Source organism: Camelus bactrianus, chromosome 10 (assembly GCF_048773025.1).
Source record: "Camelus bactrianus isolate YW-2024 breed Bactrian camel chromosome 10, ASM4877302v1, whole genome shotgun sequence".
NCBI classification, from domain to species: domain Eukaryota; kingdom Metazoa; phylum Chordata; class Mammalia; order Artiodactyla; family Camelidae; genus Camelus; species Camelus bactrianus.
The window spans coordinates 64,383,302-64,527,480 of NC_133548.1; the positions used below are offsets into that span (position 1 = coordinate 64,383,302).

The 144,179-nt window shown below is 40.1% G+C and overlaps 1 protein-coding gene across 3 annotated transcripts; it reads right to left on the bottom strand.

Annotated features, from left to right (window-relative positions):
- Positions 1 to 8,227: 8,227 nt before the first annotated feature.
- Positions 8,228 to 78,520, bottom strand: SESN3 (sestrin 3). Of its 3 annotated transcripts, none has more exons than XM_074372903.1 (10): positions 78,104 to 78,520; positions 37,334 to 37,399; positions 34,029 to 34,226; positions 32,187 to 32,369; positions 28,049 to 28,285; positions 27,376 to 27,550; positions 21,909 to 22,048; positions 20,908 to 21,098; positions 18,175 to 18,319; positions 8,228 to 16,112 (listed from the first exon to the last, which is right to left on the bottom strand). In XM_074372903.1, exons 1-10 carry the CDS (start codon positions 78,179 to 78,181, stop codon positions 16,026 to 16,028), a joined length of 1,500 nt encoding a protein of 499 aa, XP_074229004.1. In that variant the 5' UTR covers positions 78,182 to 78,520; the 3' UTR covers positions 8,228 to 16,025. The 3 variants fall into 3 exon arrangements, with proteins under 3 accessions (XP_074229004.1, XP_074229005.1, XP_074229006.1); XM_074372904.1 differs by having other exon boundaries at positions 21,909 to 22,027; positions 78,104 to 78,518; XM_074372905.1 differs by lacking the exon at positions 78,104 to 78,520 and adding an exon at positions 53,937 to 53,955.
- Positions 78,521 to 144,179: the final 65,659 nt, after the last annotated feature.

Consider the following 144,179-nt stretch of genomic DNA (forward strand, 5'->3'; position numbering starts at 1 on the left):
AGACCAGGACACACGGGTGAGCTTTACTGGATTACTGATTTTTCCCTAAATAGCCTGGTTTAGTGTCTGGGGGTGCGGCGGGGGAGGGAACTGGCATGGTCCCTTGTGCCAGATGCTGTGCTGGGAGCCGGGGCTGCCGAAATGAATGAGACACCATCTCTGGCTCTCCCCGCCTGATGGAGGAGGTGGGCTTAGGCAGCCAGTGCCAGGGAGAAGCAGCAGAGCACAGTGGTGACCACCACTAGCCCTGGAATCAGAAGGCCTGGTCTGTGCACTGGCTCTGCTGCTTATGGGCTGTGTGGCGTTGGGCAAGTTACTTAGCCTCTCTGGGCCTTAAGTGTTACATCCTAACATGAGTTTCTTTACAAAACCTTCATTATCGGGCTCCCATGAGGATTTAATGAGCTAAACTAGTCAAGTACTTAGCACAGTACCTGGCACTGGTGTTTATTACTATCACTCAGAAGGGGTGGAGGAAGTGTGTGGGAGCCCTGAGGAGGCTGCAGCCGGTTGCCTGGATGCGGCAGGGGAGGCTTCAAAGAGCAGGTGACATTTGAATTGTACCCTGAAAGATGAGTAGGAGTTTGGTAGACAGAGTGGTGCGAGGGAACCCAGGGAGAGGGGAGTGTGGTCAGAGGCACAAGGGGAGGTGGCCGCTGCAAGGAAGGGCAGAGAGGCCGGTGCGGCTGGAGCCACAGACTTGAATCTGGCTTGGGGAGGGAGCAAAATCACAAAAGGCAAGATGGGTGAGGTTAGATTGGGAAAGGCCTCAAGTTCCATGAGATAGGTCATTAATTCATTCGGGTAAATCACTTTGACCATGTTAGACGTACTTTAAGTGCTCACTAAATATTAGCGTTGTCATTATTACTGTGATTATCCAGTCCTTGACAGCTGTCACCTCACTGAATTCTCACAACATCCCTGCGAAGTAGGTTCTACTATCCTGATTCCAGAAAACCAAGCAGGAAGGAGTGAGGAAGCTTCAGAATTTGCTCAGTGTCACTGAACTAGTCAGGGGCGGAGCCAGCAGTTGGCGGAGCTGGATTCTGAACCCGACCTGACTGACACCAGAGCCTAAAGCTCTTAACCGTGACTTTGGGCTCTCTCACAGTGCTTAATGTGGCTGCCTTAAGACAGGGCTTCTCATTTGCTTAGTTAGTGGGATTGTTTAGGAATAATACTATCCTGTTCACTTTGAAAGATGTAAATTAACGAAATCCAATTATGCGGTCTGACAGGGACCTTGAGGGAATAAATGCAGCTCTTAGGCTGGGGTGGAATTCAGGCAGCCTGAGGGAGGGGCGAGCTCTTGGGCTGTATTCTGAAGGCTCAGGCCCCAGAGGCATGGCCATCTGACCTCCTGCGCCTGTAGCACAAAAATCACCATGGCAACCCCAGTCAGCAGTTCTTTGCAGACAGCCTGGCAGGACTGAGAGGTACCTGACACCCTCTGGGGCACTTGGCTTTGAGCAAGGGCTTGGCTCCCTTAGGGACCAGTGCTGGCCAGGTGGTGCCGGTCTCCAGGCTTTGGACAGGAGCCCAGACATCTTCCGATTGGCCCAGGACCTGTGACAGCTTCTCTCCCACCCATTCATGGCCGGCCGGGCTCTTGGGTCCTGGGTCAGTTCTGCAGGTCCTCTTCTGCTGTTCTTTGGGGAGACACTCACGAGTTGAAGACAGTGAGTCAGTAGGCCCCCCACCCCTGGGACCTGCAGGGAAGTAGCTGGGGAGGGAAGAACATTCTCCAGAGGGGGAAGCTGATGACAGGCGCCAGGGAGTTCCCCTTCTCCGAACACTTCCCTGTTCATTGTGCACTGGTGCCTTCAACGCCAGAGGCTTAAGAAATCGCCCCAGATCCTGTGGCATTTACCCTGGGACAGCTGCCCTGAATTAGCACTCCAGCACAGATGAGCGGATCAGCATAAATGTCACCTCCCCAAAGAACCCTTCCCTGACCCACGTTCATTCTTGTTCCCTGTCTTTCCCTTTATAACGTTTATTCCCATTTGCAGTTCTATGATATGACTTTCTTGCTTAATGTCCCCTGCTCCCTCCACCTGGCTGTAAACTCCACGTGGGCAGGGAACACGTCTATTTTCTTCCCTGTTGTGCAGCTGGGGAGGAGGACAAGCACGGCCCATGGCGTTCTTGTCCGGTCTCCGGCAGCGTGTCCTCTTGCTCCGTCCCTGGTGCTGTCTCTCCCTGGCCTTGACTGCCGAGTTCTGCAAGGCGGGCCCTTAGGTTGCTTTCATTGTGCTCACTCTTTTTCCTAAGCTGTCTCACTCAGATACAAAGCTTCAGTTTACTACCTTGACATCTTCGTCTGTGTGTCTTAAATTCACCCCCAACTTCCGTGACCAAGGCAGAACACATGGTCTCTCCCCTAGAACGCGGCCCCTTTCCAGGGTTCTCTGAGTAAAGGGCTCCATCAGGCAGCTACGCAGGCGACCAGGACGCCAGGAGTCATCGACCCCTCCCCGCAAACCAGTCATTTTGACCTCTTCTGCATCTCCTGGATTTGTTTACGTCTCACCATCTCTCTGGTTCCCGTCCTAGTCCGTGCTACCTGCTCCGTTCACCTAACTGGCTTATTAACAAGCCTTCGGACTTCTCTGGTCCCCTCCATTCTCCATGCTCTAGCCAGAATCTTCTTAAAAGCCCAATCTGATCACGTCACTGTCATCCCTCCCTCTTCCACACACACAATTTGAAACAACCCAGACCACCCGGGGACTGAGTCAGGACACACACTCTCCGGGTGACCTCTTGTGAGCCCTCAGCACCTGGCCTTTGTGCCAGCCACACCTCCCTCTGGAAGGACTCCTCTTAGACGGTGTCCCTTCAAGATAGCTCCAGCCTGGTGGCCTTCCAAGGTCTTCTCTGGTCTACAGAGAGCTCATGTGCCCTTGCCTCTGCTTGCCAACCAGGGCAGCTCGCCCTGTGGTGCAGCCTGTCTGTTCTCTTCTAGGCTGAAGTGGAATACCAGTCCCTGGGGTTCTCTGAACTCCACCAGACAGGTGTAAATTCCTCAGAAAGGTCTCCGTGAAGGGAGCTGGACTCACAGTTCATTGTAAAGAAATCTTTTCTTCTTGCCTTTTCAACCACAACAGTTACAGCCAGGAGTAGGGTTGAGGTAAGGGTCCCAAATGGGTGGGATCCCCTCTTTTGCTAGTCCTGAGTCCCTGGACCATCATTTTACTCTGGGATGTGGGAACACCTTGCCACCTCATGAGTCCTTCTGGAGCCACTGGCAGAAATGAGTAGAAAGCTGGAGTGACAGAATTCTGTTTTACAAACCAAGTGGTTCATGGATGGTTTGGCTAGAATCTCCCACTGAAAGACAGGAAAGGGTGGGTTCCTTTTGGAGAAGTTGGGTGGGCATGGCCCCGAGCAGCTGGGAGCCCCCCAGCAGCGCTGAATGCTGAGAGAGAGAACACAGGGCTCGCATGGCTCTGTCACCTGAGGCTGGAGTGCAGGGTCTTCTGAAGCCTTCAACCTCGCCACCCCTGTTGACCTTCTATCCCCTCGGTCAGCCCCTCACCCCAGCATGGGGCCCTCTCCCTGGACCTCAGCTCCAGCCTCAGCCCAGAGGAGTTGCTTTTTAGGGGATAGCTCTGTAGGGAGCACCCCCCAACCCTGTGCCCAGCATCTGGAGACCTGGGGGCCACCACAACCCTTCCAGGCTGGGAGCCACATTTCTCTTGAAAACCACAAGGAATCATTTTGCTTCAATCAAGTGGTAAGAGTCCTTGTCTCTTGCTCAGAAGCCCCACAACCATCTGAGACTTGCCCCTCCCTTACTGAGTCCTTGGTCCAGACACTGAGTATTTCTATCTTATCTCACCAAGGCCAGCACCAGGCAAAACCGTAATGGAGATGCAGTTTGTCTGAACGGTGACCACCGGGACAGGCATCTCCCCTACATTGCAAAATATAAATTGGCACAATCTTTCTGGAAAACAATTCAGAAAGGTGTATCGAGAGCATTAAGAGTGTGTTTTTGCCTTTTGATTGAGAAATTCTGTTTTAGGAGGAGCTGGTAACCAAGGTTTATGATGGGGAGTTCATTTTCACTGGGGGGACCCCATCTTGGATGCAGCTTCCTCTGGATACTGTTTGATTTGCTGCTTTAATATCAGGGCAACCTTCTTCGGTGTCCCAGTCATAGACTGAACACGGAGAGATGGTATAGACAGTCAGGGTGGATTTAAGGCAGTGTGACTCTGTGAATAATGTTGTCTAACGGGGCCTGTCCCCAAAGATACATGGTTCTCAAAAGGAGACTGTTGTGGTACTAAGTGCATAAAAATTTGTGTGGGGATTTTATAAAAAGAGAAATTGCATTAGCACCTTACCTCCCATTCTGATTCATTAAGTTCAGGTGGTTTCCAGGAACGTCTGTTTTTAAGAAGCTTCCTTGTAGATTTTGATACACAGGAAGAAGGTTTGAGAACCATTGCTTAGGCTGTAATCTCCCAAAGTCCCCTGAGTCTTTAAACAATCCCCCTAGGTCTCATTTTCGTGGGAATATTGTATTATGTCACACAGAATCCATGCATTCAAGAAATACCTGAGGCACGCGGGTGCCGGGAGGACAGGGATTGGTGCCATTTATGCAAACAATCTGCCACAGCTGTCACTTAAACATCACCTGTTAGGGACTGCATGGTTAGAAGGCTCCCCCATTGGCCCTGGGCAGCGGAAGGGTCTGTGCGCACATATGTGGGAAGTAAGGCCCTGTGTGTCAACAGTTTGCTTCAAGTATCTTAGACTTTACCAACAATGACTTGGAGTATATTGCCAAAGGGGGTGAGCAAAAGTATTCGGGAAATTATTCAAGATATTCAGAAAACTTCCCAAAGAAGGCATCACCATCACAGTTACCTTGCAAATCCTGTTTCCACGCTGCCCTGAAATTCTAGTCGGGCTCTGGTTGCCAAGGAGATGCTTTTGTTTCAAAGTGGGACACATCCATCCCTGTACTGAAGACCCATGGAAAATGGCTTTCATCTCCTTTCCCAAATGAATAATGACAAGTACTTAAGCCTGACCTTTCAAACCCTGCACCGTCGGACCAAATTACAGTTTCCAATTCATATTCTAACGTAGGGCCTGAAGATGAGCACTGAATGCCACAGTGGGATTTTTGCTCCCTGTCTTCCCCACCTAAACTTGCACCTCCATCAGAGCAATTCCAAATCTCAGCAATTCTACAAGTGCCTGTTTCACTATTAGCTGTATTAAAAACTGTCGCTATTAACAGCAAACGGAAAGGCACGATTTCCCTCTTTACTGGGCACCGAGGGAAAAAAAGTGATTAAAGCCAGACAAATCTGAGAACAGTTCTGTCATCTGCTGGTTTGACCTTAGAAGAGCTGCTTAATTTTGCTCGGCCCCGATTTTTAATTCTCTAATATAAGGCTAATACCCACGTACAGGGTGGTTATAATAAAATAATGTATTTAAAGTTCCTGCCATGGAGGTGGGATAAATGACAACCTGATAAATGGCCCCACGTGACAAGCTCCTGCCTGATTCCTTCCTATGCCGTCTGCTGTTGCCTGTCCTACCCTCTGCTTACCCACCCCTCCCCGCTCTTTACCACAAGGACCGTGTCTTCTTTCTTACTGCTGCTACCTGCATTTACAGACGCGGAAACAGAGGCACCACCAGACCACGTAACTGATTCAAGGCCAGATCACTGGCGGTGATGGAGCTGAGATGTGAACTTATTCTACGACCTGCCCTCTAACCCCCTGAGCTGTACCCCCTTATCTTGGCAGGGGAAGCACAGCCCAAGATGAAGGCTGATCTGAGATCAAGGGGCAGGAGTCGGGGTCAGGGGGGAGTGAGATAGGAAGGGGAGGGAAGAGTGCACTGGTACTTGTTTCCACCAGGCCCTCTGAGTCTCCAAACTGCGACCTGGGAGGAGGAAAGAAGGAAACACTCATCACTGTCTGTAGTTAGTCACTGTTCAGGGGTTACCTGTGAACTGCCTGCCCCTCTGGTTGTGCACGATTAGGATCAAGGAATGCCGGCAGCCTGCCACCAGCGCGCAGAGCAGCCCAGGGTAGGGGCAGGAAGCCAGACTGAACAGGTACTTTTTCATTGTCCCTGGGAAAACCTGGCCCCAGCCTCGTGGACCCATGGAAGATGGCGCAGGGCAGGAGGGAGTTAGCAATGGGCCACAGTGACTGTGACGTGCTTGGGTGACGCGGCTGGTGGGTGATGCCCTTGGCAGGTGAAGTGGTCCGCACTGATGCCTCAAGCAAAAAAGCAGACAGTGAGTGGGTGGTGAAGGTAACGTAACCAGGAGAGTGTTGCAGAATTTCATCTTGAAAGATTTGTTTACGTTTCTTTTAGAAGCAGGCCAGCGCAAGAGGGAGTATTAAGAATTCTTGTCTCAAATTCCTTTTAAAGAGTTCTCGAGATGAATTAAAAAGAAAAAACAAAAAGAGTTCTATGGAAAGGTGTGGGCCCACCTGTGTTTTGAAACATGTCAAGTATGTGAGATTCTAGAAGAGACACTTTCTGAGACCGACTTTCTTCTCAATTCGCAGTTAGAAAAATTCCGTGCATTAGAAACTATGACTTTGAGTCGGTAACTGCCACCCTATAGAATCATCCTAAAAATAAAAAGGAACACAGCTTTAAGCTTTCCTGAGTCTTCTTTAGGACTGGGCTTATTGTTCCCTTGGGAGAAACTTTTGGCCTTTAAATCGACAGGTCCTGCTTTTCTGTATTGGTCTGTGAACTTCCCTGAGGGACCATCTTTTAAATCAAAGGGGCCCATTCACAACTGGAGGGGACAAAAAAATCCATTTTTTTAAAGTTAATAATGCTGCAAGTTAGCCAGAGAGGTAAGTTATCTAATCTCTTTTTGGAGAATAGACTATCCTTTTAATTTTTAGTAAAATGTCATGTCGAGGGCATAGCCGTTTATATCATTACCCAGGAAACTTAGGCTGAATTGAGGCAGTGGAGTTCCATATAAAAAGTGACACGCAAAGGCCAGAGTTCAAAGCCCCACTGTGTGGGCCCTAGGTGCCAACTCCTGGGCAAAGCTCTCTAAGACTCAGTTTCCCCACTTGGAAAATGGTATCAGCTCTTTTCACAGTTATTTTGAGGATCAAATGAGATTATATACAAGCACACACATAAACACAGAGTTCCATTTTGCTTTTTAAAATGGCTCTAAGTTATTAATTCCTAGGAAACTAGTGCCAACAAGCTGGGTTTTGAATTGGGGGAGAACTTGTGGGAAGGCCAGGCCATTGGCTGAGTTTGGTCTCACGTGCCCAGTCTTTTACCTCCCCCAGAGGTTGCGTATCATTGAAAAAGACAGCCTCTAGTCATCAAGAAGCCGGTTGATGCTGATCTCCCATCACAGCTGGACATAGGGCACAAAGGGACAGCTTTTCCTTTGATGTGAATTTTTATGTAATCAGCAAGCTAAAAGCAACGAAAAGTTAGGGCTTTCCTTGGAATACCTTGCACAAAAGACTTCATGCATCCTTCACAGCTTTCCAAAAGATTAGTTTGCATTCCTCCAGGGGAGTTGTACCATCACCTCGCATTACACATGTACAACATCCCCCTCCCCAGTGTCTCCTTCCTGCCTCTTAATTTCAATTAGCAACAACACGATTCTCCGGCTTTCTCATTTATCCACTCAAACTCATCACTGTACTGCATGTTTCAAAACCATTATTGCACTTCAGCTAATCTCAAACAACCATCTCAAGAAGGCAATATTGCCCTCAGATTGTGGTACGGAAATCGAGGTTCATAGAGATTAAATTACTTCCAGGGTCACAGAGCAAGTGGAATGTGAAAAAAAAATAAACTTTGAAAACTCCAAGCTCTGACCCCAGGTTCAATGCCCCTTTTTCCATTCTAATTACTATTTTTGGTTAATAAGAGATAATAGCGAAATTAATTTGCCTCCTGCTGAAATCATAACTGACATTTTCAAAGGTGACAATAACTATACATTTTGCACAACTTACACTCTGGCAATATTCCATTAATGCAATATCAAGTGATTATAAGAAATGTCACAAGAAAACCATGGGTCAGGAAGAAATAAGGGGACAAATAACTCTGACAATGCTGATGTCTTTCAGAATGCATGTCCAATAATTAAGCAGAAACACACATAGGCAAGTATGTTACTCCAATATTAATATGATAAATAAATATATATAAAAGCAAATAATCAGTGTTCGGTTTTGCCAATTTTATTGAACCAATAAAATTCCTACTAATAACAATGAAATAAATTTCTGCAAGTATAAATGTGATACAGTTTAACAAAACCCATTGTTCTGTACCTATAAATAGATTTTCAAAATGTCATAAAAAGTGCAGTTATGAATTGTTAACATGTTAATACACAGTTCCTTTATTTCAAATGTGTTTGGCTTGACTCACTAACAGTTCCTTCTGCATCTGTTCAAATAATATCCATCCCTCCAAAAAAAAAAAAAAAAAAAAGGCATGAAAGCACTAGAATATTACACATAAACTGATCCATTCAGGTCAGCTTTAGTCAGAGTTGTAAAATCAGCAACATAAGAAAAATAAAACCTAGTTATACATACAAAAAGCTTCCATGGGTTCTATATTCTCCTTTACTGCTGACTCGTGTGGAGGGCATAATAGCTGAAAAGGCTTATATGGTTAACTACCTTAGACTACATCTACAGGGTCTGATTCGCCAGAACGAGTTTAAAGTGGCTGTTTATCAAGTTTGCTATTTTCAGAATTGAAACTATAAATGTAAGACTGCCATTCGACGCTGAAAATTGTGTGGATCCTAAATTGCATCAATGATCTATTTGATAAAAGCTTATTCTAATTGAAAACCTTATAGAGTAAGAGACTGTATATAGAGCAGTCTTAAAGATCACGTCGTCTGCCTCACGTTAGTCCAAAGACACGTGCTTCGTAAAAAAAAAAAAAAAATTACAGTAACAAAGCACAGGACTACAAAGGCGAAAACATCACAGCTTCTGATTACATTGAATAAAAAGTACCGAGGAACGCAAAAGACGATTCTGTATTAATACTGATGAATTAAAGAACTCTAACAGACTTTTCACAGCATGCTACATATATCACTCACAACTTAAGGATAAAATGATGTCTAAAATTGAAAGATAAGAAGTTGGCAATCTGATTTCATGTGCAATTCAGCTACAGAGTCTTAATATATACATTCATGATGTAGCTGCCCTGCAAAATCAGGATTTTTTTTCTTTTTTGTAAAAAGAGATTTCAAGTTCAAATCCTATTTCATAAGCTAAAGGATACATCCAGTTCTTCCATGACCAGGAAAGGTTATTTTCAGGTTTGAAGGAGCTAATCCAAGTAGCAAGGCCATATTCCAAGCTGACCTGACTGGGTTCTTTGTAACCTTGCTCCAACTGTGCATGTGGCCGTGACTCTTCCATTCGCATGGAGAAGATGCCAGGCTGGCTTGTGGTTTGTTTTCCATGTCTATCTGATTTCGGATTGAAAAGAGTAAATGTGAAGAGAAAGAGGAAGGGAAAAAATTGTATTTTCTTTCCGGGGACGATACACGGATGCGATGGAAATATCTGCACTGGAGGCAGAGTTTGGATTTGTTTCCTTGATGAACAAGGGTACCATTTAACTCTTACTTTTTATTTTGGAGAACCAGTGAAATTCAGAAAGAAGAAAAGTCTCAACATGACAAAGGAAACTTCTCAGCTACCCAAGGATCCGTTTCCTTTTATCCCACTTTTTGATCCTTCCTTATCAGATTTAGGAGTCAGGTGAAAATTTGTAAAGGCTGATTAATTTAAGACAGAGATGTATAATTAGTTTCGTTCAGTAAGTGTCGTAATGCATACACTCTGCTCATCAGGATTCATAAACAGTATTTTAGCATTAAAGATGAGAGAGTGTCTCTCCCTTTGATATTCTGTTAAAATTATACATTCACTTTCTAAGAGGTTAAATTGAGGGGTGCAAGAAAATAGACTGTACCAGCAAATTTATATACCAAAATTATATTTATCATATTTAGACTTACTAACGTTGGATGTTGTCCTATGAGCTGCAAAACGAGGTGTTTGTTCTAGTGGCTGTTTTATAGTATGCACGTCATTACTTCAAAGATTTCCACAAGCATTGAAAAGAATCAGATATTCATCCCCCCCACCCCTATATTTCTTCTTTTCCAACTCTACTTCATGGTGGTGCAGTCATAATTAATTTAAAGCTAGAATGAACACTTCATGACATACGATTTAATAAAAACCATTCCCATCAGTCTCCATTATTAAAGTCTCATTTCTTAACTAGGCATCTGTCTACTCCTGGGCCCTTAAAGGCGTTTACTAGACTCTGCTGCCAGGTTGGGCAGTTCAGGAATGGGCGTGGAAGTCATCCAAAGATCACAGTAATGTGTTTTTTCAAATAGGGTGGTTTGTCTTCGGGTCAGGCAACCACCTACAGATACACGCGCCCCACCACGGAAACCTGACAGTTTTCATCCATGAGCCACACCAAGTAGGCACTGGCTAGAGAGGAAGTGTGGTCGCTTCCTCCTCCTCTGTGTTCCTTCCTCCTCTTCCTGTTCCTTAACGATGCTGTCCAGACACCCCGGAAGTGCAGCCAGGGGAACAGAGACCCCAGCGCAGCCCGTTCCCTTCTCATCCCCAGGCACGTGACCCCCGTGAGAACAAGCTGGGAATGGGGCTTTGAAGCTCCGTCTAACCCGGGAGAGCCTGCTCAAACCCTCATGTCGCCAATTTTGTGGCCTTTTATCTACATTAAAAATCAGATGGGCTCCTGTGATCCAACAGGACCACCTAAACACCCTTTACATGTCCTTCTGTTGGAAATGTGTTTCAAGGACCGAATGACACCAGTCGAAAGAGTGTCTGCCGGAAACTTCCTGTGCCACTGCCGGGTTACAGATCCCTCTGGACTGCCGGATAATTTCAACTTCACATTCAAATAACTTGGACTAATGCAGGTGTCTATAACCTAATATAGATCCAGGTTAGGATGGCAATTCGATCGCTTTAAAATCCTGCTAAATGCTAAATTCTGCATGGTAGAAATAGTTCAATTTCTGTATCATGTATAAATATAAAGATTCTTACTTCGATAGAAGGCAAACATCTTCTATGATTTATTTAAAATATGGAAGTAGTATTACTGAACAACAGAGGTGAATCCATGAAAAGGCTGGATACTCTGAATTCATAGGCTCTTTGGGGATGAGGTAGAGGAGAGCAAGTATTTTGGCGGCTGGGAAAGGGCAGGGCAGTGTGGGGTGGACGAGACCACAGGGGGTGTTGCATAATACCTGGTGGGGTGTCTAGGGCAGAGGTTAGCCAAAATATAGCTGGGTGGTCGCGGGATTCACAGGGAGTGGGGGCAAAGTCGTATTCTTAATGAATGGAGGAAAAAGCAACTCGGAAAAGTAAATGCTGGTGACTATCAGCAGGTGGCTGGTGACGTTTGGTGTGGATTGTGAAAAGGCCTTCGGACCAAGATGGGCTGAGGGGAGGAGAGAGAGCATGGTAGAGGTCGAGGCACTTGGAGGAAGAGAAAGCAGGCGGGAAAGGGCGGGCTCAGTGTAGGCAGGAGCTCCCGCAACCGGAAGAGCTCCTTTAGATTAGGTGTGTGATGCTGAGGGCAGCCACGCTCTGAGAATTCTGGTCCACGTGTTCTGGGGAAAAGCTTTTCCCTCCTCACGGGGCCCTGCCTTGACACTTAACCTCCACCTCCATGATCCATTTCACCCCAGCTATTCTTGTTCTAGGTCTCACCTGAGCCACATTGGCATGGAAGTAAGCTCCACGTACAGGGGGCACTGAAGTTCTGTTGACTGAGACGAATACATTCACGTTACAGTACTGTTTTAAGGAAAGACTGCTGAATTTGATTCTCAGTCTCCAGAGGGGCATACTAGGAAAACATAGTTTATGATGATGGCCACCTAGAGTAGGTTCCGACTAAAAAAATTAGGTAACTTAAAACTCGATCTGAATAGAGGAGCCACATGTCTCTCGGTTTGCTGTTGAATTATACTACTTAGAAAATTTCATATGCTATTTACATAACATTATTGTTGCATAATTTTTACTCCACGCAAGACCGTCTGTTTGCATAAAAGAGGAAAAAGTCCCATTTATGATAAAGAGAAGAGTTTAAGGTCTTGCTTTCCAGAGGCAGGATTTAGAATCGTCTCTCAAACACAACAGAAACAAAACAAAAACCTCAGTTTACTAGCACAGTGCAAATCATTTTTATAACATGCACTGTCATTTATTTTTGTCCCTGACGAATTGTTCCTAGAGAGTTAAAGAATCTCACCATCATGTACGCATGCACTCTGCATGAAAGCGGGGGACTATTTTTAAGCATAGATCTTTAATTGTGGGTAATTTCATTTTGCTGCGGCATAAAAATCTAAGATTTTGGATTTAAAAACTATAAGGTGGGAAAAAGTGTTGCTCGGGAATAACGTTCATTAGTTTTTAGGAGCATTTAAAATCTTTAAGGGATTTTATAACACAAATGAAATAGGGGCTCTGGTTCATACATGATTTTGATATAAAGCTTACATTGAGTTTTCTGTTCTAAGAGAGCCCCATGTTGCTCTGTTGTTCTTATTTGGGTTTTGAGCCGTAATTACAGGCCAAGGCCATGCCCCAGATTCCACATTAGCCACCTTATATTTAAAAAGTACCCCAAACGGGACCAAGATTCTTCCTGAGTCTGAGACAATACGCTTAACTCAAAAAGGCTAAGAAAGGAGTAAGTGGTCCCATCTCAAAGGCCTGTTTCCTCTAATTGTCACCAGTCTGTCTGAGGAGGCCCGATCCGAAGTCCAGGCGGCTGCCTGGCCCCTCCCACAGTCAAGGGACAGAGTTAAAGATGTACTTTTAGATGAGAGAGCATTTAGATGTTTCTTAAGGTGATCTGAGAAAGTAAGAATTACAGCCGAAGTGGGAAAACTCGAAATTCAAAAGTAAACAGACATCGCTCAAGCATGTACATCGGTGGGTTATTGGACTAATTTTAAAATAATAAGCAACGAAGTCAGAGACTTGACATTTGCGTGTGCTTTTGCTCACCGACACTCACACATGTAAGTTTGGCACAACGTGAGCTCGAGGTGTGGGTGAGCAGAGCGTATAATCGCCTATAATCAGCTCATTGTACCAACTGAACCAGGTATCTCTTTTAAAAATATCACATTTGCATATAAAAAAGCTACACTATAAATGACTACATAGTAAATTCATTACTCTGAAAAAAATACCACCCTGGAAAACCGCATCAGAATTTCAAGCGCGCACTAGATGAAGCTCACAGCAACCGCGCCGTGAGATGGTATTCACAACCTGCAGAGCTGTGCGCGCTGCCTCTCGGGAGGTGCCTTGGCACCTTCGGAAGTCAATTTTTCTAGGCTGAGTCAGTGAGGTTCATAGATAGATTGTTTTGTTTTTGTTTAGAGTTCCAAGTCGACTGATTTTCCTGGTTAGCAATGAGATAGGTTTATGCTGAGCTAAAAAGAAACCTTGCTAAGAAAGAGATCCAGTAAAGGCACTAAGAATCCCATAACCCAGACTCCAACGACTTAACGTTTCTGGGGGAAAAAACACAAGAACAAAAACTAAGTGGCCATTTTAGTTACTTAAACCTTGTTTCCCCTTTTGGTCTCAAGCTCATCGGGTGTTCCGTGAGAATTTCTCCTCCTTTTCAATACACAAAGGTCATTTTTTATCCTGTCATACGGGTCACCTGCGCAAAAATATAGGGCTATTAACAGAAAGAATTCTAGTTAAAAAAAAAAGTCAGGAATAAAGGATATCCTCAATTTGAAAGTTCTAAAATCAGGGAAGTGAAATGGACATGCATGTAGCTGTTCGTATTTGCCATTCCCCTGAATACCTTCTCTGTAGTAAATACATGTCTATATAATGTCATATGGAATAAAATCAACATATGGTTTATGCAATAAACAAAACAGAATAGATCTGGCACAAGTTCTTTGAATAATCTCTTTAAATAAACCACCCTGTCTTAAAAAAATTGGTCATTTTTTTTCCTCACATGGAAGATTGCAACCAAGATCCTAGAATCTAAAAATGCAGAACCAACTTATCTTCATAGGCTTACAGTCATCTTTCTAAGTCTCTTATCTGGAACAAAACCTAAAAGAAAGCAACCTAGTGGATTGTACCAGAAAAGGGTGATGAGTGGAAGGGAGAAATGATTTAACAAAACACTAGTCCACGATTCTTTCATGAGAGAAAAAAGAAGTAAGTCCTATCTAACAGGTAAGTCTAAAATGAAATCTAAGTGGGAACTCTAATGGGACAATTTAACTCTATCATTCACTAGGAGAAAATGGATCTGTTTTTTAAAAAAAATTAGCATGTTTGTGTAAAATTCAAGTCATCCTTAATTAACCCAAAAGTGTTTAAGCAGTGCAGCCGTGTCCTACTGGAGAGCTGTAAGCGTCTCTTCAGGCACTTCACTGGGTCAGTAACATAATGCAAATTAAAGCTATAAACACACAATGTTGTGCTCTGTGAAGGTCGTCTAATCCAGCAACAGAAACCAATGCAAAAATGTGACTTTTGGGGTATTTTTTTCCTCCCTTAAGACTTGCTATCTTTTTTAAACCAGTCGTCCAAAGAGATTTTTCTGGGGAAGGGGATGCTTTGGCATTGCGAAAGGAACATTGTTCAACCCCAGGAAGGCAAAAAGCCTTGTGCAATAAAGAAATCTGAACACAATTTCTTTATGGCTCTGTTTTCAAAGGACACTTCTGCAGTGACATAACAGGGGGAAAGTTTAGTTGAGTTTTTTTTTTTTTTAACATATTGCACTCTTTTGTTCTTGCTGTTGTTCAATCACATTAATGCATAGAAACACAATTTTTTTTAACCTTTGAATAATTAACTGTTTAAACTATCATCAGAAAAACCATGGAAAATAAGTTCTAAAAGCCTAACAGGAAAAAAATATAGGTATATTAACCTCTGCTTTCTCTGCTTACGGCAATATAGAAAACACTATGAGAAACGAAAAATGTGCAAAGAAAATTTTTGGTCAGTCTTGTGTGGGTACATGTTGTTGCTATGTGCCAGCTAAGTGACCTGTAAGCAGCACTGTGAGCACTGATTGTTTACGATGACTGAGGATTACTGTCAGTGATAGAAAGGATTGTGCATAATTCCACTTTGAATATATACATCTGCTATGGAAATCTGAAACTTCTGTTTCCAAAGAGAAGAAAAGAGCTGAATTTGGCATTTCAGTAGCATGCTATAGAATTCATCATGATTAATTTCACATTAAGTTATGGACAATGGCTGTATCACATTTCATGTTATCGCCAATAGCAGTAAAAAAAAAAAAACCCCAAACAAACAAACAAACAAACAAACAAAAAATAAACAGTGCCTGACAAATAATCTCCTGGGGACACAGATGAGTGTCCTGTGAGCAGCTTAGTTAGACAGCGCATGCTTCTCCGCCACCAGATTTAGGACACAACGGTAACATTTTAGAATGGCCGGAGGAGGTCATTCATTGCTGAATTCCAATATCTGAAAAACAGTTGCTTGAGCAGATTGTAAGCGCTTTTCCTTATTTAAAAAAAAAAAAAAAAAAAAAAAAAAAAAAAAAGGAAAGAACAAAAATACACGAAACACACAAAACCCCAAAGCGCGGAAGTTAAGCGTTAACAAACCGGGTCCGTGATTTATGACCGGGATCCAAAAACCCAACTACGAACAATGCAAAGTAGTGCTCCTCAGCATTATTTTTTGCAATCGTTAGTCATGTTAAGCATCGAGAAAAAGAAAACACATCATTGCACATTACAGCCGCCCCCCCAAAACGGCTAAACTTTGACACTAGAGAATTGGATGATGTCTGATGCTACATCACAAACAGCTTCTGATGTATATCCTATGGGAAAAGGTCTTTACACACATGTGACGTGTTCCCTGGGTGACGCTTCAGGTCAAATGCCGGGTGATGGCACGAAGCGCGTAGAGGAGTTCGGCTTGCATCCGCGCTTCCATCAGAAGTAAATTCACGTGAACCTGCAAACCAAAGTGTTATCCCTTTAGTGATCGTTACAAACAACTGAAAACATTTTCATCTTTTTTTCATGGATCAGACATCCACAAAGGTTTTTCATGGGTAATTCAGACACATGTACGAATACACACGCCTGGGCATATTTATGAATAGACAAGATGTAACATTCATAAGAAAACCGCGTTTATTTAAAAAAAAAAATGGCCCGTGAGCGGTAAAAATGACCCCTAACGTCTTAAAACTTCCAACAGTTTTGTTAGAATATGTGTTATGTAAAGCCAATCAATCTTTGGGGTTGTAAAATAAAACTGATGTTTACAAATTCCGATTTTCCGACAAATTATACTTTCTTCCAGTTGTGAAATCTGATAGGGCTAAAAATCGGTCCTACGTTTCTTATGGTTTATGCTTATTCCTTGCAAAGCTTTTCAAAACATTTCTTACTATTCGCAGGCACACCTCGTTTTATCGCGCTTTGATTTACTGCACTTCACAGATACTGAGTTTTTTACAAACTGAAGGTTTGTGGCAACCCTGCATTGAGTGAGTTTACTGGAGTCATTTTTCAAGCAGCATTCGCTCACCTCGTGCCTCTGTGTCACATCTGGTAATTCTCACATTTCAAACCCTCCACCAGCAAAAAGATTATGACTCACTGAAGGTTCAGATGATGATTAGCATTTTTTAGCAATAAAGTATTTTTCAGTTAAGGTATGTGCATTGTTTTTAAGACAACACTTTTGCATACTTAATAGACTACAGTATTGTGTAAACATACTTTTATATGCACTGGGAAACCAGAATATCCTATGACTCGCTTTATTGTGATATTCACTTTACTGCAGTGGTTCGGAACCAAATCCACAATATCTCCGAGGCATGCCTGTACTTGGAAGACGGTAGAGTGAAAATCTGAAGCTTGAAGCAGCTTGGAATTAGCGTCTGGTACTCGGATATGCATAGCTTGCCTAGAGTCTTTCAGATACAGCTGTGAACAAGCATCTAATTTCTTTCGGAGGCACACATCTCATCTGAGAAGCTGAAATGATTATCCACATATTTTCAAAAATTTTTACAAAGAAATGTGTTATGATATTATACTCAATTTATTTTGGTATCTTTCCAGAGGTTAGATATATTTTGGACTTATTCTCTCGATGAGTAAGGAGAATTTCTCGACACTACCTAGTAAAAGGAGAAAGTCTAATGCAAACATAGGAGCAGGGCCTAAAAATCCACCAAGGAGAGATGCTGGAGATAAGGGGGTATTTATCTGATGTGTGATCGGCTCTGAGACTTCCAGTCTGTTAGGTACTGAGGGCATAACATTCTCTATCAAAGTCACACAGTAAATTAGTGAATATTAGGACCCTAAAATTTTTTCTTACTCTCAAACTTGGAAACTGAAGTATAAATAGAAGATTCTTAAACTAAGGTCAGAAGACCTCAGATTAAGGCCATACTTACACTATTATGTTGGTAAAGATCTTTAACACTCTTTGGGTCTTAAATAATGATTCCTATATATATGTCAATCCAAATAAATATTCTCATATAATAATATAATTGGCTCAAAGGATCTGCATTAGATTGTCAAAATACTAAACTACCAATTGGAATAAGAAACTATTGTTCTAATAGGTTAACTGCAATGGCTAGAGTTAAAGAACCTCTAAATGGGTATGTCTTCTGGGCCAAGATACATTTATACCTGACACAACATCTCCGTAGGTTTGATTTTTATTAATAGTTAGAATGGTAGACACTGTCCCAAATGTACTTTTAAATTATCAGCATTCAGATCCAATCTTTCAAAGGCCAGAGCTAAACTTTTACTTGAGACACCACACGGGACAAAACACATAACCAAAATTTAGTTATTATTCAATAAACCTGAATTTTAAAACATTGAAAAAAAAAACCAAACAAACAGATGGTGAGATGATGCCAATTCCATTTTCCAGTGGCCCTAATTTATTAATATTTTCATGTATAATTTTTCAGAATCATTACTTCTTATATTGAACAGTTGTCTATGGTATAATGTTGAGCTGTGAAACACACCTTTTCTGAGTGTTTGAACTGACGCCAGTAACTGTCATACATGCGCTTGGTCGTCCTCTCCGGATAGCAGGTCACCGTCTTAATGTAAACCTTCAGGCTTCGTTCAAGTAATTGATTAACTTCTCCATAATCATAGTCATCATACCTATAAGCAATATGGCAACACGCTTTATGATGACAAAATCAAAATTTCTGATTTCTGAAGGTGTACCAAGGCACACTTATTATCTAGTAATTAAATACCAGAAGTTCATTAATTCATTCATCTAACAGATATTTATTGAGTACCTAGTATGTGCCAGGTACTTTCCATGCACTCCTCTAGGCATTGGTGATACACTGGTGAAACACTAATGCACAAAACAGACAAACACCCCTGGTCTAGTGGAATTTAAATTCTACGGAGAAAAAAAAGAAAAAAAATGAAAAAGATAACAATATAATCTATCAGACAGTGATAACTGCTATGGAGACAAAATGCAACTGGGGGCTGGGAGGAGAGGTGTGATTTTAGACAGAGTGGGCAGGAAGGCTTCTCTGAGAGGCTGACATTTGAGCAAATACCAGGAGAAAGAGCAAGAGTAAAAGCCCTAAGGCGGGAGTGTAGCATTTCAAGGCAGAGGGAATAATCAATTGTGTCCAACGCTATTGACTAGTCAGATAAAAGATGCTACTGAGAACTGACCCCGGCAGGGAGCTAAGCAGAGGTCATCGGCAACCTCAGTGCGAGCAGATTTGTTGGCATGGTAGGGGAAAAGCCTGAGACTCTAGTCAGTTCAAGAGAGGGTGGGAGATGAGAAAATGGTGTTGGCAGATATACAAAATTTTTTCAAAAAGATTTGCTGTGCATGAGAGCAGAAACACAAGGCAGCAGCGAGAGAGAAAAGAAGGATGAAGAAAGGGTTTCTCTAAGATGATGAGAGAAATAATGGCATGTTTATATACTGACAGGAAAAGATCTGAATAAGAGAGTAAAGTTGATTATGCAGGAGAGAGAAGGGAGGGCTGCTAGAATAGGGGTCTTTAGAAGATGAGAGGGGATGGGATGCTGTGTCCAGTGCATGGGCGTGGAGACGGTTCATCCATAACACGAGAGGAGAGAGAGCAGAGCCAACGGGCTCAGAGGCAGATGTGGGGGCAAATGTCGTAGTGGGAACTTGTGGGATTTCTCTTCTATGTTTTCTTTTCATTTTTAACCCACACATAATGCTTAGTTAAAAATAAGTATTTCCAGAATTTTAAATCAGTGTTATGGAGTAGCATCCAACAGAGAAATAGAATCACCATATTTGTTATTTATTGTCTTGAATATAATAAATACTTATCATAATTGAATTAAAATCTATTAGCATTTTTTCTTAATTAGGTTGGTATAATATCTTTTTTAAAAAGTGATGATTCTATGATAACTTACTGTCTAGGATCATAAATGGGCAAATAGCAGAGTTATTATTTACCATGATAACAGTGTCTTTTAGGCAGAATGTCTCAGTATTAGTTTATTTTTCAGGAAATTTGGGATATTTTAGTTAAAATTATAGAAACGACTTTGCTTTTTACAAACCGAAGTCTAATTCCATTCCATAAAGGCTTTCTGATACTACATCAGAAAGGACACAGTACAGAGTCAAATTCAATGTATTCTTAGCTGGGGATTTTCTCTCTCCGCAAATCCATCCCCAAACAAAAAAAGCTCTCCTGATTAGACTATTCAGTCTCATTCACTCATTTACTTCCTGTCCTCTCAATACTAATTTTCTTAATTTAGAGGCCATTTATACTGACTTAGAGTTTCTTAAGTGAGCTTATATAAGCTTTATGACAGCAGACTTTATCCTAGTTTCATTTATACCCTAATTACCTTTCATTCAAGAACCAACAAACCAATCAACCAGCACTTATTAAAGTTATTAAACGGACATCATATATATTTTTAACTGTCTAGTGCTTCCAGAAAGGATTCTCAAATTGAGTGATTGTCTCCTATTCCCAATGATTACACATGGTTTCCCTCGTTAGTAAATTCTTATTACTGTATTTATGCATGTATGTTAAGATTCACAACAAAGAAAAATGCATTTCTATAAAATTGAATTAATTTTTAAAAATCATAAGTCCACAAGTAATATTTTCTCCCTAGATGTGTATACTCCTAAACAGGATAGAAGTAAGATTCCTGTCAGAATTTTCATTTAGATATCACTTATATGTGGAATCTAAAAAAAAAAAAAAAAAAAAGACACAAATGAACTTATTTACAAAACAGAAACAGACTCACAGGAGTAGAGAACAAACTTATGGTTACCGGGGGGAAAGGGGGTGGGAAGGGATAAATTGGGAGTTCGGGATTTGCAGATACAAACTACTATATATCAAATAGATAAACAAGTTTCTACTGTATAGCACAGGGAACTATATTTAATATCTTGTAGTAATGTATAATGAAAAAGAATATGAAAATGAAAGCATGTATGTATGACTGAAACATTATGCTGTACACCAGAAATTGACGCAACATTGTAAACTGACTAGACTTCAATAAACTGAATAGAAAGGAAGGAAGGAAGGAAGGAAGAAAGGGAGAAAGAAAGAAAGAAAGAAAGAAAGAAAGAAAGAAAGAAAGAAAGAAAGAAAGAAAGAAAGAAAGAGAGAGAGAAAGAGAGAGAGAAAGAGAGAAAGAGAGAAAGAAATTTCATTTAGAGACGTATAAAGCTGTCTCCGCAATGGCCCTACCTGATTCCAAACATACAGTGAACGTAGTTAAATAAAGCTCTGCGCAGCATGGTTGTGTCCACAGCCTCGTGGGTGGCCATAGTGTTATAGGTGAGATTGTAGACCATGCGGAACTTTTCATCAAGAAGATGCCCAATGTCAGAATAAAGTCTGTTCACCAGGGAGAACCCATGATTTTCCCAGGTGTAGTCCTAAAAGAATAAAAGGTATGCAATTACACAACAGCCATTCTCCATTTAAATTCCAGGTTTTTGTTAAATATAACTACCGAGGCAAGTAAGTGGGGGTATTTCACATTTGGTTCCAAATTTGTATCTTTGCTAAGAATGTTCACATCAGTTTGTAGATGGGAGGGCCATACCGTTTCCTCCATGGGTCCAGGGTTTGGCGCCTTGGTGATAAACTCTGTCGACCTCCTGTGGGCAAGTACTATGCAAACTATACCCTTATCTGGAAGGCCTGTGGGTACGCCCAGACCCAGAAGACCTTGGACTATTCCTGTGTGACAGAACCTGCTCTGTGACATGGACAGTTAGCTGATCATCTGGATCATCTGAAACAAGCCCAGGGGAGTCAGTCTTCATTCACACTGGTACCTTCTTTTCTAGTGGTGGGGGAGAGGTGGCCCTTAAGCCCATGACTACTGGTGTATGATCTTATTACAAAATGCCTTTTTATTATAAATGTGATCATATCACTCGATTTCCTACCTGCTTCTCTCCAAAAAATGAACATTATACAAGCAACCATCTAATAATGCAAGTAACCTAATAAAGCAGTTTCCTTTTGCCTTCTTAGAGGGGAAAACATTGAAACAATAATCCACCTACTGGAACATCAAACTAGACAAGGTTGAAAAGGAGGTTAAATAAAAATATTTACAGGCTCTATCAAAATGACCTATTCATTTCTTTAGAAGTCAATTTATTGACATTTCAACAACCACAGTTAAAATGATAGTATTTATCCTCCAGTTTCTCTGAATTAAAGGCATCTCATACCTGAGCTCGGAACGTTGGCAAATGCTCCTCCCCTCGTCTGGCAAAGTCTTCATACCCAAAACCGGGGTCCTCAATATAGCGGGAGACATCAGAAGTTACAATCATGTCATCCTCAAAATCTAAGGATGGTAATGAGCAATCTAGGGTTAGGGACACCGTACAGAGTTAGAACAATGAATCAACTTCATTTTTCTCCACTTTCTAGCTTTAGCTTTTCCATGGAATTCCCAAAGTGACAATATTGACTTCATGGCTTAAAATTATATAACATATCTTTTGCTGATGTTCTGAATACAATTTCACTACCGAATACTGGCAATCATAACAGTTAGCTGTAGCTACGCAGGCAAAAAATTGACTAAATTGAAATATTTAAACAGTAGTAACAGAAGATCAAGACACGAGTTTTATTACTTAGAAAGAAATTGAGAAATTAATTATTTAGAAAAGGAAGATAGCACAGGCCTTTGAATATAAAGCCTAAACATTATTTTGATCTGTCTGGGGGATGGAGCAGGGTGTGAGGAAAGAGAACGGATGAAGGGGAAAGACTGCTTTAATCGAGTTTAATGTCAAGATGGAGTTTGTTAAAATTAGACAGTGTTTCATCTGAATGTATTCACAGTGAAAATTAGTTCGATAGAGTTCATTTTTGGCAGCCAGGGAGAAGGGCTGGAAAGGGCAAACAACAGAGAGGAAAGCGGACTTTTCGGTGCCACTGCTATGCTCTTAGTTGACTTGGGTGCTGGTTAAGCAGGAAGGCTGTGTGTAAAATTCATTAAGTTTTACTCCTAAGGGAGGTGAGCTTTTCTGTGTACATGAAAACAAAATACAATATATGAAGTAAACAATGTGCTGATGAGACTGTGATTAGAATACGATCAAAATGGCACTCAGGAAGATAGGAAGACTATAATAATATTTCAAGACATCTGACTTCTGTATATACCTTTTAATATTAAAAATTTACCACTGGAAAATTGTAAACACATGTTAATTTGGTTTAAAGGTAATTCTTTTACAACTTATTTTTTTTTTAAAGGTTAGTCTGTCTTTACAATTACTTTTTTCTGATTTCAACCACTAAAAGGGAATAAACAACCTTTATTTACTAACTTCTATTCTCAAAAGTGAACACGTATTTTTCAAAATAAAAGTAAAAAACAGTGTCTTCCATGCAGAGAATAATATTTTCCTAATCAGTGTTTTAATTACTGTTAAATAAATTCAGTATTTAATAAATAATGAATAAATATTAAATACATAGTTAATAAAACAATTTTGTGGTATAATAAAAATTATAATTCTTAAGTGGACAATCTTAAGAAGCTTAAAACACAAGTGAAATTATAGTAGTTAATCCAAAAGATCTGACAGAATGGCAGTACCTTCATTATCTTTAATCTTTGCTATTTCATGAAAATCCTAGCAATGAATATTCTTTTCTCACAAGTTTTAACCTTTCCTTAGGTCACTGGCATGAACTAATCAGGGGGCTTAATACAGGCAGGAAAAATCCAATGCCCAGGTTACCCAACTTAGGAAATAGCTTATTAAAATTCTTATATGACTTCATTACACATAAAGAGAAGAAACTGGTACTTGTGGAGGACTGACAATATACCCGGTCTAATGCTATGCACTTAATATCCACTTTTTCTTTATTTCTTTAATAATAATAAAAAAAGAAATATATACTAAAGAAATAAATAAACTAACTAAAACTGTTGTCAGTACTGAGCGTCAGTAACAAATACAGTGTACGTTAAGATGATGTGGAAAATTTGTAAACATTAAACTACTTGAATTGGTCTGAAGCTTTTATTTTTAATGACTTTTAATTTTATTTATTTTTATTTTTAATTTTTTTGGTGGGGAGGAGGTAATTAGGTTATTTATTTAAATGGTGGTACTGGGGATTGAACCCAGGACCTCGTGCATGCTAAGCAAGCGCTCTGCCACTGTGCTATCCCCTCCGCACCTGGTCTGAAGCTTTTAGCTAATATTTAGTTCTCTGAAGTGAAAGCTTAGGCTTCTCCTCAGCCCAGCCCCTCAACTACTTCATTGTTTCCCTGTGCTCCAGCCTCTGGGTAACTAGAAACACTTAAAAAATGGTGTTTTCAATGCACTATCTCTTAATATTTACGTATGAGGTTATGCTTTCCTTAGTTCAATCCATCACATAATAATCAACATAAATGAGCCAAAAATGTAAAATGTAGTGGCAATCACTGAGGCTGCTATGACAGGTAGGAGTCTTGTGGCTTGCAAAGTGAAGTTAAACCAAGACGAGTGAGCAATAAGGTCTATAAAACAGTTTCTCTCTTGAGGGGGTCTTTCTCCCCAACCTGTACAACCACGTGGTTTCATGTGGCTAAACACTGATCTCGGAGCTGGCTGTTACGCAGCTGATTCCTCTAACTTTGCTGATAGTTTCTGTTTTGCTTATATATACTTGCAAGTTGTCACAGGACCTTTAAACATTGAAAAATAAATAACAAAGAGTAAACCCAAATAAGGAAGACTTTATCCTACAAAGAATGTCTATTTATTCATTTTCAAATTAGGAGTCAATCAAGACTGTTTTCTTGACAGTTTTGTCCACAGAAAGTAATGTTCACAGTTCTCTCAAACAACAAATATTTTTTCCTAAATTTATCTTAAGAAGTTAAAACTTCTTAAAAAAGGAGTTAAAATTGGTACTCTGATCGACAAATCTAAAACTCCAGTTTTAATTCTATCTAAACAAATATTTCGAACTCTGGACTGAAAGGAAATGGTATTTTGTGTTTATCTGCATTCTTCTGCTCCTGAGAGGTGGCTACTAATATAATACAAATAGAAACACAGAAAATCCTATGTTACAGTAATGGAACACCATTCTAACCTGAAAAAACAAAACAAAAAACAATAAAAGCTAGTTAATTTTGTTACCAAGCGACAGAATACAACCCTTGTAGAACACCTTAAACATTTATTTTCTTCAAAAGGCTTGAAAAACTATTTTTAGAATAATCTCTACATGGAATCTGAAATGCTTTATCACACTGATCAAAGCAAGAAACTCGTTATAGGGAAAAGAAATTTCTATTTCCATTTTAAAACATGGTAAGTCTATAAAAATAACTCAATTAGCCACATCCTGAGTCATTTTTCTGTTATCTTTGTGTGACCAGCAAATTTAGTACTGGGAATGGTTAAGAGTAGATAATAAAATGATTTATTTCCTTGAATAATTCATAAATGATACAGCCTCTTCTGTTAAAATCAGAACAGAATTTTTGGCTAGGGTCTAAGACTTCCTGGTCAAAATTCACTTTAGAAAGCAGTAGTCCTTGCTCAAGGGTCCAAGAGGGTAAAGACTAGGATTCTAAAATATATTTTCAATATTAAAAAAAAAAAAAAAAACTAAAAGAAATAAAACATTTATGTTCTTCAAGCTCTAAGGTCTTAGAGAAGCTTTAAAAAATTAATGTCTAAAAGCAAATAGATATTACCTTAATGAAAGTGTTTACATTTTAAAATATTAGTTTATCTAGAAGGTTCATCCTAGGCTCCTTACTTTCCTTTGTCCCATCTGTTTTCCCTGGATGATTTTTATAAACAATTCTTTCAATTTTAACTCCTAAATAGATGCTGATAACATCTAAAACTTTATCTTGAGCTTAAAACCCTCTTCTTCTCAACCTTATTGCTCCAAGTGTGGTGCGCAGACCACCAACACGGGCATCATCACCTGGAGGCATGAGAGAAACGTGGCTTCTCAGGTCCTGGCCCAGATGGAATGAATACAAATGTGCATTTCAGCAAGACTCTTCCATGACTCAAGTGCACATTAAAGTCTGAGAAGCACATTATTAGATGTCTCCAGGCTGGAGGTTTTAATAGACATTGCAAATCAAAATGCCCCAAATCTGGTAGGTTATGTGCTCTTTAAGGTTAGAAAGGTCATCATGATAAGGCCTTTATCTACCTAATCAGCTTCTTCCTCATGTTACCTACCTCATGAGTTACGTCCTAACAACACAGAACCACTTGCTCCTGCACCCAGCATCCTGTTTCCTTACCACAGTGCCCTGCCTCAGGCTTGGATGCTTTTACTACCAGCTCCCCATCCCCCAGCCACCATCTGTCTCCCTTGCACTCAAGTTTCTTAAATTTAGCTTAGATCCCAGCAGCTGGAGGAAATCTTCCTCCAGGACCCCTTTTGTCCACTCCTCTCCGATCGTGACTGGGTTCATAGACCCTTCACACTCTGCAGTGTTATTGTAATTATTTATTTCTCTCCCACTAGCAGTGAGAGCCCCCGGAGGGCAGGAAACATGTTTTATTTTAGCCTGAAAACTGTAGTACGTACCGCACTGCTGAGACTACGTGGGGTACAATAAATGTTTGCAGTATAAATAAGTAAACCAATAATTAAAATGCTAAGCTTCTTTATTTGGGAATTCCTGCTGGTTAGAGGCTCTGAGAAATGGTTATTTAACATACTCAACATGGTAGATAAAATCTTTCACAAAAAGGATCATGGGGGGAAATGATAAAAGGAGTTCTTGATAAAACTTCTGAGAGCTACTGGTCAACACCATATTTGACATTTAACAAACAAGTTGCGGCCAATCAAAGACCCTCAGAATTTATGAGACCAACTAGCCTCACAGTTAGTCATTTTGAAACCCTCTTTTAAACTAATGAAACTCTAGTTTAAAAATAAATGTTACATAGATTGATGACTCTGAAGAGTTTAAGCTTTCAAAGTCTATTGAGTGTATGCTATTTTAGTAACATTTACTATGCAGTGTTCAATATCTTTTTCAGCCATAATTGAAAAGTTTCCCTCCTATTTCAAAGTCTCTCAGAGTATTAGGGGGAAAAATGTGTTTTTAAGACTAGAGCCAAGAAGCCTAGCTTTTAATACAAAATGAATTCCTCCAAATTCAATCTAAGAAAATGACCTAAATAATATATTTTTATAAAATTCCAAAGGTTTCTCCAAAGAAACGCAAATGTGAGTGCCGTGTAATTTTAGAACTGATCTGGAAAAGCAGTGGCAAGAACACTCCTCCCACCCACTCCCCACCCACGGAAAAAGCAGTGGTATTTCTTACAAATGGCGTCTGTTGAAACAGGATTTCACTTATCATTAAAAAAAAAAATCAACCAAGGTAGGATGAATTAAATATTGCTATCTAACTTGATAAGCAACTGATCTGCTGTGAATAACATTTTATCCAGGCTACAGTATGAACTACAAAGCTGAAGCACCTCTCAACTGGATCTGAAATATATTCAAAGATGCACCAACATCAGAGGGAAGCAACAACACCAGGGTCAGGTAGAGGAGAGCAAAGTAAAAAGAACACGGGAGTAGAGTGGTTTTGACATATCCCTATGGAAAGTGCTGGAGGTGGTCTGCCAGGGTTCTAAGAACAACCAAAAGGGAAAGACGGTGAAAGAGAAAAAGCACCTGAATGAGGAAATGAATGAAAAGTATCTCCAGGGACCACATAAAGACTTTCTTTCTTCTCCTTCTCAAAGCGAGTGGTCATTTCTTCCTGAGATGCCTCTTCATCTTCCCTTTCTTCTTGAAGCCTTTTCATTCTTTCCATTAAGGCCTCTAGCTCACTTAGAGAATCTACAATCTGGAGCAAGAGAAGATAATGTTGAGTGATATTAATATTAAAAGTTGTTCCAGTAAATGTCTTCATCTCCCAATGTCATGGGCATAGTTATTAAGTTCTTAAGTGGGTTTTCCAGTAACTCCAAAGAAAATCACATAACAAAATCAAACATGTTCAGAAGTACGGTGTTTTGGCTTCAGCTATAAATATAGAAAATTTCTATGAATGGATTTACTTAATCTAGAATTCTAGAATCTGGTGTGCATTCAATTAGAGTATTGCTTAGTTTAAACAATGAGGCAGCCCTATGGTTTGTAATAAAATGTATTTGCTTTAAAAGCCTCTTTAAGACAACTCAGAAGTTTAGGTACAGGTTAAATTTTTACAGTAATAAAGATTATGCAAAATTATTTCAAACATATAATATCTTGTTTAATAGATAATAAAATTCTCTAGATATTTTTAACATTATCAATGTTAAACACAAAATAGTAAAGAAAAACAGTTAAGCAGACGAACCCCAAAGTTGCCGCCTGTAAGGGACGCATTCTCTATGTTGTTGTCATTAGCGAGATCACACACGCAGAAATTGTTAACTGATATCAGCCTGAATCCATTGGAAATCTCTGGGTCTCTCTCTGGATTGATGCCACTACCAAAAACGAAGCTTGCCAAAGCATGATAGTGTGCCAGCAGGACCACAGCGTGTACCAGTTCGGGCAGGGACCAATTATTTTCTCCAGTTTTGACAAGTTTCTGAAATGAGGAAGCAAATCAGAGTAAAAGTGAAAATCAGAGAATGCTGCAAAGCAGTTTTGGAAAGGATGGAAGAGCTACAAAATTTCCTAAGTCCATTTATAGTAATAATATTTAAAATTCCCTTTAAAAATGTTTCACGTATTGAAGATACAGTTTTGGTCAACCTTAAACCTATCAAACTTGACAATATAACTACCTTGTGGCTTCCTCGAAATTTCTTACACGCACACTGGGACGTCTGCTTCTGAAGCACTTTTCCATATCATGCTATTTTAATGAGGTATTTTTGAGAATCCAAGAACACTGAGGCCTAGGGACTTTTAACGATGATCTAGCAAAACCATTCATATTAAGGTTTTAAGGTAGAGACTCTACCTTAAAAAAAATCACATAAAAATTTCATTTGGTACGTCAACTTTTAGTTATCTTTTAGATATCTTGTCTGATGGAGAAAGAATGCACAGCAGATGATAGAAACTGTAGAACACTACCCCACATTTGAGAGAACATAAAAAAATCAAAGCACTTTTCTATATGCTATTTCACTTGACTCTCCAGATGAATGAAGGTATCATAAGTGAAGCCATTAAAATCAGGAATCCCTCCACTACCAATTCCATCTATTAATCCATCAGGGATTCTCTCCCATCAGTCTTTGTGTGTCTGTCTGTCTCTTTCTCAGTGTGTTATGTGGGTGGGCGGGGGTACGTCTCATAGCGCCCCTTCCCACCATCACAAATCTAAAACTTTCACTTGGCTCACTTCACGGCTAAAACCCCAAACCAAAAAAAAACGCCTTTGCTTTACTCTTCATTATTCAACTACATACAGATTCAATATATTACCAAATTTAATACAATATTACCAAGAGCTCAGGGGGAAAAAAAGGAAAAAATCAATCATATTCTACCACTCTGCTGTAACTTCTATATATCTTTTATTTTTATAAGCATAATTATATAATCAGACGATACATCCATTTTTCTTTGCTTTTCAAACTTGACATTTTGACATGTTCAATTTTCATAAGGCTACACTGTCTTCTGTTAATTTTTAAGCAGGGCTATATTACAGCCCAGAACTATGTCCCCATTCCCTTACTGTTGGACATTCAAATTGCTTCGAAATTTCTTTTTATGTGCTACTATAAACAGCATCTTCATGCTGTAGCTTCATTCAAATTTTATAAACAATTCCTAATAGGACTTCTAAAGCAGAGGTGGCTAATATTTTTTAGGACTTTTGATATTACTGCCAAAGAGCTTCCAAAAGGATTGGTAGAATTTACAACACCCTCGTCTGTCTTTGCAGGATTATCATGAAACCTGAAAGGAGAGCCAACACTCATCCTCCCGAATCTCTCACCTTATATTAATTTCTACTTTTTTATTCATTATAGCCTGGCTTCTTTTTCAAACTCTTGAAGCTATTTTCACTAAATTCACAATGACCCCCCAATGGCCAAATCTGACTCATTCTTTTTAGTCTGTATATTGTTTGATCTCTGCATAATTTACATTTTCCTCACTTCTTCTCTTCTTGAAATGAACTTCCTTTGACCAGCAATCCTACTATTTTTTCAGTAGTGCCCTTCCTACCCTGTGACACATCTTTCTCCGTCTCCCTCCCAGCCCTCTTCTTTTCCTGTTTGCCTCCACCATGTTGGCTTGCTCTGTTCTATGTATGACCTTTCCTTGTACACTATCCCGCTGGATGGATCATTTGGTCCCTCAACTTGACCTTTGCTTACCTATAAATAATTATCCAATGTTATTGCTAATCTACCCTTTAGCTTGGGCTACGGACCTGTATTTCCTTCAGTAACTGGGCATCGTTACACGGATGTCAGAATCTTCCGATCTCAAGGCTCTGTGTGCTATCCTGCTCATGGCACTGCTTTTTGCCCAGCCAGGCCGGTGGAAGCCTTAGAGCTATTCTCCTGTCCCACCGCCTTGCTCCAGCCTCATTTCCTGCCAGTCACCAAGTTCTGCTTATTCTCATGCTGAATAATTACGTACAGTCGGCTCCCTCCTCTTTATTTCCCTGTGGCTTTAAAAAACCCAAACTTCCCAGGTGAATTACTGCAACTGTTTTATGACTGGCTTCCCTGCTTCTAGTCTGCACCATTCACAATTTACCTTCCTCATCACCAAATACGCTCGTGTTACAACTCAGGTCAATTTTCTTTAATGATTCTCAATTCTTTATCATAGTTATCGAAGCTCTTTTCATCATATAGTCTTCTGACCGTATCAGTTGGGGGGGCCCAACTCCTGATGGTATGTATACTTCTTTATAAATAAATATATTCTTATGAAATACAACATTTTATATAGATCAGTTATAGACAGGTACTGGAATACTACTATTATACAATACACAAATACAGAAATTTAGAACAATGAGATAACGACACATACAACACACACACATTTTCTAACATTTTGAAGGGTTGTCTTATTGCACCCCCCTGAACTACTGTACCTCTGGAGAGCATAACTTTCTGCAGATACAACACAAATTCTTTAATACAGTATTCATTGGGTCACATAATATGATCTCAATTCTTCCTCTCTCCCATCCTCCACCCTACATAACCATTCCTACACTTCAGTAGCTTGAAGCTGTTAGCTACTTTTTTTTTTAATATTTCACAATATTTCATACCCGACTGTCTGGAATGCCCTCCTCTACTTGAAAATTTCCACTTATTCTTTAAGACCCATCTCAAATGTTACCCCTTTTGTCAAACCTCCTCGTTCCATTCTTTTTATTCACATACCTTCATACACTATTGTGCTGTGATTATTGTCTTAATTACCTCCCTGGCTCTCCCCGCTAAGACTCCCAGCATGTTCTAGGGCAGGGTCTATCTTTTTAGACTCACCAAAGTATCTGGCACTAAGTTACTTACATGTGACAGAAAAATAATGATCAGTTCCTTTAGCTCACTACCATGTTATCAAACCAGAACACAGACCTCAGGACAGCACTGTGCTTCACAGATTCCCAGGCAGATCATAAAAATCTGAGCATATACAGATTGACAAAAGCTAAGTTTGGTTTAACCGGGCAAGTAACTAACAAAACTGTAGTTTAATAAGAGGATTAAAAAAAACCCACGCCAACGACACTTCTATGCATTAGAAACAGGCATTTGAAATACCTAAGACTCCTACCAATAATGGTTTAGATGATGACTCCTATTTATTGAATAGTGACCAGGGGCCAACCACAGTGCCAAGGACAGTGCGCAACCACCTTACCCTAGAGACATTCCACAGGTGTTCCTTCTGAAGGGCAAGGGCCCCAGTCAATCACAATTCTAGTTCTCATCTAAGTTCTAGTTTCCAGGGGCATTTCAGCATTCACACACCAGCTGGCAAATCATATGTGTCCGCAAAATCATTTTTTTCAAAATCTTAAAATTATGAAATGTTAGAACTAGAAAAGAGCTTACAACTCATTTAATCTAAGCCTTTCATTTTGAAGAAGGGGGAACTACCAAGGCCCCCAGAAATTAACTTACTTGTGACCACAAGGTCTCAAACGTGTGGGTAACAGGGTTAGAGACTAGAACCCAGGTATCTTCTCCTGCTAATACATTTTCTTTGTTCTACCTACTGCCATAAAATAGAAAGCTTTTCTCATAGCTCCTCGCTAAAGCACTTGTACAAGCGAATTACTGATTAAAGAGGGGTATTCATTTATATTTAAATTAAACCCGCTGACTTTCTAAATTGATCTTTTCTACACATATGAAGACACTATTTCTCATTTTCAAGGTTCCAATATGCAAGTATTTAAAATTAAGTCTTAAGCAAAAGACTTAACCAAAAAAAATTAACTCTTAGAATAACTAGTAAACATTTTCTTTTTTCCCCCAAAGAAACAGTACCTGAATGTGCTCTTTTGTGATCAGCCAGGGTCGGTGTGCTAACAGCTTGTTTATTTCATTCAGATTTTTCAGTCTTTGTGGTACATATTCCAAACCATTCAACCACTCAGCAATACCGCCTGTCTTTAAAAATTCATCCACATGCATGTTTATTAGGTAAGAACACTGATGTCTAGCTGCAGCCTAAAATACAAAGAAAAGAGTTAGTGGATAAAACTGTCATGGTAAGTCTTACTCTACTATTACCAAACCAATAATTTAGATGGAGTTAGTAATTTTTATAGCTAATCATTCTTTCCTACAGCATCTTCCTCCTGAAACTTCCATCACAATGCTGTCATAGATTCTTGAATTGATACATAAAGCTGGTACAAGCAAATGCCACATGAAGCCAATTACCTCCTCATCCAGAAGTCGGTGCGGTTAAATCTAAGACCCACTTACTGGTTATGCTAAAGAAATGCATGTTCATTTCATTATGGTAAATGATATCAACTGTATTCTATTCAAAACATAATAAAATCTCACTAACTTGTATTGCACCAATGCAGAATGCATGCTAACCTGAATATTTCTCTTACTCCCATTGAGATAATTGTGAATCAGCCTTCTCTGTGCCCATTATCCAATGGAGATAAAACTGGAACTCACTGACCCTTTCCTGCTTACGCCAGCCAGAATCAGCCTTGATAATGACAACGGGGAAACCCATGCACAGCGGACTTTTCCACCTCTCACGTCCTCAGGGCTGCTTCTCAGTCCAATAGCATTGTTTTATTCTACTTTCTGCATCTTATTTCTCTGTTTGTGACTATTCTAGGTCAGCTTTCAGCCTTAACTGTCGTCAAAATCTTATGCTGAAGAATCTTGCTCGAATTCATTGTTTAATAAAACACGGAATGCGCCCTTTTCTTGTGGTTGTTTAAAACTTCAGAGAGCGCATAAACAAATAAACTTGATAGAAACCGACCCCGGTCTGGCTTTGCTAGCTCTGCTAGCCCAGCTGTTCCGCTAACCTCTCCCAATATAGCGCTTGAATCTCATCCTTCTTCCTCTTTTTCTCAGCAATGGTCCAACTGTAGCAGTTTCTACCCTTGTTTTTCTTTTTTTCTTTCCTTTTTTTTGGGGGGGTGGGGGTGGGGAGGGGAGCAGTAATTAGACTGATTGATTAACTGATTGATTGATTTAACGGAGGTGATGGGGATTGAACCCAGGACCTCATGGATGCTAGGCACGCAGTCTACCACTGAGCTCTACCTTCCCCCAACCCGGTTTCTACCTTTCTTATTCCTGCTGTCTATCATTCCACCTCATAATTCTCTTCCCTCCAAACACTAACTAGATAACTAGTTTATACCAAGTATTAAACCGAGAAGTATTATAATTCATTTAAGAATTCTCCTCTTATCCAGAGTCTTGTTTGGTGCTGATTGACAGGTTCCTCTTATTTGGCCAAATTAGTGATATTCTTCACAGACCGAATGACTAAATACAATGTCACAAGCTTGTTTTATAGGAATCATAAAAGCAAGCTATCAGGAGCCCAAATAAAACCTGTGGATACTAGGGACGTTACTTTGGACCCTACGAGCATCTTTAATCGTAAGACATTAAATGTGGAAAATGATTCTACTGATAAATGAGAAACATGTTAGTACATTAAGTGACTTAAGGCGTTCAAAAGGCATCCCATGGACTTGGGATCCAAAAGGCCACCAGCTTCTTCAGTTCTTATTTCTATTAAGTATTCTAGCTCCACACACACACGTACGATACTAGGAGGGAGAAGGACCAAGGGAGGACGGCGCGACACGAGCACGGGACACCGGGGACGCCGCGCACCATGATGGCGATGTAGTGCCGGTGCGGCAGAGGGAGCGGGCCGTCCATGCGCAGCATGTAGAACTGGCTCCTCAGGAAAGACTCCAGGTACTGCGTGTGCAGACTCATGACCTGGGTGATGTTGTCCAGGCGCCCGGAAGTCGAGTATTCTTCCACAAGAAAGTTAGTGCGTTCATCCACCGTGTTTGCTTGGACAACCTTCCAACCAAGAAACACAAGGCAAGATCGCGATTAAACACGCCCTTGGGTTTACTTACGGTATGCCACTACTGAAGCCAACAAATGTTCTTTTGATGTTCACAGACAGTGAGATTATGTGGTTGCTCATATTAGAAACAGAAATTAAAAAGAAAGCACCATTTAAAAAGAAAGCACCATTCATTTTTGGCTCTGGGATTACAATTTATTAAACAACAAATGTCAAATTAGCAAACATTTTATACACACAGTTATGAAATTGGAGAAAAGAAGCTCCCATCTGCTTTGTCAGGCATGTAAGGCAAAATTTCCAGAGCCTGCTTCCTTGGCCATTGTCACACCAATTTGTGGTGAGGCAAACGCGGTGGCATATGATTACATATATTGGCAACTTTATCTCAATAGCCTATGAGGCTACTTAATCACATTTATCTTAAGATGAATACTTTCAGTCTGATCTTTTGCTTGTTGTTTTTTAGGGGAGGGGGGAGATAATTCGGTTTATTTATTTATTTATTTATTTATTTTAACGGAGGTACTGAGGTTTGAACCCAGGACCTCGTGCATGCTAAGCACGTGCTCTACTACTGAGCTATACCCTTCTCCCTGCTGTTTTTCTTATTCAACATAAAAAAATAAAAAAATAAAAAAATAAAAGCCTTCTGAAGCCTTTTTAGGGACAAAGAAAAATATGGTAATTTGTAGAAAGTGTTAATTGAAAAATTAGTAACAACAACAGAATTCTTATTTTGAGCCTAACATATTAATTTCTAAAACCAAGGGAAGTTATTAAAATGGACATGCTGCATCAGAGAGCATCGAAAGAGCTTTCTCAAAAATAGACTATTTATGTATAGCTTTATAAACAATGACAGCTTGGGCATCATACCAAGAATTGGCTCTGAAGGTGTTAAGAGCTCATTAGCACCTTTTAGAAGGACCCAGCTCTGCGGGAATTCATGGACGTCAGATGCATATTTCCAGAACTGGTTCATTACTTATTGGTATCTTAGAATTAGAGTTCTAGACTTAAGAAGGATATGTTCTTTATTTTATATAAGGAAACAGATTCAAGATTAAATTCAAGCTCCTACACCTATTTAATAGCAGAGCCCAGTCTAACATCTAGATCTCCTGAAGCCCAGACTAATGGTCTTTTCAAAGATCACACACTACTGTTAAGAGACTCTGTTTAAATCTTATGGTTCCTGGGGAAAGGGGGTGGGAAGGCATAAATTTGGGAGTTTGAGATTTACAAATCTTAGCCACTATATATAAAAATAGATTTAAAAAAGGTTTCTTCTGTATAGCACAGGGAACTATGTTCAATATCTTGTAATAACCTTTAATGAAAAAGTATATGCAAATGAATATATGTATGTAGATGCATGACTGGGACATTGTGCTGTACACCAGAGATTGACACATTGTAATTGATGGTACTTCAATAAAAAAAAATTTTTTTTAATTTCAAAAGAAAATAAAAAAAGACACTCTGTTTACTCTTCAAGTCTGTTTTCACAGTCTCTTCTGAAAATAAGAACAAATTACACAAAGTCACTATTGACTGAGGAAAATTTAATCCCGAAGGAAATATAACGTTCAGAACATGTAAACTGTGAGGAAATGTTAATGACAATGGTGTAAAAAAGAGACAATTCCACTTCAGTTCATTATAAAGCCAAGTATATTTCCTTTTGCCCATCTCCCGCCAGTTTGTCAACTACAGGGACCAAGATGATAGTTAAAAACATAATAGGATCAAGATAAACTATATATAATTAGGGACAGAATATTTGCTGTTTTTGTTTTGTTTTCCAGCAGAAGTTTCTTCTGTTTAACTGATGCCTAAAATACATTAGATTCATATGATGCAACAGAGCCTGAAAACAGCAGTTGCTCCTGCAAACCAGATTACCTTCAGATATACACTGTGTGAGCGACTGTGTTTCAGGAAGTCGTTATGTATCTGAGGCAATCACCCCTCTAAGAGCAGCCCTGTGCTATATGAGGAAAACAGGACAAACATAGCAGTTTCTCTAATGCATGGTCACCACCTAGGCCAGCTGCAGTCCCTGAGCTCCTGAAACTGTTAACTCTAGAGTTTTATGCAAATGGTAAGGTCACTAAAAAGGCAAAATGAACACGATGGAACTGCTGACTCTGGCACTGACTGGGCATGTATTATTCAAATTCTCTTCATCCCTTCTTTTAAGACAATGTTGGCACATAATAAGCATTCTATAAATATGTGTTGACTAATTTCTGAACGGTATAGGAATAATGTTGGTGCTTTAAGATAAAGGATATCTTTGCAGCCAATAATAAATCAGTATATATAACCATAGTCAATATGAATCAATGACTCCTCGAAGCAGAGAACAACTCAATTAGTGGTCCTTAAACTTTTCTTAGCCCAAGCATAGAGGCATCCAGGAATCTACTGGTCCTAAACATTGCTGTGGTCTTTCAGATAGATGTATACCCACAAAACAGGCACACAAGTCCTATATTGATTATAATGCCCTTTGTGTCATCTTATCATCTTTCTGCCTTGCATTTCCCATCTTAAGTCCCCACTCTCATCAGAGGTGCAGCTTGTAGTGGAGATTCTGTGACATTCTGTCCCATCAGAGACTTAGAACCAAACGAAAAGGGAACTACCCGTGATAGAACATCATGTTTTCTCTAATATGTTTAGTTGGGAAACTCACTCTTTCATTTCAAAATGTCTTTTCTTAACATTAATGTAACTGATAATCACTATGAAACATTGGTCATTTTAAAACCTTAAACCTTCAGGTTAATATTAAGTTTTATGACTGTTAGCAGCTTTGTCCATAAAAGTTATATTTGAAATAAAATACGGTAAAATGTAATTTTTTTTAACCATGCGGTACTACCTAACTCTTAAAATAAGAAGGCAGATTATTATGCATAAAATCTTATAAATGAAGGCGAAAAGAAAATACTTCTGTGGTTTTCGGATGTAAAAATAAGAAATGAAAAAAACATTTATTTTCATATTAAAAATAGAGATATTCTTTGACATAATTATGTTACTTTTAAAAATCATGTTTTATGTATATTAAGACAGATAAACTTACTTCCTTCTCTGGAATAAAGGCACTTGGTCCTCTTGTCAAGGGTTGAGATACTCTGATTCTTTTATCCTGTTTTTAAAAGAAAAGTTTTATGTATTAATGATGACTTTCTAAGAAAAGTTAAATTGGTGTAAATTTATTGCTAAGGTACTAAAATAAATAGAATAGATAAATAGAATTATGTAAAGTCAGAGGAAGTGTTAGGTCTCAGATCAAAACAAAACCAATCAAACAAAAACCCAAAGGGCCATTGTATGGATAAGGTAACGGGACACACAAGCTCGGGCCACAGTAAGCTCCCAGAGGTCATTTCCCTCAGTCATATTCCACAGCACCACAGATTCTTAGCTCAGATTTGATATGACCAGAAACCACCAGCCTTCATAGTAAAATCATATCTGATAGCGAACTAGGACACTGTCAGACCTCAATTCGAAAGCTAAAGGAAAGCTAAAATCTGAGAGGATTACATGCAACTCCCCAGTGAGATGATCTGACTTGAATTTTTCTTTCTGAATAAAATAGGAACAAGCATAGCCAATATAAAGTTTGGAAGCTTTAAGTAAGAAAAATGTAAAACCCAGAGAAGTAGAGGTTAATTGAATCTAAGAAATGGAGATTTAACAGTGCTCAGTGTTCCACTGGTTATTCTGTGTAGGATTCACAACTGCTAGATTGCCAGTGGTGTACCCGAGTGTTAATTTTTTTGAAGTTTTCAATTTTTTTGGTGAAAGTGTTTTAGTTGAAAAGCATTTTGGTGTCCCCATTTAAGTACGATTATCTGTGAGCCAAGAAAATTCCATTCAGGGACTAGCCTCCTTCCCCGTGGGCATGTTGAAAAGCAGGAATAGTCAGAGGGAGGTTTTCAGGCTCTGAAATTCTTCTTAGCCAGGAAAGGAGATAGGAGAAATGGCCATTTAATTTTCTATAATAAAAGTAATACTCTAAAGTTCTGAAATAGAAGCCCTTCAAAACCATAATATACAAATAAGGACTATATCATGGTTTATAAATATTATAAAGACTGAGTGGGAAACTGAAGAACATGGAACAGATGTCTCCTGGAAGAGTGTTAATATCAAGCTTGCTACCAAGCCTTCCTCAGGAAACTGCGAAAATGAGGAAGTAGCTCTCGGTGGTTCCTTATCTGAGGGTGGCAATATCTATTTCATGTGACCTTGTGTCCTGGCCACAGCCAACTAGACCAATCAACACAGAAGCGGATTTGCAGCCCACAAGTGCCTCGATGAAAAAATTCCTCCCGTGTTTGTGAGTCCATTTCTGTTTTGTTAAGAAGTTCATTTGTATCATTTTTTGGTTACCAGAGGGGAAAGAGGGGGAGAGAGAAGTTGGGAATTTGGGACTAACAGATACACACTATTATACATAAAACAGATAAACAACAAGGACCTACTCTATAGCGCGGGGAACTCTATTCAAAACCTTGTAATGACCTATAATGGAAAAGAATCTGAAGAAGAATATATGTATAACTGAATCACCTCACAGTATATCTGAAATATTGTAAATCAACTATACTTCAATTAAAAACAAATTGTAGTATTTTGTACAGATCTGATTTGCCTTAAAAAACTGTTAAAAATATACTCTAGAACTGTACTGTCCAGTATGGTAGTCCTGATCAAAATAAAACCAACATAACAAAAACCCATAGGTTACAACCTACTGAGAAGTGGGTACTCAGTACTTGAAATATGGCTAGTCCAAATCCAGATGTCCTGTAAGGATAAACTACACATCGAAGATCAAAAACTTCATACAAAAAATTAATGTAAAAATCTCATTAATAATATTTACATTGTTACGTGGATAATATATTGACTATACTAGGTTAAATAAAAATACAATTAAAACTGTAAAAAATAAAAGTTATTCACAAACAGAGTTGAGAGCAATTGGCTGGACCAGCAAGAGTCTAGAGTACTAGACTTATAGGAGAGTAACATAATTGGAAAGAGAAGAGACACAAAATAGCACTCAGCAGCGGAGGCACAGAGAAAGCAATGAAGCAGCAGCAGAGTTGGCGTCAACAGATACCTGCTTCTACAGGAAACCCATCGGCGTTTGTACGGATGCACAAGAGAAAGTAAAGCCTTATCCTCACTTCTTTCTCTCCCTTCCCCCTCCCTTCCTCCTTCCCTTTTTCTCTCTCTGCAAGGTAATCAGAATCTTTTCTGTTCCTTACAATCCAAGAGCCTACCAAGCACAAAATAGTTATTTAAATCTCTTACTTCATTAGGAAGCAGTCAGGCGTTCAGCGATTTTTTTGAGAGCCTAATCAGAGACTGGGATGGACTCAGGATACAGGGCGAACAAAACGGATGTGATTCCTGCCCTCATGCTCGGCGCACAGTCTTCATCAATTTTCAGGGTTCCATTGAAATAAGTATGTTAAGAAATGACCATCCTAAACTGCTAATATTTCAGAATGAACTAGGTGTCTAGGTTATATTTGTAAAGTGATGACAAATAAATCTCAATCTACCGGTGGTACACATTAGAGGATTCCAGGTAGAAAGGAATAATTTAGAATTTCTAATGTTATTTCTTGTCTACACCAACAACCATCGTCTAGATTTACCCAGAAAAATAATTTAAAAGAAAATAACAGATTTCTTCCCTTTGCTAGCCTAAGTTACAGTGAGTAAAATTTCAAGTACTCTCTCTAAGCCTAATGCCCTAGTATGTGAAAAACAATTTTCTTGACAATTGATCATTTCAAATAAACAAAGCAGATAGAGGAACTGATTGTGAGGACAAATAATAGGTTGGAGGGGGAAATGTCATTAGGGAGATAAGTGGAAGTTTTTATTTATATTTATAAAACAACACATAAAACTCCAAGAAAATAAAGGGGAGGAAATATAGACTCAAAGTGTACAAAGGGACTTTGGAGATCGAGAACAATTTATTAGGTTTATTACTTGTATATTTTATTTATAAAAATTATTATTTGATACATTTATCAACTGAATTTCCCTTGAAATGTTTGAAATAGTTATTTTGCCTACAAAAGTATTCTCTGGAATAGGAGAGGTTTAAATCTGAAATACATTTTCATCGCAAATGGAACTGCACACTACCACACTTAAAAGAACAGACCACCTCAATTTTAACCAATTGGTAAAGGGCAACTGAAACTTGATTGCATTTGTGCCAACATTCATTTGTTCATTTATTCAGCAAACGTTCGTTGAGGATCTACAACGTGCTAGGCACAGTGGGGACAGAAGTAAGTATTAGATTGGCAGAAATTCATAGAACTATATCATGTGTGCATAACAGATGCAAATACAAAATGATACAGGAAGACATCCTTTTAGTAATTACTGTTTAGTTATTTTCCATTAAAGTTATGTACAGTTTTCACTATTATAAATAATGCTATGAAGAATATCTTTGTATCAAGAGACTTGGGGGCATATTTTGTGGTATTCAGGATAGTTTCTTTAGGAAGGTTCCCAGATGTGGATTTACTGGGGTTTAGGTTATAAACATCTTTAAATTTCTCGTTGCCTACTACCGATATGCCAACCAAAATGTTTTGCCAGTTTTATTTTCATCAGCTGAGAAAACGTTCACTTAACCCACTAACTTCAAAAGTGAAAAAACAGCCATCAAAAATGTGTTTGAAACTCTTAACTGTATATGAATTTGAGGTAAAATTTCTTAAGAAGAGCTGTGGATTGGATCTGCAGTTTTAATAATACAGTTCTGGGAGTGATGCAGTCCGTGGGCCAGAGACACAAAAACAAAACAGAACAAAACCTCAGCTGGGAAGCTACTGCAATAGCCCAGGGGACACCTAAGAGAGCTAATCACATACTAAAGAGAAGAAAGAACTAACATTTTAATGTTTTGCCAGCTTGTGCCCTTCTTTGGTTATAGTTTTAAAATGGCATCGCTGTTGAAAGGATCAGCCTACTTCCTGCTTCTGTAAAAGGAGCATCTTTTCTGGTGGGAACTCTACCGTGGTCTCAGTTGACTGCTTTGCATATGTATATGAAGGTGAAAAGATTGTTTAAATGATCAAGGCAGCTTTTCAAGTCTACTTAAAACTCATTTTATAGATCTCCATTTATTCGAGTCTTATTTAGAGCTCCTCAATCAAATTTTGTGCTTTTCCTTTAACTAGGTCCTCCACCTTTCTTGTTTAATTTCTCTTAAGGTCTTTCTCATTCTCATCTATGGGGAATTATTATTTTTCTTTCCCATTTTTATTCCTAACTGGTTATTCTAACATAAAAGGAAAGCATTGCTTTTGTTGTAGTATGTATCTTGAAAACACTCCTTTCCTGAGTTTTCTTATTGTTTTTAATAGTTTTTTTTTTTTTTATGGAAGTCTTGGGGATTGAACCCAGGACCTCGTGCATGCTAAGCACATGCTCTACCACTGAGCTATATACCCTCCCTCCTTCATAGAACTTTTTATTTGGGAAGTATATGGGCATATCATCTATGAATAATAAAAACATGTTTTCTCCTTCCAAAAATCCCCTTCATTTTACTGAAAGTTTATTCCTCACCTACTTTCTATCTCTGTATGTTTTTAAAGTTGATAAGATAAAACATAAAAGAAATAGGATAGCACCATATCCAAAAGATTCCCGTTACAAACATAAGCTAGAATTCTGATCTCCTGTAATGCCTTTCCTCAGCTTTTATTTCAAATCCAAAATGCCCAAGGCCTGAGTTCCTACTTTATTCATGCCCTTATTAACTTTTCCAAAGTCTCTAAACCTGTGTTGCCTTATATGGTAGCCATCAGCCACGTGCGACAAAATTTCAATTAATTCAAATTAAGTTAAAAATCCTTTCCTCGCCCTGAACCACTCAATCCACTTACTTCTTTGACCACTTCTACACTTTCCCTAGACACGCCCTGCATTTCTTTCATGGATATTCATTCTTTCAAGTGAGTGTTCTCATCCTTGCCTTCTGCCTTCTTGACACAAACAAAACTCTACTGAAAGGGTGAGTGTCACCAGATTGGGGGGAAGGAGGGTGCAGCAGGTAAAGGAGAGAAAAGGACATGGTGAAGTACAAACCAAGCAAGGCTCGCCACTGACTCCTGCAAGTCTGCTGTCCAGCTAGGAGCCAGCTCTGCTCTGCCCTTCAGTCTGGCTTTGGGGCATTTGGAACTGCCTGTGACATATTGGAACCTTAAAATCAACAGGTTTAAAACCAATGTCTTAGCTCAAACCAGCTGTTCCTCCTTACTTTCTTCAATGAGTTACAGAGTCACCACGCACACCAGTAACCCTGGCTTTGACTTTTCATCCTAGGAGTCTGCATCCAAACTGTTCCTAAACCCTACCGTTGCCTTTTCCTGAGGAAATCTCTCAGTCATCCTTTCCACGGCTCCTTCTCAACCATAAGAATTTCTCTCATGCTGAGAAATATTTTCCCCTCACAACTGAGAATAGTGTCAATTCTAGGCCTTAGCTTTTGAGGAGATAATAGACAAAAATGAAAAGAAAAAAAAAAACTGCAAAGCACATTACAAAATAAGATCTCACTTTTCTTTTTCTTCTGTCAATTTTGCTTTAACACAAAACCCCCCCAAACTAGAATAGAGGAGATATACTTTCCCACCAGATGCTACTCTAATAGAATCCCAGGGTTGTTCTACATCCTAAGCAGGAATAACCTGCAGCTGCACTAATTCTGAGGAATAATATTAGGCTTAATATCCTGTTAAGTATAAAGCTAATATCTTATCCTGGGGCTGAATGGCTTTGATCATCCTAGTGAGTCTTACGCAATGACTTTTAAATCATAAATCTCATTTCGTTTCTGTGAAAAACCAAAAGCAAAAAACAAGCGCTGGGTTTTTTTCACTGCTTTCACTGTAGCTACTCGTTACATGTGGCTATTTAAATATAAATTGATTGACATTAAATAGAAGTTAAAAATTAAGTGCCTCAATTGCACTAGCCACATCAAAAGTGGCTAGTGGGTACCAAGCTGGACGCTGCAAACCTAGGATTTTTCTATCACTGCCGAAGTTTCTGTGGTACAGCCCTGCTCCACAGCATTGATTAGTCTTGATTTCAGCTACTTGGATAATAGAAAGATACGAAATGGTTAAAGATTCAGGAATGAACATAAGCGTAACAAACATGTATTAAGGTAACTTCAAAGAAATTTAAAAAAATTGATTTGGATGTGAAAATTGGAAAACCAATAAAACCAACAAATCAACTAAACTACAATGGCAGAAAAGTTGGCAGATATCATTCTTTTGAGTCTTAATTTGATGACAACTTTCAAATCACCACCTAAAAAGAAGAAAGGAAATCCTCTAAAATGTTGACTTGTATTAAAAATAAAAAAGGGTAAAAAAAAAAAAAAAAGACATTTTAAGCAATAGTAAATTTAATTGTGATTTGATTTCAAATATTTTAGACAACAGTCACAGAATTTGCTTAAAATTTCTTTCATAAAATCCTATAATTCCAATAAGTAGAAAAACTAATTATAAGAACTCAGACTTTTTATGTGTCAGTTCCATGTGTCCTAAGAGATTGTTTTATAAGGGTTGTGATCTCAAGAATGCTACCATAAGGCAAGTTTCTTTTTTCAGATATATTATAGCTAACGACATTATGTTTAAAATTCATCAGTTGAAATTATACCTATTAAGTAATTATCTGCTGGGAAACAAAACACTGAAAGAATCAAGATGAATTATATTTAGAAAATTGCTTATTTTGACACTTAACTGCTAGGCAGTTTACTAGATCACTTTATATAAATTAATCCCACTAGAAAATTAAAATACATGGAACTTAGAAATTCTTAAAATTATGAGTCTTTAGCGGCAATCAGCAAATTACTTGTCCCTAAAAGGCTAACTGCCAAACAGAATTAATTGTTGCATTTTAGGCTACTAAATACTTTTAAGATAAATCATTCAATTTAATTTTTGCTTTTCTCTTCTTCAGTTTATTTCATTAAAAAGTGGAAAAGCAAAAAACATACATATTCTATCCATTAAAATGTAAAAGCTGCTTATGAATTCTGTCTATAGGAGAAAATAATATTGAGTAATGTGTGTAATTAACTTTACATACAGACACTTAAGAGATTTTAAAAAATCTGTTCAACATATAAAAAATTCTGGCAAAGCAGAAATTTAACAATACTCAACATACTGATCCCTCAATTTTTAAAGATCTTAGAAGAAATCCTTAGAAGATAGTTGAATAGCTCAACATTCTTTTATAAAACACACTAGAATGACAAAATATCTTAAATATAAAACACATGCCCCAAACAAAAAATTTAAGTTGCCTGTAAGAAAGCCAATTGCAATTATTAATACAAGTAGTAAATTAGAGTTGTTGATTCTCCTTCTACTCTTTTTAGATGTTCCACTTTGGCAGAAACCACTACAAAAAGGGCAGAGATGGACAGGTGGCCCTATGCTATGAAATAATGCTGATGTCACCTTTTATACAATTTCAGGAATAATTGTGTTTACAGAAATTGATGACATTGCATATTTCAGAGGGAAAGGGCAAGGAGGAAGGAACACAGAGATAAAAACTCTCTCTCCCTAAATGAGAAAAGAATTAGTTTTAAATTAGAATTGTAATAGATTTGTAATTTTATAGTAAACTCAAATTTAAATGTCTGTCATTACCTGGAATATACACTATTCCCCACCATTTCAAAATAGCCTAAAAGACTGTTTCATAAAATTGTGACCTACTCTAGATTAAAATATGTATTGACCTTCGATACAATAAAAATATGTATTATAATAGCTAACTGAGATCGAAGATCACTTAGTGAGAAAAAATTGGGGAGCAGAAAATGGCAATAGCACCGAGGGCGAGAATCTTGCAAATCACACCAACATCTCTTCTTTTCCTTGGAGCCAGAGTGGTGCAGGGACCCCAGGAGCACCAGGAGCCCAGCCCGGCACTTTAGAGTGTGGTAGAAATTCACTGACACTCCAAAGAGCACTCAAAAGTCCCCTTCAGAAGTGGGGAGTCCTGTCTCCTTCCAAGGACCTGAGACTTTAGTTGTGGACTGCCCCCGCCCCTTTTAACTGAGCTATTAAAACCAAGGCTCCCAAGTCCTTCCTGTAACAGCTCCAATAATCACTGCAGGAACCTTGCAAAGATCTTGTCACTAATAGCATGAATTTCAGCTTTCTTCAACACCGACTTGATGAAAAGTTTTAACCTGAAATCTCAAAACATTCCACTGAAAGCGTTGCATTTATCAAATTCCTTACCTCCTCTTTCCCCTACGAAGTTGTCAGATGCTGGGGAGCCGGGGAGGGTGCCTGGCTCATCTTTGAGTATTTCAAGTTTAGTACGGTTTTACATGCTGGCCATTTCTTTTCTATTTCATTTTTAAAAAAATGAGTTTCAAGAAATGAGAGATCACGCTTAAGCAACTCTCATTTAAAAAACAAAAACCAAAAAGACCTCCATGTGCCGTTTGGTAGGAACTGTTGGGTAAATTTTGTTTTACTAACTGTGGGCCTAAAGATGAACAAACTCACCCACTGAGAACTCTAGAAATGGTAGCTCTGAGGACTACTGTTACTAGCAGAAGTCAGCCGTAGTAGCTGTTGTACTAGACGCTGCTAAGTATGCGAGGGTGAACGGACCTCAACCTTGCGCTGAAAGAATTAAAAACGAATATCCAAACAGCAAAGGGCAGTTAATGAGTTAAATTTGCACTGCAGTACAGCTGAGTTTCGAAATGAGTGTCTCCTTGGCTAGTGATAAAATCTCTTAAATTTTATTTATTAGAACACATGGTGAACCTGTTCAAAGTTCAGACAAATTTTCCTTTCTTTTTTAATTTTTTTCTTTTTTGGGGGGAGGTAATTAGGTTTGTTTGTTTGTTTGTTTATTGAGGTACTGGGGATTGAACCCAGGACCTTGTGCATGCTAAGCAGGCACTCTACCACTGAACTATAACCCCTCCCTTTAAAAAAATTTTTTTTTCCAGGCACGTTTTCCTGTTTACACCCTGATTATGGAATAGCAAACTTCTAAAAACAAAAGGTACCACTAGTGCCCTGTACAACCCCAGAGTGACACAAACCTACAAAGGGAAAAATAAGAACAAATATGGGCCTTGGGTAGTCTTTGCACCATGAGCATCATACTGCTAGCTAATCCTTTGAGCTGAAAGGAAATCTAAAATCATGCTGACGTCCAGTGCCAGCCAGAGAGGCAAGGAGCAAAGAATGCACCTCTTTTTCCACTCTGTGTAATACCACAGAGTAGCGTAAAGCAATTAAGTTAGATTCACCTGTAAATTAAAAATGGGTATTTGTAACATGGCAGGTCTCTTCTGTCTACTATGGAATTTAGATATATTTGAACCAGCATCTCCTGAGGCTTTGCCCTCCCTTTTTAATCTCTGTTGAAATTCTACTCATTCTTCCTTTAAGACTCAGCTCAATACCACGTCCTTTGGTCTTTTTCCACGCCCACAAACTCTCAAGCTCTTCTATGAATCTAAATCTATTCTTCTTAAGATTCACAATTATGTTTTGTTTCTCTCTCTCACAGCTGTTAACATCCATCTTTATCTTATCACCCTCTTCAGACCATAAATAAGCTCCTTAAAGAGCAGGATCAGCGACATGAAAAGAGTAGACACTCATCCATTTGCTGAATTGAACAGAGGAGACAGGAGTCTGGTCCTGGCTGTCCCATCCCTCTTCTCTTCCTTCAGCAGGGAACAGCATCCTGTGGACTCGAGGCAGCTCTCTATATTCTCACTGAGAAATACTAATAAATTAAACTAACAAGCACAGCCCTGGACATCAACCCACTACCTCCTTTGTACTCTCTGGGTACCCTGTGAGGCAAATAGTCACTTTGCTCCATTTGTTTATCTTTGTACGTTGTTAAAACAAGCAGAACCCGCAGTTTTCTATACTTTGTACTACTGTCTTTAAAACCAGTAATAATATTGCATGCTGTGACACTGACCTCAAGCAATAAATGCTCCCATATAAGCTTTTCAGGGTTGAGCACTTTCTTTAGAGATGCAGAATGACACAATATAATTGTTGAACATGCTGTTAAAATTTGGGGCTAAGACCCAAGAAAATGAGGAGAGGACTCGTAAGTCTTTGCACCTGAAATAACGCAAGTCCATAATAACTCCCTAACTCAGTGCTTCCCTGTTAACATACACAGTATATTTTTCTACCACTGATGGTAAGATCGTTCCCCGGGTCCTAAAAAAAGAATGAAGAAGTACTTTACTTCTGTACAAACAACTTTTAATGTTCTGAATTGCGCAATAATAAAAACCTGCCTTTAATTTTAGAAAGTTTTGCCTATTAAAATTAGGTCTCAGTGAGATTACAAGAAATTAAAATTGGGATTTTTGGAAAGTAAGACTCCTATTAGAGACAATTACAGTTACATAACTGTCTAATATCAGTTGGTATGTGGCTGATAGCTGCTAGTCTTCGGAGAAACAAAAAGATATGCTGTGAATGTAGTTACCTGGTACATGAAGGGGAAGTTGCATTTTAAATCAAACATCTATGCTTAGCACCTACCACCACGTTATAACAAAATCAAAGGGGCCAATAGGTGATTGTAAGGGAACAGAGTGACAGGATACTTTCCAGCTCTTTCAAAACACAATTATTAACAAAATACAGGTCACTTGCTCAGCTTTTAGGAATCAGGGAAGAAAAACATTCAATACAATTGATTTCTAGAGATTTAGAAAACATAAGCATTTAGCCATCTGAAAACCCATATTAAATTATGTCAAACTTCAGTTTCAATGCAACGTAAAAGAACAAAAGTGTTTGTTTCTAGTTTTGAAAAGAACAGTTGGGTTTTAATTTTTGCCTGGAATAAAAAATGGCCTGATTTGTCTCATGGACTTCATCTCTGCTCTATTTTGTCAATCTCTAAATCTAGACACAGAGGACTACAAACCTGTGCATTAACGTGTACAGGTAAACCGAAAACCTGCTGTAACCAGAATCAAAACCATGACTTGTTATGCTTGTATGAGTAGATGGTTCACCAACTTTTTGATGTCAGAACCTCTTTATATTGCTAAAAATTATTGACCTCAAAAGCTTTTGTTAACGTGATATCGATCGATAATTATTATATTAGAAATTAAATCAAAGAAAAATTTAAATATTAATTCATTTAGAAATAAAAATAGAATAAACCTATTACATGTTAACACAAATGAATTTTTGTGAAACTCTGATTTCCAAAACAAAATAAAAAATTTACTGAGAAGAGTAGCATTGTTATACATTTGTGCAAGTATCTGGCTTAATTAAAGAGAACTGGGCTCTTATATCTGTTTCTGTGTTCAGTCTCTTTCTATATGCTGTGGTGATTGTACAACATGAAGAAAATCCAGCCTCACAAAGATACGTAGTTGGAAAAGGGAGGAGTATTCTAATAACCTTTCCAGGTAATTTTGGACATTCTGCGATACTGCGCTGAGACTTGAAAAGCGGTAGCTTTTAAGTTTGTTGCAACGTGGAGTCTGAAACCACATCAAAAACTTTCTTATTCTGTTGCATTAAAATCCATTGGTTTATCTTCTACTTTGAAGGGATTGATTACCAAAGTATGATTTTGTATTATTAACCATTGGTCATTTAGAAAATACTGGATCACTGAGTTTTGCAGGCTTTCCATATGTTGACATACTTAACGTATTATAAAAAATAAAATGTGCTAATGTCACCATTGTTTATATCAGAAAAAAACCTTGAAATTTGGAGAAGTGGTCAAGCTCATGGTAGAGGATACTAGTATTCCAAAATTCTTTTCTCTTCAAAGTTCAAATTTTATCAGTCGTTATCCTAGAAGTGATGGGTTTGCTTTGTTCATTTTTATAAAGTTGTTGACCAAACTCCCAAGTCTGAGTAACCATAGTTATCAGTCAGTCATTTTTTTCATATAAAAATGGTGTTCAGTAAAATGTAAGTGACTAGTTTGGCTCAAAACTCAGTCACACAGCTGCTTTTCCTCAAGACAATCACCATACTTTGGTGTGGAGAAGAGCTTAGTACATATTCTCCATTTTGAAATGGGGATTATTAAAATGATAAGTATTCAATGGCCAAGATTAAATAAAGTGCATTATTTTTACTGTTTCATCAAGGATATTCTTGAGTGAAACTGACATTTTTTTATTATGAATACAGGATGATGAAGGAAATAATTACTATTTCAGTGTAATGCCCCTGCTTTGATTTGTGCTAAACACTAGCGTTCTGCAGACCACACTTTGGGAAATAATGGTTGAAATAAATGTTTCCAATATACTCTTGTCTCTCTTCCTTTCAATCATACATCCTTATAAATGGTTTCAACTGCAGAAAGTTTGCTACAATTAATCTTCATATGAAGACAAAGTATTAAGAAACCATTAAGAACAATGATTATTTTTTACTCTTATTACTACACAGTCATAGAACTTCTATGGAAATGTTCATTTACTCATTTGTAAAAATAAACTTAACTGTAAAGCAATTAAGCAGGAATAATCAAGAAAACTCTGTAAAAGAAAAGCAATGTAGGAGGGGTGCTAGCTCTACTGTAGGGTAAAACATAGTAATCCTATAATGAAAGGAGTTGTGTTCGCACATGAATAGACAAACCAATGGAACGTCCCTCATTATGGCTCAAAATCTAGAAACATTACAAAATTGATCATTCAACTATGCATACACTTAAAAAAAACTTTGCATGTAACAAAAACACCATAAGGAAAATTAGAAGACAAATTATTTGCAATTTAACAGAAACCAGAACTAATAATCAATTATATAAGGAGCTCCTGAAAATCAAGAGGGAAAAACCAATAACCAAATTGAAAGATGACCAAAGAATGGGCAGTTAACAGAAGAAATAACTCATAAAAAGAGAAAAGCAAAAATTATATTTCACACATCAGGCTGGCAAAAATCCAAGTTAGGCAACGTATTTAATGACAAGACTATGAAGGAACAAGCAGTCTCAAAAATTTGTGGGAGTGCAAAAATCAGACAACCCTCCTAGATAACAATTTGACAATGTCTAGGCATCTAATTTTTGACACATCAATCCCACTTCTAGGAATCTAATTCATCCATACAGCCACAAAATCGGATAAGGAAAATGTCTATATTCAAAAATAACTTGAATTTAATCAAGACTTAATAGCCCCAAGTTCAAATTCATAGGAAATAGAGGGTTAGAGGAACAAGTTCAATGACAACATGAGGAAGCAAAGAAAATTATCCACGGTATGAACTATTCTAGAGGGCAGCTGACCACAACCAGTTAAAGGCATGAACAACAACAACAAAAAGAACAAACGACTCCTAAGAGGGGCTTAGAAGACCTAACTACCAAATGTAATGGCGAATCCGATCCAGAAAAAGTTACCTCTAAAGAGACAGTAAAACCCAACAAGGATCTACTGTATAGCCCAGGGAGCTCTGCTCAATATCTTGTAATAATCTATAATGGACAAGAATCTGAAAAAGAATAGATACATATGCACATCTAACTGAATCACTTTGCTGTACACCTGAAACTAATACAACACTGTACGTCAAGTATACGTCAATTAAAAAAAAGGATGTATTGTACAATATGGGGAATATGGCCAATATTTTGTAATAACTGTAAGTGGAGAGTAAAATTGCATAAAAATTAAAAAAATTAAATTTAAAAAGCTATTAAACAATTGGGAGAAAAACGAATAAGATGGGATATTAGATGATATCAAGCAATTATTGCTAATGTTGTTGGGTGTGATCCTGGCATTGCAGCTATCCAAGAATGTGCCTTACTCAGAAATGCATACTAATATATGCAGGGGCAAAAGGACATGAGTTCTAAGACTTAATTTAATACTCCACCAACAATAACAACAGCACAAGATTGATGAAGTGAGAGGGGCAAAATTTTGCCAATACTGAATTTGGTGATGGGTTTTGGAGGCTCATTACACTTTCTGCTTTTGTGTAGCTTGACATTTTCCATGATAATTTTTTTTAAGGTGCCTAGCAACATCCCTGACATGAACCAGGCATTTTATAAATGGCAATTATTACAATACAGTTTTGATACTTTGGAATATGATTAAAGAAGAAGAAATATGTTATGTATATTTAAACCTTCCTAAGCTTAAACACTAACTTTTACAAAGAGCTATTAATTTATTCAACAGATTTTTTTCTTTTTTTAAAGTCATTATCTGGAAGGTCTTGGGCTAAGAACTGAGAGTACAAAGTTAACAAAGCATAGGCGACCTCAAGGAAATGCCAGGAAAATAAATATGGATGCACCGTTACAGTAAGACAGATACTTAAGATAAGTAGCAAAGATAAAAAGTACAATAATTACTTTACAATACCTGTTAGGAGCGCTAATGAAGATGATCAAAATAGGAACGGTGAACTCTGCAAGGGGTTGGGTCAAAAGAGACCTCCACATGATAATTCTTTAGGTAGAAATAGACATTTAGCAGGTTACCTAGAAAAGGATGGCTAGGTCTATGAGGGTTCAACATCCCAGGCAAAAGGAATAGAAAAATGCAAAGACATAACACATGTGGGGAAGTACATTCCATTTCCATATGATCCCTGAAACTTTCTCCGGGAATTAAGTCTTGAGACATAGGCTGGAGCCATATGTCCTATGTCATACTAACGAGTTTAGACTTCATATAAACAATAGACGATATTAAAAGGATTATACTCGTCTTTTGAGAAAGTATTTCTGACATAAGTTAGAAAATGGGACTCTGGTTGGGAAGGCTGGAAGAAATAAAGCCTGTTAGAATGCTACTATAATTTCTAGGAAAGAGAACATTTGGCTCGACTAAGCACTATGGATCCAGAAAATGAGTTATGTTGAGAGTTATTTAGGAGACAGAATAAACAGAATTGAATGACTGACCAGATCTGAGGGTAGTGAGAGAAGTCTAGGACGCCCCCACAGAGCTCTGAATTGGATGAATGGATGGATGAATAATGGTGACACCAGCTGGTATAAAAGAAATCTAGGGAATGAGGCAGCTTGGGTTGAGGTTATTCTAATAATCCAGGGATATATGTTCATAAGGCAGGTATACAGAAGGAGATGGGTTTCAAGGAGATGAAACTGCTGGCAAGAGTCAAGTGTTTCATTTTAATCTGCATTTAAATCCTAGTATGCATAACATCATAACATTTAATAACAACTTCATACTAGGTTCTCACACCACCTGTTTGTTCACAAAGTCTCTTCCAGTGACTCTAATAGGCTCTCCACTTCTACCACCCCTATACCATTTTAGGCTATTTTACCCCCAGCTATTGGGGAGGGGAGCGATGGTGGTGAGAATGGTAAACACAAGAAGGTAAGGTTTCCAACACTCTGGCTCTGCCTAGCTTTCCAATGTTTGTTTTCCAATGTGAACAGTTCACTTCAGCTACACTGATTTGCTGACTCCCCAGTATTCCTTTGCATATTTCTGTTCCTTTGTCCTTGAACCTCCATGTGGAATGCCACATCCCATCTTCATATGTATTACAATGCTGTTAACTCATCCTATAAAGCCCAACTCAGTTCCTGCATTCTCTGTACTGAGTCATTCAAACCTAAGGGAGTTGTCTCCTTTCTGGTTCTCACTTATAAGTCACCTGGTCATAGCTTTACATGTCTTTATCTTCTCTTTCATCAGTTTGATTATAAAGGAAGCATTCCATCTTGATTAACTGGAATCATGAACTCAAATCAGGTGCTCGATAAATGTTGATTGCTCACATATTTCCATGTATTACTGAGTTTATTACACATTTAGTGATATTAAGTAACAATTTTTGGACAGTAACCACCTTAAAATAGTTTCTTGGCATCCTGGACTCATGCTAGTCCTAAAACACACATACACACACATATTATAACTGAATAGAATTATTTTATAACATCTAAAGCTTTTGAATTTGTTGTGGCAACAAAATTCTCACAGTGCAGTTTTTGACTGAAAGAAAGAGCTGTTATTATGTTACAATCGAGATCTGTTGAAATATTTTCTAACAATCAAAAAGACTGTTTAATTTGCCATTCTCTTGATAGCGCCTCCCATTTTCCAGGTGAGCTTACATACAGATGTTCTTCGTGCAACTTTCTGTTGTTTCTTATTCTATTTTAACTAACTTAACTCATTTTAACTAAGAATGGCTTGTACTTAAGGCTTCAGTGTTAGCAGATGGAATTCAGTCTTCTAGTTAACTCAAAATAATTACAATAGTTTACATGATTTAAGCATTACTAATTTTTAAGCATTAAAAGGACATCTAATGGGAACCAGAGCACTGCACTAAGCATTCTAAGTCAAAAGCACATTCAAATAAAAAAAAAAATCATCCAATCATTATGCACCAACTGAATTCTTCATTGTTAAACAGCTTATGTAACAGCTCTTTTAAGCATATACAAAGTATAAAAGCTACCTGGAAGAGCTTACAAACTAGCTGGTAAAATGAGACATACATACATCAAACAATAATAAACAGAATGATATGTAACTGAACGATACAGGCAAGGTGATGTAAAAGGGCACTAAAAACCTGAGTTCTTTTCCCTTCTCAAGCACTGAGGGAACTTCATCAGTTTCTGGGGCATCAGTTTTCTCACTTGAAAAATAAAAAACAAGAAAGATGATCTCTAAGGGAGTTTTTTTGCATTAACATTCTCTGGTCATACATAATGTTATGAGAGATTCTAAATGCTAATAGAAAGTTTTTAGAAGCAAAATAACCAAATTGCTTTAAAATTACTTTATTGTTTTTACTAGTTTAAAATAAATATTGTTTTTTAAAATAATCGTGTCACTTATAGTCTATTAATAGACTGATAAAGAGTTTTTGGTAAAATGTTATAAAGCTAAGATTAGAAGATAATCTATATTATAAATATATTATGTAATTTTTATAACAGAATGACTTTAATTTTAAATGTATCCAAGATTCTTTTCAATGAGCCAGTTAAGAAAACATGCCATACTCTAAAAAAATTAAAAATTAAAAAAAAAATCCATTTCCCATCAGAATCCATGTTGTTTCAAGATTTTCTTCTTTCTTTAGTTTTTTCTTTGTTTGTTTGCTTGTTTTGCTTTTGTTTTTTTCCCCAAATAAATCAAGGGACTATCATAAGCTATTTTATGTGAATAACGAAGGTGGTCTTGTAAGTAATCTTGCTAAAATGAATAATCTTTAATAAATATTGTGAATGATTTTTCAAAATCATCACAAAACAACATATGAACTTGTTGTTCTCAGATATTTCTATTAAAAAATGTATTACAGAGTTTAAGCGTCAGCATTAAGGATTACCAGGCCTGTCTGTATTCATGAGTTTTAATTTTATGTAACATATTTTTAGGGAGTTCATATAATCTTAAGAGGTCTTCAGATACTGCTGTTTTTTCCCTAGAATGCAATCTCCAAAAGATACGAGACTTTTCTCTTCTGAAAGAAGAGCCCTACGATCATGGTATGCCAATCACGGACACAGCTCGCAGCACACAGACAGTGTCTTGCTTCTCCACATGGGCTGCTTTTGCTTCCTCCAAGTATGGCAGCTGGGTTCCCAAAAGAAGCATACAAATGGAGAGGCTGAAGCTGCAGATCCCCACCCCAGGGGTTTTTATTGTTAGCCCTTCAAAGCCTAATTTAACTTTCTAAAGCAAAGAATTTTCATTTCCCTAAGCTATGCCCCAGACTCTCTTTTCTCCAAGAGGTGTGCATTACAGGGGGAACAACTCTTGAGTTTTTGCAGCACAGTTACTGGTGGTTATCAGACCTAAGGATCAAGTTCGCATGACAAAGTACATTTCCCAATGGGTACAACCAGTCCAATGAGAGTTTTAGAGGATTTAAAGACTAATCAAATGGCGATTTTATGTTATGCTCAAGAGCGGAAGTGAACTTAACAAAGTTGACACTCTCACCCATAATGTGAATACAATTATTTTTAATAACAGTTTGGATAGACATACATGATTATTTAATTGGCAGAATTTAGTTGGCAAATATTTTTAAATAGTTCCAAGTTCTGCATTTCTGATAGCCAATAATTTCTTTTGTACTTCGTTAATGTTATTTGATTTCTCAGAGAAAACCAGGAAAGTATCAAATAAGAATGCTATATGCAACAGAGGCCCCAGCTTAATTTCACGGATAATAAATGAAGTAACATTTATTTAACATTTATTCCTATAGTGGCAAAACATGAAATACAGATTTGTTACGTCTTGAGTTGGCAACATTCCACAAGGTTTTAAGGCAGTGGGATCCTTTTCTACAAAAGTTAGTATTTTTCCCTACAAAATAAGTGCTTTTTTCTAATATAAAAAACAATATGACAGTATTTTTCTTATTACAAATAAAAAACAAAAGTATTCCAAAAATACACATTTTGCCAGAGGAAAAGTAATGCACTATAATGGTGACAGTGCAGCATCCAAGCAGCAGGTAAATATTTAATCTCTTCAAGCCTCAATTTATTCTTCCATCCAGTGGGGATGGTATCTCAACTTCATAAGCTATGTTATGAGGATTAAATAAGGTCTGAAGAAAAAATCTAGTACTGTGTCAAAAATGAGGTGGGCACAAAATGAAAAATAGCCCTATATTCAAACTTTAGATAGAATTTCTGGCAAGATTGATGAATTTCCCTCTACTCTGGATTGCGTGTTCCTAAGAGCTTCATTAAGAAATTACGTTATTGTTAGACTACAGCCCCCTCACTTGTGTGCACTGTCTCCCTCTCTGTAGCTTTTTCTTCTGATTTTAAAAGTTCACTTTTACTCAAAATGGAAAATAAAGTACAGATATGCTAACAAAAATTCTTTATAATTTCACCATACAAAACTATCACTTTAACATGGTGGTTTCTCTCCTTCCCATATGTTTTTCTAGGCATATATATGTATATACATAAATACAAATTTACTAGAGGTCATAATTTTTCATAATTTTGTGATTCTCCTTTCCCCATAATTTCCCCCAAACGTACATTTTAGTAACATCAGAATGATAAATTGTGCTTTTAACTATGAATTGAAGTGACGAGTACATGACAGTTCCCTCGAGGGCCCTCTCAGGTGACATACTTCAAAGACAGCTGGGATCTCTTAATGATGTTATTTTAAAATCTATTGAATTTCTATAGATGATTTATAACATTTATAATTAATCACACCATTACAATGAATTAACTAAAGGCCAAGGCTAATTTGGAAAAAACAAAACAAAACAGAATAACCTTTTCAATTACAGTCATTCTGCTATAACACAACATATGTGCCCCTAAAAATTCACTGCTTTGTGCAAAGTCAGGCAATAAAACCACGGGCTTAAGGGGACAATGAAACTAAGGGCACAATACTGGAAAAAAAAAAATGTACCAGTTTTATATTTTAAAAAAGGAACCTAATAAAAATGGTACCAAAATTTTCCACATGTTAAATTATTAAAAAATACATAAAGTACTACAATAAATATGGCACAGGACCTTGAAAAAGACCCGATGGTTGCTTGTGGAAGTGGGCGTGGGAGGGCCTGCAGCCTGTGAGTCATGAAGCAGTGGAAGGAGGGTGAGCTGGGATTGGATGGAAAGTTGTCACCCCAGATGTGGATAGACAGAGCTCAAAACACTGGTGAAATGAGGGAGAGTTTGAGCGACACGTGTGTTTAGCATACTCCTAGGCAGCTCAGGTCAGTTTTCTGAATTCACCTAGCATTTCTCTTGGATGAAATTGTGCATAATTAAATGCAAAATTCACCACCATGCTCAAATTATTCCCTAATACGTCAGTTGGAACAAACCTGCACAAGTGTTACAGGAGCACTAAGAGCATGTTGCATTCTGCTGCTACATCACGGAAGCAGAGCTCCCATTAAGACAGGAAGACTAAAGAAATTGATTATCCCTATGTACCAGACGACTCAAGACTATTTCATAAATTGACGTGAAATTGTTTTCATTTTAAAGAAAGTTAATTTGATGACCTTCACGGGCAAGGTGAAAGGAATGAGAAAAACCTCATATGTAGAAACTCTACTTTCGATTGCCATACAGTTCATTATAAATAATACTCTATAAATAAATACTTAACTTCCTTACATCAAAGAGATGGCCACACTAAAGAAAGGGAAAAACAAAATCAGAGTTAATTGAGGCAGTTTACAATTTGATTTGCATTATTTGAAAACCAAATTTATAAGAAAAGATAACAAATTTTATCAAGAAAAATGAGACGTCTGATATCGTTAGAGATAAAGGATACAGATACAGGATATATATCTCAGCTAATCGTCAATTACTTCCTGGTGTCTACGTTTCTAAAACAATAATGACAAATGATGTTTGCAAATTCCAAAGTGGTAATCAAGTAAGGCACCAAAATTTCTATCAGTCGAAAGTTATTTTTTGTATTTATAGGAAAGATAGCTAAGTTACTTACAGAAACACTAGCCTTTGGAAATGAAGACCAGTAGACCATTCCTTCCCATGCTAGAAAGAATGAAATCCAAATTATCTTCCTATTTCTTCTGCTTTTAAAGGCTCTTAGAGGAGGAAAACCAAATCTATCACCTTTCTTGATAAAGACTATGTCTAGCAACTGTCAATCAAGAAATGCAAATGTATTTACCCATATCAGAATTTACAGACTTATAAAAAGGAAATCAAATAAAACCATCAGGGCACGTAGATGAAAACTTCTGACAACTTAGTAAAAAACAAACAAACAAACACAAAAATAGTTCATTTCTATTTATGAAATAGAAATGGGGGTAAAACATTGAATTTCTACATGCCTTCCTTTTATTTCTGGAGATTGAGAATTTCTATCTAGGTTGAAGAAAAGTAAACACATAGGAAAATAGCTGGAGGTGTGGTCATCAAGGTTTTAAGCAAGTTAGCTTGTGTCCCTCATCTATGGAATGGGGATAATACTTGTACCCACCTCATAGGGTAGTATAGTGTAAAGCCTAAAATTAAGGCTCAACATTTATGTGCTCCCTTGACATTTGATAAAATCAGGAGGACCTCAATGGTCCGACTACAAGTTCCCCTCCCCACTCTGCTCACGCAGATAAGGTTCCTTGGCCAAATAACCCTGCTTATCAAATGGACCTGGTGCAATTCCTGTTTATCCCTGGTCTCAGTTCCCTACCAGCCCATGGGATTATTCCAGCAAGACAATCACAGATTCCCACAGGAACCAGGGGGTACCTCACCCTCTTGATCCTACAAAACCTCCCTCCCGTGGCCCCTGATTTTTCACTCTTAAGTGCAACCTCCATACAGCCCTGCATGGTATGCGGTGTTTTCGTTCCCTGGACTGTGAGTATCTGTAACTAATAAACTGTTGATCTCACCCATCCAGTGTTGAATGTTGTTTCTTTGGTGATCCCTATGACCCAAAGCTAGGAATCCCTTCCTCACTAATGGAGTGAATAGGAAGCTATGGAAACAGGTAGTAAAAATATCATATGAGTTAATACCTGTCAAGCTCTCAAAGCAGTGTCATACTATCTACTATATAAGTATCTGCTATTATTAGAATTATGCAACATTGAGTTCATACAGTTCAATGTAACTAAAGAGTTTAAACATTATCTAACAAATTAAAGATTTAGACAACGGACTAGATTTAGAAAACTACTGGTTCACAGTTATCCCTGAATTCAATATTCTGCTCAACAAATGACCTAGATAATTAAAAATGGAAAATAAAATCAGAAAATAAAGCCACTTAAGTGAGAAACACTCATTTACAAAATAATTGGTTATAGATACTCTATAATGAGTAGATGATCATTTTCAAGAATTAAAATTTCAAATAAAAATCATTAAAATGCAGAAAGTCTTCAAGATCACATCACTCTGCCTTAAAAATAAGAACAAGTATTTAGTATTTAATACTTGACTGACCATCTTTTCAATGCAGTAGCATATTTGGATGATTGAAATTTTGCTCATGACTTCATAATTGTTGAAGATAAATAATAATCTATGAATATCTATAAAAAGCCAAAAGGGTGTATGTTTCCCATGTTTACCTCCCTTCATAATAATTTAGAAAATATCTTCCTCTCCAACCACACGGAAAGCTCCCTAAAATCTAGGCCATATTTGGTATACTTTTGTATTCTTTAAAAATCCTAGAATATAAATGTTAATTAATTATAAAATTAAATTTAAAAAAATCATCTTTTCCTATCTTCCAGTCGTAATTGAAAACCCCTCTAGATTAATATATAATGTTCAAATTATATATTTGATAAATTCCTGAAAATTATACAGTAAGTCTCACCTACCATACAGTATAAAGGCAGAATACAATTATAGCTATCTTTTGAATTCAAAATTAAAGAGAAAAAACTAATTTTCTGATTAAATATTAGTAAGTACTTAAGGTTCCTAAAGGGAAATCGTGGAATGATTGATATGAAAACATAAAAGAATATACTGTGGAACCAGCTACAGTACCTTTGTTCATTTCCAGACCGTGTATACACGTCTACACATCTGAGTCCTCATCAGCCGCCTACACACACATTATCATTCCCTTGGCAATTTACCCAGAGCTTCTGTGGATATCTATTAAACCCATGCTCTTTTGTTTTTATCTCAGTGCCTCTTTAATCTACCATCTCATTTGAATCTGCCCTCTGCACTATCCTTCACTTAATTTGTTCTACTCTATTATTTCAAAATGGTAAGAGCTATTCACACTTTTCTAAAATACACATTTATTGTTAAAACAAACAAAAGGCAGGGAAGCGAAACAGATGATAAAAATGATTTCCAGTAACCTCACCACTCAGTTATGAAGACTGCTGATTTTAGAGTCCATCCTTCTGTATTTTCTTTTTTACTTTAAAAAAAAAAATGAGAAATTTAACAGCCTTAAAGGAAAGATCTTGTTTCCACCCAATAACCCATTATGGACATCAGTTCACTTTAACATGTAGATCTGTATCCTAAGAGCTGTCCAGCCCCCTATTGTATTTAAGTCACATAATTTGTTTCACCAATTCTCTCGTTAACAGTGCCATCAGGGTGTTAAGTATTTACTGATGACACTTTAAAGCTGAGAGATGATTCAGCTGGAAATTACCCCCATACTAAGATAAGGCTTAGTCAAGGAGGAAATGAGGATAGAAAAGTAAAGGACAAAAGAAGATTACAGAGGATAATGTGGTCTTACTCTTCAGCCTGTATGTAATACACAGCACGCTCACAGACATCTACTGAAGGCCAGGTGGCCCCGCCTGAGAACTAAAGGGCTTTGCCTCTTAAGTGGGTGTGGATGTAAGAGGCAACAGGGAGCAGGTTGCCAGCGGAGTCTTTCAACAACGGATGTAATCCACAGACCCCAAATTGAAGGAACCAGTTAGAAAAAATGGCATAAATGGTTCAGCTTTTATTTTTAACTTTGTCATTGCTTCCAGGGTTCCAGAGATAATTCTGTTTAAATATAATCAAGAATGACCCATAATTTAGACAGTATTTTTATTCTTTATGAGAATAAAATTACAGCCATGCCTTTTTTTCCTCAAGGCCCCAATTCTAATCTGATATCTGGCTTCTCACATTTTCTATTGATCTGAAGATAATAATTATCACTCATCAATTAAGGGATTGCCCAGTAGCATTTTGAAATACTCAGACAAAAAGTGCTATGTAAAAAAAAAAGGTGTGTTATGCTAGCTTAATCAGTCATGCAATAACTGACAGGAAGTATTCTCATACCTCACTTTTGCTGTACTGCTATTTTAGACCATGAAAATGCCTTTTTAAATTTCCTTTTTTACGAGTCCCGAAGTCAAAAGCTGACTGCCCATTGCCATGGAGACAGTTCTATTTAAGGTACTATATTAGTTCTTTCCTCACAGAAGGAGGATAAAAAAAGTGGTCAATAGGAAAGCATCACTCTCTGTGGTTTAGAATTGGGTACCTAAAACGCCTCTGGGGAAGCTGGCACAGAAGGGAAACTTAGGGTGGGGGCAACTCCATGCAGGCCATTATTTCCCCCCCAAGAAAGATCAACACAGGTTAAATTTTAGTGCTAAGCTAGAGACGATGTGAGGAAAACTCCCATTACCTTAAAATTAGATGCAATCAAATAACAAAATTACTTACATCCACTATCCTACATAGAACTGCAGTTAACTGGAACAATCTTTCCTCTTCCAGGAGCAATCTTTTAGCCTTTTGATTTGTCTAGGGCCCATGTGTCATATACATTCCTTAAGTTTGTTTTGTTTTAATTTTCAGGTTTCCTGACAACCCATTTGTAATTGAAGAGTAAGCTACCAGTTTACACGTAAAAAACAGATAATTTACATACATATTTAACCTTGTCTAAGAGACTTAAGTTTTTAAAAAAGCAATGTAGAACTTCTAAATCTGTCTTTAGGACAAATATATTCATTTCTCCTTTTATTTAAAGAAAAAAAGTCCAAGATAATTTTATTTTCCATGAAAAATTAGAACATCAATCTTCCTTGAAATAAAAATAATCTAAGCTGGTAAAACCCCTCAGCGTCTACCAACATTAGCACGGAAACACTTATTTTCATGTAAACAAGCAATTCCAAGAGCTATTTTTCACTTGATTTCTGTCATAGACAAGTTTTCAACACCCAACTCTTTTTTTCCCTTAAGCTAAAGTTCAGAATCTAGCAACAATAAGGTGACATATTTTTCTCAAGGGGAGAGCATGTTGTACCTGAAAGTCCCAAATCCATAACCATATTTTTAAAACGAATAAAAGATACCTTCCTGATTCTAGAGCTGGTACTTGCCATTATTATCTACAAAGAGTAAAGACTTAGTATTGATTTACTTTGAAGCAATTTCTTCTTTTTCCCCTATTTCTCAAACAACTGATAATGCATACTGAAAACAAAATGGATGTATAATTTTGATTTGTAGACATATTTAGTTAATAATCCTAGACTAGTCATTTCCAGTCCTTAGAGTGTCTCAGGATCACCTGGAGGGCTTATTCAAATACAGATGGATGGTTCTCACCTCCAGAACTTCTGATTCAGCAGGTCTGGGATGGGATCCAAGAATCTGCATTTCTAGCAAATTCCCAGGTGATGTTCACGCTGCTGATTCCAGGACCCCACATCAGGAACAACTGTCATGGACCCTAAACTACCTTCTCAGACCAGGGAACTGTGACTCCTTGTTAACACATGACTTCAGTCTTTCTCCAAATGAGCCATTTTAAATAAGACAATAGCTTCAGTCCCTCAGGGGAAACAGTCAGTCATAACAATATGGAAAGGCCATTAATTCAATCAAGACTAAGTTAGCTCCTAAAAATTGCTGTCTAGTGGTTGGATGACTGTTATAAGTCACAGAGATATTCAGGAAAAGTAACCCCTGATCAGCAATAAAGGGTTTGTGTCCCCTGGGAATCCTTGAAAAACAAGTATCTACTATTAAATTGTGCAGGAGAACTTAGGACTCAAATGTAAATTTTTCTTAGAAATAACTGTAAACCATTTTGCCAATTATGTATGTTCTGGAAAAGGTACGTGTATCGAGTTTCTAAGAGCGCAATCTAGCTTTTCCACTGACTCACGTCTTCATTTTCGAAATCCTTGATCTTGGATTGATTGATCTACAAGACGGCACATTATGTCTTAGTTTTCAAGTGCTATAAGCTCTGTCAAAGAGTTAATTCTCCATAAACACTAAAATGCATTAAAATGACTATAAAGATAGAATAAAAGGAAATGGCCTTTTCACAATAACTATGCAATCTTCTTTTTTTTTTTTATGATCATGAAACGCATACCTGTCATGGAGAAAGTGATGGACAAGTTAGGAGTTCTAGAGACAAATTACTCCATTTTTATGGCATCAGAGTACCTTTCATGAAAGGTGACACAGTGGTTTGTTAAAAGCTACAATTACTAAATGCACACTGCCACAACAGGTTCAGATTTTGCTGGCACTCTAAGAGATGCAACACCCTGCAGCACCCTGATGGCACAACCCTGAGTTACTTTCACACTCAGCCTTTTTTTAATTGTTTCTATAAATATCTGAAGTTAAATGATGTTATCATCAAAGTGCTTGTTAATTATCAAGTCTTTCCATTTACCATTGTGACAAACATGTTCTCTGCAATTGCTTAATAAAACTCATGAATAAAGGAAGCAAGAGAAGACACACAGATATCAGGTACTTACCTTTAAAAGTTTAACCTCAATTAAAAGTAAAAATATTTTCCATTACTGCCTGCTTATACATCATAGAAATCTTATACCTCATAGAAATGTCTTTTTAAACCAAAGATCCATGATTACTTCATAAAGGAGAACAAGAAATCTCATATCCATACATGGGGTATGTACATTGAATTCTCCCATACACAATTACAGCAATATGCAATCATAACAAGAGTTGGTCAACAGAACTCCTCACCAGATCTAGTTTAAAGGACACATCATAAAATGCATCATTAACGAATATTCATTTCAACGAAAATTCTGATTGACTGATTAGGGTTTGAACCTGGCATGTCACATTGGCTGTGCTATTATTGCTCTGGGTATCATTAGATTTCCACCACGGAAAATACCACATACTGATGCTTTGATAAGTGTGCAAACTGGACAAATGGTGCCATATTGTATTCACTGATTAAATGTTCAGGGTGAAAATTTTAAAGCTCATCCCCATAAAAAGTATTTTGAATAGCTAATGATCTTCCAGGCTTAAATTACTGACAGCCATCACTTCCACTCATCAGAGGAGGGGTTTATATCCACTGCATTCTCCTCTCCTCACACACACTCTCCAATACCAACATTCATGTATCTCTGCATTCAAATGGTCAGCTCTGGAGTACGTGTTCATTTCAAGTTTATGACACATCTTTTGAGTGCCACTATGTTAATGTTGGTTGAGGGAGGTAGTTAGGGAATTAGGACTTTAATGGAATCAGACAGTGAACTCAATACTTTTAAATGATTTAATATAGAAAAACTACAATGCCTGTGGCACTGCCAGTCTGTAGTCACAAGGAACATCTACGGAACTTCACAGGACCTCATAGACGATACGAGTAACAGGGCTCTAAAACCCTACCACAGGGACTCTGACCAGCACAAAAACATTCAGATTCTCAAATGATCAGTTTTGTGCTATGACTCATCAATCTAAACCGTTCATATTAAATTTTGGAAAACTCTCAAAATGTAACTTTAATCAAAATGTTAAGTCTCTGTAATACATAATGGCACTTCCATTGAACTCAGATAGGGTGTGACAATTTCCAAAGAGGTAAAAAAACATTTTGCTTGCAGATGCTAAGCGACCTGACAAATGTCCTTTCAAGTATATTCAGTGTCTGAAGATTTTTAAAGTTTTAGTTTGGACGCATCCAAATCATATGCTACCTATCCAGGATTCTAAATGGGCAGGTCACTCCAATCAGATGGTTTTCTAATGGTAGTATTTATGACTTAGTTGGTTTTTGATTAGTTTTGTACACCAGTGAAAGTACAGTTAGAACTACATAGAAAAAATTGAAGTCCTTTTACTATTGATATTTTAATAATAAGCAAAGTACAGTTCAGAAAGTTGATCTAATCGAGACACCTGATGCAAAATTCCTTGCACTGCTTCTATACCAAGAGGTCAGCAAACTCCCAGCTGCTGGCTATACCCGGCCTGCCACCTCTTTTTGTACTGTCTGGGAGCTAAGAATAGGTTTTATACTTTTAAATGACTTTTTAAAAATCAAACAAATGTTTATGAGACTTGAAAAACTATATTAAACTAAAATTTCAGGACCCCCAAGTAAAGTTGTTTTTTTTTTAATAAAGCCACATCCATTCTTTAATAATTTGTCTATGGCTGGTTTCACAATACAGAGGCAGAACTGGGCAGTTGTGACAGAGACAATGACTTAGGCCTTACTTTTGGCCAGCAAGCCTGAAATATTTACTATCTATCTCTTTGTAGAAAAAGTTTGCCAAACCAAACTCTGTTCTGTATTACCTGTCAAGGGAGGGGCATAATTCTGAAGATCTCTTTGTGAGATCCAGACATGTGTTGTTACTCATCACACTGCTTAGGCAAGGACCCTGATATCCTCACTCTGTGTTCTTTCTGTGCCTAACACTTAATGTTTGTCGAATGAATAAATGAATGAAAGATATTCATACAGTATGCGAGTGGTTTATAAATGTTTAGTCTCCACATTTCTTGCCTACTTAAGAATGTGAAGGCCATTAAAGGGTAATAACATTAAGACACAGAATGAGCATAAAATGGCGATGCATATGTTTTTACCAAAAAAGAGAGAATTGTTTCTACATTCCTATGTACCAAAACAAGTATTTCCCCTCATTTTTAAGGGCACTAAATACTAAAAAGGCCTCTTGCATAATCAAAAGAATACTTGTAAGTTCATGCTCATCTTGGGTGCTCAATGATCTATGTACTTTGTTTAAAGAATAGTAGAACCTAGACTTTGTAGTTATTTTAATAGTTAAATAATATAAAATATTTGATATCTTACAAAATCATTAAGTAGATAGATCATACTCTATTAAAAGTTACAAATGAACAACTATATGGCAATAAACTGGACAACTTAGAAGAAATGGATAAGTTTCTAGAAACATATAGTCCACCAAAACTGAATCAAGAAGAAATAGATCATTTGAACAGACCAATCACTAGAAGTGAAACAGAATTAGCAATAAAAAACCACTCTGCAAACTAAAGTCCAGGACCAGGTGGCTTCACTGGGGAGTTCTATCAAACGTGCGAAGAAGAGCTCATACCAATCCTTCTCAAACTCCTCCAAAAGATTGAAGAGGAGGGAACACTCCCACACTCATTCCATGAAGCCACCATCACCCTGATATCAAAGCCAGACAAAGACACTACCAAAAAGGAAAGCCATAGGCCAACATTGTTGATGAACATAGATGCAAAAATCCTCAACAAAATATTAGCAAATAGAATCCAACAACACATAAAAAAGATCATACACTATGATCAAGTTAGATTCATCCCATATAAGGACACAAGGATTGTTCTACACAACACAAATCAAAGTGAGACACCACACCAACAAGAGGAAGGACAAAAACCACATCATCATCTCAACAGATGCAGAAAATGCATTTGATAAAATTCAAAACCCATTTATGACAAAAAATTCTTACCAAAGTGGTTATAGAGGGAACATACCTCAACATAAAAAAAGCTATTTATGACAAACCTACAGCCAGCATAGTAGTCAACGGTGAGAAGCAGAAAGTCTTCCCCCTAAAATCTGGAACAAGACAAGGATGCCCACTCTCACCACTTCTATTCAATACAGTATTGGAAGTCCTAGTATTGGAACTTATGAGAACTACAAAACATTGAAAAGGAAATTAAAGATGACTTAAAAGATATCCCATGTTCTTGGACTGAAACAATTAATATTGTTAAAATGGCCACACTACCCGAAGCAATCCTACAGATTTAATGTGATCCCGATCAAATTACCCAGGACATTTTTCACAGAACTAGAACAAATCATATTAAAATTTATATGGAATCACAAAAGACCCAGAATTGCCAAAGCATTACTGAAGAAAAAGAATGAAGCTGGAGGAATAACCCTCCCAGACTTCAGACAATACTACAGAGCTACAGTCATCAAAACAGTGTGGTACTGGCACAAAAACAGACATAAGGATCAATGGAACAGAATAGAGAGCCCAGAAATAAACCCACAAACTTTTGGTTAATTAATCTTCGACAAAGGAGGCAAGAATATACAATGGAATAAAGACAGTCTCTTCAGCAAATGGTGTTGGGAAAACTGGACAGCAGCATGTAAAGCAATGAAGTTAGAACACTCCCTCACAGCAATAACCAAACACATCCTCAGAGTGAACATGCTAAAAAAATATTCTTTGTCAAAGTCATTACCCTTCCTAGTGTTAAGCGTACAAGTTAGGAGAGATCGCTCCAATGAAGCAGTTACTTTGATTTCACAATGTATTTTTCCCTGGAAACAATGTTAGACTTTAGTGGTTAGGCTTCCAGTGTAATCAGTAAATGTCTATTGAATATACCTGTGATATTAAATGTACTCCGGAACCAGGTATCTTACTGTGTTTCTATGGAAAACTATCAAGAGTTCCAGCTGACAAACAGCAGAACCACAAATCCCTCTGCCTACCGTGAACCCTTTGCATGGCTAGAAACTATTCGTAGACGCAGTAGTGTAGGGGGTTGGCAGGGGAAGGCCAAGGGAAGGATAAAATCCCAGGGTCTCTTCGCTTTCTTTTATCATCATTTTCCCCTTAATACAGGAAGCCAAAATGAATAGTGGAAACAAGCATTCATGTTATTTCTTATCTTCATAAATTAACTCTTTTTTTTTACTGCAAAAAATTGACCAAAAAGTGAGAATGTTTCTTACAGGTGCTAGTCAAGTGACACAATATTGAAACTCAAAATGTTTCTAGACAGTGTCTTTTGTCACAGATACTATAGCAATATTGAATGAATCAATGACACTGAAGTCATGGACGACTGGTTGGCAAAAGGAGGAGGTCAAAGTTTGCTGGGAAATTAGGAAAAATCTATCTTGGAACTAAGAAAAATGGTCACATAATTAACGACAGATTTACACAGATGAAAGCGTGAACTAGAAAGGTCAAAACTGTTCCGTGAGAACTTACACTTGATTCTCATTGATTTGATCTTACAAAGAGAAAAACTTGCATTTTTTTTCAAGTAAAAATAAAGTAGTAGGAAATATCTGGACTTGAAATCACTTCTATTAATCTCTTAAGGAATCAGGTCCTATTAAGTTGCATTAATTTTTATAGTTTTTGAGTCTTGTACATAAAGACAACGTGTGGAGCACAAGGGAATGCGGTGTCTATGCCTGAACAGAGAGCCAGACTTTGGAGGTAGACTAGATTCAAATCCTGAGTCTGCTACTTATTGGTACAATTACCTTAAGCAAGCAACCAAAGCTCTTTGAGCCCCAGTTTCTTCATCCATAAAATGCAATAATTCTTTATAGATTTATTGTGACGATTAAATGTAATACACATGCAGGGCTTAAATACTTAGCAGTCAATGGCACATAGGCGGTTTTCACTAGAAGCTACTACTGTCATTGATAATACAAAATACATTTCAAAACTAAGAGCGGCAGTCTCAGATAATCACCATAATCTTCCACAAAATCCAGTTTTAGTCACCCGTGAGGGAGAGTTGACCTTTCTAATTCAGCATGGTATCTATAGCTGGAAAGAGAGATTTCATTTCTTCAACTTCTTGGTTCAAAATCTTTGCAACAGAGGAGGATGTAAAAATGAAATCTGTATCGAGAAATGTGAACATATCTTCCAGTACAAATAGCTACTGATTAGTAGAGAAAATAAGTCTGACTCAGATCTATCTTTTACACTATAAGAAAGCTCTGCTACAAGACACAACATGGCCCTGGTCAGCCATCTTTATACTTGGTCATACTTATGCATATGGTATGTTCAGTATGTTCTTTATGAAACAGAGGTAAAATGCTTGTCATTCCTTATTAGCTTTGGGTAGCAAAATGCAAAGTATTTCAATCCACCACTCAATAACCTGTGGGAGCAGTCAGGACCCTGGACCACAGACGAATAAATGATTTCTGGGAGGATCTAAATAGTAAAGGCCAGCGACGAGGTGTTCTAGGCCTATGAACAATTCTCTGGCTCCCAGTTCCCAAAGGAGTGCCTGCTGGCCAAGGAGATCCCGGATGGCTTGGGAATAGTCCAAAGGAAAAGACTCAGGGGAGGTAGAAGGGGGCAAGGCTTGGCCAGAGTTCTATGGTGAAACAAACCTTAAGAGTAGACTTGCAGAAAATCTTGAGGTTTAAAGACTATTCTAAGACAGCCTGTCCGTACAGGACACTAGCAGATTCAAGGAGGTGAAGCATGCGTCCCTATCAAAGCAATGGCCATTTCACATTTCGGAGAAGGACCAACTGCGAAGGCCAGTGTCCTGATCCTCTTAGGGAACTTACATTCTTGCTCCCTCCCAGACCTCCCTCCAAAAAGGGGTATGATATTTAATTGAAACATTCCCATGGTCACAAAGCTGAAAAAATAATCTTTGTTATAAACTTCTCAAAGTGTTCCAATAAACCTTACTGATAAAGAGAACAAACTATGGCTATAAAGAACAGACATATGAGATAAATCTTGGAAAATGAGAAAAGTTGTCACTTTCTTACATTATACTGTATCCAGTATAAATGTACTGCCAGTATTTGCTAAAAATGAATTTTCCGTTAACCATATCCCAAGTAAGAGGCAACCTCGTAGGGGAAAAGTAGATGTACATTTCAGTTACAATTCAACATGCAAAGATCAATAAACGCTGTATACTTGAATAGCATGGCAGTCCAGAGAACAGAGGGAGAAAGAAAAAGAAAAAGAGTCTGAAGATTAGGAAAGACTTTTTGGAGATATCAGAAGAGTTCTGAAGAAAAATTCTGAACGACAAACAGAAATTCTACATGTTAACTGTAGGTTTACATGGTATAGAATATATATTTTCAAATATATATTTTCAAATATAGTTCACATGGCATCCACTTACAGATTTAAGGTAACTGTTGTGGGACACATGACTTAATGTTTTGGCTTGGCAACGTATTTACTCTGTGTTGAGAATTTCAGTTCCTCCCCCCATCCTCAATCCCACCACAGTGGTGTCTAAGGGACGGTTCTGCTGCTGGTAGTCATTTGCAGTTCTCACCAGACCTAATCTATAGATAGAGTAAGTAGATCCTTATGCCCACACCTTCAAGGTCACACTGAATCACAGGTAGCCATAGATTTTGTGCAGTGCAATCCACCCCTGCCACGTCTCCCCACCAACACACACACACACACACACACAAAGTGGGAAATGCCCTATACTTTGAGGGCTACAGTATTTAGGGACTTCCACATTCAGGACTGTCCTATCTTCTGTCTACAGTGGTGGTGTTCTTTTCCTTTACTGAAACAATCTGGTTATCAGTATCTACATTGATACTTCTCTTTCTTCTGATTCTTGTCCCTTCTTTCTGTTGCTTCTCCCACGCTTCTCGGCTTTCCAAAAAAAAAAAAAAAAAAAAAAAGGCTAATCTTGCTACTCGGGGCCTCTCTTTCCCTTCCAGCCGAGAACCAACCAATTAGGGCACAATGGACATAATCTTTCGATCTGACCATTCTTCAGTCGTTGCATAGAAAGTACTAAGAAGGGCATTCCTTTAGCGCCAAAGAGCTTTTTTTTTGTCCATCCCTGGTTTCTACCAGGTAAAGCAAAGCTCACAAAAATTAAAGAAGGATCATCTCCAGCTAGCTTAAGTCTTACTACAGATCTTACTCCGCTTGTGATGGGGTTACATCCAGATAAACCCATCGTAAGTCGAAAATATCATAAGTCAAAAATGTATTTAAGACACCTAGTCTACCTTAAATGTGTTCAGAACACTTACATTAGTCTACAGTTGGGCAAAATCAGCTAACACAAAGCCTGTTATATAATAAAGTGTAATTTATTGGTTACTGTGCTTTAACCATCAGGGTCCAGACAGGTTGTACGTATTCAGCGTCATTTACTATGATCACATGACTGACTGGGAGCTCAGCTGGCTGCCACTGCTCAGCATCACAAGAGAGCATCTATACCATATCACTAGCCCGGAAGAAGATAAAAAAAAAGTCACAATTCAAAGATACAGTTTCTGCTGAAAACCTATCGGTTTAGCACCATCATAGAGTCAAAAAAATTTTAAGTCAAACCATCCTGAGCTGAAGACCATCCATACTGTGGTAGCAGAGAAGGTTCTAGGATGTCATGGAAAGGCGCTAGGCAGTGTCTGCAAGTGATCCCCCCATAGAACAGAGATGACTGGGTTGTTCTCATCCACATTTTCTGCCAGTGGTGTTAGCCTGTTCTTCCCCGCTCCATAGACGTGCCAGAGAATTACTTTTCTATGTACCATACACTGCTGTCAGAAACTCTGGCTCAGCAGTTCTCAAATGTTTCGAACTTGGAACTCCGTCACACTCTGAAAAATTATTGAGGACTCCAAAGAGCTTCTATGTATGTGTGGGGTGTAACTGTCAATATTTACGGTTGAATTTACTGTAGAATTTTTTTAAAACAGGAAAATAGAAATGTTTGTTAATTCACTTAAAATAATAAATTCACATTTTTTTTTATGAAAACAACCTTATTTTTCAAAACAAAAGAATAGTGAGAAGAGTGCCATTTACGCTTTTGCAAATCTCTTCAATGTCTAAGACCGTTGGATTTCACATCTGCTTTTGTGTGCATTCTGTTGGGATATGTTCTGACTGAAGGTACGCAAGGAAAATCTGGGCTCACACATATGCAGTTGGAGGAGGAAAGAGATAATTGTGAATATTTTGCTTTGCTACCACACCGAAACTCGACAAGTAGAGCTTCTTAAAGGTTAGTCACAATGTGGAATCTAATGCCCAACCAGTAAACCTAACTTTCTACATTATGTTAAAATTCATTTGTCTGTCTTGTACTTGGAATGGAACTTTTACCCAACGTTATGATTTTGATAAACAGTTTCTCAAAAATGAGTCAAGTGATCCTAAAAATTCAAGGGAAACAACTGACAAAACTCATTGGCAGTGGTAAAAAGAATGGTTAGATGGCAAAGATTATGTTCATTGTGCGCTCATTGGTTGGTTCTGAGCTGAAACGGCAAGAAGGGCCTGAGTAGCAATGTCTTTATGCATTGGTCACATGGAAGATACTGGTTCATTAAGTCATGCAGACCTTGACCCATTTTGTAATACAGCATCAAAAAAAAAAAAATCACACTCATTAATCACTCGATCTCAAAAGGAGAACCGTTAAGAATTGGGAAGCTTTCAGGCTAATGCCAACAGATATACATTTTCCAAAATTTGAATTTTTCCTTGAAAGTTTGAATTTTATCACTGACAATGAGTATTGTCAGTATTTTTCCTTAAATTTTTTTTCAGGGTCACATTACTCATTCTTAAGAATATTTTTATTGAACACCCAAATCTGGAAAACTGAAGTTTGTCTAACAGGTGTTCTTTTAAGTAAAAATGGGGTTCATTTTAAAAGTGGCTCATTCAGCCTGCAACTGAAAACAACTGCACAAGTTCAAGTTCTTCCCCCAGAGATAACCAGCTTGCGGGGCTGCAGAAGCACGCGGTGTGCGTCTCCTTTCATCATACCTGAAAAGATGGAAACCCAAGGGTCAGGAGTTAACAAAATTTAAATTTTTACTGCTTCTTCAAAGGGTATTCTTAAATGAAACTAGCATTCTTTCCCATTATGAGTATATGGTGGTGAAGAATACAGTGATTACAGTTTGACGTGACTCCCTTGGACTTACACTAAGGAGCCAACACGGTTTTACCACCAGTGGTTTTGCATGGTGGAAAAGTCAGTAATGTCTTGCATGATTATGAGAGTGGTTTTTGACCACCCAAGCCTTCTGAAACGGTCTTGGATACTTCAGGGTCTGAAGATTATATCTGAGAACTGCCACTTTACCTCATTAAAGAATTAACCAAACAACTGTTAAAGAGACAATAAAAAAAATAGTCAGCTAACTCTTCTCCTTCCCCTCCAGTTCATCTGCAATAACATGTCAGAGTGGCTGAAAGTCAAACCCCAACCAACAGAACCTGGATAGTCTTAGGTACCCACAGGCAATCCACAGATGGCAAAGCTGAGAGGTGGGTGGGTGTTCCCTGACAACCTCAATACTGCAAGGGGCAATTCGAATATGCTTTTTAGTTTATTACAGAGATCGTATTAAGAATTAAATAGACTTTTTACTAGTTGTATGACAGAGACCATGTCTCAAATTTTCTCAGTTTGTGAGAATCAACTGATAACGTGAGAGCACTGTAAAAATGGTGAAGGTCTTCACAAACGTAAGTTATAACCCTGGACCTTCAAAAGGGAAAAAGAGGATGAAGAGATGGGGAGAAAAAAGATTTAGAGATTTTTACTTCCATCGCTCTTCTCCTAAATTAAAATAATTAAAAATTCTTTGCTTTACCCTAGATTTGCCCCAGCTTTTTCTAAGCACAGTCATCCTTAATTCTTAGTCTTTCCAAACCAAATACCACGTTCCCTCATCTGCGGCACTGTCCGAAAAGGTCATTTTATTTTATTTAATTATTTAAAATGCCAAAAGCAAAGCACTGGATTACTGTTTGGGGGGGTGGGGTGGGGGGATGGGTGGAATACAAATATAAATATGCAAATAAAAAGTAGTATGTTGATCATTCTAATGAGAAGCATAATACGTTTACCTCTCATGTACAGGCAATAATTACACAGGACAGAAAAGTAAAGACCAACCAAATTAGTATGTATCGAAATATGTTGCCACAACACATAAACAGCCTGTTCTGGGAATAGGGAAAATACATTGGCTTGGCTTGCTTATATTTGGAGTCACGCTTTATGGTTTACAGATTACTTTAGCATACATTACCTCTCTCCAACTGTGCAGCAACCTGCATTTTACAGAGAAAACTAGACTTCAAGAAGTTAACTTACTTGCCCAAAATGAAAAGACCCATCAAAGACCTCACTATGAACTCATCTTGTGGCTTCTAGTATCACTATGTTTGCAGTTTATTTTAGCAGTTAATTTATTTGGTGGTGGGGAGGGTGTGGAAGGAGGAGAATCCCTTTTATAAATGATATCTTACATGGAACCTGAACTATGAAACACATAAATACACAAAACAGTGATTTTTATAAGTGTTTAGCTATAAACTAAAAATTACTGATTAATAAGTTTGTTTTCTCACAAGTGAAAATTGAACATGAGTAGACAGGTACAGAAAGGAATCTGTTTAAAAGGCTCATGGCTTCATTCATAATCAATGACAATCTTTCTCATCAATGTCTTACTAACAAAAAAGTTCAAATATATGTACAAAGGCAGCAGAACAAGTTTTAATTCGAGGCCTGCACAAGAATAATCTTGTAACAAAAGATTTGGGGGTAGTTGCATGCTTAAATTATCACTTTAAAATAATGTAAAATGTACTGAAAATTTAATCCAACTCAAGCATTTCTGAACCCTGAAGCATCTTAGGGCTCATAAAAGAAAAGTTTGAAAACCATTTCATAATGGCTTGCTGCTGTAAATTCACTGCTTGATCTCTGCTTAGTGTATTTTACGATAAAACTAAGCTAAAAAACTACTTTTGACAATCAAAAATATGCGTGTAAGAAACCTGATTAACCAAGGCAGGATACAGCTAAGCCACAGTCAAAGCAATTCCATCCTATTGGCTGAAACATACAAAACTGCTTTCAACTGACAATTTTAACTATAAAAATGAGGTTCATAAGGTTTAGTCTAACATTTCCCATTTTATTCTTCCAGTCTCCTCACTCGCAAAACCAACAAAAATTTGTCAAAATAAGTGATTACATAAGCAAAGTGGAAAAAGTGCAATATCTACCAAAGATAATATCCCTGGAACTACCTAAACATATGAAGAATTTTTCAATGTAAAGTCCTCTAACTTAAAGTGCAGAGTTTTATTCACTTCAGTAGCGCTAACTGCTCAATACTCAAAATAAATTGTAATGTGCCACCTCCTATTTATTGGAAGATGAGTGGATGGACAGTTACCTACCTTTCTTAATGAAGTTTGGCACTCCCCATTGAAACGTATCTAGTTGTCAGTGGAATTTCTTCAAATAAAGTATGTTGCACTTCACAACGCATTAACTTTTCCAAAGTAAATAGAAGCAGTTCCTCTTTTATTAAAAACTTTATTGAATTATTTCATTGATAACAGAGCAAGTTAGAATATGTAGGAGTTATAGACTTGAGGATAGTTCTGTTTGTTCATTTCTTTCCCTGTATGGTTTACCTCTCCATTCTTTCCACTGACTTAAGGTTACCAAATTAGGTATATTCAATACTTTAGTAAGTCTCTTTATTTTGGAATACACTGAATCAAAATTATAAAGATATTTCTAAGAATATATGTAATTCTTATACAATATACAATTCCATTTTCAGATTTGGGGTTAAACCAAATTATTTCCTTTGAAGGTGAATTCAGTTTCACATGGCAACGAATGAAGCCACTTAGAGGAAAAGGCCTTGTGCCACATAAATAAAGGTGACTCTTCCCCCTTCAGAAATGAGAATTATAACAGCAAAGAGTAATTCACAGTGGATGTGCATGAGTTTCATTCTTCCTTCATCAACTACACTGAACTAAAATTCAAAACACTATGATTCACTTGGTTATTACTGAACACTTTATTAAGTTGAAAACACAAAATAAATCCAGAGAATCCCATTTTGAGAGTTATAGATGAAATCTGCTTAGAGTTATATACTTTCTATCAAAAAGAAAACCATCTCTTTATTAGAAAACACTTGCATGCTATTTTTAGAACCATGAAGAATTTAAAATGCTAAACACTTGATATCTTTTAAGAGTACTTAAAGCGCTCTTAAAAAGCTGCAAATGTTGCCAAGTCATGTCATAACTGGCTCAAACAATCCCATTTCCATCTAAAGTTATTTCATGCTACTAATTGAATCAATATTAAATGCCTTGGAGCAACTAAAAACTGGAATATTGGCAGAGGTGTGCATAGCAATTATAAAATATGAAAATGGTGAATATCCATTTTCCATACACAACCTCTTTCTTTTCTTTTAATAATGGCTAGAAATGAGGATGTTCTTTCTAGATAAATAGAAACAGTTTCTTAAAAGCTAAGAGAAAGAGATAAAGATGTCTCAAATGCTAGCAAAGTGTCATGGGTCCACGGCCATGGTTCCCTCAAAAGAAAAACAAATCTGAAGCCTAATGCCACCACTAAACATTTTATTCATCTACCAAATTGCCAGAACCATTAAAAAAAAAAAAAAAAGTCAACACAGCTCTTTTTTTCCTTATCAGTGAAAAAAAATTACCTTTTTTTTTAAACCAGGCTTGAGTTTAATCAAACATGTCTCAAATGACACTTTTTTTTCATGACAAAGATGTAACATCACTTTGAAAGTCAGAAAATCATCATCATCATTTTTTTTTAAAAAGCTAAATTCAGATGACATATGGCCCTGAAGTGAAAGAGTTAACATTCAACTAAGCTGCTCTGCACTTCTGATCCATTGCATTTCTCACAAGCTGGCCTACAATGAGCTGAGCAAGTATCAACTGTAATTTGATCCCAGAGTTTATGGAAAAAAATAACTGCACATACTCAACATGCACATTTAATAAAAAATCTGTTTCAAGAAAAACATACCCGATAAACACAATTTAAGGCATATTTAACTGTTTGATTAACTTCAAGTCTGCAATCCCTTTGCTTTCTTCATGCTCTCAAATAAAATTGGGGAGGAGGGGGAGCAGCAGCCCTACTGCAGGGAAAAGAGGCTTGAAAAACAACTTTGATTGGCACTTGGCCTGACCCACAGAGGAAGAAAAACAGTTTTTGGACAAAGAGAGCAAATATTTGAGCTTGCTTACTTACATGCTTTCTTTCTTTCTTTTTTTAATATATAAAGAACAATCCTAATTGAACTGTATTTTGAGAAACTGACTTAAAAGGGTGCCGTATTCATCTGAGTCTTTCAGCCCCGATCATTTGCACAGCTCAGCAATTTTAATTCATTTGTACTGGACAAACTGAAGCACCTTCACTACTGTTTCCACTTAATGAAATGTAAAAATAGAGTCTGGAGAAGAATAAACTGATTATAATATTACCCAGTGGCGGCTGTTAAAGTCTGATTAAAAGCTTTTCTTGGTCTAAAGTGACATCTTTTCAACGCGCCCGCCCCCTCCCCCTTAACGGAGCGATGAGGCCAAGTAAGCTAAACAATACTGGAGTAAACTTTCTATCAGTCGCTCTGGGAAGCAATAAGCTGATTGTGCGTCTGATTCTTCTGGAGCAATACCGGGGTGCGGCGGCTGGGGAGCGGGGGGACCAGGGGTAAGTGCTAAAAAGGGATAACTCACATCCACTGCAGTCTCCTCCTCCCCCAACCCCAGCTTGAGGAACTGTAAGGTCGAACAGCATTTCCCATGGGCATGAAGTTCAAGCTGCTTTAGCAGTTCCTTTCAGGATCGAACTGTAGCCACAAGACGACCATCAAAAGAATGTAAAGGGGGTTGTTAGGGGAGAGCACGCAAGGAAGGCAGAAGCAACCGAATAAACAGAAACAACACCCAGAAGGGTTAGGCACAGCAAGAAGCGAGCCAGGTTCCTCGGGTACAGACCAGGCAATTATGATTTCACACGGGCCTCCACCAAGAGCACCGGGAGGAGGATCGAACAGGTCCGTCCCTCTCTCCGCCCAAGAAGCAGGCCGAGGGGTGGGAAGGTGGGGAGGTGGACCGAAAATCAGACCACAGGATCCCCCTTGCCCACCCCCACCCCCCCAACCCCCAACCCTTAGGGACTAGCATCTGTCCCGGAGGAGATAAAAGCCGCAGCAGGCTAAACCCTCCACTCTCAACCCATGCCCTCTTTTTGGGTCTCGGCGTAGGGAAGGTGCCCCGGGATCCCCTTGAGTCCTGCTCCAAGAGTGCGCCCTGGAGCCGAGCTGCCCGAGCCGCGGCCGGCAGGAAGCGCCCCTCTCGGGCCGGACCCCAGGCCGAGCCCGTACCTTCCGCAGCACTTTCCGGCAGTTGGTACAGAGCAGGTAGTTGGCGGCGGCCGACGGGCTGCTGCCGCCCCGGTTCATCGTGGCTGCGGGCACCGAGGGCGAGGGCGAGCGGCGGGCCGGGGCTGGGCTGTCACTGCGGTCGCCCGCGCCGCTGCGGGGTCGGACTGTCCCCCCGCCGCCGGCAGCTCTTCAGCCTCAGCCTCCTCCGGGCAGGATGTCGGGATGGGAGACGACGGCCCGAGAGCGAGAGGCTGCCGGACAATCGCGGCGGCTGCCGAAGCGACGGCGGAGACGGCGGCGGCTGCTCCTCACCGGCCCGTTGTTCCACCCGCCCCCATCCTCCAGACCCCCGCCCCCGCCAGGCTAGGACTTGCAGCCGCCACCGCTGCTGCCGCCGCCGCCGCCGCCGCCGCCGCCGCCGCCGCCGCAGCGCCTCAGTGCGGCCCCGCCCCCGCCTCCCCACCACTTTCACCTCCTCCACGCTCGGGTACCGCCCCCTCCCGCCAATCGGACAACTCCGGCCACACCCCCGGGGCGCTAGCCCACAGCCAATGAGCAGCTACAGCCCAGCTGGGAGTGGCGCCGGCCAATCACAGAGGCCGAGGACGCCTTGAATCTCTGGGCAAGTTAAGTTTGTCTCCGAGGCTCCGAACTGAAGGGAGATGGCGGGTTAGTTAGGTAGTGGGGTGGGAGGGAATATAGTTTGTGCTGCTCCGCCAATAGGAGGGAGAGGGTGTGTCTTATGCAAATAACCCCAGGAAGGCCAGTCCCTCCCCTAAGGCAAGCCGAGGCCCCTGCAGAAATGGTGAGGGAATGAGATGAATAACTGGGAGCTTGAGCTAGCTTGTGCATCTAAGACTGAGCTAAATATTTCCTGATTCCTTGAGAAAGAGGGTAGGGGTAGGGGGGCTAAAACGTTCATACCATCAGGGCAGTGGTTAGGCTTTCTCTTAGCCAAAATCTTAGCTTAGCTGTAAAGAAGACTGCAGTCACGTACCACTTTGCATCCAAGGATCTCAAAGAACTTTATGCATCATTTACCGTGAGCCTTGTGTTGCAAAAGACCAGTTACCTGAGGCTTCGGCAGGGGGTGGAGGATAGAGAATTAAGTATGTATACACCATTAATCGAGTTCGAAGGCGGAAAAAAGGACGCAAAATCTGCGAGTTAGCAGTTTCCTTCTCCATCTAAAGCCCCTTCTCGCAGTCTCTCAGCAACCAAAATTCCTTTATTGTACAGCACGAAAAGACCAAAGAGGTTTGTCTTCCACCCAAAACTCCTTCTGAGGCAGCTGGTTAGGTAAATGCAGAGCACAGAGCTCTGCTTGGGAAGGAAAGTTCAGAGAACAAACTGCCATTTAAAACTGTTGGGCTAGACCTGCCTCTTCCAAAGCTAAAAATGGATTCAGGATTTTGGCTTTCACGCTCTGGAGAGAGAAGACAGATGTAATTGGAGAAAACTCTGGCTGGCAGGGGGGTGGGGGTGGGGGTGGCGGACAGGCGAATGGGGAAGCAAGGTCTCCCGAGGGGTTGGCTAGCAACGCGCATGCAGGTCGAATGCAGGTTCCCGACGCGAGCCGCCCCGAAACCTGCTCCCCAGTGAGAACAAAGGCAGGCGCCAAGCGAGAACCTGATTGGTGCCCGGTCCTCACCGGTGTGCTCCGACCCCGGAGATAAGTTGCTTTGCCCATTGGCGCGGAGCTCCGTGCTCACTGGCGCCCCAGCTCCCCACCCGGCCTTGGCTGGGACCACAGAGGACTGCGCGTTATGACATCACCTGTTTTCGCTCTTTAGAACACGATCAGTATTCTCGGCTTCTCCTTTTTTAAAGGTCTCTAGTGTACGAGGATTTGTGAAGGCCTGCAGTTGGCAGAATGTTTCTGTGGAGATAATTTTAAAAGGCGGTTTCACTGGTTTGCTTTTCTTTCTTTTCTTTTTCTTTTTAATTTAAAAAAACTACCCTGGTTTCCTTAGGGGATTCAGTGTGGTGTTGTGATGCAAAATCAGAAAGGTACACTTGGAGGAGCTAGCAAGTTTAGCATATCAAAGCTATTAGACCAAATTGTGTGGTTGAAACTGCCAATCTCCTCATTTTTCGACAGCTGCCTTCTCTCTGTCCCTTTTAAAGACCAACAGGCATACACCAAGTCTACACAAGGAACAAAGGAAATGGAAATCTGCCAGTGTCAGGTTTAAATAGATTAAAATAGACTGGAAAACCCCCAAAGGGTCTAAGTTATGTGGTTGGGTAAATGTGTTGATCTACTTAACTAGTGACAGCTAAAGGTCGCTTGATGCTGTGTAGACGTATAGAGCCTAGAAGAGCAGCAGTGTGGGGATGGTGCATAACATTCAGTTAGAAGAAACTGCAAAAGCAAGAAAATTCAGCAAAGGGAGAAATACCACGTACCCTTCAATGCAGAGAACCAAGAAATCCAGGGAGAAAGAGAGTTAGGAAGGCACAGTTTTCCTAAGAACTGAAACACATATGTGTGTCCCCATTTAGTGGTAAATTTCTTGGGCTATATTCCTGGCTGGTAAAGCAGGCTTTATGTGAATACATTTTAAAGGGAAGGAGAAATTGAAGGATGAAGTGAATTTTTGTGTAGAGACTGAATTTTCTCAAACAGTATTTTAACTTCAAATTGTTTTTAATCGTATACTTTTTATATAATCTTTCCTTTTATTTCATAGCTCAAAACCTTTCACCATGAAGTCCTTTAAGTTCTTCAAAAACTAAATCTCCCAGAAAGGAAGGCCAAGAGAGGCAGCCTATACAATTATACCCTCTAACAGAGATTGCTAAAAGGAATCTCTTCATTGATCTATGGTCATATATGTGTATGTGACCAAATGATGGCCCTCTGTACCAAATCCTCCAAACTTTTATAACGATGATTATCTACAAATCATTTATTTGGCAGTTAACCAAGTACTGTACTGTAACCTTTCTTCTGTTGGGCCATGATATACATGTGGATGAAACATATCTGAAATCTGCAGTTCAGCAACTCATTCTCAATGCATAATGACCACCCTTTCTTCTAGTTCTCATTCCCACCATGCTTTTTCTCCCTTCTCATGGTAATGTTCAACTTCTACCCCTTCCTTTCTCTTCCATTCCTCACCTCGCCTCTCTTTCTTTCTTCCTAGCCAGCCTGGATACCAGAAGGAGACTGTGACTTACAGAATAAGGGACTTGCAAATCCCAGATCACATTGTTAGTGAAGAGGGAAGGAAACAAAAGCCTATTCTTTGCACTTCAAACAGAGCAAGGAGAAACTCCGCCCCTTTTGTTGTCTGGTTTGTCTAAACCGAGAAAGAACTTTAGGAAGGTAGGATATGGGTGAAAATTACAACCACGGCCGAGCACTGCTCCGTAATTTAAAAAAAGTTTTTCGTTGTTTTTATTTTTGTTTGGAGCAGGGGACGTAATTAGGTTTCTTTATGTATTTTCATTAATTTTTAATTTAACTTAATTTTTTAGTGTAGATACGGGGGATAGAACCCAGGACCTTGTGCATGCTAAGCACACACTCTACGTCTGAGCTATACCCTCCCCCACTACTTCGTAATTTTTTAATTATGAAGTTCGAATGATACTTCATTAAACACATTACATCTTTAAAAAAGTAATTTTTGCTTGTTTTGAAATATTCTTTTAAAATGTGATTTTTTTTTTCTGGAGAGAGATTGGATTCAAGTCCTTATCTTCACCAATTCCTTCTCTGACATTAAACATAATAATGATCATAACTGGGGCTTGCTATCTCTTTTATGAAATGAAAATTCTTACCACAAACCAAGGGAGGCCTGGGGACAAGTTTTTAAGTTCAGCACTTTTGCAAGAAGATACCCTGTTAATAACATGCTGTGACTTTGGGACTTGAAATTGTTTACTTCTCTAGATAATCTCATTCTACTGACCTAAGAACTGGGCCCCTTTATAGTTCCTAAATAAGGATTCAATTGAAAAAATCAATTACTAAAGATATTTTTAAAATTCCATTTCTTGAGACAATAGGTCATTTTCTAACATTTTGCCTCCTCAGACATCTTTTTCTTTCCCCTGGGGGCACCCAAAGCATTTGGATTGCAAGGAGAGTACTGCATTATTTACAAATTTGCAAATACTGTAATTTGTTTTGTGCACAAAGGAATTTTGCACTTCACACAGTTGTAAATTGATTGCTCCCTTTGAGCTGTTAATTAGATTCCTGCTATTTTTTTTCCCCTAGGGCCCAAGACCAATACTATTTTTTCCAAAGGAGAAATTAAGAGGGTCTGATCCAAAAATGCCACTGCCTTACTGCCCATTCCCATCCCACCCCCTCCATCGCCCACCTCCACCAAGAAAATTATTCTTACCAAAGCTCATTTTTCAAAGAACAAATATTCCATCAAGATCCAAATTTCTGTCAGCCTTGGCTTCTGACTTCCCATTTCAGAATTGCCAGACTTTAACCCCATATAAAGCAGACTGCAGATGAGAGGCCTGCAGACGTGGGCTTCTTGTTTGCTTGACCCACGCGATTTTTTTTTTAATTGTATTACTTAAAAATATTTACATTTAGGGGATTTTGCCTTCTACATCTAGATTTCCAGTTTCTCTTGAAAAATCGTCAGATCTGGTGGCACTGGATGTCTGCTGCCACCTGGCAACCATCTGCTGAGCCTAGAACCTACTATCTCAGTTTGATTGTACACTCTGGTTTACCAATGTCTCTCTCTCTCCTTCAGGTGACATTTTGCCACTTTCTTTACGTTATTTTCTTGACATGTATAGGGATTTGCCACCTCTATAAACTTTCTCCAGCATCTAATTTACTGATCTGATTGTCAGTCCTAACTTTTATCATAGAATAGGAACTAAAAATAAACTTGTCATCTCTTGGCTACGGCAAAAGTTGAGGAAAGGGGTTATATTGTGATGTATATTCCTTACATTCATCCTGACACGCACGTGTGTGTGTGTGTGTGTGTGTGTGTGTGTGTGTGTGTGTGTGTACATAATGGGAAAGACAGCTGTCTAAGAAGAGACTACTACACTGCTAACTTAACATAACGTCCTTTATGCTGCTAACTCTATGCCTTATTCTAACTGCACCCACATCTCCATTCTAATTGTAGCTTTAGGAGAAAGGGACCAAAGGGAATGTGGCACCAGTGGAAGGACCATGAGAGCATCTTCTCTGATGGGCGTGGGCTCTGGGGTCAGGCGTGGATTTGAGTACTGACATTGCCCCTGACTAGATACATGACATTGGGCAAGTTACTTACTGTCTCTCGGCTTCAGTTTCCTCATCTGTAAGATGAAGTAATCATGCTACATCCTCAAAGGGTGATTGTGAAGATGGAATGAGATAATGTGTTACAGTGCTCCACAAAAACTTTGCAAGCCCTCAAACAATGTTTGCTGCCAGCTGGCGCGATACCAAGGGTGTTATGCTTTCTGCATGCTGTGTGACCTTGGTCTAGTACCTTAATTTTTCTTTGTCTCGATTGCTTGATTTTCATCATCTGAGAAATGAGGATATTAGTATTAGCTTAGTCCTGGAGTCATTTTGAGGATTAAACTAGGTATCTGTAAAGTGCTGTAAAATAATGTCTAACATGTAAGAAATGCTATATAAATCTTTGCAATTATTATATACCATGGTCAGGAGCTCATTTTTATTTGCTTCTTTTTTTTTTTTTTTTTTTTTTCCCTGTAAAGATCTTTGATTTTCAAGGTACTTCTCAAAAGTAAGGTAATGTAAGGTTGTAGAAATAGCTATGGACAGGAAGCCAAAAGACCCAGGGTTCAGTTCAGTAGTGCTACAAACTATGTGATTCTGGGCCTCAGTTCCCTCACCCGTTAAATGTGGAAGGGTGATTAAGTAGGGTCAGGGCCAGATCCGGGTTGTAGGGAAACTGAAACTTATATAACATAGGGACCTTCTTTAAGAAAGGAATATGAAACTATGGATGCAAAATTATTTATAAAAGTGAATACTTACTTAAAATCAGCAAAAGAAGTAATAAACTTTAAAAAGCTGAAAATGCTATAAACATCACAAAATCCAAATAAACAACAAATTTTTATTAATTAACTCTTCGACACAACCTTATATTACTTTTTTCCCTACATTTTTGGTCTATACTGATTTTTTTTATTCATATGACAATGATTTTGCCATGTTACCGTCTATGGCAAGAATAGAAAAGTAATTCATTTTTTCCTCTAGCCTACATTTTTAGTGCTGAGTGTCCTAGGACGCATATGTGTCATGAAACAGCATCTAACCTACATCTTTGTGACATGATGTATGTGAATTGGTCTGATGGGCAGTAGAAATAGTCTAGGACCCATTCTTAGGTTGGGGCAACTTGAAACAATAACCACATACTGAAATGACTATGATCTCTCTCTCTCTCTCTCTGTATATATATATATATATATATATATATATATATATATATATATATATATATAACCCACCAAACCCAAGCTAAAGGAATCTCCATCTCAACTTCTCCTTAGCCAGAATAACAAAAGTACCCACAGCCTCCCAGTTCCTCCAGCACTAGAGAGAGTTTGGAAGAGGTAAATTGTGTGCAAGGAAACTGTGGTCTTTACCAATAGTGGTCAAAATAGCTTGCTTTTGAAATTTAACTAAGAATGTGACCATATGAACAAATTGCTCTGGCTTCTCTGAGATCCTTGGAAGGAGCCAACGCGAGACACTAAAGCTTAAACTTCATTAAATTTGTGGTTAATCCATGTCTGAGTAGAGAATTGCAAGGACCTTCTCAAGCTTTAAAATTCTGTGAATTCGTTTTGTCTTAGTTTTCCGTAGAATCTAGTGTAAGCAGAATTAGCAGGGCAGGAGAAGGAGGAGAATTTCTGCAAGTAGGCAGGGAGAACGTGAAAGCCCCTCTAGTCTCAGAAATCCCCAATGCTGCCTTCGTTTTCCTTTGTTCTTTTATTTCCCCCATTAGTCTGTTGTCTCCCTGATAATCTAAATTCACTCTCCCAAATTCTCAATATCCTTCTTTCAGAGATGAGGATACTGAGATAGATAAATACTTTTATATATTGCAAAGAAAAATCATCATGGAATATGCTGGCTGTCTGGTTGTTAAAAAGGGAAGCGGGCAAATACAACAGAATAATCCACAGGAGAGTAAGGGAGTTTGGGAGTAGGATCCTCGGAGCACAGGGGAATTATAATTTGTAGACTCAGTTATCTTAGATGCAACAGTAATTCTATTGTGAAGGATTTGCAGGAAATCAACATGTAGAATGAGGTGGCATTGAAGGGGCCCTTAGAGGGGAACAGTCTCCACTTAACTTTCAGACCCTCTGAAAGCGACAATTACATACAGACTTTGAGCATCTTCAAGGATAAGTCTTAATCACCTTAGTGTTTCAAGTACTTGGAACCTCAGAGGAGATGCTCAAAAATGTTTGTTGGATGAAATGATTGGACGTATTAGAGTTTGTTACCTGGAAAGCAAGTAGACATATTTACCAACAGAACTTCCCAAGCTGTCTTAAAATTGTAAAAAAGATTTTCACGCAAAGGTGAAATTTACCTTGTTAGCAAGAAGAAACTTTCAACAGTTATATGAATGGTAACAACGAACACTGCAATTTTCAAAGGAAAAATGTTGGCGTTCCCACATGGGCTGCAAGCTTGGAATCACAATAGCATCTTGTGAGATTCTGGGAGACTGCAAGTTTGGAAGAGGATGCTTTGAAATACATGCTGTCCAGATATTCTTTTATTCACTTGTTTATTGATTGGACCTTCAGAGAGTAGTAAGTCCTGATGATAAAAAATAACAAAAGATAGGTTTATAATCTAATATTGAGACTGGGGTATAATCTCTGCATTGGTGTAGAAGATAAATAGAAAATGGAGAATAGAAGGTGAGAGAATTATTAGCAAAGAACTCAGAAAGGTCCTTTGAGCATTTATGCCTATAACTGGATGCCTCTTCAGGGTAGCGATGGAGACGTATGATACATTTTGCAATGTCAACAGGAGGATAGGATGAACCCTTATAAATACTAGAAAGTAAGACAGAATGGTATATGATGAAATCACCCTTTAACTCCAGACTCATTATTTAATTCATTCCTGCAGTCACACATGCATTCGCGCAACTGATGTCTGTGGAGTATGTACAGCGCGCCGGGCATTTGGCTAGTGATGGAGTTAAGGAGATCAACGTGACAGTCGGAGTCTTACAGAACTGATAACGGAGCAGAGAAGACAGACTTTAAACAAGTAATGCCAGTATGTAATGAGCGTTATAGCTGGGGAGACGCTGAAAGGGGCGGACAGCAGAGGACTCTAACCTGGTCCAGGCCTCTCTGAGGAAGTAAAATGTAAACCCAAGACGTGGGCTGTCCCCTGTTTTCTGACAGTGACTCCCACCTATTCCAGCCAGTAGGTCCTTTCCATCTGCAACTCTCATCTCAATGTTTCAATTCCCCTTTTAAATATAGTTCCTGTTCTGGTTATAAAACTCCTAGGATTCCTGACTTTTTACATTACAATAGACAAAACTTTCTCCTCCTTTCTTTTTCTAAGAGGCATAATCCCTGTTTGACTTCTTTGTCCTGATTAAAGAATATCACTTCACATCATCATTTTACACTTAACATTTCTCATTCAGGTCACCACCGTGCTGAGTTCCATTTGTGTATGTGCACGTTAAACACATGCACCATTTCTAATATGTACAACTATTTTTATCTTTCTTGAGACTATAAAGTATTTGAAGATAATCTCCGTATCTCTAATCCACATTCCCTAATCCCCATCACATCTATGGTAATACTATAATCATAGTAGATATGCTAATAGAAACAACCACTACCATTTACTGAGTGCTTAATATGGCCCAGTCATTTCAAATAACCTATATTCATTATGTTACTTAATATTTACAAAATGCCTATGAAATGGTTATTATTACCTCCATTTTACAAATGATTTATAGGGATTAAAAGTTTGGTCAAAGTCACACCATTATTGCAAGACAGAGCTGTGATTTGAAATCAGATTTGCTAGTTGCCAGTGTTTACAGTATTATGCAAGGCTGCCTGGCATCATACAATCAGAATATTGTAAATATTCTTTGAACTAATTCTTTGTGATAGGTCACAGATCTGCTGACTTAGATCTCCCGACATCGGCCAAATACAGTGTGGGCCCCTCTGGTAACTGGGTTCCTGTTGAAATCAATACTATGGGAGTAGAGAAAGAAGTAACCATTATTCCTTATTCTGTTATTTTATTGCCCACTAGCATGTTTCTCTAAAATAAAACAATTGAATGATTCTGGGATGCAAAAGATCCTTTCTTTGACACTCAAAGTTGAAATTCCAAGGGTTTTAATATATAAGTCTGAAGATTCCTAGGCTCTTGGTTAGTCCTGGAGGTAAAGTGATGGATGTAATGGAGATAAAGTTGAGGGAGAGGAGAGAGGAAAGAAGTTTCCACTGCTCCTTTCACATGCTGTATCAAGGATCATTCAGGTCCATTGTGATTGGCTGAGATTAGCTCCTCTAAGAAGATGAATGAACTGGTTTCCACATAATCTGCCAGTGAACTAGAAATACTTATCTCAATCTGCCCCATCCATAGCTCCCTCTAAGGAAATCTTTCTGCTTGTGGCCTCATTCTAAACAGTCATGCTCTATACCATGTGTTTGCCCTTGTCTCAGATGAGTGGACCACGGGGTAGACACTTGCTGAAAGACAGCCATTCGTGACCTGGCCAGCCATTGTATGGGTTTTCCTAAAATGATAATCTGGGCCAATCGGTTGCCTTTCTGGGAAATTTGGCAATGGGAAACTAAGACAATAAGCCAGCTGGTGGCAAAGTCAGATTGTGAGAAGATGTTCTGAACCATATGAAAGCTATAACTATGAAGGAGCAGAACATTTAGGGAGTGAAGGTGGAGAAAGCTGGTTGGAAAAGGAGGATGGAGGCAATGCACAGAAACGATGTTCAGAAAGAAAGTAAAGACACTAAGACACTGGTATTTAGAGGTGCCTTCAATCCCGGGTGTTTCCAGTGCTGGTCCCTGCTGTGTATCCTTGTCACAATCCACCCCCGCCCTTCATCTGAATCTCCTTCCATCACTAATTTTGTGAAGTCATTTGAGTGCGCCTGTGTCTTTCAGTATTACTCTCAATTCTCATTCGTAAATGGATGTGAAATTCAGACATTCCAAAAGAAAGAACTAGAATTCAGTGAGCCAGAAAACCCCATTTTGGTTTTTGCATGTGGAATATTCTTCCGGCTTCTGTTTCATTAAGAAAGTCTGCTCTGCACAACCCTCAGACTTTGCAGGGCCTTTTGTGTTCCCAGTAATCGATTACTCAAACTGCTGCTCTCCAGGTTCAACGTCAAAGTGATTCTAACGTGTCTGCATGAGCGACTGCCCGTGAAGAGAACTTTGACAGGCAAAAGGCTTCCTTTCCACTCTTTATCCTTCATTCAGACTTCATGCCTGCTGGCCCAATTCTAGAGTTTTTGGACCCAAAAGATTTTTTTTTTTTTAAGTAAAAACAATCAGAAATCAAAGTTAAGTGTCCTTGAAAGGGCATTTCCAAGAATTAAGTAGTCTAGAAAAAGGTAAAGTGAATGGGGGCATCTTGTGCCATTTGCATGCAGGTTAAAGGTCACATGGCGGTCTTTATGAAACTCAGAGAGCATCAGGCACATACTAGGAGGTCATTTTGTTTTAGAAATAAAAACAGGTATAAATGTTTTCATCTGGCTCTGCTTACCAGATGTGGAATGTGCCGAAACAAGGCGATCTGTTTCTGTAGCACCCATCACTAGCCTTAGAGGAGCTCGAATCAGCTAACCAGAATCCACTTGGGCTCTTCTGGGTTTTCCTGGCTGTGTCTCTGCTGGAACTCCTGCTCTTTCTTCCCTTTCTAACTCCTGTCTCTCTCTCTCTCCCTTTCTCCTGTCTCTCTCATTGATGTTGGGCTTACTCTGAGCCCGGCTACCCTTGAACCCATTCTCAATGTCACAGTTAAAATAGTTCTTAGGATTTGCCAAGACCTTGGAAAATAACGGAGGTACTTCCCCCTACCAGTGAGGATCATCTTTGCCACACCCTTTGAAAGCCTTGTGGATGGGGAAGAAAAGGAAATGGTGCTTCTCCCTGGGCAATACTAGAAGGGTTGTGGGTGTGTTGGACCTGCTGTTGATGAGATAGCTGTCCTGTTATTTCTGTATATTCAAGACCTGTCACTTCCCATTTTCTGTTTCTCTGAGATGACGTGCACATCTAGAGATTCACATGTCTGTGGGGAACTGGAATGCTGAGGAATGGAAACAAATGGAAATATACTAGTGTCACTTCAGTTGTGACCTGAAATGTGTTACCTAAGAGCTCTGTAAGGGTGAAATTAAGAACTTTTTTTTTCCTACCTCAAAATTGTAAAGTTCAAAAGCTTTTCAATTTTCATTTCTTAGTACTTACAGGATTTTTTGAGGGTTAAATGAAAAAATTTATGTAAAGTCCTCAGAACAGTGTCCCTCCTACTATGAGCATTCAATTCAATGTTAGCTACTATTATTTTTTCCTGTTTTTTTAGCTACTATTATTTTTAAAAGGTTTCATACAACAATACTATAGTTCTTCAACAGCAATTGAAATTTACCTGAATTTTAATGTTTTGGGTTCCTTGATGCCATTTGCCACTATTTGTTTTTATTTAAAAGGGCCTCAAGTACTTGATAACATGCAAGGCTGATCATCAAGCATCTCTATTGCTCTTGTGTTTGCAAAGTACATTTTTGTCATCTATTAGTCTATTCAGTCACATTGCAAGATAGGGAACTCTGCGTCAGAGACACTGTTGGAAAATGAAGAACCTAAGTGCTTGGAGAAATTAAACGACGACAATGTGTCCCCCATTATAACTTCTCTCTCTAGATGAAGACAGACAATCTTCTCTAAAACCTGGGCTCGCACATGTACTAGATGAGTGTATGTGTACACACACACACACACACACACACACACATATATATATATATCTTTATGTGTCTTGCTCTCAACAAATTTTTTTCTAAGCCAGAGACAGCAAGTCACAATCATTCTTTTTTTTTTTTTTAAATTGAAGTATAGTCAGTTTACAGTGTTGTGTCAATTTCTGGTGTACAGCATAACGTATAATATACATATATTCCTTTTCATATTCTTTTTTATTATAGGTTACTGTAAGATGTTGAATAAAGTTCCCTGTGCTACAGAGAAGAAACTTGTTGTTTATCTAGTTTATATATAGTAGTTAGTATATGCAAATCTTGAACTCCCAGTTATCCCTTCTTACTCCCTTTACCCCCTGGTAACCATAGGTTTGTTTTCTATATCTGTGAGTCTGTTTCTGTTTTGTAAATAAGTTCATTTGTGTCTTTTTTTTTTAGATTCTGCATATAAGTGATATCATATGGTATTTTACTTTCTATTTCTGGCTTACTTCACTTAGCATGATAACCTCTTTTTAGGTCCATCCATGTTGCTGCAGATGGCATTCTTTCATTCTTTTTTATGGCTGAGTAGTATTCCATCATGTATATATACCACAGCATCTTCATCCAGTCACCTGTTGGTAGACATTTAGGTTGCTTCCATGTCTTGGCTAATGTAAACAGTGCTGCTATGAACATTGGGGTGCAGGTGTCTTTTCGAATTAGATTTCCCTCTGGATATCTGCCCAGGAGTGGGATTGCAGGATCATATGTTAAGTCTATTTTTAGTTTTTTGAGGAATCTCCATACTGTTTTCCATAATGGCTGCACCAAACTGCATTCCCACCAGCAGTGTAGGAGGGTTCCCTGTTCTCCACACCCTCTCCAGCATTTATCATTCTTTAAGCTTTTCACTGAAGAATTGCAGTTTGCCAGTTAATGAAAAGGAAATATTCTTCCTATTTAAGAGCTGGCATTCTGAGATAGAGTGCCTCGGAACACATCGTGAGCTCTGCCTGCTAGCCAATAGCTGACGGCTCCCCAGTTTTACTCACAGGAGGCAACTACCTTTCGTGGCATGAACAAAATCACAAAAGGTAATATACCCGATAGAGCCTATATTATTCAACCAAGAACCTAACCACGCGAAAAATAGGTCTGGTCTTTTCTAAATATAGGTCTGGGCTGAGAGGGTCCTCTGGCTGGGGTAACGGGCAGGATATATAAAGCATGGGCCAAGTCATGGGTTCTGTCATCTTTGCCTTTTACAATTGCCTTCTGTTTATCGAAGCCTATTTATGAGTCCGCCTTGGTCATCAGGCAAAATGCCTTATTTATTTCCTGGTTGTTTACAAGCCAAGGACCCAGGCTACAGGATATTTATACTGTTGTGTATCAAAGCATTCACTGGGAGAAGAGATAAGCGATTCATCTGCCAAAAATATTGTGGCTTGCAAATTATGAGTGTACGTGAAAGAGGTCACCACAGTACCACGTCATGAGAAAACGATGTTGTTCTCCTGAGCAAATGACGTGATTCATTTAGGTTGACTTCACCGTCCTAAGAGGGCATGAGCAGAACTGTTGCCTTTCCACTACAGTTCTCAGTCCGTGGTGCAGTGATGTCTTAGGTAAAAAGGGACTGGAGCCAAGTCTGAGCTGGATCCTCCAGAGAACCTCAAGGAGAGTTTCTCCCCCTTTTCAAAGAACTAGGGAGTATATTTAGCCTGACAAGGAGAAGGTTCCAGATGTGGAGGGTAACAAGGAGCGGTCAGATTTTTCTAGGTGGGAGGATCAAGGAAGTGAAGGCAGATGCTTTGTTGTGCTAGTGCCCTCGTTTCTGTAGCCCTGGTGCTGTCCCAAGGAGCTTCAGAGTGAAGACCAGCCATCTGCTCCCCTGGGCAGGACAACCACCTGCAGTGAAGAGCAGCCCTGGCCCCACCTGCCAGCCCCTGAGCCAGCGCAGCATCGCCTCAGCTTTGTCTGTCTTTTGTCTTCAGGCCTTCAGCGCCGTTATCCTGCCCTTTTCCAGAGTGAGATCCAGTGAATTCCTCAGAACCCATGGTCCCGATGACATATTTGCCACAAGGACTTGATGTCTCCTCTGCTTCCGAGTCCCGGAAGCAGACTCAACAAGATCATGTGATTTTCCAAAGGCTTTTGAGTAGCTCTTGCCTCTGGCCCTGTTACTTATCTGTCCTACTTGCAACTTTTCATGCTCCAGTCTCCCCTCCCTTTTATTTAATCTGCTGCTTCTCCACCTCCTCAGCCCTACTCCCTGCGCCCTTCTCACGATAGCAAACTGCCCAACCCAGTCCCTTTGTTCTCTTGTTCATTCTCTTCAAAAGTCATCCAAAGTATCCTGGAAGCAGAATAGAAGGGCTTAAAAATATTTTTGCAGTGGAAAGCCTAGACACGACTTACCTAAACATGGTCAAGCTGCTGCTTGATGTAGTTCATGCTTTGGCCAGGGAGAAGGGATGGTGGGATTTTGCCTGTGTTCAGTGCTGCCCATGCTGAGTTAGCTGTTATTTAAGCAAATGAAGGCAACTGTCCTTAAGGAACAGTGATGGAAGCATGGGTGGCATTCATGTGGCTGAAACCTTTCAGGTTGTCTCTGACCCTGTCCACGAACAGAATCTCAAATCCAGATAAGTTCTTCCAAAAGAAAAGATCATTTTTAAATCATCCTTAGACTGTAAGCTCCCTGAGGGCACACATCTTTGGTTCTATTCATTTGTGTATCCCACGTGCATAGAATGGAGCCCGTCCCATGGCAGGTGCCTGATAAGTCTCTATTAATTTTAGTTCCCACCTGATGAAATTGTTACTTGAGTATGGCATTTCAGCAAAGCTCTACTCCATTAAATAGCACAACAGCAAAAGGAATGACAGAGTAGATTTTAATACGCTAATTAACATACAAGGGGAAAAAAAGATCGTTGTATATATACCATGGGCTTTGAATGAACATGAGCTCCTGATGGCTGTAAATGTATCACAGAGAACAGGACTGGGAACAGAATAGGAATATAATAAATCTGAAGGAACATCTTGGACATGAAGGGTAGCTGATAAAGAAAAATTAAAATTTTAAATTATAGAAATGTGAAATTGATAGAGTTCCCTGTCTATCTGAAACACCAAGTATTTTCCTAGGAATTTTGTGTTGTTATTCCTTAAAAAAAAAAAAAAGGAGAGGTTTACACTAGATAAAATCCCTTTCAAATCTAAAAAGTCAACAGCCTATGATTATAAATGATCAACAATTATAAAAATAAATAAAACTGAGGACTTTATTCGTGTGTTAGGGAATGGGTCCAACCCCAGAACAAAAAGTCTTAACCTGAAGTCTGTGGTTGTACTTCCTCGTATATTTGAATTCTCTAAAACTGTGTGCAAAAATTTTATATATGTGCATTTTTTTTTTCCCCTAGGAACAAGGACCCATGGTTTTCATCAAAGTCCCAAGGCAGTTTGAGATCCCAAAAAACCTTACAGGCCACTGGATTATAACATTTTAGATTATCTCCTTATAAGGCTTGAAATAACACTCTATGTGGCAGGCATTATGCTAAACATTTTATATGCATTACCTCATTTAACCCTAACTTCACAAGACTGCTGCTTCTCTGGGAAGTTCAGTTTCTCAGACTCTTACAGCTGACAAGTGGTGGAGCTGGGATACCAACCTGGGGGGATCAGAACGCCACACTTTTATCCATTACGTGGAACTACCTTCTTCTGGGTAGATGGAACGTTTTCCAAAAACCAGAGCCTTTTCAGTCTTAGCCATTGTTTTCCCTTTAATTCATCTTGTATGTTTATATAATAACTGCTTCCTAAGCACCCTAAAGCCTCCGTACACCCAGGGAGCATTCCTCTGCGGAACCAGCCTTCTAAAGCGCTGAGCAACCCTCTTCAGACCGCTCACCTCAGTATTTTTCCATCGTCCGGCTAGGCTGCAGTGAGCATAATTTTGTCTTAACTGTCTATCCTAGACTCCAGTCTGGCCACGTGGCACACATGGGCACCTCATACGTTTGGAGAGACTCCAAGAAATCCATCCCAAGCACTGAATGGTCCTGGCCCCTTTCCAGAATGTTACTAACCTCCCACAAATTGGGATTCCAGACATGTTCGTATCTCGGCCCCCTGGGATAATGGAAGCCACAAAAGAGACAGAAATTAAAATGTCAGCCCAGCTGGGCCCACAATGACGATGGGCCCCGTGGCCTCTGAGATCACCTGAGTGCAGCACACCTGTGTCTCCTGCAAAAGGGATGGCAAAGTAATCCAGGGCAGGTTTTCGAGATGTCCTTTAACTCAGTGTAAATAGGGTGTGCAACTTAACAACAGCAACGAAGACTTTAATAAGCAACAGGGACATTTTAAAACATGAGGTGTGAGAAGCAGCGATCAGAATTCTGATGAGCTTTGTAAATTCCGCTACCGCTGCCGTCACTCAGGACCTAAATAACCTGAGATATACGGTCGGCGCTGGAGCAGCAAGTAAAAGCGGGCCTTGTCAGCCTCCGCCGGAGAAAACCTTCTCACCTCCTGCAGGTTCTGATAGGCGAGCGGTATGCCGCGTCGCTACAGGTGAGAAAAGAATGTCCACAGCAAAGGTGACACCGGAGAGGTCATCCACTCGGTGGGATCGTGGTAGAAGCTCAAAACGTCCACCTGAGAAAGATGAGGAAAACAGGACGACCAAGTCAGGAGAATGGCTGGCGTAAAGGATTAAAGCGTGTGGGAACTGAGACACTGCCAGTCTCCTCACTTTCTCCTTTTCCATGCTGCAGAATAGACCCAGCTCATTTCACGTGAAGTGAACTGTTGTCGTCTGTGCTCTGAAGGTGCCGATTTCCAGTGTCTGCAGTGTTACATACCTGAGTCTTTCTGGCTTTGAAACAGAGTGCCCCAAGCAAGCGGATACCTTTTCTTCTGCTGCTGTGTTGGAGAAACATTGAGATTACTTCAGCCAAAACCACCTTCCTGCCAATCCACAGCCTAATGCAGAGAGGCAACTGTTCAAGTTAACGAAGACAACCAATGTGTGGTCATGATGGAGCGGGATTCAACTTCTGCTTTAGTTGATGCTTAGTTTCTTGAAGTACTTGTCACCTGCTTGGTGATTGTTTTTTGCCTTGGCTGCCTTCTCTGTGGGGTTATAGGCTTCATGAAGACAATTTTCCTCATCATTGTATCCTCAATACAATAAAAAAAATATTTTTGAAGAAATGAATAAAGCCAATGCAGAAAAAGTCTTTTGGTCTATGTTATAGGCATAGTGAGATCTCATCAGGATAGTAAAATGTGAATTGAATTAAATTGCTCAGGAGTTTTTGATAACCAGTGGTTGTCAGCTGAATTGGTTTTGTGTGCAAATGTAACACTGAATGCAGCTGCAAGTTCTAGAAAATGCACAAGGGTTCCGGGCAGTGGCTAACTGCTGTCTTGGCCTCCAGCTCTTATTTTTCCTTCAGGTAACTCTTAGCCAGTGTTGGTCTAGGAAATTGCCCCCTCCTTCGCTCTGAGTCCCATCCTTGTCCTCCTCCCCCAGGTGCGATGGGTCCAGCACGGGGATGGGATGCTCTGCGCACCAGAGAACCCCCTCCCCGGGGCCACTGGGCTTTGTTCAGCCACGGTACCAGCTGGTCCTGTCAGGGGAGCATGTCCTTTCTTTGCTTTGGGGAGAAGTGAGCTGAAGCTGTGGGGGTCTCTACCCTTAAGCCAACCCAGGGGAAGGTGAGGGATGGGGAGAAAAAGGGGAAGAGAGAGGGAGTCTTGATGACACCACTAGGGGCAATATATCACCCACCATTAAACTTTTTTCTGTCGTTTGCCACAGAAATAATTCTAACTGGTCCAGAGAATGTTGTGTTACTTTTTCATTTTTGTCAAAGAAAGAAATCATTTAGATGGCTCTTAGAGGAAGTGTAATTTGGTACATTTTGGTCTTGTTAGGAAATTCATTATTTTATGGGGCCAGAATCTCTGCCTTGGATATAATGTTGGAGCTTCTGGAGCTACAGATAACTCAGAATGCATGTCATCTCTCTTCTACCTGACAGCTCTGTATGAAGACAGCTGTCATGATTTATTTGCTCATTCATTCAATAAATAGTTATTGGGCACCTACTAGGTACAGGCACATCTTTTCTCCAGGATTTATGTTTAGACTGTACTTTGAACTATTTCTTGTGTCACAGGGATGCTGGACTAATGCCATGTTCCTTCCTTAGAAGACCTCCAGTGTCAAAGCATCCCCTTAGAAATGTGGCATCTGGAGCAAAGCAAGATGACATCCATTCACGTTTGTTACACATGCCTTAAATGTCAACCCTCTGCCAGGAGCTGCCAGGAGCTTTGGATGGAGAGTCAGCAGCCTGAGCAAAGGTAGGGAGGAATGAAACAAACTAGTGAGTTCCAGGCTTTGATAGGGTAGGAGTGTGGGGTGCGAGATTGAGGTAGAAAAGAGGTGGGACCAGGAAAGCAGGCAGGGTAGAGCCTTGAATGCCATACTGAGTAGCTTGGATTTCTTTTTCCCCTCTACAAGGTGACAGCGAATCTCTAAATGTTTAAAGAAGAGTGACAACATGATTGGGTTTACATATTAGAAAGACACTTTGAAAGTGTATGACCCAGGGCTCGGACCTCTAGGAAACCAAGGCAGGAAGAGAACAGCTGGCAGATCAGAGCATGTGGGTAAGAGATGAAGACAGGATTCCAGCGAGGCAACAGCTGAAAGGGTGGGAAGGGGATGGACCGACAGGCAGGCAAGCTGTGCTATAAGACTCGGCTACTCAAAGTGGGTCAGAGGACCCATAGCATCAGCATTACTTGGAGGAAAAGCAGGATCTCAGCGTGTCTTCAGTTTATCCTAGAGATTCTGCAAGTGATGCAGTGAAATCTGGAGAAAAGAGATGTATAACCACTTCGACACATGACTGACCCTCCAATTTCATGAATAGATATGTCGGCCCTATATCGAGAGTTTGGTAACAAAATCAAAGCGCAATTCACAAGTACTGTGACGTGTGCATTCACAGGTGCCATAGATTCTTATAAATGGTGCCCTGGTCTCTAGCTACAAGATAAGGAGACTCCAGGAGAAACTATGATATGGTGCCCTACATTTTGGCTGGATTTTGCCAGTAGAACTCTGGTTAACAGATACACCAAATATAATAACAGCCATGGTTTAATCTGGCAAAGGTCATTAATAACAACAATCATAAAAATCCTTCTTTTCGATGCTAACCATCCGGACATGTTTACAGTTTTTCATATTATCCCTGCATGCTTCACTTATTTTTTTTTTCCAAACCTTGAAATACCACAGATAATTCATTTCTGAAATTTGCTTTCATTAATACCTACCTTGATTGTTTTCTTATCACATCTGAATTTCTGTCAGTTTGACAACGATACTTGGTACCGTTTGTTGAGACTTTCTACACCCTATATTCCAGGTGTATGATGAGGATTTCACAGGCATTATCTTATTTAATCCCCATTTATAAGAGTTATGTAGCCTCGATTTATAGAACAGTAACATAGATGTGGGAGATTGAATTATTGACCTATTTATGCTGGTTGCCATCCCTCCTGCCATCCCTCCTCCCCGTCAGTCTCCTGGTGTGCTGCAGAGCTGAGGTCTGAATGAGGCTAGATTCCAGAGCCCAGGCGCTTAACCCAGCACACACAATTTTGCAAAAGGCCCAGAGACTTAGAATGCTTTACTGGAAGTGCCTTTTGAGATCCTCTAGCTTAGAACATGATGTACACTTGTGGACCTGATTCACTTTGTCACTTTCTAAGCAAAATGACTCTCCCAATGGAGAATGAAAGGCTGAGCAGGGAGATGGGGAGAGAGGAAGGGCATGTGACTCTAACTCCCGGGATCCCAGGAGAGGGCATTCATGTCCAAAGCTCTGCAATTGGATGGATATTATACAAATTTCTTAACCTACATTAATGTATTATTTTATCAATAAAATATTTGTTTCATAATTAAGTAAGGTTGGGGAGGAGGGTGTAGCTCAGTGGTAGAGTGCATGCTTGGCATGCACGAGGTCCTGGGTTCAATCCCCAGTCCTCCTCTAAGAATAAGTAATAAACTTAAGTACCTCCCTTCCCCTGCTCCACCAAAAAAACAAAAACAAAAACAAAAACAAAAACAACAACAACAGCAACAACAAAAAGAATTAAGTGAGGTTGGGATCTCATTTTAGTTTTAACTACCATCAACCAGCTATGTGGCCATAGGATTTTTTCGTCCCCAAATATTTCCTGAGTCTTAACTGCATTTTTAAAGACATACATTTCAGGCAAAAGGACAGCAGGGGTGAAAGTGTGATTTGCTCCCTGAACAGAGAGGGGAGAACTGGAGGTAAGAACTGTCTAGGTTCACCCTGGGGAGTCCATGAGGCCGAGCTTCTATTTTTCATACTGATTTGTTACCTTAAAATAACACAGAAAGACAAAACCAGTAAGTCTGTACTTCCACAGGCAGGCAAATGTGAACACCTCAGCAGTGCGAAACAAGGCCAGTTTCAGGGACAGCCTTTTGCTGAAATCGAGAGTGATGTGTCTGCAAAAGTCACACACAGCAAGCAAGAGACAGGAGGATCGAAGGGGACACCCAGTCCCACAATGTCCCCAAAGGGAAAGGAGGCAATTAGTAGGAAAATGCTAGAAGCACGCAAAGTACGTGAAATCAGCTATGTCAGTTGTGAAACAGAAGTCCCAGTGCTGTGTGTTCGGGGGCTGCAGTCCCAAAGATGGAGAGAGAAGATGAAAACCTCTGCTTCCACATCTGAGTCATCTGTGCCCCTCGCTCCCACAGCCCTTCCTCCAAGAACTGGTTTCACCAGAGCAAACCAGAGGCGGTGGGCTCCATGGAGGGACTCTGCTGGTGTAAAAGTAACTTGGGGAGGCTGAAATATTTCAAATTGGGAATTGAAGGCTGAAGAGAGGAAGGTTTGGGAGCAATGAATGAGATGAAAGAGAAGCTCTGCCAGGCAAGATGAAAGCCAGCAAAGGGCAGTTAATCATCCCAGCTGGAGACTGACAAGAGAAACCCAGTGTCTCCGCAGACGTGAGGAGCAGCCCCGCTTGCCGCGGCAGAAATGGCTCTGACATCTCAGCGCCTGAGCTGGGTACCAGGCCTGCTATTTCTGCTCTGTCAAAGTCATTCTATTAAAAGTTAAAAGAAGCCTGCAACTGGAGACTCTTCCCCCTTATAGAAGCCTTATGTAATGTATGCAAATGTGCATCTAAATTATTAGGTTTCTATTTTTACCCTCAAAGCTGCACTTAATAAGTAAAAGCCTAGCAATTTCTAAAATAAATGCGTATCTAAGAACATCTCTAAAGAAAACCTCTCGGGAGCTAGCAAGGGGTTTAGAAGAAAAGGCCCCTGAAGGACAGTGGGGATTGCTGGGTCCTGATACTGGTTTAGTTCCTTACTCTGGACTGGCCTTTGCAAACAATTCAGCTTCCTAGGGTCAACAGACGCTATGTCCCAGCGGGACGAACCCTGAAATGAGGGTCAGAAAGCCTGGCGTTGAGTCCCTGCCTGGTCATTTAGGAGCTATGTGGCTGGCAAAGAATTCAATTTTTGGAGGCTTGTTTTCTTATCTATCAAATGAGAGAAGTAATAGCACTTAGTTCGTGAGATCGCTGTGAGGGACAAATGAGACGATGCACATAAAAACTGCTTTGCAAACTGTAAAGGGCAGTAGACCAGTTAGCCTTCACTTCCCCTGGTCCTCTGTACCGCACAGAACCGTGGGAGAATGAATGAGAGCTAGAAAGGGTTTAATACGGAAAGTCTGAAGCACCACTTCACAATCGTTATAGCAAGTAAGGACGTCCTAAACCTAAAGGCAAACTAGTCAGAAAGCCAGCCTCAGTGGGGAGACGTTTAAAACACCTTCCATCCACACTCAAAGGGAAACGGTGCTCTAGACGGTGCTGGGGGTTGGGTGGCTTGGAGGAAACAGTGTCACACAAAGGGGAGGGGGCAGCACGTTGTCATTTAAGAGGCGTAAAGTGACTGAAACGCTCACACCAAAAGGAGATCTTCTAATTCCATTAGAGCTGTAATCTGCTTTCACTGTTGGGTACAGCGTCCCCTTCGAGAGAATCCGGAGTCAGTGCGGAGGGCTGGGCGGCAGAAGTCTTCCCCCCGGCAACAGGGTGATGTCAGCGGCCAGGAGAACCGCCAATCAGCAGGCAGAGTGAAGCAGAGCGCGCTGGGATTCTGCTCAGCCGTCTCCTAGCAAAGCAAGCCCAACTCTGAAGTGCAAGGCTGTCTGCACTTCCTCTGCACTTGAAGCTGAGACTGAATGGCTCCTCAGTTGAAACGGTACCAGTGGGTGTGCAAGTTAAGATTATTTGCATCCAAACAGCCAGTCCTATGGGTAATAGGAGTCATGGCTATACTTTCCTGCAAGTGTTTTTTGGCAATTAAAAATTCAGTGTTAATAAATATTTTAAAGGCTTGATTTATAGGTCTTGCCTTATAATTGTTTGAAACCTGTTTTGTCTCATGCATTAAGGGCTGCTGGGCGGCTCTTGGCCCTCGAGCTGTATATAAAGTCCAGCACTGTACCTCATAGAGTTTGAACTTGCTTCTGATGTTTCAAGTCTCCTCTCTTAATGATGAGCAGTCTGGAAGTCAACAGCTGTTTCATTTCTGGGTCAAAAGCTCCAATTCTCTAATTGCTCTAAAATGTGTTTCTTGTGTGCTTTAAAAATAACTCTATAAGTGGGAAGGTTCTGATGTGACTTGTAGAAAAGGGCTCATGGTGGGGAGGGCAGAGCCTTGTGGTGCTGCTGAGAACGTGCAGGTATCTCCTGGCATTTTGTCAGTTTTTCTGACCTTAGTCGACAGTGACAGCAGAACTGGAAAAGGACACAAAAGATGAAACCTACCCACCCAGCATCCCAATCTCTTTCTTACACTTTCCGGGCAGGCTCGTCACCTACCCAGCCTGCACTGCGAGAGGACAATCTACACTAACTCTGCACGAAAGTCAGAGGCATCTCTCCTGCGAGTGGTGGAAACATCTCTCCCAAAGTAAAAAAAATATGTAATGAAGACGGAGTGATTTTCCACCTTGTCTTCTTTCAGAGTCACAGGTCTCAGGAAGCATACCAGACTAGGATTTATAAGCCCAGACCTGCTGCAACCTCTCTCTCCTGCGACAGCTTGTTTCTTGGATGAATGCCTCTCTTTCCTCATTACCAAAATGAAGACAGAGTTTACAAAAGCTGGCTAATTTGGGCTAATTAGGGACAGGCCATTCTGAAATATTAAGAAGACTGACTTTGGGAATGTATTTTAGAGAAAAGCAGACCTACCACGTTCAAAGGGGGATGATGCTGGAGGTGGGCGAACTGGTTCTGGAGATCAGGCTCACCCAGGTTCGAATCCCAGATCCACTACTTACCAGCTCTGCATCTTGGGCCAAATTGCCACTCTACAGGTGCAGACTCGGGCAAAGCCGAGCTCCGAGGATGGTTCTGAAGATAACTGTCTCTCCTGAGCACAGGCAAGCACGTTGGAGCTACTCAATGATTCATAGACCCTCCACCCTCTTTACACTGGAAATAAACAAGTTTGTTGGCAAATAGAAATCCCAGAGGGACCCGCTTTCACAAATACTGAAGGGTTTATAATTAGCATGAAAAAGGGTCGCTTCCATGCTTGGAAAGCAGGTCGTCCTTTACAGGCTGTTAGGCACACTTGGGAAGTCTTGTTTACACTCCAGCATTAATTTCCTTAACAAATCCTTACAGCTAGGGTGAAATTAAATTTCAGTTCAGGCTCTGTTTGAATGACCCCAAACTCCAAATGAAGGTGGCTTTAGTGGGATCTGAGTTTCACTTTTCTGGGAGCCTTGAGATGAATGTGGTGGACTTTCTAATATTTCTCCAAAGCCCTGGCACTCTTTACGAGAAAGATGGAGCTGTGAAGTGTCTGGACCCATCCTGTTCATCTCCTTCTTTATCTGAACATCTCTGAAGGGGATGTGTTCCTGGCATCCAGAGGAGTTTAGAAAAGCTTTCTGGAGACTGGGACAGACAGGGAATCTGAGGGGATGTGAAAACCCCAGGGCAGGTTAGAGGTCTGAGCAGCTGTGAAGCCTGGAGGAAGGACAGGAGGAAGTCGGGGTGGTGGATGCGCTTCCTGGGTGAGACCGAATCAGCTATTTTAGACTCTTTGGTTCCTCTTTAGTCAGCAGCCAAGAAGACTACAGAAATGGTAACATTCTATTCTTTCCACAGGGCCTTTGTCTTGAAAACTTCATTTGCTGTCTGAGATCTAGTGTCCTAGATTCTCTGTTCACTCAAGGCTTATTGCAGAGAGAAGGTGATGATAAGCCACCTTCTTCCCATTTCACAGAGAGATAAACTGACAGCTTGTGGGTGAGGCGCAGAGATTTGTGAAGGATCAGTCCCCGCGTGGACAGCAGAATGGCATGGAGACATTGACTAGGGAAACAATGAAATAGAAATTGGAGATCTCCTGGCCTGCCTTCATTACAATCATTTCAAATCTAAGTACGAAAGTTAGAAATGTGTAAGATTGCAACTGCACTTTAGATTTAAGGCCTGCCTGCTTTTGACTGATTGGACCTCCGTACGTGGGCCCCAGCAGGTCTTTTCCTGTATTAAGGCAAGAGGAAGCCGATTCATTCCAAGAGAGCACCATTTTGCGTCAGAACTCTTTGATGCGGGGTTATAGGTTGAATTGTGTGTCTCACCCCCCACCACCAAAAAAAAAGATCCATTGAAATCCTAACTCCTAGTCACTCAGAATGCAACTTTATTTGGGAATAGGTTCATTACAGATGTAATTAGTTTAGAACAGTACTCAGACATATGAAGGAATGAAATAATGCCATTTGCAACAACATGGATGGACCTGGAGATTATCATATTGAGTGAAGTAAGCCAGAAAGAGAAAGAAAAATACCATATGATATCACTTATATGTAGAGTCTACAAAATTCATACAAATGAATTTATTTACAAGACAGAAAGAGACTCACAGACATAGAGAATCAAGTTATGGTTACCAAAGGGGAAAATAGGGGAGAGGCATTTGGGATTAACATATATAAAATAGATAACCAACAAGGACCTACTGTACAGCACAGGGAACTATATTCAACTTCTTGTAATAAGCTATATTGGAAAAGAATCTGAAAATACGCATGTGTATGTACAAATGAATTGCTCTGCTATACACCTGAAACTAACATGGTGAATCAACCACACTTCAATAAAAAACAAAATTAAAAAGAATAGATTTGTGTATATATATATATGTAAGACTGAATCACTTTGCTGTACATCTGAAAAGAACACAACATTGTAAATCAACTCTACTTCAATTAAAAAAAATAAATAGATAAATTAAAAGATGAAGTTATACTGGAGCAGAACTGGTTCCTCATCTAATGTCACTGGTGTCCTTACCAGACAATGACAGTGTGAAGATAGACACATACATAGGATGGAGATATTGACCAGGGAGGATGCCATGTGAAGACAGAAGATTGGAGTGCTTCATCCACAAGCCAGGAAACCCCAAAGATTGTCAGGAAACCACATTCTCCTACAGGTTTCAGAGGGAGCACCGCCCTGCGGACAGCTTGATTTCAGTAAGACTTGAGCCTCCAGGCCTGTGAGTAATAAATTTGTTGTCTTAAGGTTTCTAATTTGAGGTACTTTATTATAACAGCCTTAAGAAACCAATACAGCTGGCATTGTTACCAAATGCAAGTTCGTGTGCCCAATGAACCGTGAGGCCAAACAAACGGAAACGCTGGAATTTGGAGCAGAGAAAGGTTGATTGCAAGGCTGAGCAAGGACGGGGCTACTTACTCCCAGGAAAATCCTGAACTCCCAGAGGGTTTCAGCAAAGCATACTTAAAGGCCAGGTGAGGGAGGGGTGTCGCAGGGTACGTGATCATATGTGCACAATCCTCTGATTGGTTGATGTTACGGTAAGAGGGCGGTCAATACTGTCAACCCCTAGGTGCCAGAAGGTCTGGGGTCACGTGCTCTCAGTCAGCAAGTAGTTCATTTCTTCCCTTTGGTGGTGGTTTTTAGCATCTTAAAAAAAACTCAGGAACTATACCTGAGATACTATTATCTGGGTGCTTCAGAGAGGAGCTGCAGCAAAGGGTTACTCGGTTACAGCATGAACCAAAATTACTGTCACTCCAGACTGGACAAAGCTGGCCGCTGTGTGCTTCGGCATGTCACTGACCTTTCTGGAAGAACGTTTCCTAACCCGTGAAATAGAGATGGAGGCAGCGACTCAACAGGACTCTAACATCCTTTGAGAAGAGGCAGGTATCTCCCGAGATGGGGTAGCTTTTCTTCTTCTGATCTCATTCTTGAGCCCTTCCCCATCGCTGTCCCTGCACTCGCCCATGACTCAGGTCAGGGCCCAGCCATTGCTGGCCTGGAGAATTGGAAAACTGTTCTCCCCTGCAACCTACACATAACACAAGTGCCCAAGGGATCTTGGGAGACACAGATCTGACCATGTCATTCCCTTTACTCACCTTCTGCCGCCTGACGTCACTGACAAAATACTTTCGAAACTCCTTGGCTTGGCATGAGGCTCGTCATGTCCAGACCAAATGTCCCCCATCAGGCTGTTACCCACCAAGTTCCCCTTACCCTACATTTCATAGATTCCAGCCACCCTAAAATACTGTCTCCTAAAAATGCTATGGACTTCTCTTTCCTAAAATCTTGCATCCCTCTACTTTCCGGAAAATGCCCATCTACCCTTCATTTGTTTGTTTGGTGTAGGGAGGTAATTTGGTTTATTTATTGATTTTTAATGGAGGTACTGGGGGTTGAACCCAGAACCTCATACATGCTAAGCACTCTCTCTACCACTGAGCTGTACCTACCCACCCTCGCACACCTACCCTTTGATTCCCCTCCAGACCATGAGCAATTTGAAAGCAGGAATTGTCTTATTCACTGTTTTTTCTGAATTAGCTCTTCTCTCCAAGCTCCTGTGGCACTCTGTCACAATTTTCTAATATCCATTCTCCCACCTGAGAATCCGCTAGCTCCATGCACGGTGCTTTGCACTTGGTACAAAACAAATGCTTGTCGAGGAGATGAACAAATACACAATGGGCAAATCTACAAATACACAAACGTTTGGATGCATTGTTGCTATTTAGTGTGAATTTGCAGTAACCCCAATTTGACTGACTTTTCTTGTTTCATCAGATTGTGACCATAGCAATTGAGTTCGGTCAGTCAAAACTTGTGCTGAGGCTTGGCTTCCTATAGAGTCCTGCCTTTATTTGGAGTCAAGCACAGCTAGCCCCCAAACCCCAGCTGGCTCACAGCGAGGGTCGGCGGCCGGGCCTGAGGGCAGCGGCCAGGGACCAGGGAGTAACCGGAAATGAGCTCCACGCAAGGTGGGTCTCTTCTTTGGGTTCTCCTTTCTCTTTCTCCTTCTCTGTGGCTAAGTTTGGCTAAACAAGACCCTGTGAGGGTGTGGAGGAAGTCACACACACAGCACACACACCCCTCTCCAGGCAGGTCTTCATAGCAAAAGGGCCCAGTGCAAGGCAGCAGCTGAGTTTACCCACAGGTCAGGAGAATCACCTTTTGAATTGTAAAAATTGTAGTGATAATGACCATGTATCGGACATTCACCGTGTACCAAGTTGTCTGTCTCTCTCTCAGTCTTTATACGTATTTATAGATATATATATATTCTATATATATTGTGTTTATATGTATATATGTAATATGTTTAAAAATAAGTGTCTGTATGTATATGTAAAACATATATAAATATATATAAAATGTATACATGTATACATAATTACATGTATTTATATGTTATGAACATATATTTTGTAATTTTAAAATAAATATATTTGTTTATATAACATACATATTTATATATACAAATATTTATATATTAATATATATTCATATATACTATAAATATTTATCTTCATTTCTATATTTATATTTGTGTGTATGTATTAATATTTATAGGTACTATATATACACATTATGATATAAAGTGAATATATATGATAGTGCATCTCTCTCTATATGATTAAAGTGAGTTCCAGTAACTCTGCGAGGTAGGTTACTATCCCCACTTCCAGATGTGAACATTGAGGTGATGTGCCCGTGGCTACACAGCTAGTGAGTGGCAGAGACAGGAATTTGTCAGGTCTTTGCTCTTGATCACTCAACCTACTGCTTTCCCAGTCCGTTGGGGCCTCTCAGATTAATTAATTAATTAATTAATTAATTAATTAATTAATTAACAAAAAGGTATTTATTTAAAACTTACTATATGCTAGTTACAATTGAGGTTCTGGGTGTAATGAGGCAGACACGGCAAGTCCCTGCTCTTATGGAGCTTGCAATTCAGGGAGAGGGGATAGATAGACAATAGAAATGTAAGCAGATACTTTTAGCTCATGGTAAGTGCTACAAAGGAAATGAAATTGTAAAGGACAGAGAGTGTGACTGGCAGTCTCTGAGACGGTCCCCAACAATCTCCACCTTCTGATATTCATGCCCTTGTGTGATCACTTGGGTGTAAGCTGGACCTGATTACTTCTAACTAACAGAATATGGCAAAGTTAAAGGGATGTCATTTCTGAGAATAGATTATGAAAATGCCTTTTAAAGTACTTTGAAATACTTCAAGCATATAAGATTCAGTGAAATGCACGTTACATTAAGGAACATTACTACTCTAATTTATGCTGTTATGTTAACTAACAATTAGCCTTAGAAACAAAACCAGGATTTAAAAAATATTTTGTAGAAAGAACTTCAACAATTGTTGATACAATTAACTTCCTTGAGCCAGGAGACTGACAGATTTTAGACCTCTGCCCAATTTTGTTTAATGTCCTTGCCCAGGTAATTTCAAGCCCTTAATTCACGCAGTGGGTCCATATTTGATGTTCTCCAGGAACCCAGATTTCTGAGAGCTGGATGCATTAAAAGCCTGACCTTGACTTTTATTGGTACTAAAAAGCAACATTAAGGCTTTCAGGGAATACTTTTGCATTTTTCTCAAGCTATAACGGAATATGAAATGAGAAATTTCTTCAATTAGACTAAGCCTGAACAAGAATTTAAAAATTAAACATTTATGAATAATAAATATACCAGAAAGGTATAGCCTTACTAGAAATCAAAGAAATACAAAGGCAACAATGAAATGTCACTGTCACCTTTCAAATTGGAAAACATGATTCTTAATCCACAGAGGATTCAGTGAGATGCACACTCTCAAATATCTCACACAGGACAAGTTACCAGAACAGCCTTTCAAGGGAAGCTATTGGTCACATGGGTCAAGACTCTTAACCCTATTCCTCCCCTTTGACCCAGTAAGACCATAGTATCCTCAGTCACTCAAGTGCAGCTGGCATATGGTAGACATTTAGTAAGTGTTTGTGGAATTAATTAGTCAAATCTGATATAATCTTAACAAAACCCGAGAAAATGTCAGGTATAAAAATATACAAAGTTGTTTATTGAAACATTTATTTTAATTAGGAAAATGGAAACAGTCTGAATGCTAAAATAGAGGCTTTATCAAATAAATTACAGAATATCCATTTGATGGAATAGTTTTCTGCCCTTAAAATGACTCTTCAGAGGGGGGCGTATAGTTCAGTGGTAGAGTGTGTGCTTAGCATGCACGAAGTCCTGGATTCAATCATCAGTAACTCCATTAAAACAAAAATCAAGGCTTCAGAAGAATTTTGAGTAACAACAACATGGACAAAGACAGAGACACTACTCTGAGTATACAATGACCCTCAGTGTGCATACCTAGAGGGGAAAGCTATGGCTAAATCCAGGCCAAAATAATGGACAAAAAAATGCTCCAAAGTGTACTTAGGGGTTGTCTCATATGTGACTTGTTTCCTTTTTTGTCTCTTCTCTATTTCAAAATTTTCCTACAATGACATTTATAGTTAGGAAAAGATCAGTACAAATATTTTAACAATCATTTTTCAAATCTAAGCCTACAAAATTTAGGCCACTGAACTCTAGGTACTGAACCAGAAGTTTATGGTAAAACAAACAAATGAACAAACAACAAAACACTCTTGGCTTTCTCCAAATATTAGAATTCTGCTAGTTTTTCTTTTCTTTTTTTTTTTTTTTTTTGATTAGATTTAAACCAGGTCAATCAACTGCGGTAAGCAGAGACGGAGGCCATGCGCAATAATGGTGAGGACATGTTCCCCAGAACCAAGCTTTGCTAGTTTATACCTGGGCTCTGACACTTTCTAGCTGGATGCCTTTGGGCAAAGTATTTAACCTCTTGGACTCTCGGTTTCCTGATCTGTGAAATGGGAATGTTAATCGTATCTGCCTCACAGGGTGATTGTGTGTATTAAATGAGAATAACACACGTGAAGCGCTTAGAACCACGCGTGGCAAACACTGAGTGGTCCTTAGGTTGGCTGTTGCCACAGTATGATTTCTACTCAAGCAGAGCTCTGTTTAGTGTCAAGGGTTTGAAATCCAAACCCTGCCCGCCACAAACCAAGAGGAGAAGCTAGACGGGAAGGCTTCTGTACTATTTGGATGTCTGTGTGTACAGGACTGATGGGAGAAATGACAGAGATGATGAACTGAAGAATTCAAGTGAACTGAACCTTGAATGTCATGGCCTTTTAAAGCAAGATTTTGAAATGTGCTTGATTATGGGCACTTGGAGTTCTCTCTTTTTAAAAAATTGTCCAAAATAATATCAAGCTTGCAATTTATAGATGGGTTCTCTCAGTCTTAACAGAGAAGCAGAATCAGCTCTGGAGTTTTGGCCCCTGAGAAGCAGAAGAGTCTCTTGCTTTGAACGCTGAGTGGAAGTCTGGGATCTAGATCACATTCTTCCCCAACCAGGAAGTCTCACTTGGCCTGCTCAGCAAGACCCCTTCCTTTCTTTTCTGAAGTCCCCAAGGCTCTTTTTCTAGAGCTGCTTGGTGACTGTTGCTACCTTGATCTTATATTACTATTGTGAGTGTCCACATAGATCTTAAATTCCATGTGTTTTATTCTTTTTAATATCACCCAACTCTACCTAGCATAATAGAACCTCAAATTTTTTTTGGAATGAATTAAATAGTAAATCACATAGGTATTTAGAGCTGGGGAAAGATTTTGAGATGCTGTTTTAGAGCTGCAGATCTGGAGGTATGGGGGTAAGAACCATAATCTGCAAAGAGACCTCAGGTTTTAATGGGGCTTTACCACTCACAAGCTGGGTGATATTGGGGAAACTTATAACAGCCACTGTCCTTATCTGGGCCCAGGAGGATAACAGTACCTATCTCAAAGAACTGATAAGAGGGTGGAAAGAGACAATTAACTTACAAGTGCTTGTGACTCAGGTAGACAGGGGGAAAAACACGCTCAAGGCTGTGAGCTTGGCTGCTGCTAAAGCCACTGCCCTGCACTTTCTGGTTTCTCTTTCTCTGATAAACCTTCAGGTTTTGCCCAGATTCCATGGCTGTGCTATGAGGGTCTCTTAGTGGAGAAGGGTGAGGAGAGGCAGTAACATTTCTCGAGCGTCTGCTATGTGCTGAGGACCTTCGCCCTGAGCTTTGCCTTTAGCTCTTGAAGCTAATCTTTTTTTTCCCCTCCTTTATAGAGGCACTGGGGGTTGAACCCAGGACCTAGTGCATGCCAAGCGTGCGCTCTACCACTGAGCTATATCCTCCATCCCCACCTCTTTTTTTCTTAAATGGAGGTACCAGGGATTGAACCCAGGACCTACGCCTGCGCTCTACCGTTGATCTATACCCACTTTCCCCTTGAAGGTACTCTTGGTGGCCTATGGAAATGGATGAAAAATCAAATGAACTGCTATTACATTCTTACATTTCAAGTACTCTTGAGTGTTTTCTTGAGATTTTGCTGACTTTATTCCCCCTTATTTAGACTCCAGAATATCTGGGGATAGATCAGCTCACTGGACTGAAAACCTCTGGGAAACGAGAGTAGCGCTCACCTGCGTAGGATCATTGGAACTTCTACTTACTTGAAACTCCCTCCATGATGAAGCTCTCAGAGCTAAAGGCCCCACTGACCTACTCACCGTCTTCCCATGACTCCCCCAGATGTTCCAAGCTGCTCAACAACCTGGCCAGTGAGAGATCACGTACCTGGCCAACTTCTTGGCAAGCAGAGTAACTCACCACTTGCTATTGGCCCATCAATGGCTCTTTAAAATTCTAGACACACTTTGCCTCCAAATAGCGAGAATTTTTAAGAGAAGGTAAGAGTGTATCCTGGACCTAATTTAACTTTCTTGATCTCTGTTTTACCGAAAAAATGCAACCCAGCCATGTAGATTTGTCTTTTGGAGGAAAGAAACATTGGTGGGACCCACTGTGTACCAACTCTCTGTTGGATGCTCTGCCACGTTATCCCATTTTTTTTCTTCTCAACAGTTGAGCCAAATAATATTATCCTCATTTTATAGCAACTGTGAAGCCGTTTATTTACTTGTGCGATGCCACACAAAACACAGGTCTTAAGTAGTGCAGCCAGGAATCAAAACTCTTTTTAAAAAATTTTTTTAAATCTGCAAGGTCAATGTTCTTTTGGCCATGCTATACATCTCATCTTAAATTATTTTCAAAGGGATTAAAAAAATCATTTACTTATTCATTCATTCAATGAACATTTATTGAATGAGGAGTGGGCTCCACAAATAGCGGAGATATCAGAGTTGAAAGATAATCATTCTCCACCAGGTATTGGCTCTGCAACACCTTCTTTTAAGGGCTAGATGAATCTGCCTGTAAGGTTAACTGATTCTGCTTGAATCTGATTACCACAGGGATGGGATTGGATAAAATCAGATCAGATCTCAATAGGGACCGCTTATGTTGAAATCCTGAGAGCTTTAGAAGGTGATTTACAAGTTAATCATTGACTCAGTGTGTGGAGAATGGACACATTGTGAGAAGCTTGCCGTGTTAGGTGTGTGGGGTGTGGCAATCCTGCCCAGAGGTCAAGCTGTCGCTGCCTGTGGCAGGGTGAACCCCAGGCTAACAATGGTTGCTGTCTCCACACGTGGTCTTTGGAGAAAGGACCTGCTGGAATCATGTTTTACAAAATGGAGCCATTGAGCTTGTTGAAATTAATGGAGAAAATGCTTCCAGTTGATAATGTATATCAGAAGGGGTTTGTAAAGTTTTGGTAATGAAGGCTGGTTTCAGGGAAACTGTGCCTAGTCAAAGGCCAACAATGTGAACTGTGGGTCACGTGCTCTACCTGGTTGGCATCAAGGCTCTTTGTGCTAAAGTTGACAGAAGTACAACACAGTGGTTGAGAGATGGTGTGTTTGGAGTCAGGTAGACAGGGGTTCAAATCTCGGCATTTTCATTCCCTTGTGCCTTCGTGCTTACATAGACTAGCCTTCATGAACTATGGTTTCCTCTGAGGTAATAACAGTTCCTGTTTCGTAGCATTGTTGTGAGGATAAAATGAAATGTTTTCTGTTAAGCACTTAGCTGAGTTCCCAGCAAATACGGAACAATAAATGGTAGTCATTTTAATCAAATATTAGTCAATGGGAAAATCAGTATAGGAATAACAAAGAGGGTGTGTATTTACAGGGCTTCCTTGTGATAACATCAGGGTTGGTTTCTTTCTGTTTTAAATACCCCGTGTCCTTATTTTTTAAAAAATTCTGGAGTTTATTCATATAGAATGTGAGCTCTCCAAGGACAGGGACTTTGCCCATCTAATCACCTCTGTATCCTCCACACCTAGAACAGCGCCTGCCCCAGAGTGGGCAGTCAATAAATATTAGTTGAATGGATGAGTTCACTCAATTAATCACTCAATGTCGTGAGAGGCACAAAGGTGAGTAACAAAGATTTCTCTCCCTAGTATGTTACACCAAATTAGGGGAGAGAAAAGTCCACATGGAGAAATGATGCTCCAAGTAATTCTTTGAACCAGATGAGGACTTTAAGCGGAGAATTCAAAGGAGGAAGGGACAGCGGTGTGTGAATTAGCTTACATCGATAGGAAGGATATTGACAAGTGGAGATGACGGGTACAGAGAGGGAGAGGGGGGAACAGAGAGGGTATTCCTGGAAGTGAAACAGCACGAGTCCAGGTCTGGAGGCAGGAAAGAACCAGGTACATTTGGAGACAAGGAGAAGTACAATTTGACTCACAAACAGAAGACTGGGAGGGAATTTAAGGACAGAGACTATGTCCGGAACACTTTGCACATAGCCCAGAAGCCCATCCAAGGTTCAGTAAACAACCTATGAGTCACCACAATGGAGGGTTGTGAAGAGAGCATCCTGAAGGCCCAGGAAGAAGGTTGCTCAGCCCCGGGAAGGAGAGGACACGCTGTGGATTCAGCTACAGAAGAGGCACGGAGCATGGGATTGATTAGCATGTTGCTTCCACACCCGCCCACCAGCCGTTTCTGGGAGGATTTCACCGAATTCTAGGAAATTGAGACTTTGGAACCCTGGGTTGATTGGCTTGGATCTAGCCTGTCTCTGCATTTTGACTCTAAGTAAAGCATGTCGGTACTTGCGTTACAAGAGTCCGTTTGTTGGGAAGAGCACACAGTCCTGAACAGCACACCGACACAACATCAAGGTGGGTGTAGCAAGTGGTCCAGGCCCCCCACCCCGCCTAACCTTGGTAGTTAGAGCTGCTGGAAATCCTGTCCCAATTCTGCATGACCACAGTACACAGAACTGAGTGGCAGCGGACCACCTGCGGATTTTCTTTAAGTGTCCAAGGCTTCTATATAAGATCAATCCCCAGATGCTTCCCCCCTGCCTGGATTAGTGGAGGATGTAGTATATGCTTTACTGAGCATATGCTATGCCCCAGACACTGCACCATCTCATTTAATTTAAGCTTCACTACAATCCAACCAGGTGACTTCTACCACCCCCACTGTTATATAGTTGAGAAAATAAAGTTCTATGAGGTTAGATTGCAGAAGGAGTAAAACACTGAGCTTGGACTCAAAGCCAGATCTGTTTGTTGAGTTAACTGCATTTCATCGCAATTGCTGAAATTTTTTTTTTAATTAGAGAGAATTTTCTTTGATTGGTACAAAGGGCTGAGGGAACATGCAAAACTTCCCAGAACTGGGGTTGATTTAGAGGGGTGGGAGAGCGAGTTTCAGAAGACATAAGAGACAGAAGTCAAAGGTCAGCAAATGGAGTGGAGATAATTACAAATCTACCAGCTCCTGCTTTTTCTCCTAAGGTGACAGTAGCTTCCTTCCCTCCCAGTTAAGTGCAGGTGGTGGCTGAAGACTGGCTTCGTGGTCTCCCTGGGAAGGGGCAGGTATTTTTCAATAAAACACACAGAGCGCGCTAGCCCCGCGTCTGTGGCTACAGGGGGAAGGCTGCCGGGCCTCCCTGAGGCACAGCTGTGCTTGAACCTTGGACACCTACCTTGAGCAAGACTTTATTGTCATTTGAATTAATCATTCTGTCTGGGGATTTGCAGTTACCAGACATACACCCTGCACATGACATGGGAGCTCGGTTTCCCCTGCCACACCCAGCCTGCTGGGCTTCCGCCAGTCAGCTCTGCACACCAGCCTGGATCCACAGTCACCGCTGGAGCCGAGGGAAGAGAAGGGAACTGCTCTGGTGGATTCCGAGGCTCCCGGGCAACAGGCAATCCAGAAGGAAACCAAGCAGGCAAAAGTCAGTTCCAAGCTTTTCCCTTTGGAATTAAGTCTGTGTTGTGGACCAGAGTGGAGGCAAAACCCTCCCCTCTGACACAGAGAGCTGTTTCCGTACTGTTTTCTGTTGTGAGGTTGAAGCAAGCTCTCCTCTAAAACCTCCTGGGTGCTCAGCTGTATCTGCTCTGCAAGTCCCAGGCTGTTGATAATGTACGTTTCCTCCAAAGACTCTGGTCACCATTTGGCCTGCAAGTTGGAAAGAGGAGAAGCAGCAGAGGCCCCAGGCAATTAATGCGAATTGGGAGGGTGGATGGGAAGTGGTTCACAATGCAGACCATGCTCAGCAATGCTCGCGAGAGCCAAACAAAGCAAAACAGAAACCAGATCTTCGACTAATCTGCCAGCCGAGAGATGCCTCACTAGGATAAACAATTGGATAAGTAGTCAGACTCCGAGGTCCATCCAGGGATGGCAATCTGTTCAGAATTCCCCTGTCCAAAATGGCTTCCCTTTGTTCTTGGGAGACAGATGATTATCTCTGATGGGCCCACGAGCCCCACTGTCTGGGCCTGTCCCCTCCAACACAATGGCTTCATCTCAGTTCCGGGAACATGCCAGAACTATGCTCACCACCATCCGCAGCCTTAGGCTTGTATGTGCTGTTCTCTTCCTGCATGTTTACGGTCTTCCCCAAGCCCACATCACTCAAAAATCAAACAAAACAAGTAAAACAAACTCATCTCTCTCTCCCCTAAAGAGGATGCTACCTCGTTAAGTGTCATTCTCTTTCACACTCAATCCCTGTGCCCGGACTAGTGCCTGGCATGGAGTCAGTGCTCAATAAATATTTGTTGAATGAATGGATGGAGCCAGATTGCTTTAAACTCAGAGAACCATTTCACAGTTTCATTGCAGACAATCGTCCTGTTGGACAAGCAGTATAAACGCAAAGCTGGTTATGTAGCATATTTCCACAGCCGATCACAAACTAGATGCCAATCAGTCAACAGCTTGCACCTACAGGGTGCCAAGTGCCATGCTCAGGGCCGTTCAATGGACAGTTCAACAATTCTCTGAGTACGGAAGCTCCCAAGGGAAGCCTTAATGGGGGTGGTGGGAGGGAGGAAGATCTAAGGAAAGTGCCCTGTAGCTTTTCCGCAAAAGAGACAGGAACTGAGAAGACCAGTGTGACATTTTCAACTCAGGTAGAGTATCTTTGATTCAACATTCATTCAGTAACAATTTGTTGAGAATTTACCAGATTCTCTAGCGAAAGAGTAGAAAATACAATTGACAAGCCTGGTGGAACTGAGAGCCAATCAGCGGAACCATCAAAGCTGATGCTACAACAGATGCTTGGTTTCTGGCTTAAATGGGTCCTCAGCACTTCTGGGGGGCTTTTTCTTTCCCTCTGCTCAGCATCCTCTTCCATCCTCCTCAGTGACTTGTCTAAACCTTCACGATTCTCATTATACCCTCCACCCTGCTCCATTCTCCCTGGACTAAATGGATGACCTCAACTCTTAAGAAAAGTGAGGCTATCTAGCACTCCCATTCCTGGACATATACCTGGAAAAGATGAAAACTCTAATCTGAGAAGAGTACATGCACCCCAATGTTCATAGCAGCACTATTTACAATAGCCAGGACATGGAAGCAACCCAAGTGTCCAACGACAGATGACTGGATAAAGAAGATGTGCATATATATGTGTGTGTGTGTGTGTATATATATATATATATATATATATATATATATATATATATATATATATATATATATATATATATATATATAATGGAATACTACTCAGCCATAAAAAAGAATGAAATAATACCATTTGCAGCAACATGGATGGACCTAGAGATCATCATACTATGTGAAATAAGCCAGAAAGAGGAAGAAAAATATTGTATGATGTCACTTTTATGTGGAATCTTAAAAAATTATACAAATTAACATATTAACTTACTAGGAACAGACTCACAGACATAGAAAACAAATTTACAGTTACCAAAGGGGAAAGAGAGGGGTAGGGATAAATCAGGAATTTGGGATTAACAGATACACACTAACTATATATAAAATAGATAAACAATAAGAACCTACTGTACAGCACAGGGAACTATAGGCAATATCTTGCAATAACCTATAATGGAAAAGAATCTGAAAAAGAATATATATGCATAATTGAATCACTTTGGTGTACAACGGAAACACAACATTGTAAATAAACTATACATCAATTAAAAAAAAAAGTGAGGCTTTGAGCACTGAAATGCCTCAACTTTCTCTGTATAACTACATATTTATCCTCATTTCTATCCTACTTTACTTTTTTCTAATTTTGGAAGGTTTAGAGATTTAGAGGTTGAAGTTTTAGAGACTGAAGATTCTTTCATTTCATTTTTTTTTTTAAAACTGTGGGCCCTGATTAGTCAGCAGGGCATGAAATCAACCAGCAGGCTGTCATAGCAGTTTGGAATGGAATAAGATAAACTGAAAAGAAAATCTCAGGGTGTATAGTATGCAGTAAGTGTAGACACCATCTCATAAACTTTGTTTTACATCTATGATTATGTTTATATCTTTGCGGGTATACTGGGTTCTTAATGAGATGTGTTTCTTTCTTTTCTTTAACTTTTTTTAGGGGGGAGTAATCAGGTTTATTCATTTTTTTAATGGAGGTATTGGGGATTGAACCCAGGACCTCATGCATACTAGGCATGCGCTCTACCACTGAGATGTATAAATATTAAGAGCATCATTCTGTTGAAAGCCATTCTCGCATCCCTTCCCATTCCCACAGCATTCCCTTCCACTGTCTTCTACCTTCTCTCCATATGCAGTCTCTTACTTTCCAGTCATCCTTTTCCTTTAGTTTATAACGCCCTCTCATTTCACTAGCTTAACCTTCAACTCACTCCTCTTCATAGTCCAGGAGCACAATCTAAACTCCAGCTCCCCTTCCTCACTTCTCCAGCCCCCACACCACTGAAACTGCTAAGAGATTGCAAAGGTTTTTCTGATTGCTAAATGGAATGCATATCATTTTAGTTATTAGTTACACTTTTGTGTTTACTTGTCATCGTTGGCCATCTCCTTGAAACTTTCAACATTCTGGGTTTCTTCCCTGATTCTCTTTCTACCATTCTGATCATTTCTCTGCTGCCCCTTCCTGAATTCCCCACTGTTTTCCCACTCCTTAAACCTGGGTGTTCCTCAAGGTCCCAGTCTCACCTTACGATCTTTTCCCTTGATGTTTCCTTGTCTTCCTCTGTTGTGCCAGTTGACAGCTTCCAAATCCCAGCCTGAACTTTCCACTCAGCTTTGTTTTTTTCTATCAAGATGCCTGCTGGGTTTACTTATTCTCGCATTACGCATCCCAAGCTCAGCTCGTTATTGGCTCCACGTCTGTGGCTCCTGCATTTCTATGGATCAGACTGTTTCCTGTGTCCGAAATGCCTCCTTTAGTCACCTGGCCAATGCTCATGAAATAACTTTCATGATGACTTCTGACTTATCAATGACTAATTCAGCTCGGGTCTCACCTCTCTTCGAGGAAGCCAGGGAGTGCTTGAAAGTTCCGCATCACCTGTAGCTCTCCCTAAGCATTTATCCCACTGTGTCAATATAGTTGGTGTGTCTGTCTTTCTCATTAGACTCTGAGCACTTTGAGGGCAGGAAAGTTGAAATCATTTTTGCACTCCAGGTGCCTGGTAGTCAGTGCTCAATGAACATTTGTTGAATGGATGAATGAATATGCCTCACACAGGCATCAGGCCCATTATAAATGTTCAATAAATATTTCTTAAAACTGTTGTCATAGTGGAGAATCAGAAGCTGCCATGTGAATTCACCCCACAGACAGGCACTTGGGTTATTCTGAATGAAACCATCCACTTTAGGTTATCTGATGTTATCTTATTAGTTAACTTTCCTAGATTTACTCTATAATTTTTCTGCTTTTTAATTGCTTTGTGCTGTGTAGACCTGGAGGTAGATGCAAAGAGGAATTTTACATTAAAAACTAGGACTCAATTGGCTGTTAACTAAAACTAATGGCTTAGGGAATAGACATTACACATCTTATCTAAGATCCTGAATATCCCAAAGGGAAATAGGTCAAGATGTGGTTGAATTTGTTCAGAACCTCATTAAAGAAACTCTTTACAATGGAACCATACCCATTATTGAATTTAATCACATTTCTAAACTGTTGCCTAGGCTGGTTTGTTCTATTTTTCGTGGAAGCCCTGGAACAGAGCTATAAGGTGTCTTCTAACCTTATGATCAAATTACTATTGTTATCTATATGGGTTAAGCTGAAAGTTCACTCAAAGATTCTTTCGGGTGGGCTCCCCCTTGTTTCCCTTCTATACCTTTGTCTCTTTGGTGTTCAGCTGTCAGGCTTTGATTCCATTGTTAAAAATCTAGGGAATTGGGAAATTGGTGTTGGAGTGATTTGGGAGCTGGGTTCAGATATATTTCTTCTATCAGCCTTTCAGAAGTAGGGTTTGTTGGAAGTGGGGAGAATGCAGCTAAGATTAGCCTATGTGGTTATTACCAGAAACTGTTGAACAAATACTTGAATTAGTGAGAGCATGCTCCACTGATTTCATTAGTTCTGATAATACTAACAGTGAATAGTGATTTAATTTCTCGCACATGAGTTGATATGTACACTCAGAGGGCACGTAATATATTGAAAATGCCATTGTGTCATGATTCAAATTTATAGTGATTTAAACTTCTTATGTCTCCTGCATAGCGTGGGCTCAAAAATAAGGGAAAGAGAAACCCTGTAGTTCATTCTTTAAAAATAGTAATAATTCCGCATATTAGACTATGTGTAGTTGACAATGAGTTTTATACACATTATTTAATTTTCAGAATAACTTTCTTTTTTTAAATTTTTTTACTTTTAGCTTTATGCTTTATTTATTATTTAATTATTTTATTTTGGTCGGGGGAGGTAACTAGGTTTATTTATTTTTAGAAGAGTTTCTGGTGATTGAACCCAGGACCTCATGCATGCTAAGCAAGCACTCTACCACTTGAGCTATACTCTCCCCCCCAAAATAACTTTCATGATGACTTCTGACTTATCAATGACTAAGTTATAACTCGGAGAGGTTAGAGTAACTTGTCCAGAGTCACATAATTAGTGTCAAAGCCACAGTCCTATATGAAGGGAAGATTGTTTGATGATAGGATGTTGAAATTCCCCTTTGAATCTAGTTCAATCAAATGTAGTTTTAGGGTGAAATATTTAGGGAAAGTTTGTTTTGAACACTTAAATCTACCAATAGCTGCTACTCAAGAAGTCAGTTCTTTCTTTCTGATTTCCTGTTTTCACAAAATATGTATTGAGGTAGATGTCTTCTAATGCTTCAGTTATTTCCTGACTTTCTCTGTAGTTCATAGGGGTATAGAAATTTTCTCAATTTTATTGGGGGGGGGCAGTTGAAATTAACTTGGTTGTGTTCACTTCATCCCAATCCAATGATGAAAATATTCTAACCATTTGTCTCTAAGCCCCTCATAGAGTCAAAGGCTATTAGAAGCAGAAGATGCAAGAGACCATACCGTCCCAAATATGGCAAGTCATATCACTCATCTCTCTTACTCTAGTACATTTATGCATCATGTGTTAACAAAGCTTGCGAGACTAAATCGAGCTCAGTGGGAACATGGGCTGTAACTGATTAGCAACGCCAGCTATGGGCTCATTGAAGAGTTGTGGTTATCCTTGTTTCTTCTTTCCTTTGCCATTTATCTCCAATCTATCAGAAAGTCAAGCAAACCTCTGACCTTATCTGCTTACTTCTGACCATTTTTGCTGCTAGTATCAATATTAGTTACAATATGCTAAGTTATGCTGCAGTAATGAATAATCCCCAAGCTTCTGTGGTTTAAGCAACAAATGTCTCATTCTCACTCAACTACACGTCCACTGCGCATCAGCAGGGAGATCTGCTCCACTACTTCCTCACTCCAGGCGCCTCATTGAAAAGCCCCCACAATCTGGAATTTTACTAGGCACAACTGCAGGGGATAAGAGAGCACAGGAAGGACTAGCCAAGAAATCAAGTGCTCCAGTCTGGAAGCAGCACCTTTCTGCCCCAAGTCCATTGGCAAGAACTAGTCACATAGGACCACACAGCCGCAAGGGGGAAAGGAAGTAGAATTCCTCCACGTGCATGGAAGGTGAGGAAAGCAGATAATAAGTGGATGTTAGAATTCCAAGTCACTACCATCTCTTGCTGGGATTCCTAAAAAGCCTCTTAATTAGTTTCTCTGCTTCTATTTTTGCTGACCTGATATAGGCTCTCCATAGAGCAACTAGGAGATTTTTTAAAAAATATAAGTCAGAATATCTGTCCCCAACTGGTCAATTGGTGCAGAGGAAGAATTCTCCTTGGGGAAAGGAACTTCCATTGTCCACAGAACCTCCTGTGTTGTCATGCATTTCTATAACAACAGCTCATAAATCTTTCTGTTCGAATGGGGAACGGGTCAGAGCATTTTCACACAGAGCCAGATGGAGATGGATAAGAGAGAGAGAAAGAAAGTCCTTATACAGAGTGGCCTTCCTCATTGTTCTCTTGTGTGTAACCCAAGGGGGGGGGGTTGCTGTGAAAGAGGTGAAGGTTATGCCACTTACTGTGCAGAGTCCTCTAGGGGTGGGGGTGGGGGGTTATGGCCCTGCCTTCATGACCCAGATCATGCTCCCTGGTGCTAGATCTACTGGTTCAGCTTGGCGTGAGAGTGAGAGGAGAGTAGGGAGTGGCTTGTTTTCCCTTTACACAGAACCAGGGCAAAATAAGTGTCCAAGAAAGGCATATTACCTTCTCCTTTCTTAGCTCATCTCCTCTCCTGTGTCCAGTCTCCCTAAATCATCTGAATCTTCTGATGCTTTCTGATGGAAAGCAATCCTCCCAAACCTTTGTCAATATCCTACTTGAAGCAGTGTCTTCCTTCCTCATTATTACTTCTCACACTATTCTGACTATAGCAAGCACCTAGGGGCACGGCTCTCTAAGAACCGTATGGGGGGAAATAAGCTATGCCCTAAAATCTGATCTCCCCTTGGTGTTTTCAGTGCTATTAATATCCATTCTTTGATCCCAGACTCTGAACTCTGTCTGCTCGGACCGACCTGTAGTCTTTGCCCCACTCTTCTTGCCTTGGCTGATTAGTTTGGGTCTGACCTCTGACTTATTTGGATTTATATTATCTGTCCAACTATTTCAGTCTTGAGTACTTCTCCAGAGTCACTACCCAGATCTTTTCTCCTGTATAATTTCCTTTCACTATGTCCATCGTATTGTCCTGGCTCACGTGTCTGACCTCAACATGCTTTCAATAACGATACCAACCTTTCAAAGGAGCAGGTCTCAACAAGACATATGTTTCTGGGGGAGAAAACTGCATTTCAATATGTCACCACAGCCTAGAAAGAAATGCTCTGAGAAATATAATTGACTTAATTTGGTAAAATGATTATAGAGGTTTAGAGATCTTCCTCCAAAGTACTTAAACTAATTTCATAAATGCAAATTCACATAAAGATAGAGCTGGAAGATACACTAGGGATTGTCTAGTTCAATCTTCTCAATGTGCACTTGAGGAGACTGAAACCAAGAAAGAACAAGTAAATGCCTGGTAGCACATAGTTTGTGTTGGGCTGGCATCGGGTCCCCCAGGCCCCGGGCCCTGGCCTCTCCATTCAGTGACACTGTTTTTGACTTTCATGTTATAATCATTATTGGCAAATGTTGACATCCAAGTGTTCATTGTTACAGTAAAAAATGTATGTTTGCCAATCTTTGTTTGGGGAGATCCCACTTTAGAGAAAGGAGTTGTTCATAATAAGGAAAAAAACATACTCGTGGATAGAATGCTGTTACAAATTTTGTCTTTCATATGCTGGGGGTTACATGGCAATTTTCCTTTTTTTAAACTATTTGAAATCTCTTTTCTGTGTTCTCTTCTTTGATACAAAGTCTATTGTTGCCAAGTGGAAATCAAATCTAGGTAGGGTCTGAAGCTCTAGAGCATTACTTTGATAGGAACAAAAAATACCAGTGATAGAAGAATATAGAACTCCATGATCTAACTTATATCCCTTTGTATTAATTCCACTGAAAGCATCAGAAACATCTATGAGCCACAATCTCAATATAACTTCCCATTCTACAGGCAGGAAGTATGTTTGTATTTTACCATTCTAGCTTACATTTGGCCTCTAATGCAGCTACCTTTCATTTATCCCTTCTTTCTCAGACCAGCCAAAAAAAAATTTTTTTTATAAGTTCAAAATCTCCTTTATAAAAATACAATACACCTCCAAAAGAGACGGGCTCCAGAAGCAAAGCCATCCAATTATCTCAAGTAATAAAAAAATGCCTGAATTATCTATTTCTCTTAATTTTAAATAGAGAGATAAATAAATAAGCATAAATAAATGTTTTAATTCTACACATTATCCTCCCCCAATTCCATTTAATCTGGTCTGTGAGGCTGCAAATTGTGCCCTGGAAAGATGATCAGTCTTCACATATACATACTTTTATCCCGTTCTTGATCAGTAGAGTCAGACTAGAGTCAAATCAGATTTTTATCAGGGACTCATGTCTCTCAGTCATGATGAAAGCCGTGGATCTGTGCAAGATAAAAGTTTGAAAGTCTGAGGCATAGGTAAGGAATTTGAAACGCTTGGCTCTGATGAAGATGTGTTATGAGGCCATAAGGGACATCACGCCATGTCTGAATGTCTCCATCCATCAACAGAACAGGTCAACAGATATCTGATTTCCCAAAGGGCCAAGAATTTACTTAAAGATCTGATGCAATGAAAGACTGTCTAATATGTCAACTCCTAAGTCAGACTCTCATCAGGATGTGAAGCCTCCTTTCTCCTGGGAAAGGAGAGACTGTTTGATGACCTTGAATTGCAAGATCAAGGCAGTTGTGATGAATTGTGTATTCTGGTTAGCTGAGGATCAACCACAAGAATCTCGTGCACTTCTCTTTTTGTCTTTAAAAGTATTCCTGAAACATACGAGTAAATTGTTGCCCTGATGTTGTCTGCTATGAGGCACAGAGATCCTGGAGTTAGGTAGAACAGGGCTCACATCCCACCTAGAACACATAGAATGTATTAAGTGAATTGTTCAGCTTCAATCAGCTTGAGTAAGTTAGGGATGGTAATAACTGTCTTGAAAATTGGTTGTGAGGGTAAGATTGAATTTCAAAATAGATATAATATCTCAAACGTAGTGCCTGACCCATAAAAGGTAATACATAATTCCTGTCTTAAGCTCTGCATGTTGAGATGGGGAGCCTGAGACAAGGATTTTTACGACAATGATGTATTGAGGGCGTGCTGCTAGGTGAGCCCGTAAGGGAGGAAGTGAGAAAAGCAAGATGACGAAGAACCAGATGAAGACGAGCATTCAGCTGAAGGCTGGCTTTGACTTGATCTCCTGGGGAACTCGAGGTGGCGAATAACACCATGGAGCTTTCCCACACTGAGGCAAGTGGGGACACTTTTTGGATCTCTTTATCAGTCAGCCCAAGGCTACAGGCCCCCTCTGGAGTTAGTGGGCAACGTTCTGGGTCTTTCTGAGAGAGATGTTCCCATCTACGAAGTGCAATTCTGCCGGCTACCTGGTTTTTACATGTCTTATTCATTCATCCTTCAATCATCCATTCAGCAATTATTTATCATGTGCCTCCTCTATCCAAGTGCTATTGTAGGCATGTGGGATGCTTCAGTGAGTGAAATAAAAATCCTTCTCTCGAGGTGCTCATATTCGAGTGGAAATGAGATACTAAGCAAATAGTTATAAGAAATAATTACATACATTATTTATATAGTGAATGGATAGCAGGATTGTTGTCTTTTTTCTTCTTCTTCTTTATTTTCAGCCAAGTAAAATGTAATTCTTTGTTTATTTCCAATTTTTTTAGCAGGATTGTCTTTTAGTCACCGAAAGTGTACAGCATCTCAGGGCTTGAATCCTAACTTCAGGTCTCCCGGTGAAGTATTGTAGATGCATATAGTATAAAATCACATAGGCATGGAGATTTTGATTGTGGAAGAAATCTTAGAGACTTAGTTCAAGACCTGATTGAATTTCTACTTATCTGAGCTACTGGAATTTGTATTTCGACTCTATACTTGATATGATTTAAGTTCTCTGTTTGTCTTTTTTCCCCTTTAAAATCAGTGTTAATATTTTTCATTTCATTATGATTTCTGATCATTTGAGTTCATTCATTTATTTGCTAATGCTGTAAATAACATGTGAATGCCTGCTGTGTGCGAAAACTGATGAAATTTGTGAAGAATAAGACCAAAGCCTCTGCCTGTAGGAGTTTGCGGTCTACTAGGAAAGAAAAGGAGGGGGATACTGACAGCTCTGTCCTAAGGAAGAAAGCTCCAGATCCAGGAAACCTACATAATGGGCTCTAAGGAGACTCCACGTAGCCAGAAAGGTCCCAAGAAGCCGTGTGGAGGAAGTTTCCAGCTGGGGCTCAAAGGCTGCCTTGGTGTGGACATTTGAACATGTGGGTGATGGATGGGCATTCCAAGCAGAGAGAACCTATCAACCAAGATACAGAGGCAGCAAAAGGCTAAAAGCATTTGAGGGATAGTAAGTTGCTTTAGCTGGGTCTGATTCCTGAGGCCGAATGTTGGATTAAAATGACAGGTTTATGACTCAGAGAGAGATTTGAAGGGATTCCTGTCAAGAATATATATTTTTTAATTGAAGTATAGTTGATTTACAATGTTGTATTGGTTTCTGGTGTACAGTACAGTGATTCAGTTATACACATACATATATTCTTTTTCATCACAGGTTACTACAAGCCATCTTCAAGTAACTATTGTTTTTTAGTTTTTTAAAAAAAATTTTATATCTTTATTGAGGTATAGTTGATTTACAATGTTTCAGGTGCACAGCAAAGTGATTGATACACACACACACACACACATGTATACACTTTTTTCAGATTCTTTTCCATTATAGGTTATTACAAGCTATTGAAAATAGTTCCCTGTGCTGTACAGTAGGACCTTGCTGTTTATCTGTTCTGCACATAGTAGTTTGTATCTGCTAATCCCAAACAAGGTTTAAAATGACAATAAACACATATCTGTCAATAATTACCATAAAAGGATCTTCTGGTAGGAAGAAGCAGAAACTCACTCCAGCTAAAACACATACAAGGATTTATTAAAATAAAACAGGGGAATCACCAGAATTCAAGGAAAGGACAACTGGGGTCCACTGAAACTTGTAGAAAATTAAGACATTTCAAGGGCTGTCTTCCATCTCCCAGGGTTGTGAGTTCTTGTCTCTACTTCTCATTATTTATCTGCTTCACCGTTCTCTATCCCTGGCTAGTTTCCTATATTTACTTAGTGTTCTCACAGCCCAGCCCATTATAGCCACTCATCTTTCAAATCTGGTGATGAACAAAGACAGTCACGTCCAGGTCTCACAGTATAAGTTTTGGAGGGAGACACCATCCCTGGCTGTCTTTAGGCAGCGTGTCCACCTAGTTAAGTCACCTGGGACTGGAAGGGGGGGTGTCACAGGGTTGCCACCTATTCAGCATCCTTGGAAGGGAGTCCTGATGGGGCAGGCAGGGCTAGGGGTGGGGGAGGACTTGCGGTGAGAGGGTCTGGCTGAGCAGCTCCATTCTTGAGGAGGTGGAGCGGAGCCTGGGAAACTTTCTGAATGGCAAATTCCGGTTCACTTATTTTTTTGCCGGAGTTGCTTTGTTTCTCAGTTTCATGAATTGCTAACAACACAATCACCCTCTAAAATTGTGTTAGCTGTGCAAACTTGAGCATCTGCAGACAATGAGCGTGTGGTACCAGGGCCTTCCAGAGCCTCGACTGTATGAAATGCCCCTCATCTGGGAGTGCACGCTATAGTCTCTCCCTGTCTTCAATATGTTCTGTTGACAGAGTTTGTCTAAGAACCTCCTTGTCTGTGATACTGAGGATGACTTTGAATGTTAGTGTTCCTAGAGTCCAGCATTGTGCCTGGCAGATAGTAGAAGTTCAATAAATGCTTGTTTCTCATTTTCTGAAGCATTTGTCTCTCCAAACTGACTTATGCTATGTGTTCAATGCATGAATCTATGCATTAGAAACGAGATCCTGGCACTCATGGATAAGCTGGAAAGTCATTAAACAACCCTGCTCTTCTTGGGCTCTTTTCCTAAGAAAAAAACAAGAAAAAATGGAACAGACTCTGAGAAGTCTTAGGACTTTGGAATCAGCTGATTTGCGTTGGAATTCCAATTTGCATTTACATGTTGTGTGACTTGGGACAAGCTGCTTATTTAAAAAGTCTTACCTTCTCTTCTGTCATTGGTAAAGTGGGAATAATGTATATTATTTTTACATACATGCAAGACTGTGTGAGCATTAAGGGAGGTACTGCACATAAGTTCCAATGGTTGTGTCCGATATATAAAAGTTCCAACAGTTAGAACTACCATCATGATCCCTGTTGCCCTCAAGACTTGTTACCATGAAAAAGCAACAATACAATTATCCTCTTCTAAAACAGAATTCTGAGAAAATGAGACAGGAGTGTGCTTTTGATAGGCATTATAACATCATGACTAGGAATAGCTTTTGTGTCAGAAAAATCTGGCTTGGCTCTGGGATCATGTCTTAAGCAAATTAGGTCTCAGTTTTCTCATCTGTAAAATGGGGATAGTGATAACTCCTGTGTCTGAAGGGCTTGCAGACAATTCAGTGAAAACATGTATGTCAGATACTTAGCAGTGTGCCCAGTGCCTAGAAAGTTCTCAATAAATGGCAGTTATTATTATTGTTAGCTCCTCTCTGTCTCCCTCCTCCACCCATCACCACTACTGACTGACACCACCACCACCTCCAAATCTATCAAATATTTTGTCTTTGTTCCAGCTGATCCTTATTCCATGTGGACCAGTATAGTTCCACAATCATTAATAATCATTACACGGAGAGGGGTGAGTGTGCGTGTGTGCGCGTGTGTGTATGTGTAGTGTTTGCTTATGCACATGGGGTAGAAATATTTAAGACTATCTCAAGATCTGAAATAGCTGTTCTAGAGACCATGGGTAAAAGCAGAAAAAAAAAAAAAAAAAAGAAAAAGAAAAAAACCCAAAGCAGCTAAATCCCCCTGCATCCTAAGCCAAGTGTTTACCTCCCAGCAAAACAAAGCCGCTGAAAGAGAACCCGCGGAACAAAAGCAGAGACTTGGAAAGTAACTCTGAGCGACATTGCAGGGAATCGCAAAGAACCTGTCCCTTCTAATCCCAGAGCTGCTGAAAGTACAGAAAACGGGTGGAAATGAACCATTTGTGTCACACGCAGAACACCGCACACTGCTCCCCTCCCCTGGACGAAGAGCAGCTCCGCCTGCGCTCACTTGGACTCTCACATGAAATGGAATTCAAGCAGCCAGGCCCCAGCATGCTTAACCTTTGGACCACGGATGCCAACGTCTCTCTAGAGAAAGAATTAGTTGTGCTTGTCTTGGTGACTGTGACGCAACCCCCGAAGGGAAAAGAAAAAAGGCTTAGAGCCACGATGATTTTGCAATGGCTCCAACAAAAGGCTTAAAGGATTTCAGATGCGTTTGGAAATTAAACTCTGCTGGCCCTCCTGAGCCAGCATCTCTTCTAAACACCAGAGGGACTGACAATGACAAAACCCAGACCCAGTTGCTGATGCAGGCTTGATGGCATTTGGGTTGGCCAGGCATGACGAGGCAGAAACAAATCTCTTTGCCACTGTTTGCGTGTAAAAAAAAAGTGGCATCTCATCCATCTGCTTTTGACCCAGGCCCACGGGCAAGACGCCCTAACACTGCCGCCCCCACTCTTCAAGTGGATCTCTGGGAAACTAACCTTGAACACAGAACATGGAATTTTTTAAAGAGATAAATGCTCCCATCCCCTCTCTGCTTATATAGATATTTCTGGTCAAAGGCGAACTGACAGTAGGGATTCAGGACAGCGGGACAAGAGGTCAGTTCATCGCAGAGGTGGTGTCTGACTTAGAAGGAAATGAAAGATGATAGCGTGCTACAAAGACAGGAAAAAAAATTTTTTTTAAGTCTGCTTCTTAACATAGCAATTTCTTTTGGTATGCACTCTGTAGGTTGGAAGAAAGGAACCGCGTTTCTGTGACCCGGACAGGGAGGGTAAGGGGCGGATCTGTGGTTGCAGGACTGGGACGGCGTTGTGGTAAAATTCTGTTGGCATCTGTGAGGGTCTAGAGGCGCACAGGTGGGGGACATTGGCCTCTATTTTCATTGTCTTACTCTGAGTTCTGGGGTATGAGTTGTAAAACAAAAAATGGTTTTCTGCATAACCAAAAATGTCTGGGGTTAAAATCCAGTGAGTCTAATTAGGCAGCGTAAGGAAGTGTTGCTCAATAAATATTTGTTGATTGGTCATGCTTCCATATTCAGATTTTGGTCACTGTGACTTTATAACATGAAATAGTGTCTCACTGCCACATGACTCATTCATAGACAAAATCAACCACCGTTACAGTCCCTGTCCCCAGCCCTGGTAGGACACTGCACATGGCCTCTGGGGTAGGAGGCTCCAGGCTGCCTCCACGCTCCGCCTGTACAGAGGCTGCCTCCACACCCAGGAGGTGGAGGAGCCAACCTAGGCATGGTTGCCTTCCGGGAGAACCTAGGAAGGGTCCTGGGAGACCCCAAATTGTTGCCAGAGAATAGGTTCTTGTCCCGTGCAGGAAAGAATTCAAGAGTGCGGCATAGTAAGGTAAAAGTCTGCTCAGGGAGATACACGCTCCACAGAGAGAGGCAGTCAGTCTCACTCAGAAGGGAGAGTGCCTGGAGGTGTGAGGGTGGCTAGTTTTTATGCGCTGGGTAATTTCATATGCTAAGGAGTGGGAAGATTATCTCATTTACGTTGGGGAAGGGGTGGGGATTTCCAGGAATTGTGCCCCACTCCCTTTTTGGCCTTTTACGGTCAGCCTGGGAACTGCCATGGTGCCTGTGGGCATGTCATTTAGCAGGCTAATGGATTACAATGAGCGTATAATGAGGCTCAAGGTCTACTGGAAGTGGAACCTTCTGCCATCTTGGTTCTAACCAGTTAACCTGTCCTCAGTTGCTGTGTCATTTTTTAAATGATTGTGCCCTGCCCCCTCCCCTCCTGTCTCAAACTCACCAGCTCACCCTGCTAGCAAATCACCCTGCCAAGTGATGGGTTGCCTTTATTCTTGCTTTCCCGTCTTTAACACAAATTGACTTACTGGTTCTCTTTCTACGTAAATTTGGCTCAGTTAGAAGTCTACCTCAGAACATGAAAATGGGCTGCGGGATGTGAAAGAAAAAGAAAGATGAGGGGGAAAAAGCGAACAGAGTTAGGAGGAGGAGAGAGGATGACCTATAAATGAAACAACGTGTCAGTGAAAGAAGAAAGCAAACAGTCTTAAAGAAGTCAGAACTACACAGAGCCAGCTACTCACAAACAGGAGCCAGACTCTTGCCACATCAAAATGAAAAGGGAATTATGTGCGTGGTGGGGGCGGATGCAGTCGCAGCAGGTAGCCCCCACACAGGCCAGTCCCCGCGGCCCGCAAAGGCAGATCCAGCCATCCTGGAACCTTCTCTCCTGGAGCCCAGCATCATGTGAGCTATCAGGTTCTGTGCCTACCTGCTGTAGCCTGGGTTCCATCAAGAACAAAACCCCAGATGAGACCTGTGTGCGGTAATTTGAGGGTGGATCCAGGGAGCAATGAGAGGGGGATGGGAGGGAATCGGGAAGGAACAGGGGCCAAATCAAGGTTGCGTCACTGAGTTGGTCATGACTGTGAGTTCCTGATCCTGCGGGATCTTTTGTGGAGCCTTAAGAGATGCATGTCAGAACTGTCTCCCATCGGCATCATTTAAGCAGGCTCCGGGGTCGTCAACATCTTCGCACTTTCGGGTTGTTCGCTGAAGACTGCGGAGTGGATTCTTGGGGCATTCCATGCAGCAACGTCAGAGGAGACGCTGGCTGAGAAGCCATAGCCTGTGGCTGGCTTGCTCCTCCCTGAGTTTGCTGCGGCTTGGTTCTGGAGAGGATTGACATGGGGGTACTCGATTGCAGGCATGTCCCCAACCAGAGTCCACTTTGTAGGTTAACAGAAAGAAAGACCGAGACCCCAAGCCTGAGAGCACGTCGGTGGCAGGTGCACCCTCAGTCTGCACCCGCCCAGAGCTGGGTGAAGTTTGTGCAGGAAAGGTGACCATAGCAGTGGGGAGTAAAGCGGAGGATGTGGGAGATAAAAAGCAGTGCACAAGGTGGGGAGGTCTTGGGTTCAATCCCCAGTACTTCCCTTTAAATAAATAAATAAACTTAATTTCACCCTCCTCCCCCCCAAAAAAACCCCTAAAACAAAAATAAATAAAATCTTTGGTGGGGGGTGGGAACTGTAGTCATTCATGGAAAAATAGTTAGAAAAAGAAAAAGAAAAAATGTACAAGAGGTAACTTTTTCCCAATGTCCCCACCTGAGTTTAGGACAGCTTTTGCCTAAATTATTACTGTAGCCTCCTCACAATGCTCCCTGGCTGCGAATCTCTTCCTCTTTAAATTCACTATTCAGATATGGCCAACATCATCTTTCCAAAACCCACGTCTGATTATATCACCCTTTCCTGAAAAACCTTCCTTTCCTTCACTCCTTTCTTTGTTCACATCATACGTTAGTATATTTCTTGGCTCGCTTCCAAATTTTTGGCAGGAGAGGTAGTTTTCAAAATCTGCCTCCCTGCCTCATTTCTCACTTCCCCCAAACGAGTGCCCTTCATGCTGGCCCTGAGATTTCCAGCGTGTCCACTCTGGGGTCCTATGGAATTATTTCAGAAGATCAGAAGAACCACTTGTACATCAAGAAACCATATGTATTTAGCTCCTGTAGGAGGCACCCTTCTTTAGTGGTCCTGTTTCATGGAAGTGGGAGTTGTTCCCAGACCTGCTGAGGGAAAGAACGAGGAAATGTTCTGCCAAGGCCGTGCTCTCAGGCTTGGGGTCTCGGTCTTTCTTTCTGTTAACCTATAAAGTGAACTCTGGTTGGGGAGCATGACTGAAACTGAACACCCCCATGTGTATCCTCCGCAGAACCAAGCCTCAGCAAACTCAGGGAGGGGCAAGCATTTCTTTTACTCAAGGGTGGAATTAAGCACCCCCAAGTAACACAGAGCCTCAGGACTGGGACTTGGGGCCTTTTTGCTAATTTGTTCCCAGCCTCCATGCAGAGGTGCCTTACCTTCCAGTCTCTCGTGGCAGCTGCCTCATTCCCTGACTTGATCTCCGTATCTTGTTCTTTTCCAGAAGCTCCCCTCTTTAAATTCTTCCCATCTGATGGTCCACCCCACCTTCCCTTGGGAAAATCTCTTCTTGGGGTGGAGTTGAGGGGACAGTGGTTTCCACTTGGATTTATCTAACAGTAAACACGCCTCATCATTGTGAAATATTTAATGTTTTCCTTCTGAAGATAATATGAGAAACACATTCTTCTGTTAAAAATCACACTGAGTTTATGCATTGCAAACTAATAACCTTGGCATTATTGTGCCAGTGGAAGCTCTGTGAGGGCAAAGATTTTTCTTGTCTATTAACTGCTTTATCTGAAGTGCTGGAACAGCCCCTGACACATAGCAGGCATTCAGTTCATGTCTGTGGCCTGACTGAAGGAATAAATAAATAGCATATACTCTTTTCTGGGGCTTCAGGACCCCCCCAACCATTGGCAATGAATAGATTTGGCAGAGGTGGGGATGGGTAGCTCAGTTCTGCCAATGGGTTAAAAATTTTAAGGATAATTTCATTAAAAATATTAGAATAAATGTGTATCTAAATTCCCCCCCCCCTTTTCCCTGGGTTTTAAAACAGCTTTACTGAGGTGTAATTAAGATACAAAAAACTGTGCATACTAAAACGTGTTCAACTCAATAAATTTTGGCTTGTGCACAGCTACCACCACAATCAAGATAATGAGCACATCCATCACTTCTAAAAATTTCTTCATGCCGTTTTGTAATCCCTCCCTCCTGTCCCATCAGACCCTCTCCCCTCCCTGGGTAACCACTGATCTGCTTTCTGTCACTATAAAATAGTTTGCATTTTCTAGAATTTTATATAGATGGAATTATACAGTATGTACCCTTTTTTTTTGTCTTACTTCTAAGAACCAAAAAATAATTTTTCATTAAAATATTTGAGATTATAGGTCCACACACAGTTGTAAGAAATAATACAGAGAGATCTCATTTACTCTTTAAAACCCAGCTTCCCCCAGTGGTAACATCTTGTAAGACTATATAGTACAATATGACAATCAGGATAGTGACGTTGATACAGTCTTCTGGTCTTATAGTCTTTTGAGTGTGTACACTTAGTTCTGTACAGTTTTTATTTTCTTAAATAGCAGCATTATTCATAATTGCCAAGACATGGAAGCATCCCAAGTGCACATCAATAGATGAATGGGTAAAGATGTAGCATACATATGCAATGAAACACAACTCTACAACAAAAAAGAAAAATACTTCATCACTTGCCACCCATCATTCACTTTTTTTTTCCATTTCAAAAACCAGAATTTTATAACTGCCATAAATGTTTCCATTGCATCAAAAACAACAAAATACCTAGAAATAAACTTAACCAAGGAAGTTACCTATACTCTGAAAACTGTAAAACCTTGTTGAAGGAAACTGAAGGTGATACAAAGAAATGGGAAGATATCTTGTGCTCTCGGATTGGAAGAAGCGACAGTATCAAAACGGCTGTACTACCCAAAGCAAGCTATGAGTTTAGTTTTTATAGATTTCATATCACTGAGATCATATAGTATTTGTCTTTCTCTGTCTGACTTATTTCCTTTTTAAAATATATTTTTCTTGAAGTATAGTCAGTTTACCATGTTGTGTCAATTTCTGGTGTACAGCACAATGTATCTAACTTTTTAACGTAAATTTTTTTTCCCAAAGAAAACAGGAGTTCACCAGAGAAACTCTTTTATCCCAGAAGCAGCTTACTCAACCCAGTTGCACATGCAAGAGGCAATCACTGCCAACAGTCTGTGCTTTCAGTTCAACCGGTAACCACATGACCTCAAATAATATCCTTAAGCCCCTATTTCTTGTTACTATCAGCTGGAGAGTTTTTACTGACTCTTTGTTATGAAAGATCAAGAAATGAACACTGCATCACTCCCTATTCATACTCCCCTTTCCCCTGCTCTCCTATTTTTTTCTCTCATATTTTGCTTATTTTTTTTACTTTATTGATATACATTTTGGGAGCTTTCTTTGACTTTATTTTATGAGTAGCTAATTTGGTCGTCTGCTGTATTTAGTGTATTATTCAGCCCACTTATTAAATTTGTCATTTTGGAGAGGGGGATTTGCTGAAATATTTATTATAAAATCAAGTGGCATATATACAAGTTTTACTAAGATATGATCTTTCTTTCTTTAAAGGTTTACTTTATTTTTATTTATTTAATTATTGAAGTATAGTTGATTTACAGTGTTGTGTTAGTTTCTGGTGGACAGCATAGCTATTCAGTTATACATCTATATATATAATCTTTTTCCTTATAAGTTATTACAAGATATTGGATATAGTTCCCTGTGCTATATAGTAGGATCTTGTTTATTTATTTTATGTGTAGTAGTGTGTATCTGCTAATCCCAAATTCCTAATTTATCCCTGCCCCACCTCCCCTTTTGGTAACCAAAAAAGTTTGTTTTCTATCTCTGAGAATGTCCTTCTGTTTTTTAAATAAGTTCATTTGTATCATTTTTTGTTTGTTTTAAGATTCCTCCTGTAAATGACACCCTATGATATTTGCCTTTCTCTCTCTGACTTACTTTAAATTTCTTGTCATTTTTAATTCCTAAGAACTATTTTCTGGTTTTGGTCGATTGTTGCCTTTTATGTAGCACCCTGTTCTTGTTTAATTGAGACCACATCTTGACTTTCTGAGGATTCTAAATAATTAAAAAAAAAAAAAACCCAAAAACCTCTTTCCTGTTCCCTGGATTATCTGTTTTCTCTGAGGCCAGTGGGCTTTCCTCCATGTCTGTTGGTAATTCCCAGGTTATCTCTGTGAGTAAGAGTTAGGCCATCGGATATGTTTTTCCTGCAGCTGTTGCGATTCTTGGATTAAAGGGCCTTTGTAAGTAGGATTTCCTCCAAAAGGCAGCTGGGCCATCCCTACCGTTGCAAAGGAGGATGGATGCTCTGATTTTGGTGCAGGAGAACTTGGGAAGACAGTGTTTCACTCCTGGGCAGAGCTGCCATTTCTTCTCCACTTGTCCTTCTCCTCGCACTCATCCCTCCCAGACATAATTGCACGTCTGTGTGGGGTGGGGAGTAAGGAACTATCTGAACCCTAATTGCCTTCTCTCTCAAGCTCTGATACCCTCACCAAGAAGATTTTTTAGAAGGATCACATATTTTCTTTAGACAACAATCGTCCATTTTAGTTTCACTGGGATTTTTTGAGGAAGGGAAGGTGGACGTGAGCTTTCAGTCTAACCATGAGCTGCTATTTTTTGACTGTATGTAGGTGTTGTCGTGATGGATAAAACACATTTGTTCAAGAGCTCTACTAAATGCATAGTAGACTTTGCTGTGATGTACTTTCTTAACCAATGGATGCTAAACAACAATTATTTTCATTGGGGGTGAATAAACTCTTTGGTGTTAAAATTGTTGGGAATCCATCGTGGCCAAGCTGCCCTAATCACCGGAGCATGAATATTTGCTCGATATTTTCATGCTGCTTTCTTTTTTCTTTTCTTTCTTTCTTTCTTTTTAATTGAAGTACAGTCAGTTTATAATGTTGTGTCAATTTCTGGTGTACAGCATAATGTTTCAGTCATACATATACATACATATATTCCTTTTTATATTCTTTTTCATCATAGGCTACTACAAGATATTGAATATAGTTCCCTGTGCTGTACAGTAGAAACTTGTTGTTTATCTATTTTATATATAGCAGTTAGTATCTGCAAATATCAAACTCCCAATTTACACTTCCCCACCCCCTTTCCTATGTGGTGACCGTAAGTTTGTTTCTACTTGGACTGCTTATCTCACGTCTTCTACCTGTAAGTTCCTACCATCATGAAGTTCAACGATCCATTTCTCTGGGAAGTTTTCCTCTGTGCTCTGAGACAGAATTAATTGCTCCCTTTTCATGGTTCCCTGAACCCTCTGTCCATCTCTCTAGCATAACAATTACCATGTTGTATGGTAATTGTTTACAGTCTCTCTCATTCCACGCCAGTCTTACTCATTTTTAAATTTTTTTCATCTCAAATACCCAGCACAGAATGAAGACTTTTGGCTTGTATTGAATTGCAGATTTTGCTTTTATGATTTATGATTGTCGTGATTTTACATGATGAAAAGAAGGCCATACATGGAAAAGATTGCTGTTAATCTTACCTCTGTGACACCTTCGGGGGTAGACCAGTTATCCCAATCACCATTCTTGGTGTTTTCCAAAGCTGTTCAGAAGTTTCCAGTTTATGTAATTCTGCTAAGATTTTTCTTTTTCCTTTCAAGGACCACCTAAGAAAAAAGTAAAGACTCCATCTCAAGAGATCTCCAAGAAGAAGTGAGGGAGAAAATGTAAATAATGTTCAAAGAAGACAAGAATTGGGAGAAGAAAGGAGAATGTGAGTACAAGTCTCTTTCGATTGTCTAGAGGTCCCCCTCGGGCCGGACTTGTGTTCAGTGTACTGCCTTTGTAACATCATTCATTCATCCATTTACTCCACAGATATGTACTGAGTGCCTGTGATGTGTCAGACATTGGGTTAGGGCTTGGGAAAATGCTGAACCTGGTAAACAAAGTCCCGTTCCTTATGCAGTTTACAGTCTTCTGGGCATTTCACCATGTTGCTAAGTGACGCTTGTGGAAGTCACTCCAAGGGCATGTCCATAGGCAGTTAATCAGTGCTGGTTGTTGGATATTTCTTATATATTCAACCCAATGCTAGGCTCTGTAGGTCACTTAAAAAGAGGATAGATCTTGTCCACGAGGAATTTAGAATTAAACATTATTAGAGTCCTGTATAAAATGGCATAGAGAGTCAGCAACTTTTATGGTTTATAGTATGAGGATATTAGCAGTTCAGAGTCTTAGGGATCAGTTTGTTTGGAAGTGCTGCAGATGGGGACAACGGAGGTCTTTGGATGATTCACTGAAGCTCTCTTCCTCTTTCCCCTCTACCCTCAGGCACTGAGAATACAGGCTTGCCTGAAGAGAGAGTTAAAAAAAAATGTTGGCTGTAGTTGAAAATCTGCAACAGTGTGTGGATCCAGGTGCACAGCCCAGTTTCACAGGAAGTGACAATTAACTTGAGATCTGGAGGACAAGGGCTAAAGAGTTTAGTGAGGGGGCAGAGGAAGATCCCAGGTAGACTGAAAATGCACGTGAAGGTCCGGGAGAGGCGAGGGGCGTGACTCTCAAGGCGCTGCTTCTGCCAGTGTGGCTGGAACATGGAGAGGAGAGTGGTATGAGATGAGGCTGGAAAGACAGGAGCTAAATCATGTGGAGTTTGTTCACCTGCCTACCGTGATGGTGCTATCAGCAGTGAGCCCAAGGTCCTCCACCTGAATTAACGCCCAGTCCTGGTGTGACTCTCTGACTATGATGTGTTATAAACTCATTTTCAACTTTAAGTTTTGCTAACATACACATTTACAGCTCCCCCTCCCCGACTCAAGCACACACATGCTTATATAAAACACTTGTTATGATTACTTCTGTGTAGACGGTGAAGTCTTCCAGTGACAAAAAGTTGACAATTCAGGGGTCGGTGGTTTTTTTGTTTGTTTGTTTCAGCTTTGAAGTAGTGACAAAAGGGTAAAGCTCTCAAGACAAAATGAATCTGTTGAAGGAAAGGGCAGATGGTTAGGCATGAAGGCAAAGCTCAAGAAAAGATTATCATGGGAAATAAGAACTATTACCCAGAATAAAAAATACCCCTGGTGTGTGACTCAGCTCCAGTGCATAGTGCGTTCTATTGTTGCATCTGTCACAAGAACAATCTAGAAAGAACCTCATCCTCCTCCTCTACGAAGTTTGCAAGAGGGAGATGAGCTATCCTATTTCTTGTTCTTGCAAAACAACAGAGCTTGCTGGGGAGAGTATATGAGTGGGCCAATTATAGCTTCGTACTCAAATACACAGACAGCTTTCAATGACTGGAATGGAGAGCAATGAGGGTTTTTTTTTTTTTAAAGGCCTAACAACAGATAACCCAAAAGTCATCATACCTTGGCTTTTGAATGAATTATATTGTTTTCTTGCAGCAGATTTGCGTTCCTAATTATGCCTTGCTTAAGCTAATATTAAAATGAGTTTGCATTCCCAGAGAAAGCACACACCAGCTGGGCAAAGAAAGGCGAGGACCCAAGAACTTGCTGAGTGAGGGGGTAAGGGTGGTCGTAAGGGAAGTGGCCGAGGACTGAATATTTGCTATAATAGTCAAGAGTAGTCCTCCCGGCTCCTCCCAGTTCCCATAAATATGCTTTAGGGATGCAACATCCATGTGAAAATTTATTATCACTAAATCAAGAAACCAAATAAAAACAGGTCCAGCTTTGCCTATGGTGCACAAAATAATTTCTTGTTTAGTATTGTCCTGTATTTCAAAAGCCAAACTGCCTTTGTTGCAATATGGGTTGGGAGAGGGAGAGGACCTGTTTAAAAGTTGCTTGATCCCAGTGGAATTTAAACCTTAATTATCACTTAACGTAGGAAAGCTCTGCCAGTATTATAACAGTAAGTCCCTTCAGATCTGTAATTACACTTCTGCCTGTGGGTTACGTGGGTAAATCCTGTAAGAGGGGCGCATTGATTATGTGAATGTTTTAGTGAGCTATAAAACCTAGGAAGACAAGAGTTCCCGGGGTGTTGCTGGAGAGCTGTAGGCTTATGTCAGAAGAACAATTTGACTACCTTACTCTAGAAATGACCAGGACTGATGATTGTGCCCTAGCAGGGAGGGCTCTGAGAAAGCAAATTCAGAGTCACAGAATTTATACTGAGTCAGAAAATAGTAGAGTTCAAAGAGGCTGATAAAGGTAAGAGCTAAGACTTACTGAGCGTTGACCATAGGTTCTTCATGGTTATAAGCGTTTTACATATAATGTCTCATTGAGCACCTAGTCGGAGCACCTCCTCCTTTTAGAGGTGAGGAAACGGAGGTATGAGGGGTTAAAAGACTTAGCCAAGCCGTATGACCAGGGATGGTCCATGGCAGAACAAGAACCCAAGACTTCTGACTGAATCCAGGACTTTCCGTCCCCATTGGACTCCCTTTCTGTCCACTGGAACATCCTATCCACTTGATCAAAACAGCACACTGTAAAAAAGATTTTTACCATTGTGCTGGCGACAGTGGAAAAGCCTGGACTTTAGATTTGAACCTGCACTTGAACTCTTGCTTGCTACTCACTTCTAAAGTGACTGTCTTCCCGAGAACTGCCATGTCTGTTTGACTTGTGTCCCGCTGTGACTTCCTGGAATAAAGTCCAACATCCCTGCTTGCTCTGCGAGGCTGGCCCTGGTGGCTCCAGGCTGTCCTCACCTCTCCAGCTCCCCTTTGTGTCACCCCTCACCCCTCATTCTCTGCCCTAGCCGCCTGGTGCATTGTCAGTTTTTTGAAGGGTCATGCTTCTTTCCACCCGAGTCTCCACGCGCTGGGAATGCTGGCAATGTTCACTTGCCGCTCTCCCATGGAACACCTCAGGTCTCAGCTTCAGTTTTGCTTCCTCAGGGAAGTCTTCTTGGATCTCTAATTATCTTTATTTTTTTTAAGTGGAGATACTGGGGATTGAACCTAGGGCTTCGTGCATGCTAAGCATGCGCTGTACCACTGAGCTTTCACCGTCTGCCCTTCTTGGATCTTTAGACTGAGCCACCCGCCTCTGTTCGATGCTGTCACTTGCCCTTGGTGACTCTCACCCCTACCATAATTAATCAGTTACTTGCAATTGTTTGATTTTATGCTCCCCTCCAAGAACAGAAGCTCTCTGAGGGCAGGGACAGGTACTCCCAGTGCCGAGGTCAGTGGAAGGCACTTGGTAAATACCCTATGAATGAATGAACCCATCTCAAGCTTTAGTTTTTCCCTTGTAAAGTGGAGATACGAGCACTGGACGATTGTCAGCATTAAATGGTGTATTGATTTAAGGCTTCCAGCTCAGTGCTAGCAGCATACAGCTCAATAAATGTGAATTTCATTTCCTGCGTCTTCCTCCTTTTCTGACATTGTCCTCGAGGCACCACGCCTGCTGAAATATTGAAGAAAGGTGGAATTATGCTCTGGATAGTTTTAGTACAAAGCATATTTTATGTATTCTGGGTCTTTGAACACCGGTCGCCCGCTGATGGTATACGTGGCAACTAACTCTCCATGAACCAGCATTTTTGACAAAGCAGGGCACCTCGCTGCCAGCTGGACGGGACAACAGAGCACTTACTGTAGGCATCATGCTCCAGGGGTCAGAACCTTAAACTAATCTCCCTGCTGAATATGAAACAGATGAACCGGGAGCAGCTGCTCCTCTCAGCTGGTGAGCTGCTAGGGCTGGAAGCAGTGTGATTTTCAGGTGTCTTCACCCCCCCTCCCCCCAAAGCCCAGACAGAGCGACAAAAAGGCTGCTCAGACTTGTGCTTACGTGGAAACCTCTGGCCCTGTTTCCCTTTGGAAGGAAAACGCAAGCTCCCTCCCTTCCCCCACAGCTGGAATCTAGACTCCCCGAAGACAAAGAGCTGTGTTTCCTGCTCAGCGGGCTCTCCTGCGGACTGTAACTCTCCTCACGGCCCTGGGCCTTCTGCTGCTTTGAAAGCTCCTGGAGAGGGTGGGAGAGAAATCTGATCCTACTGTGCCTCCATCCCCACTCCGGCTTTTTTTTTAAGCATAAGAGGAGGCTATAGGGAGAGAGGGAGCACGGACAGGGTTGTAGGTGACAGAGAAGGCACGTCCCAGGCCCTTCAGGACAAGCTACGGATGGGGCAAGTTTGTGTTAAAGTCAACGTGAAAGAGTGTTTAATTTAAAGCAACGGAGCTTGTTTTAAGACCATGGGTGTAAAATCAGTCCTGGAACCAAGACCTGTCACTTGTAACCGTCCTTGTGGCCTTGGGTAATTCCTTCACCTTTCTAAAACTCAGTTTTCTCTTCTGTAAAGTGGCCACGGTGACAGGCCCTATCTAATAGGCCAGCGATTGGCAAACTTTTCCTGCGAAGGATGAGTTAGTAAATATTTTAGGCTTTGCAGCAGATTTAGTCTTTGTCACGTGCTCTTTTTTATTTATTTATTTATTTTTACAAACCTTTAAAAATGTACAAACTCTTTTTAGCTTGAAGGCTATCCCAAAACAGACCAGGAGCAGATCTGGCGACCCCTGTTTACGCTGAGTGTGAAGATGAAATCAGACATCATACATAAAATGTTTTGCATGGGACCTAAAATACAATAAATTGTCAAAAAACAGTAGGCATTATGATTCCTACCTGGTGACTGTGTGGAAGACTAAAAGAAATAGCAGAACTTTCGGACTTCTATGTGCTGGCTCCCCTGCCGCACGCACGCGTGCACACACACACACACACATCCAATAGAACAGGACATTTACAAAGACAATATAACTCATGTCAATTAGAACCACTAATGTGATCCTCATTATTTGATATAAAGCATTTGAAAATTAAATATGGTCGAGGGACTTGGGACCAATGGGTATTTCTGAGGGCTGGCTGGGTGCCAGGCCTTTGCCAGGCACTTCTCCTGTGTTATTTCACAACAGTGCTGCTAGGTGGGTGTGACTGTTCCTGTTACAGATGAGAAGCAGAGACCGAGGAGAGGGAATACCCCTGGGAACCAAGTGTGTCTGCCCAGGGCCTCCCTGAAGTGTAGACTTCATAGCTATTCTCAGGGCCCTCTGCTTCCTCCACCCATTCTCTTTCCAATGTACGTGCGTTTGCATCAAATGGCCTCTTGACCCTGGAAGAGGTGGCTGCCTGCTGAATGGAATTTAATAAGTGATTCAAAGGCTGTTCCTAATTGTACACCTTCCATGTGCCAAGCCCTGGGCTAGACACTGGAATTACAAAAAAAAAAAAAAAAAAAAAAGGAAAAAAGAAAAAAAAGAGGAGGATGGCCAATCCCTTTTGTTGAAGAACCAAGTCTAGCAGGAAAGACACCACCCATGTAGCTAATCATTCCACATTATGAAAGTATTCTATTCGTACTGCTTGGTGGGAAATTCCTGAAGTCAAGGTTTTGTCTTTAGGAAGTCATTGTGCCAATGCCTGGATTTGTATTCAAAACACACCACTTCCATTCTAATCCCCATTTCAGTTTGAAATACTCATCGGCTTCCCATTACCCAAGACGTTCAGACTTCTTGGATCATATTCAAGGCCTTATGCCAGAGTTTCCCAGTGGGTGTGTCAGGTCTGCTGGGATGATGCTATAGACTGAATGTTTATGTCCCCCTAAAATGCCCATGTTGAAACCCAATTCCCAATGGGATGGTGTTTAGAGGTGGGGCTTCTAAGAAGTGATTAGCTCATCAGGGTGGAGCCCCACTGAGTGGGATTAATGCTCTTATAAAAGACACCCCGAAGACATCCCTGGCTGTTTTGGCCAGGTGAGGCTCTGATGAGATGTCTGTTGATGAGGAAGTGGGCCCTCACCAGACACCGAATCTGCTGGAGCCATGTTCTTGGACTTCCCAGCCTCCAAACAGGAAGGAGTACATTTCTGTCGTTTATTAGCCACCAGCCTGTGGTGTTTTGTTATTGCAGCCTAAACAGACTAAGACAGATGGAGACAGCCTTGTCCATTTAGTCTACAAATATGATCATGATTCCTCACGTGCCTCCACCTGGAATGGTTTGGGAAGCAGTGTTCTTCACAACCTGTCCCTGACTTTCCTTTCCTGCTGAGTTGCCCTCAACTGTTCCACGGTGCAGTGTCTGCTCCCTGTTCTTTGTCCTTTCCCCATGTTTTCCACCTACACACCTTTGCTCATGTGGTTCTTTCTGCCTGGAAGTCCCTCCTCACCCTTTTGACTACTTCTGCATGGTCTGCAAATTCTTGAAAACAATGAACCATAAGTGACCTCTTTCATGAAAGATTCCCTGTGTTCATTGTCCTTTGAGCTACAGTAGTGTTTTATCTTTTTTCTAGCACCTGCCACCTGTTACATCCTTAATGGTGAAAGGACCTAGTGCTGGGCCTGGCACATAGTAGGGCTCAGGCGGCCAGCCTGCCTGCCTTCCCTGCTCTATTTGTGGACTCTAAGGAAAATGACTTCAATCAGTGGTTCTTAAATGTGGCTGCACATTGTAACTGCCTGGAGGTGTTTTGTTTTGTCTAATATCCTGATGCCCAGCCCATACCTCAAATCAATGAAACCAGAAAATCCAGAAGGTGGGTTCCAGCATCAGAGCTCTTCAGGTGACTCCACCTTGCAGCCAGGGTCTCAATCTACTATTCTGAATAACCTGAGCCCTGTTCCTAGGGTCGTTCTGAAAATGGAATGCAGTGTTTGCAGAAGTTTGGCACAGTGCCTGGTGCGTACTGAGAATGCAGTAACTATTCATTACTGTATTGTATTTGACTCTGGCTTTTCAATTCTTTGCCAACAGGGTCTTGCACATAGTAGGTCTTGAATAAATGCCAGTTGAATGAACAAATTCTTCTCGGAGAGACCTCAGGGAAACTGCCTGCAGGTTATTGCAGAGAGCTGGCTTTAATGGGGGACTGAAAGTTGGGCCTGGAGCAGAGGCTTGGGGATGTGGTCTATTCTGGGAGCAGGCAATGGTGGAGGAGTGGGGAGGGGGTGGCATTGGCTTTATAAGATTTAAAAACAATAATAAAACCAAGTACAAGTCTATCTTCTTTTATTATCATCACATGCTGGAAATTCTTAACAATATCAGTGATAAAATACTTCTTGCTGGGGTGGACTTCTCCCATCACCCCTGCCCTCTCTGCCTTATCTTGGTTCACCACTGGCCCAGAGCCCAGCAAGAAAGGACCAAAGGGCTCTTATAGTCAGCACTAATAATGAGCTAAATGGCTGGAGAGAGAAACAAGGGAGCTGTAAATGATATTTATAAATTAAATCATACAAAGCTGGGCTAGGTAATTAAACTGTGTACCCATAATTAAATACTTGTATAGCATTCGGGCCCTGAGATTTCTTTCTGCTGTAACGGCTGGCAGTCCGTGTGGTAGGCTGATGACTCATACAGAGGTCCTGGGGCAAAGTAGTGCCAAGGTCACTGTCTGAACAGAAGAAGCCTTGAGGGACAGTCGTGGATGTGGTGAAAGGAACAGGCAAGGGATTTGCAGGGTAATAGGTGAGCAGGGAAAGCGCCAGACCCCCTTGAGTATCTGAGAAGCAGCAGTTGCATCCTAGATTAGCGAAGGGAGCCAAGGAGCAGTGCTCTCAGGCTCAGCAGAAAGGGGGAACATTCGCATTGCTGGCTCCAGCCCACCCTCCACATTCATTTCCTAGCCTCCGCTTCATGTGCTCCTCCTAGAGCCGTAGACGATTGTGCGCCTTCTTTGAACGCAGTCTCCTCTCCACATCTCTCTGCCTTTGCCTATAGTCCTGTCCCTTCTCCACTCTTCACCTAGCCATTTAGTCCTTCAAGATCTAGCTCCAATACAGGTTATTACAACATGCTGAATCTAGTTCCTTGTGCTAAACAGTAGGTCCTTGTTGTTTATCTGTTTTATATACAGTAGCGTGTATCTGCAAATCCCAAACTCCTAATTTATCCCTCCCCAATTTTTTCCCTTTGGTTTGTTTTCTATGTCTGTGAGTCTGTTTCTGTTTTGCAAATAAGTTCATTTGTGCCATTTTTTCAGATTCCACATATAAGCAATATCGTATGTTTGTCTTTCTCTGTCTGACTTACTTCACTTAGATAAAGAATATGAAAAGGATTGTATATGCATAACTGAATCACTGTGCTGTACACCAGAAACTAACATAACATTGTAAATCAACTATACTTCAAAGAAATAAACTATAAGTAATTAAATTTAGTTTGAATAAATTTTTTAAAAAATCTAGCTTCAAGGTGCCCTGGGGAGCCTTTTCCTGACACATTTAGGCAGTGGTAAGTCTTCCTCTGGCTCCCACAGTTACGTTATGGGATAATTACCCTCCGTTGAGTCTCCCCCCTTTGAGGCTCTGAATAGCAGACAGAGCTCCTATTCTCAGCTCCTA

Coding starts and splice junctions, on each gene's coding strand:
- SESN3 (XM_074372903.1), bottom strand. CDS start 78,181: ATGAACCGGGGCGGCAGCAGCCCGTCGGCCGCCGCCAACTACCTGCTC. Junction 22,049..27,375: donor TCATTCATTTCCTCATTCAG/GTGCTTTTTCTC, acceptor CCCTAACCCTAG/ATTGCTCATTACCATCCTTA. Junction 21,099..21,908: donor TGCCAACGTTCCGAGCTCAG/GTATGAGATGCC, acceptor TTATTCTTTTAG/GACTACACCTGGGAAAATCA.